This window comes from Manacus vitellinus, unplaced genomic scaffold (genome assembly GCF_001715985.3).
Source record: "Manacus vitellinus isolate BGI_N305 unplaced genomic scaffold, ASM171598v3 scaffold_22_pilon, whole genome shotgun sequence".
In the NCBI taxonomy this organism is placed as follows: Eukaryota; Metazoa; Chordata; class Aves; order Passeriformes; family Pipridae; genus Manacus; species Manacus vitellinus.
In genome coordinates, this window is record NW_021939632.1 from 9,928,993 (window position 1) to 10,073,171 (window position 144,179).

The 144,179-nt window shown below is 37.9% G+C and overlaps 1 protein-coding gene across 1 annotated transcript; it reads right to left on the reverse strand.

Annotated features, from left to right (window-relative positions):
- Positions 1-9,522: 9,522 nt before the first annotated feature.
- Positions 9,523-74,801, reverse strand: RBMS1 (RNA binding motif single stranded interacting protein 1). The gene is made up of 13 exons (XM_029959910.1): positions 74,626-74,801; positions 50,482-50,540; positions 47,525-47,616; positions 35,493-35,650; positions 32,309-32,388; positions 23,652-23,767; positions 22,727-22,776; positions 22,539-22,632; positions 19,247-19,297; positions 16,944-17,054; positions 16,196-16,276; positions 14,859-14,943; positions 9,523-12,046 (listed from the first exon to the last, which is right to left on the reverse strand). The coding sequence occupies exons 1-12, from the start codon at positions 74,775-74,777 to the stop codon at positions 14,866-14,868; spliced, it is 1,122 nt and encodes a 373-aa protein (XP_029815770.1). The 5' UTR covers positions 74,778-74,801; the 3' UTR covers positions 9,523-12,046; positions 14,859-14,865.
- Positions 74,802-144,179: the final 69,378 nt, after the last annotated feature.

Consider the following 144,179-nt stretch of genomic DNA (forward strand, 5'->3'; position numbering starts at 1 on the left):
CATTCATAAAGCAGTAAAATATCTGAATAAGCCAGAATGAGTCTTATTTATTTATTACTGTTATTTATTACACTGCATAAATGAACACTGGCCTTAATTCATGTTTAAAAAGCAAAGACATTAAAGTGATGCATAGTTACAGCAACCCTAACAAAGCATCTAAACTTCAAACATATTATTTTCACACCCAAATCAATTTCTGAAAAACCTTACACAGTAAAGGATATACCATTAAACCTTCCATGTTATTTATACAAATTATAAAAATAAATGAGCATTGACAAACTTATCCATATTTCAGAATGAATTATGTTCTCTTTTGCAGCCAGCATCATATTTGATCAAGAAACTCGTTGGAACCACGGGGAAAATTTTTTTTCCAATTCATCAGTTGAATGTACTTTTTAACATTATTAGCTGCAAATTAAAGTGATAATAGAAACAGACCTAGAATATATGCTCTGAAGCCTTTAACCATGCACTGCACTACTTACCACTCAGGACAAACCTTTCAATTCAGAAAGTGTTGAATGTATTACCAGGCCCAATGTCCAGAACCTCTGCTAGACATATCATTTGTCTCTGTTGTGGTAATAAAGAGACTCCTGGCACTCTGGTATTAAGAAACCAGAAATAATATATTAGTTTTACTTTTCCACTGCTACTTAATATGAATGCATACAATGGAGCACGTAGTTTAGAAGACTATGAAGATAGTATCCTATTGAATGACAGACTGTCTGGTTGATTTACATGAAATACCAAGTGCTTGTATGAGAAAAGGTTAAAATTAGATTGACGAGCAAATGTGCTACCAGACTGCTGGCTGACAAATGGCAAAGTTATGCCAACGTATTACTTATTCTGGAGGCGCCCAAGAAGCAAGCAGGAGGATAGTAATTCATGTGCTAGAATACATTCACATTTAGCATAAACAAAGAGTCCTCAGGGTCTGCAACAGGAACATATTAGCTACATGTAATTTATGCCAACCACTAAGTCAGTGGAACGATTTCATTATTAGATACAGAATTTGAATGACTTGTGATTTCTTAAGTCAAGAGTGGGCTGCTCTACTGTCATTTAAATTATTTCAGAATAATGCCCTGATGAATGACTACACTGTTCTTCCAATAAATTGACTGTTGTGCTACATCTTCCTTCCTGCCACCAGTCACACAATGAAAATACAGATTAGTCATGTAGCTTTTCACAGTAGCTCTTAGATTATAGTCTGTTGCTTCTTGGTCACCATAAAGAGCATTCTAGTTCAGTGGTGGTGACTCCTTTCCCTTTATCCTTTCCTTTCAGGAACTTTTGCTGAGATCCATGCACCCATCTACACTAAAGCGTGTTCACTAAAAGGTGTGAACTAAGTAAAAATTTCAACTTGAAGGCACTTGGGGTTTTAAAATTCAGCAGTGAAGATGCATCACAAATTGACCTTTGCGCTGTGGGCATGCAGCAGGTCTGAAAATTAAGTTTTATAATTCTATGGGTGCAAAAATCAATCCATCAGAGATGCAGGGCACCTCTGTAAGCATTAGCTTTAATGACAGGAAGCTGGATAACGGTGATAAGGAATACCAACCAGTCAGATGTAGCTCAATTTTGCCTATGAACTAAAAACAGCATTCTGAAAGAGATAGAAACAAGTTAAATCACTGAAATCTGCTACTTTTAAACTCATCCTACAGGGCTTAACTAGTTACACTTTGAAAAGCTGTTCCTTTATGAAGTGGACAACAAAAAACTGTATCTTTCTCCCTTCATAGCTAATGGCAGTGCTGCAGTTTACCCCTGTGGTGTTACAGGTTGGCTATAGAGTGAATTTTTCAACATGAGAACATGAATTAAATAGGAAAGCAGGGCAGACAATATGGGCTTGAACCTGCTCTTCATTGGAACAACTTTTCGATATTTTGATAATATGAAAATTCATTAACACTAAAGCTTTAACAGACCCAAACCCCTTTGCCAACCTGTTTCCTTAGGGAAGAATGTTTGTATTTCCTTTTCAATCGCCATGACAGACAGTAAGTTAGGGGAGGGAGATAACTGTCCCCATCAGTCATCACCTTGTCAGGATGACTGGCAGTCAGTAGCCTTCAGGCTTGCTTGAAAAGCTAAAGCTAGTTAAGATCTTCTTAAGTCTGGACTGGAGAGACACCTCTGGACCTGCTGCCCCTCAGTGACACCTGAAAAGCTGGTCCAATATTCTATGCCAGGTCTTTAACATGTCTGTTAGTTTCTTCTTCTTCCAAAACTACTGTCAAGTAACAGGGAAGGGGAAAAAAAATGGAATTCAAGGTTTGAACCACAGCAGGGGCTCTTTTTAGCCTCCCCCACCTGCAACATTATTCTTGCAAGTGATTGATGACCAGGGATATATATGCAGGAACAATTTGTTATTATCTAAAATAATACACTAGAGTGCAAAGTAGCCTCTATAAAAGGAGTAGCCATTTCTGGAAAAATCTCCACTTTAAAGCTACGATAATTGAATGAAGTTTACCACCAGAGTCTTCACAAGTAGCTGTTGGAAGCAGTTATTAAAGTAGGTATTAGGCTAGACTGAGATCTTGTGCAAACAGTTGTAGCTCCCGTGAGTACAATCACACTGACAGGCTGGTTTCAGTCCTTTAGGCAAGAGAGAGGCAAAAAAGTGAGAGACGCTAGCAGAGCATCTGCTAGTTAGATCAAAAAAAGTCTGTCTTGTTGGCAGAGCTATTGTCCTTTGGTCACACCAATCCTAATTTGAGTCCTGCTTGCAGCAGCATACAAAACCTGTGACAAACATAGTCATGCTGACATTGAGCTGGATGCCAAAAGAGGATAATCACAAGTACTTGAGACTGCAAAGAAAAAAACCAACAAAAAACCACAAAAAAACCAACCACACACAGAGGAGGAAAGATTTCAGGTCTGAAACTGGAAAAAAAAAAAAAAAGTGTATTTTTCTCCCCAGCCCTCATTCAACATACAAAGCAATACTCAAAAACTGCAAACACATGCCTGCATCAGATGTTTTTCAAGAAATTCAAGTCTTTGTCTGTGCACTGCTTAGCCTAAGGCTAGGGCATGTGGAAAACAGAGAAATACTTTATTTCCAGACTTACAGTATTTTTATTCATGACTGTCTATGAACTCTCCTACTTGTTCTGGTTGCTCTTTGGGTCTTTTATTGTGCCTGATACAGCAATCTGGCCTGGTCCAGAAGTGAATCATCTAATTACTTTGAAGAGTCACAAAATCCCTGTCAGAGATTAACAAATGCTTTTTGTAGTTCACATCTAAGAGCAAGGCTGTGCAGGTCAGAGCTGCTGGCCGGGCCTGAGGCACTCGTGATGCAGTCCAAGGCTGAGTGTCCAGCAGAACAAGAGGTGAACACAACAGTCTGAAATACATTGGCAAGATGATTCTCTTTGGCCAAAAGGGATGATGCAAAAAGTTTCTGCGACTTGAAGCGCTAATATGCTCTGTGGGTTATGGTTAATTTATTAATTATATTCAAGCTGTACTACAGACAGAGAAAAGCAGAAAAAATAACAATTTCTGTGGGTCTCTCCTCCCACCTGTTGCATCTGTATTAGTAATTTGGATATTGACTTGCGGAGCAAGAAGTTGTCTTTAATGATCACTGTAAGGTTTTCTTGAATGAACTTTGCACAAATGAGCTGCCTTTTCTATATTACTCTAAATACTTTGCATAGTTTTGTGTTGTAGTACAGATTTTTCATCTAGCCCCCAAGATACTAATTTATTTTCAGAGATTTATTTATATCCTGAAAAGGTATTTGTTCCTTTTACACTGTGTTTTGAATGAATATATTTTCAATTGTCTTGACTCTTATGAAGACATAATAATAATAAAAAGGATTCTCCCAAGAAAACATGGAAATAGAGAGGCTTTGAGTTAATGAGGAAAAGGTTTATAACTCTGGCCTCTGTTGACTGTTTGCAGCCTGCTTGACTTTTCCAGAATTGCCTTGCTATTTGGTTCCTCTTGTGTTCATCTGTCCCACACAAGTTACTTGTCAATTCTCCCTGACTCTGCCTGGAGCATTTGTGGTTTTGGTAACATTGTGGTTTTTATTAGATTCTTTTATTTCTCCTTTTTTTCCCCTTGTCTGCTGTGCAGTGAAGACATCCTTACACATTTCATTAATCAAAAGAAAATGACAGTTTTTATTTTCGTCCGATAAAGACAATCCTATTGTTATCTCACTGATGAGTAAAAACATATTATGAAAAATGTGAGCACTTGCACTGTACTATGCAAAGGCAGGATAAGGTTTTGCTTTTAATAACAGGTAACTATAAATGCACCACAATGACATACTATGAATGGGTGTTTACCTTTTCTGATTATTTCCACTTACGCTGAAGAGGCCCTCTGGCGGCTGCATCACGAGAGCTCGTTATTTGACCTCGTGGGTAAGATCAGCAGCAGCAGCAGAGAGAGCCCGAGTCCCAGCCAGCACAGAGTGCCCCTCTGAGCCCAGGGCTCTGCACCCCTCACTCACCTTGTGAGTACAATTATAAAAGGGCAGGTCCAATCGTTGTGTTTCCTGATGCAGCACAACATCGCTTAGAAAATTAATTGCAGCCTTAAAACAGGGTAGCACTGCACATTGCAGGGCCGATCAGATGATCCCCATCTGGAAGAGATGAGCTGTGCATATGCTTACTGTAATACACGCAATGGTATGGTTCGTCCTGAATTGTTTTCCCAGAGACAATTGACTTAGTTTCATCTGCAAAATATTTTTAGGAGAGGAATTCCTGTAACTACTTAATTCATTTTTTTTAATAAGTGAAATCTCAATTTTCAACACTTCAGTACAAAATTCACCCTAGAATAGAGGGTAACGACACTGAGTCAAGACAGAGCTAGACCACTCTCAAAAACAGTTTACCTAGAAACAACTTAAACTCCAAAGTGTTTCCACTCTTGTACACAAGCTTACATACCTACTGCTTGCTTTATTCCATAACTTCTGCAGCTCAGGAGATCAGGGTGCAGTGACTTGCTTGAGTGCACAAGTGACAAAAGGGCTTTTTGCTGTGTGAAGCCTGTGAGTTGTTGATGAGCTGCCTCCTTCCCACTCACATTAGAACCCACTGCCTACCAGCAGCTGGAACTTGTTGAACTGTGGAAAGTGAGCAGGGCAGGGCTGAAGGAGGTCACGAACCTATGGTACACACAGCTGGGAACTTCTGGAGCATTTCATTCTATCTAGCTGCACTGGTCTTTCTTAAAGCTGTCTGAAATCTAGCTTTCATTCTGTTCTGGCAAAGACAGCAACACTTGCAGCTCTTTGAACACTCGCTCCTCCAACTGCACTTGAATGTTTTCTTGACATGAGGAAGACCTGGAATATGTCACCCCTTGCTGCAGACCCTGCTGTATGCCTCCCTCCCCTCTCCCAGGGCCAAGGTTCCCTGTGCATGAGGGCCCAACTTGATCCAGCCCAGCTGAGTATCCTTGCTCAGAGTGCTGGAAAAATGCTGTAAGAAAGCCTGGGGAAACAGGAAAGGTAAAACTATGCACCAAGGTAGAGCTATTAGGACAGGATTGTCAGTACCTCAAGGGCTCAGGAGGGAAAGCAGCAACATGGAAAGGGTATAAAATCTAAAGGAAGAGCAAGGCTAGTCAGGAAGCATCAGGTCAGTTTGTTGGGACAAGTCATCAGTGTCAGGGGCACTGATGGAGCTTGAGAGAGGACAGAAATGTGGCAATGCTGAGGGTCTGCTCCAGGGAGCTGCAGGGACTGACCCTTCCCCTCCTGCCCAATGTCTGCCTGGCCAGCAAAGCCACTGCTAGTACCTTGCTTGGTGAGCAGAATCATGTTCAGCCTAATGGCTTGTGAAATCCTTTCTTTGCTGTGAGCTGGTCAATAAATAACTGCTTCATGCACCTAGTTATGTACATACTGCTTAGAGATTACCTTTCAGACTGGCTAAAGATATCAGTACAAATACATCTTCATTTTTTTTAATATTCACTGGAAGGCAAAAAAAATTAGCAGAGTATTTTCTCATTAGTGTGTAATTCTTTCCCATTGGAGAAAGGCTGAAGCACAAAAAGGAAAAGTAATGTTCTATTTGTACTTGCAAAAAACTAAAATTATTTACCAAAACATTGAATTTACTAGCAAATTTTCTCTTGGCCTACTTTTAAATCATTGTTTTATTCCATTACTTTCAAGTGCTTCACAGATGTTGCTTAAAAACTGTCAGCCCTGTGTGTGAATTTCAGGTGGTGAAAATACTTAGGAAAATTCCTGCTGCAGATGACTTCTTTAAATCAGCAGAGTTCATGTGCAGAAACCATTTTCCAAGCACCTTTCCCCTTGGTAACACTTGTATGCTCAGCTCCAAAACAATAATGCTACTTAGAAAGCTGTATGAGCAGGTTGACCTGAACACCTGTAGTGTGCATGTGGGAAGTCTTCAGGGTGCCACATACCTTCATTCCTTAAGTTCCCCAAAAATCTCTTTCTATCCCAGGGAAGCTGTCAAAAGAGGTTAGTTTATTCAGGTGAAGGGACACCAATATAACACAGCAGAATTCAGAACACCACTGATGTAAGCATGGAGGGAGGGGAAACTGTTGTAAAAGGCAAGATAAGCTAAACAGTTACAGCTTGTCTGTGGAGAATCTAGCCTTTCTTCTTGGACAAGGAAAAAAATCCAGTAGTATTTTTCCTTGATATTTTTCCTTTACTACAGAAATGAGCTGCACAGATTTCTCAGATGGTAGATGTGGTTAGAGTTGTCCTGTAAAGGAAAGACTGACTCACTCCACATGCAGGCTTTTACACTCTCCCTCTGGTCACTGCACTGTAAATCTTTGCTGTTCTGACATCAGCTTGGCTTTTCTCAGTTGCGGGAGGAGAAGTTGCCAAACAGAATAGGTTTTGTATATCCTAACCCCTATTCTGGATAGAATTAATGGACCAAGACCGAAAGCCAAAAGCCTCAGATTTGTTTGGGTTAATCAATGCCAGAATTTGTTGGCTGGAGAATGATACAGATGATCTTTCACAGTAGAAAGACTATGTCAATGTGGCAAGAGTTTGGAAGGTAACAGCACACATATCTTAAATGCCACCAAGTAATACATTGGTTTTCACAATAAGACACTGCTGGACAGGATAGGATTAAGTATCTTATTCCAACACATGTGGAAATTTGCAAATAATTTTGGAGGGGTTGATCACAGCAAAAGAAACAAGTGCAGTGAAGTGTGCACAGGAAGAGTAGGAGCACAAACCTATATAAATATTCTGGCACATAAAATGCAGCTCTGATATGATGGTTCTATGCAAATTAAGGTGACACAGTTGTAGTAAATCTTCGGTTTTTCTGGTATGGTAGAGGTATCATGGCATAAATTAAAGTTAGAAGGGGAGAGCAAAACAGCACTTTCTAATAATTTTTTTTTCCCCATGAAAACTAACACAGAGTACCAGGAAAGTGCTTTAGACTACTCCGACTTACTCTACAACTATTCTAGCCCAATATATGCAAACAGTCATTAGCAGGTCTCAGTTGCTCAACAGTACTTTCTTATACTACTTGTCTTGCACCTGCCCAGAGCACTTAATTTAGAAAATGAAGAAAAATAAAAGATTATGTTCAGTGCCTAAAGAAAGGCTACTTTCTAATCAGTAACAACCAACAAACAACAAGGTCAGTGCACTGATCTTACACATAGCATTTGTTTTGGTACACAATTACCCTACATGAATATAATGCTTATCTGTATTTGTTAACAGGTAAAAGAATTTATTAACAGCAGGTTTGCGAGTAGGGTTCAAAACAGGTTGTATGCAAGAGGATGGAGTCAATGTTTGAATGAGGTAGTTGGTAATAAATATGAGTTTTATTATATGCAATAAAAGCATATTATATAAAGATACTACATTAATGCAGATTGCCTGATAGAAATAATACACACAACCTTATTATATCAGGCAAAAGGTACTAATCTGAAAGCATTCATTCTTATCAATTATAGTGAGAGAGCTAAGTTTATCATAGGGATAATTACAAAAGCAAACAAAGATCAAAAACTGTTTCCATCCTGCACCGAGTCTATTTTCATACAGCTTTTGTGAGGTAGCATTCATACTTAATTCAAAAAGACTGCTTATTGATCTGAGATTAATTCAGTATGGTGATAAACATGAATAATTAACAAAACCCTCTTTAAGTTTTCTGTATTAATCTTCTTATGCATTCCATTTTAGACAGGCAACATACTGGGCCAATATTTAAATGACTCCAAAATGGTTAAATGGTATTTTTTTCAGTTACAGGAGTCGAGTACTTAGTAGCAGAGTGTGATTTTTTTTCTCTCCATTAGTAATAATTGCTGAGGATGTCTTCATTGCATAAGCTACTGTAAACCAAGTTTCCCAACCTCTAGGTGCTAGCTCCACTGGAAACACATTTATCCTCAGTATCTTGTGCTAGTATTGTGTGACTGAAAGCTTGAGCCGCACACTGCCTGCAACATGCCCCCACCTGACATCCCCAGCAGGCTGCCTGGCCCACCACAGGGCTGATGGAGTCCTTGGGATACCTCAAAGCCGGGTATGTATAAAGGACCATCTCCCAAGAGAGAGAGGGTTCTCCAGAGCAGCGCAGCCTGGGATGAGCGAGCCTCCCTTTTGCTGCTCCAGCACCCATAGCAAGGTGCAGGAGCCCACTGGATCACCCAGCCACTGTTGTCTGCCACTGGGTGCACTCTTGGGCACCCAAAGCTAGGTTAGAGTCCCTCTCCTGCCATACACATCAATACAGAGCCACATCGAGACCATGTAATTGGTAAAGCATTTGGCTGAGGAGACACAATAGTTTGAATTTTCCTCTCTTGCTTTCCGAAGCCTTACTTTGGGCAGAGCAGTCCTCTATCGGATACGTGCCATCAGCAGTAGTGATCTTGCCAAAAGGATAATAAAATTAGAGATTATCTTTAAAGAAATAAAGTGCTTAAAGATTGCAGCTGGAAGGCAACACTAGGGATCATTTTGCATTCCAGTGAAGTATCACCTCTGCTCTCCAGAACCGGGTATGCCAGCCAACGCCAGCACATGTAGGGAAAATAAGCACTTGTAGGAAGCAGTCTGATACTATGAGCTACCAAAGTGACCCTCCATTTCCACCTTTACTTCTAGAAAAATGGCTAGCATTTACAACTACAGCATGCAAGCCTGGTTACATACAACTCTCCATGTGGGCTGACACAGAGAACAACAGAATTTTTGCATTCAGATCACACATTTCATCATATACTTTTCATACATCTTTTCCTGTTTTGCCTAAAAGAGTGACTTTGTAGTTGATATGAAAGAGTTAAAATTTGATTTTAATGGAAGACAGAGGAGGGAAAAACCTAGACGGTAAAGCAGAAAGCAACTTCAAAGATTTCAAAATAAACGTGAAGGTTTTACCATAACCTGTTGGGGTTTTCCCCCAGTAAAGGAAGGACCGAAGGAAAAAGACGAAACATTTTCATTTTTTTTGATATTTTTTATTCAAAAGTTTTCAAAGAAATAAAACAGAAAAAAGCTAACAATCTAATCAAATTTACAGTTCAAAAATGTCTTTTGGCGTTTAACAACAAGTCCTAGGAAACAAAACTACAGAGTTATCTTGAACCGGACAAATAATTTACCACTGGCAAGTTTGTGGCACTAGTAAAACAAAAATAAAAAATTAACTCTCTTGATCATATAGATATCTCTATGAAAATCTTTTTTTTTTCAATCTGTACAAAAGGTCTTTCTTCATAAATTAATTTTTTTATAATTTAATGGCTGTCTACTATGTGATGTTTAAGTAACTGATTATTTCTTTATGTACAGAGGTTAAATTTCCCAAATCTTACCCAGACAATGAGTATGGCACTTAGTTCAGACATTTCTGGCAGCAACTCTTCTTCCCTCTAACACAGCTATCATACTGCAGTTTTAATTAACGCAAAAATAGCAACTAGTGAGAGATCCAGGTTTGGAAAGTTACCAAATACAGGCAAGGTGCTGCAGGAAGTCTGGACTTTTACAAAGCAGTAATATTCCAGGGAGCATAGAACCAATAATACCACAACTTTTTAAAAAAAGAAAAAACAAAAACACATCTCTTATGACTATGCATTTCACTAGAATCTACACTTCTCAGAGCAGCAATTTACTTTTGAAACTATGAAATGTCACCGACATCTATACTCCAATACTCACACAAAATTTAAAAACTAAAAAATACTTGAAAGAAACAACTGCTTAGCCCTAGCTCCTGAGCTAGGATGATTTGGTCTGTGGAAACAGGGAGGGCCAGCAACCTGTCCCAATACAAAAGGAAATAAACTTTGAGGTAGATAACTGATCATATACAGCTGACCAGAGAAGTACACAGTTTTGGAAGACAACTTAATTTATCATTCGATTTAAAACATATGCAATTGTAATAAAGAGCTTTAGTAGCAGTGAATTATTTAATATGTGAAGTACAAATAACTGTGTATTTATGAATCAGGAATTTCATAGTTTCAAAATTGGTTTTCTTTACACTTAACACTTGTAGTGATGATGTAAAGTGTGGCACTGCTTGGATCCAAGTCTTCCTTCATGCTTTTGTGTCCATACATCAATTAAAATTATAAAACCTAAATGCAAATGTACAAAAAAGGCACATTCTCCTAACCGCAAACTGGTCCGGCAAAAATAAAGAGTACAGAAGACGCAATGCTGAGACAAATCAGAATTATTGGTTACTGGCTCTTTGTTCTTTGGTAAAGTTACCTTTTAAAAGTGCCAAGTCTTTTTATTTTTATTTACCTACTATAGAGAGCTAGTACCCAATCAATTATGCTTCTACTTAGATCTCAGCGTATGTTTGAAAAACGAGTCCTTTAGCTTTTGCCATTTTGCTGTAATAGCAACTTTTCTGTTTGCTAAGTCTCAGCACAATCCTCATCCTAAAGCACTATCATTAGTATAAAGGAAGGACAAAAACATTCGGTGATATCTCCACCCCAAACTCCCTATTCTACCTATGCTAAAACTAGAACATCAAGTTAGTTTCTGAAAAAAGGCAAAAAAAGATTTTACATTGCATCATACAGCAGAGTTCCTAAATCATTCAAACTACCAGAGGGAACTATTGGCATATGGCCTTACAAACAATTTATACTATTAAAATTTCCCCAGTCAGAAAATGTGTTTCACACAAAACATTTTTTCCCCTCTTGCATTTCACTACCTTACATATTATGTGAAAAAATCATTAAAAACACTTACTACACATTAAAAAAGCCAAATTTTCAGCAATTTTTATTGACTACCTTTAAAAGCCCTATGCTGCTGTTTTACAAGGCATAATAGACCAGCTCATTTGGTCAAAGCGTTCTACACCATTAGTTTGGACTACTTACTGAAACAGCTACAGCATTGAAAGATTTAAGGCAAATTGGAATTTATAGAAAAGGATAAGACACTTCACACTACATTAAAAGAAAAACAGAAAGCTAAAAGACCAGACACTGTAACTGCAACACTGCACTAAAGCAACACTCACACACTGCAAGCACAGAACATCATATTAGATGTTTTACTATTTTAAACTTCAGAAAATCCATTTCATACAAAAAAAAAAGAAAAAGAAAAAAGAAAAAAGAAACAAACAAAATAAAAATAACCCAAAACACAAATTCTGTCATGCACGTGAATAAGTCTTCGTGGTCATCTGTGCATACCCAGAAATTTGAATATTTTTTTTTGCGTCATAACACTTGATAAAAATTTTTTTTTTACTAAAATAAACCTGTTCATGGGAACAGCTACTAGATGAATTTAAGGTTTTTCTTATGCACCTTATAGAACTTATAGCAAAAATAGTTTTAGTTGATTTCATTATAAATAACATTTTCAAGAACCTGTGCAAAACTGTCAATAATTCCTAAAGCACAATTGATCAGTAAAATCCATGATTGTTTCAGCCTTTGCACCCTTCTCCAGGCCAGGTCAACACTGGACATCTGTAACACAGAAAGGTCAGAGCTAGAGTGGAATTACAATCACACGCCTTTTTTCTAATGTAGCTGTCCACCAAACTAAATAATTTCCTATTTTAGACAGCTGAGAGAAGACTAAGTGAATCTGAGTATAGACCTGAGAAGTAACATAGGCGGCACTCCAGGTTCTCGGCCCTTCCCAGGAAAAGGCTCTCTGCCAGGACACAGCCTGTTCTGTATTTCCCCCTCTTTCTCTAATAACTGCTCAGCATGCAGAGTTCCCACTGGGGATCTGTGAGGCTGCACTCAAAGCTCTTCCCTTCTTTTTTGTTTTGTTATTGTTATTTCCTTTTAATTGACCAAAAGTGGTTGAGTATGCTACTCCTGTGGCATCTCCAAGGCTTTTGATCTCTGGAAAAGGAACACAGCTTTCTTTCAGTGCAGCCCCAGGGAGGCTGCGTACAACAGCTAACTCAGAGATAGCTACTGTGCCTCCATGATGGCAATACTGAACAGCAATTCAGGGCTCATCAAATTTGAAGGCAGACTTCTCAGTGTACTGTATTGGCTTATATTGCCATGTACTGTATTGGCTTATATTGCCAGTTAATGACAAAAAAGTTTAGACAATTTTTTAATTTCTCAAGGCAAGGCAAAGTATGGTATTTTAAGGCTTGTACACTAATAGGTGCATATAAAATGGGGGTGTTTTTTCAAGTCCGTTTGACTATTTTTCACATAGGAGCAACTTTTTGAAAAGAAGCTATGAAGTTATTAAATGTAGCTGCCAAAGGAAAGGTGCTGTGTATTTTTGATTGACTGCATCCACTTGTGCAAATGCGCTAGTTGTCATTTACCCCTCATTTATGGGAATATGTATATTGACTTTAAATAGGACATTCCCAAAAGTGCTGCATGTGCATTTAGAAAGAAGTTTCAGTTTGACAAGAGTAACAAAGCTACAACAATCAAGAGACCGCAGTGTTCCCTGTATTTAGGGCACAAAATATCGGTCAAATCCCTCCCCTTCACCTGTCTGAAACAAGACAAGTACCAGCATGTTCCAGGGACAGAAATACCAAATGCCATACTCTGAGGCTGAAATCACCTGAGTAATATTAACCTTCCCTACGTGCCCACTGCTGTAGCCACTGCTGTCACAGATTTCACTGGCTTCTGTTGCATACAAATACAGGTAACAGTGCTTCTCTGAAGAATAAGACGTGAAGAACTGACTTACAGCAAACACACAGAGTTGCTCACAGAGTTTGGAATTCTACACAGAGTCATCAATATAAAATGTGTCTCAGATGGCAACACAGCTCATCCTTTCAGGAGACTTAAGGCTGCTCCTCCTGCCTGGTCTCAGTCTATGGGAAAGATACTGACAGGCTGGGAGAGAGAGGCAGGATGAGGATATGACATGCAGGAATACGCCTCACTGTCTACCACAGATCTCTATTGGTAAGGAGGTTTTACATGCCCAGAGGGAAGACTTAAGGCAAAACAAATAATTCCTTGAAAAGCGGTTAACACCAGGCAACTGCCTTGGCATGGGAAACGTGCAGGAGTCATGATTTTAGCACTAGGAGATGGATAACGAGAAGAGTCTGTGGCTTTGCTTACTGCCTGTCCTGGAAGCAAATCAAGGATGTGGGCTTTCTCTAGATGCCAGCATTTGGCCAGAGTACAGGAATAACACAGGTCATATGCTGTGCTATGCAGGCTGGGCCATCTGTTGAATTTGCCAAGTTTCCCCATTGGTTTGTTTCTATCTTTACATATAAGAAGCTGTTATGCCAACTATGGGGATGAGAGCAATGTTGTCAAATAGCACAGCTGACCTGCAGAATCAAAGGTAATGCCTAATGTTCTCTTGGATCAATATATTTTAGAGAGAATATCACACAACTATAGCACATAACTGATTACGATTTTTCAGTATCTAACAAATGCCATGAGGGCTGTAGGAAAACCCTTCTAAGACAGCCTCTAGCACATAATTGCAGCTGAATGGAATTTTTCAGTGTGAGGTCTTAGAGAATGTGATGTAAAAAATTATTTAGTCGAGTTGCCCAGCTTAAAAAGCACTAAAAAAAAAAAAAAAGATGAGTTAAAAAAGAAGAAAATTCCAGAATTTTAAAACATGGATCATGGAAAAGGAAATGATTAGTGCAAGCAACATTTTCAGGACGGAAATCTACAGAAAGAGAAAAAAGGTCATGCAAGCAAAACTAGAGGAAACCTGGAGTAGGAAAGCAAAACTCTGGAATTAGAACCAAACAAGGACATGGATTAAAAATTAATTGACAAAATTCTGGACAAAACTGCTTTTTCCTAGAAAAAAGAATGAGCAGAGAAGTCTTCAGGAGAAAAGGTCAGCAAGGATTTCTACCAGACAACCTCCCTGCCTGTGGTCTGTAAATCAGTTGCAAAGCTGCTTCTAACCTTATATGTACCACAGAACTAGAGCATGTCTTTCAATACAGTTCCCTTTAGCATTTTGATTCTCATATTTTTGCACTAATTTCTTGTTATTCTGTATACAACATGCTGCTAAAATGAACAAATTAAAATCCAACATAATCCAGTTATGCTATATAGAAATTATTAAAACAATATTACTCATAATTTATTAACTCATTTCTGGATCCCATGTTTCCTTCCCTGGCTTCTGACTCTGGCTAAGTTCAAACTAATTTCACTTCTTGTCCCCAGATATTATCATCAGGACTATTTATATGACAATAAAAAAAGAGTTCAATACAGAGTACTGTAAGTTATGAAATAAAGTATCTTTGAATTACATCTTTCATGAGACAGGATGAGCCCCTACCTCACGGTTATTTATTTTGCTGATACGTATATGGAGAATGGTCACTGGATGTCTCTACTGTAACCTGTTGTTGACCACTGGCTTCCTGCAAATAAAAAGGAAGATGAGCCATGAGACACAAAATCAGGTATCATTACCAGCAATCTGCATTTCAACGTGACTTCTGCAATTAACAGTGTTCACATCTAAAACCTTCCTAGCATTCCTCAACTGAGGTATTACAAATCTGAGGTGTTAACTTTACATTGATTTACATTTCAGCAAACAAGAGAAATAAAATGATCATGCAAACCCTGTATTTCCTCAGCTGCTTTGATGATAATTAAAAAAAAAATCCTGAAACTTTTGACATTATAGAAATAAATACACTGAGAGAGAGCAAATAACTGCTTGAATATTTTCTATCTGGAAATGCAAAAGAACATTCTGTCCCTTTCTTTTTGAGGGGCAGCGAGAAGAATGAGATCTACTTGCCACATATACAAACGCCATCACTATGAGTACTGTGATGTGATTGGCACCAGGCAACACAAAGAATTGTAGATGGGGCTTTGCACCCAGACCGCCCAGAAATCATGGAATAATTCAGCTGAGAGTGCTTTGGCAGCCAGAGTTAATTACTAAAGGTACTTCTCTGATCAATATGGGCAGATGAACCAAACTGATCCACACAACTTCTGGAATTTCTGGACAAATAGGTTTTGAAATGAAATGTATCTTTTTTAGAGGTTCTATAAGAGACTGTCTAGCACTCATTCTGGATACAAGAGCTGCAGTGCATCTTGTCTAGCTCCTGTAAAGGAGTACTGACCTATGAAAGGGTGTAAGGTAAGTCAAAATAGTAGACAAACTATGGTCTACCATTTAGTTATGCTCTCCAACTAGACTAATAAGCTTCTTCAATGGAGGGGTTTATTACACAATTATGCACAGAAACCTGAGTTGCCAGGGTCAATCAGGATTCTCTGCAAAAAATTACAATCATGGTCTGTTGGTAGAGAATTTTTCTCACAGGTAAACTAAATGAAAGATCAAAAATACAATACACTACCTGTCTTGTTCCTACTGGAGTTAGGTTTCACAAAACAAAAGGTTTGCCTGAGCTATGCTCATAGAGAAGACTGCTCCAAGTACTGTACTGCTATAAGTACAGGTCATTCCTTGTTATAATACTAGCTATTAGTTGAGAATAATGATATTTTATAGTTTTAATATAAATTGCATTCACGGTACATTTACAGTAACAGTATTTGCCTTTAAGCGTTAATTTTCCTGGCCAAAAAAAAAAAAATCATAATCATATTTCTTATCTCTGCTCTTTGATAGAATATACTGACCTCAACAGGAACTGCTGCTGTCTGGACATGTGTGTATTGGGGGATGTAGGCTCCTTGCATAGCTGTTGTGGCTGGCATGTACTAGAAAGACAGAGTCCATTACATTGAGTTAAAGCCCAGTGTAAATTTATGAGTATTCAAAATACTTATCATGATATTGTTTAATAGATATTGACTGTTTCCCTAAAGCAACATACATGAGAGAAAGACTTTTGTGTCTGAAATCAACAGGCTTTCCAGAAAACTCACATATCTATTTTGAGAAAATTCAAATTTAGACTTCAAAGACCATGTAAAGGACTTTTCCTTCTTTGTTAGTCCCAATCATTTTCTTTTTTTAATCTGCTCAGAAAAGAAAGGTCTTGCAGTTTAGAAGCTAGCCTGCATCTCTTCTTCTGGTTTACTTTCTGTTCCACACTTCAGGAGATCAGAGTTGAGGAAAGGAATACGAAGAGTAAAACCAACTATTTTAATTTTTTTGATGCAACTCTGAAGTTACCTCCCGGGCTCCTTTCATTAGCTTTGATCTATTTTTATTTACTCATTTCCAATTTCTGATCAGCTAATAGACTCAATAAAAACTGCTAAGTATTATTTAAAAACGGAGACAGTTCTTAGCAGTTTATTGGATAAAAGATGACTTAAAAGGATTAATTTTTTCTATATGCAAGCTGCACAGGCATACTGTGATCTACATACAGTATTTTCTGCTTGTGTAAGTTCTATTTTGTATGAAATTGCTACATACTGTTCCAGTACTGCCTAATGAAAGATGACTCATCTGCTGCGTCAGAGGGCTTATCATTGATGCAGGCTGTAGTGACATGGTGTGGTCCATGGAGGGAGTCAGTACAGCACCCTGTTAAAACAGAGATGGAAAGAAATGGTTGCAACACTCACATTTTAATTTCATTTTTTATTTGATAGTCTTAGTATGGACTGTCCTTCCGAGGGGATATACCACAAGAACTATCCTTAATCCCAGGCACTGACTCAGAAAAGCAAATCTGAGGCATTCTAAATATTCTACTCGAGCATCTGTGCTTTGCAGTTTGGTAATGGGGTAAGACAGTCATTGACTTCCCATTATACATGCAACTGATGTGCAATGCACTTGAGAGACCTGCTGAAAATGCTTTGTAAAATATGAGTTTAACCAGATGCCAACTTGAAAGCAAAAATATGCACACATTACCAGGTACAGTTTCACTTAGCTTAAGCTTTGGAATTTCATGCTTTAGGAAGAGACTTCTATCTCGTATTTAGGAACAAGGGCTTTGGAGTAACATTTGTGATGGGAGAATTCTACCCATCACACGTGATGTTCACACACAAAACAGCTGCCCTACTTAGTGGCTGGGTTCATTAGCACACAGATTTTAACAGTGAGTTAGCAATGCTGATTTTTTGTCTAAATACTAGCTGCTATGATGACATTTCTATCACTTCTGCACCATTTCGCTAGCTTCATAAAAATTATACATTGAATTTTTGAACACTCAAGATTTCTAAATATGGAGGGCACACTCGTAAGGTTTTCACAGTTAACTGAGACAGGATTATCAAGAAATTTCATTTTACCAATCATGTTCCACAAAAACACATTTCCAAATACTTTGCCTGACTTATGCTTGCAGAAGGTGTTGATTAAAATTCACGGAGGCTCAAAATTAACAGAAATAATTGCGGTGTACTGAAAGCCAATATTTTGAATTAATAACTAATCCTTAAAAGAAAATAATAATAAAAAAGAAAATAAAAAGAAGTATAGAATACAGTTGGAAAAACAACCATGTGATCGGTGTAGATGAAATGAGTCATAGGCACATCAAATACTGAAAGAATTTCCTGTCTGTGGACTGCAGACTTCTCTGTAAAGCAAATGAACAAGACAGCACCTGTCTTCACATGGGCCAAAACTCACCTCCAGTCAAGAATCTAGATCTTTATTTTCAACTTGAAATCTCATTGTGTGTACCTGTGCAACTAATATACCTTATAGCATTATAACATATCAACTTGTGTCTTTCCCAGCATGATTTGCAATATGTTTTTTATGCAAATCTGTGTTGATAGAGAGGGAAGTTAAAACCTGTTGTGTGTGTATTTAACATCAAAACCCATAAATACAACAATTAAGTGTGTGAGAGGGTGTTCTGGTTCAGCATCGCCTTTTCTGCATGCCCAAGAAGAAAATGTTCTGCCAAGTAGACTTACATTCTATAATCTGCATGGAGAGGTTAATTAAAGTCAAGACCATGTCCTTTCTATATCTGGAAACAGACGTGTTTGTTAACTACTGGAGTGCATATATTAAAGTGCCTGGTATTACTAGTAACGCTCATCTCAGAAACTTAGTAAGTGTCAGATATAATGGTACTTAATTGGCAAATGACATAGATAAGAAGCAAAATATCACGGGAAAGTATAGATTAGAATGCCTGACAGTCTAGTACAGACAAAAGTGTAGGGAGATTAGCATTACTCCTGAGTGGTGAAGCCAGAACAGGCTATGCAGGTTTTCTCAACTGAGTGCCCATAATGTCATATATATCACTACATCTGTCTGTCTTTCACAAATTATCCAGTCTGAACTATGGTAGACCCATTCTAAAACATTGGGTCTTTAATTTCAGCTCCTGAAGGGTAAACAGGTTGTATAACGTTGATATTTGCAAAGTGTTTTTAAAGTAAAAATACAATAAACAAACAAAACAACCACAAAACAAAACAAACAAAGAAAAACCCAACAAAAAATCCCAAACAAACAAAAAACCCACCAAATTTTCCTCTTTCTGATGTGGTAACTCTAATGGTCCTCATCACCTTGATAGTCTGAAGGTAGCTTTTTTTATTTTACCTGATAAAATGAGGCCCCAATTCAGGTTTACTACCTTTATTTCACCTTTCATTTTGATCCATGATTTGGTCACGATGTAATTGTCAAATCTAAAAGTAACTTGGCAGGAATAGACCTACTTCCTGTTGTTTAAAGTATGTAAAGTATTTATATCATGAGTAACACAACAATGGAGAAGAATAAAAACTTACTGGGTGCTGCATTATATATGGTTGAGGCTGCATCCAAGAAGGACTCTGAACCTAGAACAAAATTGGTATTTCATTTTTCATTTTATTAATCCTTTTCATGAATACTCCAACTGAGTTATAGTAAAAATTTAATAAATCATCTTAGCAAGCCCTCTCCCTTATTTATTGACCTTTTTAATCCAATTAGTCACTCTGTGGAACAACACTGATTTCTATAAAAAATGGATTCATTGTACCTGTAAATCAGACACAAGATTTGGAGACAATATACCACATACACCTTGCAGAAAAATATACTATGTTTTTAGTGCAGGTTTCAGAAACTTTATCAAGTACACCGAAAGGATTCAAATAGATGATTGATAGATTTCTGCTATGTTGAAAAAGGAGGTACCATGTCTTCAAAATTCCTTTGTGGAAAAGTAATTGGGATCTCAGATGGTATAACATCATTTGCCTTCTAGTGTGATCAGAATAAAATAAATTATTGTATTTTCACAAGTGAAAAAGAAATCAGGAATTCTGCCATAATCTTGTTCTGGGAATAAGAGAAGAATTAGGAGAACTGTTCTTCTCCAAGATACTGCAGTATGTTATTCCCAAAGCACAGGAAGAAAAGAAGGATCTGATGAGCATTCCTACTCTCTTGCAACAAGCATTTTCTCTCCAAAACCAGTGATCACCCAAATACTTCAATTGTGGTAGCATGCCTAACTTTGCATAGCAAAGGAAAAAGGTAAACTAATAGGTTATACTGTTATCCTAGTTAAAAAGACCTGGTTGCAACAGCTCTTTGAAAAAATGTGCTGCAAGAAATATTAAAAGTAAGAAAAATGTTTCTTCCACACCTGCTATAGGTGTGTAGGATAAGGCAGGATTCTGACTTGCACTGCACACTGACTCACCACTGCTGCTGGACGCTTAAAGCCCTGTTAACACCTCAACCATTCATTCCCAGAGTCCTGTGAACAGGACAGGTAGACACACAGTTTTGAAAACAATCCAGATGAGGTATTTTCTGGAGGATGGAAATATTTCTTGCCTCCTTTTGGTACTGATTTTCAAATCAGAGTAGTTTTTTTCTCTTTTCTAATCAGGAAAAGAGCAAACAGGAGTTCAAAAATGGAATGGAAAAGACTGGAACACTCCCTTTCCTCAGGCAAAATCTTAATGGCAAAAATACTGGTACACCCTGACTAAAACTTTGGCTAATTTACTCACACTATCGTAGTAACTGGCTTAGTATAGTCATTTGGGTATACAGGAGTTGCAGAAACAAACACTAGCTAAAACTTTATTAAACTTGTTTACCTTTAATAAGAATAAATCTAGGAGCAGGTTATACCATGCCTCAAAGAAAAAAAAAAATAAATCATGCTTGTGTGATACAACCTGTAGAAGACGGAATGCTGCAGGTTTCAGTGAGAGTAATCAGTAATGATGTGACTAATACTCAAATTGTGAAACTCTTCTGGCCAAGAACCTCCTTCCTCCACAGTACAGAATACTTCAATTTAATTTTCAATTCCAATTACTGTGGCACTTCTAACATAATGATATTCATAACTCCATCCACAATAATTTAAGCATGCTATGTATATTGAAATACTGCTAACTACATTTCTGGAAACATAATGGATTGTGGTCTGCCTATCTCAATAAACCCAGAAAACAATACTGTATTCCTAAATAGTATGTTTCCATGCCAACTCACAGCTTTTGCTTGGATTCTGAATATCAGAGTCTTATATGGATAAATAATTTATATTTTAATAAAGGGTAGCAGCTAATTTTACTGGAATCTTTTTCTGGGTAAGAACTTACTGCAATTTCTGAGATCTGCTGTACCAAGCAGAATGATTCAATATACTGAAAAATACAGTACTAGTACTGTCTGCTGAGAGCAAACATTGTGTTGCATAAGTTACCTCAGAAATTAATATAAAAATAATCCAGCTGCCCTTTGCACTGGAGAACACTTTTAATTCCTACACAACAGTTCGCTCACGCAAGAAGGCATTAGATCTCCAAACTAATATTAGATAATTCTTCCTCATTCTTCTCACCTGGAATGGAAGGCTAAATGAAAAATTCTGCAAGAGAAAACTGAGGAAATGGCCCACAGTGCCTCTGTTAGCCTTCTATATACCCTTTACATAGCCTTCCAAATGCATTCTTACACACAATAAGTCAGAAAACTCAGCACAACTCTCACTAAAGAGCAAACAGGCAGTTTTCCTTCCCCTGACATAGAGAGGTAAGAATTTTCTAAATTTAATTAGTTTTGGTCATTTATGATCTGAATCACTGATGTTTACTTCATTTATGTGTAAAGCAGTAAAATGCCAAAATAGCTCATGATTTTGTGTACAGTAGGATAATTGACACATCTCAAGCAGTAATTGCAGAGCCTACATGTAAGACTGCCATACTAGTTGCATTAAAAGCAAGTTGCTTGTAAACTGAAATGTATGATGCCTTAAAATTGAGCATTTCTAAGAGATTTATATCAAAGTATTAAAACTGTTCTATATAATTTCCAGTATATTGAACTGTTCATCAATATCCCTTATGGGGCTCAAGATGGCACCTATCAAAATCCCCCTTCAGAAAGTTTTGGGCTGGGCTCTAAAACCAAAAAATGTCAATGATTTATGTTTTAATATGTTGTTCAAAATAAAGTAGCCTTTGGTTTAGAAACATTGTCCTAGGATATTAAATACTTTACTCCTAACAGAAAACCGCTGAATTTGAATGCTGAAGTAATTATGATTCTGAAATCTTTTCTCAAATTTCCTTCTCTAATGTCAAGCAAGTTTCTGTACCCATCTTTGTACAACTGCGTAACTCATTATTGTCAGGCTTTCTGCACCAAAACAAATAAAAAATCAAAATGCACGGAAACATATCTTTGAAAATTAATTTGATTAAATAAAGAAGGTTTTAAATAAAGAGTAATTACTTTAAAGATATATTGTTGATATTAAAAGAACTTGACTGAGAGAAAATGAAAATTCAGACATAAAATGCAGAAGTGGCTACAAATACCTTAGCCATCAGCAGAAGTTAAGAGACTTTGTTTTGCAAGACATCCTGCATCTCATTAAATTGCTGTGCTTCCTGAAAACACACACACTATTGGTTTCAAGGCTGTCACTTTCATGCTGTACAGCACGAAGAGGCCAATTCATTAAAATGAAACATTATTGGAGAATTCATAAAACCAGATGTAACAAGTGATAAATAAACACAAGCTCCAATGAACCATTTCACCTAAGTTCTAAATACAAACCTGGTATGTGGAAACTGGAGAAGCAATATATGGCGTAATAGATGTCTGAGTGATCATTCTGTTTGCTGTAATACTGTAGGGTGATGGATAAAATCTAGAAAATGCAGAAATATTTATTAAATGCCAGTTCTCTGCACCTTTCATAACGCAAACATTTTTTTGAATTACTGTGTCATTATTCAACATACCCATTTTGTAAAGCAGCTGTGGTTGGATCATACGTGAGTGTCATTCCAGCCTTTAAAAAAAGTAGAAAAAATAGAGTTGACAAAATTAATTTTGATCATAAATTATTTCTCTTACTCTTTTTTTAGTTGTATTATTTTTAAATGAAAAATTGTATTGAAATAGTTTATTACCATAACTTAGGGAAAGGTTAATTGACAGAAGTAATTATATACTGTGAAGAGAAATGAAGAGAATTGGCGATATTGACTATGAATACAAGTTTCCATGTTCCCATCATGAGGAACAAAATGTAACCTGGGAAATACCTGGCTAAAAGAACACGTGTACATTTGAGAGTCAGGGCATGCAGATGATTATGTTAGGGTGTTGCCTACAATATATTAACTATATGAATGGGGAGTGCAGTTTTTCAGAAGACACATTTGAATTTTCCTGTCTAATACAAATGAGGTGTCTAGGCTCTCTAACCACAGCAGCTCTATGAAAATATTATCTTGAACATTAAAAACAACTGTTGACTAAAAAGAAATTAATGCTGCATGGCACTGGTATACTATGTTAATCTTGTGAAAGTGATGTGCATTTGAGCGCTGTATAGATCAAAGGATTATTTACTACATGTAAATAAAGTTATGTTTCTGGTAGTTTTATAATATGAGAAAGCTGAAGTTTATAATATGACCAACTTGAAGGACATTTTATTATTCACTTTCATGAGGTAGGATTCAGTGTTTTGCATTTTGCCTTTTTTCCTCTAAAGAAAGACACACTTAATATTTTTTTATAGAGTTGCAAACTGTCAGGTGAGAGTTAGTTGCACATTGTTAATATGCCAAAGACCCAAGCCAAGAAGTCTCAATGCCTATCATTTTCATAAGTATTCATTATTGCACACCCACACTAAAGCTTGAAGGGAGGACTTACAAGTCTCACCTCGCCTTCTCTGTGCCATGCTCTTCCATTCTGTATATATTTATTTTGATTCTGTCTCTTTTTCTGTCCTCCATCAGCAAACTTGCACAATAAAGGTTCTGCAGGAACTGAGAAGAAAGAAGAAAAATTAGTTGAAGTAGCATTTTTACACAGGTGTTCAGCTCTCCAAATGAGGTATGGTTTTTAAGTTATATTCCCAATACAGCAGTTAAATAACACAGACTCACACTACAGCATCAACATCTGTTCTGCATAGCACAAGGACAGCTGCCACACACAAACATCTGGAATGCCTTATATCTTTGATTTTAAACTACTGCTCTAAAACCTGTTGGAAAGAAACATGGTCTGTTTATCTTGAGTATGTGTCTGTTGGTCTGGGGATGAACAAGAACTGTCATCCGAATTCTGAGCTTTGCCTCCTTGGAGGTATGTCTAAAGAGGGTGGAGAACAAATCTGGCCAAAGGCCTATAACATATTCTCCCCAACCCTTGGAGGTTTCAGTAATGTCCCCAAACTGAAAGTGCTCTGCTCATCCAGAATAGCCAGAAGAGCTGGCACAGTACCTCCACTTACTCCAGCCAGCAAAGTGGAGTGGGCACCTTTATCTCCTGCCACCTTACACTGAAAAAATGTCCCAGCTGTCCACTCACATAATCTCTGCTCTATAAAGAACACACAGTGCAACTAGAAATTCTTCAATATTGTTCTTTTGGGATTTTGCTTACTGTCATGAAACAGCATCACCAAACTTTTTTTTTTCTGTTTGTTTGTTTGCTTTGCTTTGGTTTGGTTGTTGTTATTATTATTTTGCCTAATATAATTCCTGAACATGACTTCAACTTTTAATGTCAGAACTGAAGCAGTGGAAAAGAAAAGTTTGCATAGTATTCTTTCTTTCCCTATTACTAGCTTCCATGTTTCCAAGTACCTATGGCTGAAGCACAGCTCTGCTACATCACACCACACCCTCTCTAATCACAGGGTGGAAGCACTGGTATGACTTGGATGTGAGTGCTTCTCTGCCAATAATTCCTGACACATGAGCTGTCTAAGCTTTACCATGACACTCCTCCAGTCATTCTCTGTTTGGAAACATCTTCATGAGACATGGCTGGACCTGAAAACATACAAGTTTCCAAATGCAGAGTAAACACATGGGGTGGGAAGGCCACCTGCAAAAAAAACAACCCCAAGAAAAACTTTCACCAAAATCTATTACTATAGCCATAGTCAGTGTTGATGTCTCTTCACCCTGTGTGCATTTGCAAAAGATGGTTGTAATTGAAAACCTCAGACACATAATCTCACAAAGACTTTGACTTTCAAAACTCTGACACAAAACTAGCTTTAACAGCCAAGTCATCCCTGGCTTTGAATGGCATAGCTAAAACACTAGCTCTGGTTATACTTCTACCTTCTCTATAAAAAAGGCATGAACTGGGAGACAGAACTGGTGTGTGGTTCCCTGTCTCGTCTCCAACATTGACCATATAGGTCAGAGACCTGCACCTTTCTTACCTGTGTGCTGTTATACAGTAGGCAAATAACTTTAATATAAGAAAGTCAGACTATAATATTAAACATGACAATGGAATTAATTAAAAATACATTATCCTAAAGAGAATGGTAATTAAAAGACTATAATCATAAAATAAACCAGGAAAAGTTTAGGCTAATGACACTGGAAAAAGTATTGGACACCTATGGATGGTGGGGTAAATGAACAAGGAAATAATAGAAACCCCAAAGTATGAGAATATTATCTTCCAAACCCTGCATTTCTGAGGGCATTTTTGGCATTCCCAGAACTGAGTTTTGCTTTGGGGTCTTTCATCATGCAGAATGACTTCTGTCTCGGCATGCTTGGGGCAAAAAGGTATTATATCCATACGCTGATGGACACTTTGATGTTACTTTATAAAAGCCAATGACCCAATAACTTTGTCATAGCACAAAGCATTTTAAACACATACATTTCTGTTGAAATAAAAGGAGTTAATCTCAGAATACAGTAGTCAATATGGATAAAATTGTCAGGTTCATGTATGAAATTATTTTAATTGATTTTACATAGTGAGGAAAAAAAAATCATCAGAAACAGAGAGTGGAGATCCAAATACTGAAGTTAACTGTCTTTAAAAAATGCTCTTCCTCAACTTAAGTATCTTTGACTACTTATATGTTATTTCAAAATCTAGTTTTGTGGGGAGCATATGTGACTTCAAAAATACACACTATAAAATTTTGGGTGAAATCAAAAGAAACTGGCATGAGAACAGCTTAGAAAGACACCAGAAAGTACCTAAACATTTCCAGCCCTGTGATTCTGTATTATAGCACTCACAGGTAGCAAATGTTTTATTTAATGTTGCATTATGCTTTCACTAAAAATCCCCATAAGGAATTGTAAAATACTTCTCTGAAAGTATTATTTGTGCTTATATTTCCCATTATTGTCTCAACATAAAGATCTTTTAAAAAAATCAGACTAAACCTGTCCAACTGTTGAATAAAATGTTCATGAAAACCTATTTTAAGAATAAATTTGATTTGTCAGTAGATAACTGAAAACAGCTAAATTTTAGATGATTAAACATATTCTATAGGGCACTGTAAAAATTCTCCTGACAAATTTAAAGAGGAAGAAAAAATGGAATAAGAATTATCCACATGAATTGGATTTTGCGTATGTAATATCCAAAACCTTCAGCAATGAAAAAACTCACACTTAAAAAGGCATTAATTTGTGATTACCAGAAGTTAGTACTCCATCTTACTGAACATGGATCTGGTCATGGGAACCCTTGTTTCTCTGACCTTCCACCTTCTCTTGCTCCTCACTGCACCCATGAAAGAGGCCAAATGCTGTGAATGTTCCAATTCACATTAAGAAAAACAATGCAGATCATCTATTTAATACCATCAGCTGTTGTGAACAGGCTCTATAGCATTGGCCTTCCCTGATTCTGGTTCAAGATCTGAATGCTGACAGCAGGGACCGCTCCAATTGAAAGCCTAACTGCAATTTTTGGCTGCTCTTCCATACATGTGACCCAAATGCCACTGTGTCCATTCCTTCAACAACACAATGACTGATGATCATCGGATGGAGGGTCATGAGAAGGAGATAAACCTTCGTGGGAGCCAAGTATGATCTACTGATCTCCCTCCCACCAAAGAATGAACATAGTCCTTACTCTTTCCAAAATTAAATCTGAAGTTTATTTCTTCAGCTTACCTTCTGTTATATTTTTCACCAATATGTAACATATTCTCTCTCTTGCACATAAGAACATGTTTATAATAGATATACATATTTGAACAAAAAACTCGAACAAGCTGTACAGACTAGTCAAGCAATCTTCTGTAGTCCAGGAAGGAAGGGAGAGTCATTTTTATTGTTTAATTGTTGGGAACTATGCAGGCCCAGTGATGAAGCAGATCATTAATCATTCGGTGACTTGTCTGCATGTGCAAGACCGAAAGACAGAGTATTGCATTCACAGCTAAGAGAGAGCTGATGTAAAAGACTACAACATAGAATGGACTTAAGGTTTTGCAGCTAAGACACCATGTTTACATGCCCACTCTTCTGACATCTAATGAAAACCAACACTCTCACTAATTTGTGGATGCCTGCAGCTATGGAGGCAATCTGTAACTGTAACTGTGAGCTTTGCTGCTCTTTAACAGCAGGTCGGGGCCTTAAAATTTGGCTGTGGAAAGGGTTGACCTCCTCTTCCTGCCCCAAATCATCCTCCTCTAGGGCTAATATTTTTACAGAAGAGAGATATGAATGCAATATTAGTCCAGAGAGTAAATTCTTCCTTGTTGTACACACTTTCTCACATCTCTACATTAGAATTCTGTCTTTCTTAATTCAGTGTTTACCCAAATACATAGCAGGTGATACTATAAATACAAGAACAAAACTGATGTTCTTTGTTGGAATTTGTATTTACACCCTTGACTTACACGGCTCCCTTTACCAACTTTTCAATAAACCTTGCCTTCAGATACAAAAAAATACAATAAAATAGTTGAAAAATACTATTCTTTTAGTCAGTTTTCAATTAAACTGTATCTTTTATTGACTTTCATTGCTTATTTTCTAGTGCAAAGCATATGGGACTTAATGAATTCTGACATTAAAACATCAGTTAAATGATAAAGCAAGCCTGTAGAGTTAGAAACTTTTGCCAAAGGCTGTGTGAATTAAAAAAGAAGTTATACAACCCAAGATCAGGGTAGCTTTGTAAGTTTAAAGAGAACTTAAATATATACCTTTCACTATCCTAGTCTCCACTTAAACACAATGCTCAGGGTTCTATTGCTTTAATAATTTATACAACATTTAATAATTCGCCACAGAAGTATATTTCAAGTCAGTTTGAGAAGTATCTTTTCTATTCCTATGTTGCTTCTTAAAACAAAGAAGTAATTGCAAACTATGGAAGTTAGAGCAGTATAAGCTTCTAATTCACAGATTTCACAAAATATTCTGAGTTGGAAGAGACCCACAAGGATCATCAAATTCTACTCTGAAGTGAATGGCCCATACAGGGATCAAACCCACAACCTTGGTGAGGTAATATCAGGGTCTTGATCTAATAAATGAAATTTTCATTCCTCTGCGTGACTAACAGGAGTAACACCTGCATGGTGAGGTCTTGATACTCTTTAGCAGTGGTTTTCAGGCTGCGGTTCACAGATTATTTCTAAAGAATCTGTGAGAGATAACTAAGAAATGTGAACTTAGGGTCAAGTGGCTTAAATTCACTATACAGAGATCTTCAGTGCTGGATATTTTGTAAAGGTAAGCAAATAGAAAACACTTGTAAATGACTGACAGAAGATAGCTACTTCCAGGCTCCAATTGCACTCCTCCCTTGCACTAGAAAGATGTCCAAGATCAGAATCATTTCAAACAGTAGGGTCTACTATACCTGGTGGACCTCTTCCTAGTCTAGTCAAGAGTACGAGCAGGAGCAGGGCTCTCACACTCTCAGTTTCCTCCCTAAAACATAATCTGAGTGACCAATACATTTATCGTAAGTGGAAAGAGAGGAGTTGGTCATGGATAATCTATGATTTTTGGATCATCACCAAAACCAGCCATTCATGAAGCAAAAATGGTATGAGATGTTCAGCAAAAATGCTCTCTACCTTACAGTCATTAAAAAAATTAAAAATCACCTCCATTCTTTTTCAGGAGAAGAAATATTAAAAGAAATGTTAAATATAAAGAAATAGGTTCCAAAGCCTTTAGAACATGCATAAAACTTTTGCAACTTTTCAACTCCTACATTTTTAATTTTAAATATGAGACAAATAGACTTACACACATCTTATGGATTCTACAGCACAACTGCTTTACAGAATCATTTATATAATTATTCTCACGTATCATCACCCAGCTACGTGATACTGTGATAGGAAGTTGATGCCTTGCATGACTTTGCCTAGCAGATAATTTCTACAATCATTAGGGATCCAACACAAAAACATAAACACAGTGAACATTTGTATCATCTTTAGGGGAAGGAGGCTAAGTACAGTGCTCTGCTCTCACTACTCATCTACTGCGTCCTGGCTCCTTTTACTGGTCTAGTCTGTTTCCTGCAATTCACATCATGAGGTTTACATTTTACAGGAGAATAGAAAAGCTTTAAATATCATATTATTCACTGAAAAAATAGTTCTTTAAGTTCTTCTTTAAGTTCTTTAATAGTTTCTTTTAAAAAGTAGAACTAAATGCAATAGTTACTTCAAGATTACAGCAATCATGTAATAAATGTTCATTTGAGAAGAGAAGTATAAAAATTAAAGTTCTGAGAGAACTAGAGAGGAAGTCATAGTCCATAAAACATAACAAACTATTACAACAACAAAAAGTACAAACCTCAACAACGAAGAGTGAAACTAATATATCACTTCTAGGAGTTCTAGGATTATACCAACTTGCAGTGCATTTCAAATTGCTCTCTAAGGTAACCCTTCTTGTTATTTACTGAAGACAAACAGGGACACACTAAATATTGAATATATTTCATTAAGCTAAATAAAGCCTGAATAGCCTGTTACATCTGGGTTTAGCTTGCTCAGTATCATCACTCACTCAACTCTAGAGTCAACACTTTTGTGATCATGCTGTATTATGCTTGGCTTTCCCAGATTCTTATAGGTTTTTCTGTTCTGTCTTCTCATACTCCAGAGAAGGTTTCATCTATGCTTCCTATAACCATTTAACCCATTCTTCCATTTAAACCCAAACTTAGTTAAAATAACAAAGCTGCATTATGAAAGCATGTTTTTGTTGAACAGATGTTCTTCCTCCCACACCTATTTCATTACAGGCCCGTCTCTCCTACTGTCTTCATCCTGATAACAGTGTTTTTAGAGCCAGCTCCCTTTGCTGATTTTAGCTAAGTTTCTAGGACACAAGGTTTTAATTTAAACATAGTTCCAGTTCTACAATTTTATTTTGCACGTCTTTGAACTTGCTCCTCCATAAGCCCAAAAGATGCTAATCTATTTCAAAACCTTTTCCTAACCTTTGTCCAAGAGGTTTCCCACTACAGTCACTTTTCTCAGTGCAGGTAGTCCAAGATCTCAGTTGCACCATGACTCTGCCCCACTTTTTGGCAGACTGCAGCATATTATTATGCATAAGTTGAATTCTCTAATATGACTGCATTACTGGACATGTGCTTGCTGTGCGGTAAAGAACTCCTGGAAGAATCTGAACTCCATAAAAACCTTTGCAAGGAGCAATGAAACTTCACGCAACAAAATCGAGGGTCTTTAAAAAACAGTGTTCTCATGACTCCATTATGTAATTAATTATTTGTCTCTTTTTCAGTATTATGAAAGGTGAAACTCATGTCACTTAACTGACTTTCAGACGTTTAGAGTTATCTGAGTGACTGATCTAGACACCCTTCGTAATCACAAGAATAGCTGACAGCAACGATACCACCAGTCTCTGGAGGTGTGTGTTTCTTGTCCTGTTCTAGATAGAGAGCCTAGATTACTTTGCCAAGTAAGCATTAGAAGTTAAAGTCTGTGAAGTGGATTACATCTTGAGACCCCTCTTTAGTTTCCACTTTCAGACAATGGACAGTTCTGTGAAAATTTCTTGATCCTAATTATTAACATTTTTCTGGTAAATGTTTCTTCCACACTGTAAAAATTGCTCTTACAATTCTATGCAGCAACTTTTCATTTCTATCTGGTTGAACCCAATCATAAAAGGGTGCAGTTTCAGCAATGGTCCACTAGAATATGACTAGCAATGACATGCTTCATGGCTCATTCACTGAGAAGAGGAAAATGCAAGTGAAAATAAAAATTAAAAAACTAAAAAGCACTAATAGGAGGTTCTGTTACAGTTTTCTACCGTCTTTACTGTCTGTTTCTACGTAGGAGCTGTAACATTTTAACTAAATATAATAAAGTAACAAAGGAAAAAATGTAACAGAGTGCTTAAATTTAAGAAAACTTTGTAACAAAGTTTTAACTAAATAATCTCAGCAATTAATCCCAAGGCAAAGGGTCTGCAAAAACCCAGCCAGGGAAGTCAAATCCTGTATTAGATTAGTGTTGCTGAAGGGAGTGGTTTCCTGTGCTCTGAAGCACTTTCCATCCTTATTGCAGCACAGACTGCCTCAAACTGGTGCAATCTTTCAGGGACGAGGCATGTATGTAGTTTTACTAAACAAGCTGCATTCTTGTCTGCCTGCTGAGGGCTACCTTCCTCCTCCCCGGTGACAGGGTCTAGCTACAGACAACATTTCACCAGCAGGATAAAAGCAGTTTCAGTGACCACATCAACAGTGTAATTTGTAAAATTCCCACTTGGGATTCTCATTAAAATGGTTACCGAAAGTTGCCTGGAATGTCAGGCATATATTCTTTCCTTCTTTCTTGTCCTCTTTCTATTTTACTCTGCAGCTCTGAATTTCCTTTCCTCATTTTTCAGTGTTTATGGAATATACATTTTGTCTCTAAGAACAGTGCTGACGAAGCAAACTGATGAGGAACTTGGTGTGACAACAAAATCGTACTACACAGCTTTCTCTGAATTTTGCCTTACATGATATTTCTAGAAGCAGCATTCTATGTTGACCTTCTTCCAGCTTCCTGAAGAACCTCAAAACCTGCAATGACTCGAGAGTCGCAGCTCCTCAGTGAATGATACTGCCAGGCACTGCTGCAGATCCTAATTTTTTTATAATTAAATAAATTTTTGAAAATACTTTGAAAAAATCATCAACAGATGACAAAAGTAGACGATTTTTTGTCTCTGAAAAAAACCCTGTTCATGGACAATCAGTCAGATTCTGTTCTGATACACGTTTCCTGACTTCAACTGGGATTATGTGGGATATAAATTTGTGCATAGCTAGCTTAAGCTACTTGTCTCTCTGCTAGGAAAGAACACCATTAGATTCCTAGAAAAGGTTTACAACAGAAAAGTGATTTACTGTGTTCCAAGCAAGTCACTATTATAGTCGACCAACAAGATACAGTTTAATAAGACTGCCTCTAAATGAGAAGCCAGATACAACAATCAGTGTAACAGGCTTCCAGCACATAAGCAATAACCCATTCATACATCTTGTTAGAAATATATGCAACATACCAGAAACTCCTGCTGGTGTCTTTATGAATTTTCCATTAAAATGAGCAATCACTGCTTCACATTTTTCTGTTGACTCCATTCTAAGAAAATAAAGAATAATTTACATAAATTAAACGCTCAACCAGATTCCCATGTTTGTGATTTTTCTTAAAGCGTATTTCTTGCTTTTTCTCAAAGCATATTTCTTGCTTTTTCTCAGTTCACTATTGTGGCTTGCTTTCCCATGTGTGAGCAATAGAGAAGATGTTTTCTAAGAACAAATAACTTCAGAAAGGTAAAACTAAACTCATTAACATTTTATGCACTCTGAGACCAAAGTCAGTGCCAAACTGAAAATACTGTACTCCTATTTACTTAGAAATTAGGCAGCTCGGACAGCTACAGTGTAAAGTACCTTTGCTGTCTTGAAAGAAGCAGAAGGACTGAATCACTGTCACTCATAACTGAACCCTTGGTGTCCATGATGCACACAACAAAGGTTAATGCCACTCTTCATAAAGGATTTTGAAGTGTCTGTACATTTTAAGAGTAATAAACTCAAATATAAACATGGCCGACTGAATGACCCGAACTGACTTTGCAGCTTTCAGCTTATACACATCATTTCAACTAAATGATGTACCTGACTCCTATTTAATTGTCTCCTAGTTACCTTCAAAACAGGAACTAATAGCTGTGATAGCTACTGAGAATATATCCAAATCCTGAACAGGTTTGTGCATTTAGGCTGTTAGATCTAGACTTAATAGATTGAGCAGGCTACTGGTGAGCTACTGCCAGTCTGGGAGTGGTTCTGGAAGCTGCAGCTACATCCTTGCATTGCAGTGTAGATGTGTCTGTCCTAACTCTCAGCTTGGACTAAGTTGCAATGGGTGACTGAGATGTGCAAGTAAAACAAAATTTATTTTAAAAGATGAACATATTTTGCAGCTGTCTGCAAGATGATATATGGTAATGTCAAACAGACAATTTCTTTTTATTTTTTCATTAAGTTCTATAATTCATATCCACAAATTAGGCCAATGGACTCAGCAGCAAAGAAACAGGACTAAAAATTACTAAGTCTTGGCATGTTTTTAATTCTGGTAGCCTTTCTGCACAGGCTGACAATATGTAATTACAGACAACAAGCAAAATGCCAGACTGAACAAGAAGTTTTCCTCATTATTCCAAAAATACCTTTTAGAGAATTTTCAGAAGTTTTGGATTGTTGGATCAAAGAAATCTAATTTTTTTTGTCTCTCATAAAACAAACAATATAATTTAGTTTCAGACTCAAGTCTAGACTTGATAAATACATTACTCCTCATTAATCTAATAAAATTCTCTCAAAGGGAAGAAATTAAAATCTATATTTAATGTCTACAAGTTTCTTGGACAATTTTAACTTTAATTAATATTTATCCAAAAATGTTCCAGTAGAATAAAAATGTTCACCTTGCAAAAGGAAAGAAGTTCTAATTAGATATAACCACAATAGTTTATTCAATAACTTATGTATACTATATATATATATATGTATATAAAAATAACTTCACATATATGCATATATAAAACTTATAATGCATAATACAGAAACTGTTGAGAAAATATTTGAAAATTAATCTCTTTTAAAGTCTTCAGTAGAAGTGAGGTTTTGGATACATAGAAGTCTTTTGGACTTTTGCATGTGATTCTAAAACACTTCCAGCTATATTAGAAAAAATATATTTTCCTACCATACCACTGATTCAAAGCAGAGTTGGTAAGCAAGTTTAGGGAGAAGAGACTGAAAGAATTCAAAATGCCTACTGAATTTTAGCTTGGATGTTACTGGATTCTACCCTTCATAGTACCAAAAAGTGAAAGCTATACATAAAATACAAGTGTATGAATGAAATAGAAATGCCACTTAATTTTACACCAAAAATATTACAAATATTTGTTGATTTATTTAAACAGAAGAAAATTTGATAAACTCTAAACGTAGATAATGAATATTATCCTATTTTGTTCCTTTGTTATACCTTCTTGAAACTGGACAGCTTGATAAGCAATTAAAGCTGAGGAGTAGGGGTTGGGAGGGAAGAGATCAAAAAAAAGAGAAGAATAAAAATCACAGTGCTGTGAAATACCCACAGCCAACTCACAGGAAAACCAAACCCTAAAAATATTGGCTTCATCACAAGATATAATTTGTTCAGTTCTTTTCTGTGCACTAATTTTAGATTCTGCTACTTGTTCAAATACAGAGCTATTGTAATACTGGCTGAACATCTGAATTACTGGAATTTGACTTCACAGAGATTTTACAACATATTTTGAGAATCCCAATTCTTTGCTCAAAGCATGTCCCTATTTTTGACGATAGAAATCTTCAATTTAAAGCCTCTAAATTGTGATTGTCATACAAGGTTTAAAGCAGGACTTAGTAATAAATAGAAAAAAATATTAGAAAGGCAGAGAAAAGGCTTTGATGAAGAGATCCCAGAAAAAAAAAAGAATTAACTAGGGAAAAAGTAGACTCACATGGACAGAATATTTGGGGGGGTATCTACTAATTTATGGAAAATACTTTCTCTTGTTGATTTGGGTGGGATATTTGACAAAGCAGTCAAATATTTTAAGATGAGATTTACTGGAAGTGAATAAAAATATTTTCTTTCCCAGTTGACATCATGTTAATGAGCCTGAAAATTCAAAGGGCTGATGTTCAAAGGGCAATGGTGAGTTCATTTTCTCTAAGGAGCTAATGAAGAAAAAGAAAGAAAATAAAAGGCAGGGGGTGGGGAAGAAGGGGTTCTTCCTTGTGGTCTCCTGCCTCGGATTCAAACTTCAAAAGCCAGAAAAGTCACAGGAGAAGTCTCTGTGAAGCATTGCATAACTCTTGCTCGCTGGTTCAGGGATAGAAGAGAAAGCAGAAGTACAGAGAAGGGGAGGAAGTGGTTTAGAGTGAACTCATTCTAGATAGTTGTCCAGTAAGAGCAATAGATTCAGATTTAGCCATCTAAGCAAGATGAGACACAGCCATATTTGCTTTACCACAGGAAGAATTAACAAAATCCTACTGGGTATCTCCATCTAGATCTCCCTTCTCTTTAAAAACTTTAATATTTTCAGTAATTTCTGCCTTTTCCTCCTATTCCTGCCTTTTCAATTATAAAAAGGAAAAAGGCTGCCAGCATGGCTAACACCACTGACGCACCTTGCAAAGCCAACACCACGGCTGGTCCCACTCGAGTCCCGCAGTATCCTCGTGGAGATAACCTGCCCAAAAGGTTTCAGCATGTTCTCAAGCTCCTGCTCATCCATTGAAAGTGGCAAATTGGAAATGTATAAGTTTGTCGGGTCTTGTTCTTGTTGCTGAAAGAAAATTGGAAACAATTCTTATTGTTGTTACTACTGAGATTTTGAATATAAAATAAACCACCAATTACATAAAACTTCTGGTGCAGATTTTTACTTCTCAGGCCCCTTTCTAAAGGTTACTCTTCCCTAGCATCAGTGATCTCCATCTTGTGCCACTGCATGCAGCATTCCTGAGAAAGTTCCCCTTCTCCTATTACTGCTGACAATGACATTTTTAAGTGGAGATAAAGGTGAATAATTGACCAGTTTATAGTCCATTTTACAACTTCATGTTTCAGATTTTTCTGAGAAGAAAAAAAGGAAAAATTAGATAGAGAAAACAAGTTAGCAAACAAGGAAATGCAAGAGTGGTTGAAAGAGCTAAAAAAACCATATGTAAATTAAAAAGAGAAAAGATTGGAATGCCAATATGAAAATAATATGAGGAAAAAATGAGACAGTGCATTTAAGAGTATGTACATTCCCAAAATGCTACCATAAAAATAGGATGATACTGAAATGAGTGGGACACTACTGTCTTCTCCCACACATGAACATTTTTGAGTTTTCACCAAAGTTTTACATTATGCATTCAGACAATACAAAAGTCTTTCAAAAACTTTCTCTAGGAACACACAAAAAGAGAGAGGAAGGCAGCCAGGAGATGAGCGATTAGGGAGGAGACAAATGTAGTCGCATCTTTGCCATTTCCCTGACCTTAGGCTATCTACTGTGTGTGATCTATGTATGTACCATGAAATGTCATCTCAAAGAAACATTTTTGTTGAAATTGATTATTTCCAGTATTTGTCTACAGATTTCCCAGTTGTGGTTCGGGAGCATCTCTCTCATACTGGTAATCACTGGCCCTGCTCTGTGCTGAAATACATTCTTAATCTACACAGATCTATATGACTTGGCCCTTAAAGTTCTGCAAAACCTTGATGTCATCATTGTGGCTCCCAGTATAGATTTAAGTCTCTGCAGGATGCAAACATTCACTTTTTTTATATGATCTGAAACAAATACAATTTTCATAGAATCACAGAAAGGGTAAGGTTGGAAGGGACCACATGTGGTCCAACCTTCCTGCTCAAGTAGGGTCATACTAGAGCATGTTGCACAGGATTGTGTCCAGATGGTTCTTGGATATCTCCAGTGAGGAAGACTCCACAACCTTTCTGGGCAGTCTGTTCCAGTGCACAGTCACCAGCATAGCAAAGAAGTTCTTCCTTGTATACAGGTGGAACTTCCTGTGCATCAGTTTCTGTCTCTTGTCTCTTGTCCTAACACGTTTGTTGGTCCAAATGCATTTGTTGGCATAGTCATCGATATATTTTTATTTTGTACAAGAGGGCTAAATGACTTACAAAGAAGTTTGAATCACAACAGAAAACAAAAACAGAACCACAACACTTGCCTACTGGAACTGAAGCAACTGTTATAGTGATTGTACTGTATGAATGGTGATATCTTCTCATGAAGATTAGGCATCAATTTGTGCTTAAGCTGCCCTTACATTAATAATATCTCAGTACCTTTGGTAGCATATTGCATAATTTATTATCTTGCTATCTTGGATATCACACCTCAGTTTGGGTTAGTTTTCCATAGGAAAGAAAAAAAAGGAAAAAAAAAAGGCATTGGGGCTGGGGTGGGAGGTCACACCTTTTAGGGAGAGAAATAAATTATCCTGTTCCAAAAACTAATGAAAATTAAAAATGGGGAAGCTAATTCTGTCCTTAAAAACCTTCAGGTTTGCATTTTTACCCCAAGCCTCACATTCAGTTCGAAAGGGCTAACGTTTTGAAGTTTTCTATAAGAGTTTTTGAAGAAATTTGAGCATCAAAGGATCCATAAGAAATGTTCTCCCACTACATCCTCTTGATGTGCATGCCCATGCCACTGATATGACTGTAAGTCTTAGCCACACTGAAATCCCACATACTTACAAAATAAACTTTTCCAACTCTAAAGTGTTACCCTCATAAGCCCCTTTACAGTCCATTACAAATGGCATTTGACTACTGTCTATGATTTTTCTTTTGTTATTTAGTGGAAACATCCCCCTCCCAAAATAGTACTGAATCTATGCAGTGCACAGACAAGCTTGGGATTCAAATTATCTTAGGATACCTGATTTCTTTTTCAAATTAGAAAAATCAGCAGAAAGAGAAGACAAGAAAATGAATTCACTGAGATGCCAGAGCTGACATTAATGTTAATTGCTGGGCAGTGTTCGACCATGAGGGAAAACCTACATTACAGTAGTTAAATCTTGACATTCAGTTCAAATTTCCTCAGGGGGGAATGTGAGATGAAAAACAGCTTTCACATTTTTAGAACTAGTTAGTTACTTTGACTGTATTAGGCAATTTTGCTTTGCACTTGAGATATGTAGGCTTAGCTTCCTTCTTTAATGAGGTCTATTAGCAAAAGCTTCATAGGAGGTTTCAATCATGAACATTACAAAATTGCATTTGTAGCTATAGCATGATTTCCTGAAATTCCAAATAGTATTTGAAAGGAAAAATGTTGAAGTTTTTACTATTTTTATTTTAAGCTGTAAAATATATTTCATGTAAATATCCTAAAACTTCCCTAAATAACCTAAGACAGCATATAAGCTGGAAAGTCAGACTCTTTGCATATTTTCATCTAATTTGCTAATGTTTTTACTGTGCAATAACAGAAAGTATGAATTATATTATAAAAATTTTCTCATTAGATAGTCCAACACTGGGAAAGATAAGGCTCCATTTTGTTCACACTAATAAAAATGTAATTTACATGCAAAAAAATAAATGCTTACATTCAGAAACACCCAACAGAGAAAGAAATTCAGTTAAGTGCAGAATGTCAGAGAAGCCTGTTCAGGTAACTGGGTAGAGCACAATCACCTCCTCTCAGGCTCCTATTGCAGCCTAGAGGTTACCAGACTTCCACATTATACTGGCACTGTATTCGGGATGAGAGACCATGAGCTTTCCTTGCCAAAAGGGACACGAGGACCTACTGTGACTCACTGTACATGCTGGCACATTAGATTCTTGTACTTATGCGCCTACCAGAGAAAACTGCATGCCATAAAATCATGTAACACTGTTGTTAGAGAAGGCAATGCTCCACTTTGAAAGAATATTAGCAACTTCACCACTAACCCACATTGCAAATCCCTTAGGAACAGAGAGAAAAGAGAAGTGCATCTGAGGAAATTGTTCTAAGGAAATTGCTTTCTCTGAACAGAAAGCATTTCGTGATGGAAAAATTTTACTTGTGGCCCATGAAGCAATCCACATTTTTGCATTATTACCTACTGGGTTTTGATCAAGTACATGCTGAATGGCTGACTGGAAAGGACTTACTTCTGCTTTCCTGACCCTTTCTCCATGTCAGAGTCTATTACAGCCTGAATGTTCCCAGGGATTCAGTTATTTCTGCTTTTGATCTTTGGACAGAACATACAGACCACAGCAGACAAAGCAGAGTTTGAAGACACTTCACATATCTATAGCTAGAACTGGTAAAGATGGCAGACAGGGGAGAGAGAGGAAAAGCAAAAAAGCTGCCAGCACATGAGGATGTCTCACTGAAATCCTGAAATACAAGTTGAAATTTCTTCCATCTATATTTCTTCCAGAACAAAATAGTGGAAATGCCAACAAACACATTCCACAGTGCACCCAGGTGGTATCTGCACCACATGTGCAAACCCATGGCCACCCTGGGGAGCAGTAGCAGTTCAGTTATAAGGACAAACCATAGAATCAGAATATCTCAAGTTGGAAGGGACCCATAAGGATCATCAAGTTCAACTAGGTCAGGACAGATTAATTTAATCCACTTCTTCACTTTACAGGAAAAGAAAAGAGACTGCCATTCATTCTCAAAAGGGCTCATTTACAGTACTCATTTACAACCCCAGCCACTGTTGGAAGTTAGATGCAAAACAAGACTGAACTCTTTCTAGAGGGCATTTGGAACTTTATACAGTTTGGCGGCATAAAAATTATACCTATTAATGTGGAAGACACTTCCTCTCCTCCTGTTTACAGTTTACTTCACCATGCAGCTTTTGTCATGTCCACATGACTACTAAACCTTGAAACAGCTATCTGGGTACATTTTGGGAGATTGTAAGCAGCAAGTTACTTCCTTCCCCTTAGAACATGCTGGATTTCCAAGTTGACTTCCAAACAGCAACCACAGCTAGGACTCCCCATCCATCTTTATGTTATCTTACACAAAAGGCACTGTGCAAACAGATGTTTGCTTTTATACAAGATTTTGGCATGGAAAATGGTTAACAGTTAAAAATTCAGGAAGTTATGAGAGAGGCAAACTTTTTAACTCATGCCTCTGCCTGTCTGGAAAGCAGGAGTTTAATACATTAAGTTCCGTGACTTCCTTCCTTAGTGAAACCTGCCTCACCGTAGCTTAATTCACATGGTTATTCCGATTCTGTTTCAAAAGACAAAAGAAATTCCTTAGATATCTGAGTTTTTAATTCCTCTTCTGGAATTAAGCAAAAAAAGTGAAACCAGTGAAAATACCTTCCAATATATCTCAGCTCAAACCTTGCCTATACACTGTAATCATTCTAAGTGCTTTAAAGGCAGGCATTTCTTCCTGTGCTTAAAATCCATGAAATTGTATATGCCTCTTTCACCTTAGAAATCTTAAATCTCTTGAAATTATTTGCATTATTTTATAGAAATGATCAAAAATATTTACTAAAGTCAGTGGAAAGTCTCCTACTTTGGGCCAGCAAGCCACCATTAAAATATAAACCACTGAAAATATATATATATATATATAAAATTTCTACACAGTTTAGAAAAACTGCTTAATTTGAAAGTCTTGCTATCTCACACAGGGTTCTCCTCAGTTAACAGAACTATCAGCATGTCCTGAAAGACACTGAAATTGCTAAATATTTTCAGATTATGGGCAATATCAGGGAATTTGTGGGTTACTGTAAGTATTTACATTACCAAGGGAACTAGAAAGTCTTGTTTTTAGCAATGCAAGTCATCAAGTTTCTATTGGTCTTTTCTCAACAAATGCCTTTAGATGTGTCCCCAGAACATAATAATACAAAGATGCAGAACAATGCCCTTGCAGAGCACCCCTTCTTTTTCCTAAAGAGCACTTTCAGCACTAACTTAACAAGCTGACTATAAGATACAGCATCTCTTATAAAAGTGATTGGAATGATCAACTGTTAAGATTTATTTCTGTAAAAAGAGGTGATCAGGAGTCCAACATAATGCAAAGTGCTCTACCATCATCTGAAAGAAATTAACAAAAACCTCCCTGTGCGTGTGGAATCGTTCCTAAATTGCAAGCAAGAAACTTGGCAAAATGATAAGACATCTGTTTTCTGTTGCTCTGTGTAAGGTCAGAGCGAACAGATAGCCATTCAGAAACATGTGACTAGGCACTGCTCACAGCATGGAAGATCCTCTGACTGATAGGGAAGGGATGAAATGCTTGTCTGCCTTCATATAGAAACTACTTTAAAATTTACAGTTGGCCAGTGTCTCACTGAAATATGTCTGTTTTAGCCACAGTTTTAATACTGTCTGACCACAGACTGTTAACAACACAATTCAAGGGAAAAATCTCTACCCTAATCTTCACTTGTTCTCCAGAATTGCGTATGATTAATAAGCTAAACATTTTAATTCATTTTTACAGGCACATCTGTATTAAGAAGAGGAATTTAACTACAATAAGCATTGTGATCAAGATTGCAATCAGACTATCACTGCAATAATACATTCTCTTTTTATTCCTCAGCAATCTTGCTTTCCTTTTGCTGGAAGGGCACCCTGGGAGCTCTGAATGAACCCACCAAAGCTCATAACAAGGCACCAGACCCTTGTCAGAACAAGCCACAGCAGTACTTAGCTACTGAGATAAGACTTTTGTGGGTTGAAGCTGGGTACTCAAGGGAAGTGGTTGTTAACTGCCTTATTAATACACGTGCAATTACTGAAGTGATAGTCATTTGGCCCCCAGGTAGGCAAAATTCAGCTTACCTTCAATTTATTTTATAATGACTTGTAAGAACTTTTACAAATAAAAGGAGGAAAATTTATTAAAAGCCTATTACAGTAGGATTTAATACTATTACCTACAAAAAGTACTACAAACTAGGTAAAAATAAAACTTTTCTTACAAGACAGTTGCTAAAAACTGTTGTAGAAATCTGCTTGAGTTAGCTCCAGTTTGTCTGTCATCTGTTCTTTGGCATTCAGAAGCCCAGATGCAGAAAAAAAAAATTGCACCATGCCTACCTTCTCTAGTCAGATTAAGTGCGCTGGCTACCATGGTAACCTAAACTTATTTTCTTACTTTACTCTGTAGGAATGAAAACTGATTTAATTCTCCAGAAGGTTTCACAGTGAAGACAAGTACAAAAAAAAACTCAAAGAAGTTAGCTGTTTCTCATTTTTGCTAACTCAAAACCATTTTCTTTATCAGCAACATAAAGGAAGACTGCCCTTAATACATTATGCTTGATAGCTGTGGAAAAGCCTTGATTTCTGTTACAGAGATGAGGACAAGCAGCTAAGCAGCTTTTCCCTCCCCAAATTCACATTTTATATAGTGTGACAGGTCATCTTTTCCAAATACGCTTGGAAAAAATTCACCTAAAGTAAGTTTAAAATATAAAAACTTAGGAAAGAAAGATAAAGCTACCAGCACATGGAGAGTACATCACAGTTCTGCCTTTATAACCATCAGTAAAAAATATAAAGGTTACAAATTCAGGTCACCTCTGGTTTCTGGAGGATTAACATGAACTCAGATGATGGGCTCATATTCATCACAAACTAAAACTCACCTCCATGTAATGAGTTTCAGAGACCTTGATCTGCTGCTTTGAGAGGCAATAGACTGCTCCCCAGAAAACAGAAATTGTATCTTAAGAATGGTGGAAATCAGTATGTGATGGGACAACATACTTTACATTGTTAGCATAGACATCCTTCTGGTGAAATTTGGATAAGAAAAAAATTCTTAAGATGGCCCTAATTTTTTGCACAAGCTTAATATATCTGAAAACATTTAGTAATTTGTAAATGTGAGAGCTAATACAATATAAGGAGGATCACACTTAATTGTCAGCGGAAGGGGAGATCTTAAGGAGGAGGAAATTGTAACATTATGAATCTGAAGTCCTAAGTCCTAAAAATGTATGACTCTGGGGAAATCTTTGAATGGATAAGCAATGAGTCTTCCCCCAGAAATGCATGTAAGTACATGGAACAGCATTCCTTGGCTCAAATTAACAAGTCTCACTGACCACAGAAATCTTACATGTCCGTGGACTACTTTTATGGCTTCTATTATAAGCAGTATATGCTTACTAAGGGTAAGTTTGTGCTTCCATAGGAAAAAAAAAATCAGGAAAACACAAACTGGAAAATAATGAATGCCAATTGTTTAAGTTATAAATTATATTGACCATCTTATAGCAAAGTTGTACACACAGAAGAAAATCTCATAAGGATAGAGAGAATAGAGGAGACAACAAGAAAAAGTCTCCAATAACAAAGTCTGGAGGATCAGGGTCACAGAGTCTATAGCAGTTGTGTTGGACTTGGACAGCTAAATTATCTTAAAGAGAGGACACTACATGAATTTTAAACACATGGTTGAAATTCAATTGTGAGAATGCTGGAATGTATGTTAATCCTTCTTTTGATGCCTATCCACAAAAAGTGGTAATTCCATTTGTAGAATAGTTTTATAGATACAAGTAGATATAGATTTCACTATATTATCTCAGAAATCTGTTAATCTACCATGAGCTGGACAATATGGTTGTACAAATGTCACTGTTACACAAGGAAGGGAGTTTTTTAACACTCGATGAACTCTGAGCTGCCAGAGCCAGACTGCTATTCTGGCTGGCTTGTGCAACTTTACCTTGCTGTCAGTATAATATAGATATTCTCTTGCTGACTTTATCTAGGCTGCAAACACAATGATTCTCTTACTGGCTTAAGTCTGATAGATAGAAAGATAAGAACCGTGGGTTTTATTAACATTCTTATTCAGTAGCTCTTTTTTACCTTTTATATCTACACATTAGTTTAAATCCAGAAGAATCAGAATTAAAGTCAACTTTCCATTTGAAACATAGTTGCTTCACTAACTACAGGTGAACTGAGTTAATAGCATTTGATGGGACAGAACTTGGTCTGGGCAGTGACTCGAATGCTTTATGTTAAAGTCAAGGTCAAAAACCTATCAGAATTTAGGTGTCTCATATCTCCATAGTATTTGGACCTCATCATTTCTAAAACAACCCTTACAGATTCTCAGTTTTTTAAATATCTATTCAAAATGTCAATATACAGTAGATTTTCTGCGTGCATCTATTTTCCTGTACAAAGTCACATTCTGTCTTCTCTGAACAGTGTAGAAACCTAGAGTTATCTCACTTTTACCTGTGGGGTGGTGGGAAGAGAAGAGAATTCTCAGAAAAATCACTCTGTCAGCAACCACAATTTTTCCTGTACAAAAAAATGGTCAGAGCTCTCCAATACTACTACTAATCTTATCTAAGACTGCACAGCTCTGGAAAATCACGACTTTTGAACTTACTATTATTGGTTTACAATGAAAGTACTCCTCTAGGAGTAAGCACAATAAACTAATAAAAGAAATTTCAATAAATTAAAATTAATGAAAATAAAAATTAGACACTCACCGATTACTAACTAGCTTAGAAATAAGAGTACTCTTGCAAGACAGGTATCTGCTCTTTCCATACCTTATCTCTTGAGTAAGAGAGAAGCTACTGGTTTTGTACCCTGAAAAAGATGGAGTTAACACTAGCAATCCTCAAGTGGAAGAGAGCAGAGGGGCAATAGCCTGTTAACTCCATTTTAAATTTCCATCCAAAAGCTACTCCCATCCCCTGGTCATGCAGTATCCTCTTACATAAGCTCTTAGCCTCATTTTCTGACCAAAATGAGTTGTTGGAGGCGTTTCTGTTTCAGCAGTGACCAGAAGATACTGTTAACCAGCACAAAGCAAAACACTTTGCTGCTTTGCCTTAGAAAAGTGTTCCCAATTCAGATCTCAGAAAGAGCAGATACCTAAAGACACAAAGTTTCATAAGTCATGGACTGACACAGGGTTCCATTGCCAACGCCATCATCGTGACATCTCCTGAGAGGTGGCCACTTCTCCACCAACAGTGACTCCCCTGGAACAGAGTTGGCAGGATTTGGCCTGGAGCCATATTTCAGGCTCTAGGCCCTTCTGATCTGCTCAGTAATAGCAAAACCATAGCAGGTGAGATTAGATTTTTTTAGAGTCAGATCATCTTGGAAACAGACTACGAAGTACAGCATGATCCTACCCCACAGATAGGAAAAGCTCACAAATAATAACAACAACAATAATAATTTAATTATTTATTATATTTAAAATAAAAACAATAGAATTACAATTTTAAGTTATCTCTACAAAACAAGCAAAAAAATTTTAATACATACAAATCTGAACCACTTCCACCAAACTAGGATTTGCAGATGAACTTGCTGACATATAGCTACAGCAGGACATCTCAAAAAGGGCTTTACAGCAGCCAGAGTCACAAGGCGGCTTCAGCAATAACATTTTCCTTCCCCTTCAGCTGCTGCGGGTCAGGAACCACCACCATATCTGGGAGGAGGGTGAGAATACTGAGGAGCCATGCTGCTGCCTGACACCCTGGGCACATCTTCCCATGGATAAATCCTGCCAACAGGCATGTATTTCCCCTATGAAACTGAAGCAGCTACAGTGGCCACTAAGGACAGTGAGTGGCTAGATAGCCAAGAAACTGTTCTCCAGATCTTCCTCTGCGACACTCAGGCTTAAGCCTGAGCACTTTCACTGCAAGACCATCACTTCATGGCACAGGTGGTAACATGCAAAAGGATAAAATACTAAACGCACAAACACAAACTTTTACAGTGTCTTGCATGTGAAGGGTCTGATTTGCTGATCTTGTTAAAACAACTGTGACTGGCCATTCCAAGTTTGGAGCATCTAAGCGGAGATACGGTTTTTCAGACAAAAGGAGAGCAACACTGCCCAGGGAAAAAAAAATCCAGTCGCAAAATAGACAAAAATCAAAGTACCTAAACTCGTAGTCCCTAGTGACTGTTTTGTAGTACTGTTCATTGGGATGGTCTCTTAAGTAATTCAAACACTCTCCCTGTGTTAAGAAGCAGAACAAATTTCACTGGAATTCAAACTTTATAGTTATAGACTTCCCACAGGTCAGAAGGCTTGACACAATGTCAGAAAAGTCAGTCAAAACTCTTGGGTACTTTGGTGCACATTTTTTCATTAATGCTAACAGAAAGCAATATTAGCAATATTGCAACTGTCAGAGGAATTGAGTCAAAAATATACACCATGAAAAAAATTAAGAAACTATTCATTAGATTACTATAGTTAATTATTACATCTTCTTCATCTACTCAAGAAGACAATTAAATCAGACATCAAAACTCATTAGGAAAACTAATTTACATGACTTCACATTCTCTTTTTGCCCCTCCTACCTCGATATCATATCCGTCATATGGCAGACAGAGGCTTTGAAAAATCTGGTGTATATTTTAAAGTGATTACCTAAAACCTAAAGATTAATTAAAAGACCTTTATTAAGTACATAAAACCCTATAAACAGAAAAAAAAAATCAAGTGTTTTCCAGTAAGCATGTATGTTTGTGTCATGGCTGTAATGAAACACGCATTAAGTATGAAACATATGGTTTCCATTTTGTTACCCTGGAATCCATCCTAAGACGTTTATGTTGTTAGCTTAACTGTTCTTTTCAGCTGAGAAGCTGTGGAAAATATCTCATCTGAAAAAAATCTGTACCTAATGGATAACTATAAAAGATTTACTAGATCTGCAGCAGACTACTTTAATAAAAAAGCCTCTGAGATTACTAGTTAATTACTAGATTTTAATTTTTTTAAATTTAGAATATAATTTTGAAAATAAAAAAAAAATTGCTTTAAGAGGTACCAACAGATTACATTGGTAGTATTTTCTATAGTTAATAAATTTGTTGAGGTGTTTATGGCACTCCTTTGGAACCAGGCCATAGACCCAACAAGAATACATGACAAAATCATTACTAATGTATCATGTCCCTAATTTTATATATTTGAGAAACTTATGCCAAAAGAGCACTGCTCTGAAGATCACATATGACTAATAACCTGACTCTGAGACAAGAATCATTAAAAATCAGAGGAAAAGAAGATAGATCTCATTTCTTCGTTTTTTAATAATTCTTGGTTTTGCCTTGATGCAGAAATAGATAGTCAAAGAGATGGCTAGAAATTTCAAGACATCTATCATGAATGATCAGATTTAAATTTTACTCACACTAACAGAAAAAAAAAGGCTGAAACAAAGTCCAAAGGTTAAATTTTGCCATGCTGTGCTTAAAAATTCATCCTCAAATTGCAATGCTGCTAACCTCAGTAACAAGCAGGCAATGTATAAAACCTTTCATACCTTGTGCTGTAAACTAACTCATTAAGCCTGCTGTAGTTCTTACAAGTTATTGCTAAACTTTCATTTGATGAAGTCAATGGAAAATACTATAATGAATAAATTGATAAATGCAATCAGATCAGTTTGGAGAATTTAACATACTATGCTTCTTTATTTCATTAGTTAAGATGATTTGGGTTATGGCAGTCAAAAGCCTCCATTTTGTTACCTTAATATATCACATGGCTCTCTGTAAAGGGCCTACAACTTGAAACTCCACATTGCCTATGTTCTGCTAACATACAAGCTTGTTCATCTTTACAACCCACTGCAGGAATTAGCTGGTTATTTTAACCCACCTTTGCCATCTGTGCTTGGACTCCACTGGCCTTTAAAGCAGAAACTGCCTTCTGAGCAGCTGCTGGGCTGTCAAAGTCAACAAAACCGTAACCTGAAGCAGAAAACATTTAATTAACAAGAGAGCAACCAGTTTATAATCAAACACTTCATATCAAACAACCATGCTACTAGCACAGTTATTATTTAATACAATTTTCCTGTTGATCAAGAGGGACAATAATTTGAACTCTTATGTTCTTCATGTAATCCAAAATGAAAAACCAAACAAAAAACCAAACAACCCCCCCCCCAACAAACCTAAACAAAACGACAAAAAAAAAAAAAACAAACCCCCCCCCCCCAAAACCCCAACAAACCTAGCAAAGTTCTTGAACCTTGAACTGGTGAGGATCTACTCTAGTGGAACAAATCCATTTCCATGCCCACTTATTATCAGGATTTTGGCCAAACTGCTAACAAGCAGTATGGTGCTTTGCTTTGTGCTATCTGGTATGTATCTTCTAACAGGAGTTTATTTCATAGAGATCACTAAGTAAAGCATCATCTGTTAATTTTTCTAAAATAAATTCTTATCCAGTTTGAATAAATGATGAATAAGTCTAATTTCATTTATTCAAAACGGGGCGATGGATTTAGTTTAAAATACTCATATCTATCCAATTTTTGGTTAATGAGCAACCTCATTGTATATACAAAAAAGACAGTTAATTTAAAAAGTGAGTGAAAACCCAGCTTCAGTGAAAGCAAATGATTTTTCCCATTGTTGCTGAAACAAGAATGTGAAAAATTGTCCTGAAAGCATTTTCCATGCCATATAATGCAATCTTTAAATATTAAAATAACCCAAAAGTTCATAGTAACAAATTTCATACATCTGCAACAACTTCTTTTCTTATTCTGAACAACAACATCTAGGATGTCCAAATTGCAATATACCTTGGCCTTAACAGACACTGACCATATAGGTTGGGATTTTTAATACAACCAGAGAATTGGATGCTCAAGGTTCACCAAAAGGTCGTCAGAGTTTGGAAGTTACCCTCACTAGATGTTATTGCAAACCTCCTTGCACACTTTTCAATCCCCTTCCTTTCCACCACTGAACTGCCCAAGTATTAACGAAATCCCTTTCCAACGCTCAGGTTGGGTTAAAAGAAAAAAACCCAACAATAAAATAACCTCTAGAGGAGTAGAAAATGGAAATATTTCTTCAAAATATAATAGTATTTTCTTACTTTATATTCATACTGAGAAAAGGTTGTGTAATGATGTAACTGAACCAGTTTAAAGTTCTTAACTTGGGAAAAACAACTCAAGCAGCCTTGTGTATCATTGGAGGCTTACTTATCCTGCCAAGAAGCTGAAGAAAGCAGCATATTGTTTTGTGTAACACGTGGTGTTGTGGATTGTTAAATCCTGACATGGAACAAAGTGAGTTAGTTCATATCAAGTCTTGTGCCGCCAAGGCAAAACTAACTTCCCATACCCCAAACTAGCTTTCCATACCCACGGCAGTCTCAGTTATCACCAACACACTGTACGGTGTAATACAAAGCTACTGACACCAAGCATGCCATCAAAGCTGGCTTTGCCACCTTCTAGATGATATATAAACTCAATTGCTTGTTGTTCCAGTTACTTTAAATGCCATGGTGCATTTTTTGGCAAAAGCCAGAGATGCTGTCAATCTTTTGGTTAAATTCCAGTTAGATATCTGCATTCTGCCTACTTATGTTCCTATCACAGTTTCAGTGACATGCAGCAAGATTCCCTGGAGTCTTACCTTGCAGTATGGTGTCAAAGCAGGCTGTTAGCTACTGCTTTTCATCAATGAGATTTAAATTCTGTATTGGAAAAATCAGCTTAAATCTCTTAAAGCATTAATGTGAGAATTTCTGTATCACTGACAGAACTACCAAAGACTCCAGGAACTGATGGAATGGACAGGCTAAATCAGTTAAGTGCAATCACATGCACTAACTAATTAAAATAATTGAAAAGGGCATCTCGTCTTTCCTAGTCACAATGACATCTGCATACAAGCTAGGAAAAAATTCCAGATATTTCAGTTTCTGAACTGTCAGCGCCCCTTTGAATTCTTAAGATGGGGAGCTGAGGAGTTATGCCCCTGCATTGCTTCCAAGTTCTGCACAAAACCTGTGTCTTAATTAATTATGAACTCTCCTCCCTCTGCCTATCAGCTTTATGCTCATTCACGGGCGTTATGCTTATTAACATCGCTAAATCAGCTGACTTAATACTTCACTTTGCTTAGAAATTATCCTCTTAATTGTAAAAAAAGAAACTCTGAAATCTGGTATTTCAGCACCACTCCTTCTCCCACCATGCACCCACTGGGATATAATCTTGCTGCAATTGCAATGAGCGATGAAAATCAGTGAACTGATGTATCCAGTTTATCTAAAGGAGTTCTAATTTTTTTTTCCAGACACAATTACTTTGCTGAAAACGAACCCTATCTTTGCTTCCAATACACTCAATAGCATATAACAAAACACAATTAGAGTACTGGAACATGTAATTAAGTGCTGCTTTAAGCTACTCTAATCAATGGAGCTTATTTCCACAATGTATAATTTTTTTAGATGCCTAGTATAGTTGAATGGTCTTCTGTAAGCTTCCCTAGTTTCTCCAGGCAAAAGGCGGAAAGCTGCTTTTAACTCCAATTTTGTTTTTAAAATAGAGGCAAACTGCCAACCAGCACCGTGCATGTCAGCTTCACTCCAGCTTGGCTGCACCACTGACACAGGCTGTCTGCCAGCTCCATTGGAGACAAATGGATTGAATACACCAACCATGGGCAAGAATAAGACTAGTTTAGGAATAAGAACAGAGAGGAAGGAAAAAAAGGTAGAAAGCACTTAAAATACAACATTAATGTATTGTATAGAATCAGTTACGACTTTCAGGTGAATATAAAGGCAAGTGTACATACCTTTGCATTTGTTTGTTGTCTTATCCAAAATAGCCTTCGTGGATACAATTTTCCCATACCTAAAATGTATCACACATATGTAAAGAAAATGAGAAAAGAACATCCTATTATAAGAGATACACAAATCACCTTATTTTATACCCTAGTATCCTTTACTCTATGCAAAATTGAACAATATATAGACTATATGTAATGAAAACTCATGTGGAGGTGGAAATGACAAAAAAGATTAACAATTTCAAGCACGATCTTTTCTATTCACCTTATGTTCTCAGTGGTACAACAGAATCACAAAGCAAGCCAGAAAAAAGTGCTTTATAGAAAAGAATACAATGCAGTTAAAATCGTGGTACATATAAGACACCACATTTTAGACAGAAGCTTGGACTCTCTCAGTATATACACCAGTTAAAGCAGACAAGTTGCCTTGTCAGTGCTAGGCTTGCTAGCTAACACTGTATGTGAAGAAAAAAAAAGAGAAGAAAACCCAACAAAACCTCAACTGACAAACAGAAAAATATTAGATTTAATTTAATATTATTCTGCTCTGGAAAGTGACAAGTGGAAGATTTATGAAAGCTGATCAACAAAGTGGCAAAAAATTTTCTGTACATTTCTGTAAATATAAACAATTTCAACTAAAACCAAAACATTCCTCAGGAAAGTTTCAATTTTCTTTTTCTCACTGCCTGTTCCTCAGCTTCTCAGTAACTGATGAGCCCAGGTACCAGTCTGCTATGCAGCCCAAAGGTGAGCACACAGAGATCTGAGCAACCAAGCTTGCAGAAGCAAACCCAGTTATAGGAAAATTGCTGTTTCTGAAGTACTCTACAATGTTTATCAGAATTGGGTATTTCAATCACATTTAGAGTAGAATTTATTGCTGCAGGGAAAAACTTGAAATTTCCCTTGGAAGACAAATCCAGTTTCAATTTAAAAGCAGGAACTCTGTTGGCCTGCATCAGCAGCAGAATTGGAAATGGAACACAGGTTTCCCAAGCTCCTCACTCACAATCTCCTCTGTTTGCTTGTGAACTACACTTGATACAGTGCTGTGAGCACACAAGAAAGAAACGATGCAAGAGGAGTTTGCTTTCACATGAGAATATAATGCAACTTATTACATTAACAAGTATATCTACATACTGTGCGCTAAGAGGCTCTTTAGCATTGTGCAAGAAACCAAAATGAGCTGAAAATTATGAGAAATGTTATCAGTATAAGAAAGGGGAATTTGGAGAAGAATAAAGTTTTGCCATCTTACCTGCTAAATATAATTGCAACAAAGTGAGTATCATTTCAAAAAGATGTTATGTCAAAAGACAACTAACTCAATTTCTGCAGTAGCTGTATTAGTCTTTAAAATTCTTCAAAATATATGAGGTCTAATAAATGATGCTTCATTCACTAAGAGTACTCAAATAACTGTTCACTTGCAAAGTGATAGTTATTCAAAGACAAAATCTATTTACAAAGTACTTTCCCCCTAAAGAACATTTAAATACAAGTTTCAATGTAGTTATCAATCTTGGTAACCAATTTCAATTCAATTCACCAGTTTCTGTTTATTCAATGAGCTACTGTATGGCTTCAAATGGTTGCAAGGGAGTAAACCAGGAACATAAGCCACAAGGTGATGGCTTTCTTATTTTATCTGAAACTGTGAGCCTCTACACTGGTACAAAATAGAACTATCCATCTATAGCCTAAAAATGTACAAGCATCAATGAAAATCAGTGCATACCTAAATATACCATTTTAGAAACTGTAATAAAGCAATAGAAATTGTGCCTAATAGTTGGAGCAGGTACTTCCTTATTAGTGCCACTTATTTTCCAAATATGTTATTCCATTTAGAAAGCTTTATAATCCCTAAGTCAAAACTTCTGCAGAACTTTTCTTAGTCCAGAGTAAAAACACATGCTATAAATGAGAGAAGGGAACTGTTCAGGCCGCTTGTACCCAGCATGACATTTGACAGCCAGCATTCTCCATATCCTATCAGCTTCCCTAAGCTTCTTAAAGAGAAAAGCTACATAACCAAAGGATGATCTTGTCCCTCCTACTGTTTCAGTTCTTGAAAGCATAGAAAGTGGTGGTGAAGAACTACAGCACTGGGTATCTATGTAAGCACAGTAACTCAGTCGGTTGGTTCAAGGTGGGGAGTCAGGGCTGGTTGTGGACTGCACTGGCCCACCTATGCTGACACACACCAGTCCATAAACAGGTGCCTGTATGTCTGTTCTTTACAGCAAATTTGTGGACCACCTTCCAGTGTGTAAGATGGCTTAGTGATTTATTTCACTGTTCTAGATAGCACGGCTTCTGCAAAGAACCAGCCACCATGGAAGGCTGCCAAGAAATTTCAGCAGTGTGAGTCTAGGAATAAACTGGGAACCAGTATAACAATAGCAGCTATCACCAGGATTTCTCCTACGATATTCCCATGTGCTAGCTTTCTACTCCCGCCATGAGGCACAGAAATGCAGTTTACCCGCCCTGACCCTGGCCACAGGGATACATCCTCTCCTTGTTCCCAACATGGGGTCTGATACCAGAGGAAATTACTCCTTGCAGTTCCTCCCAAGTGCTTCCTTCAAATTATGACCATCGCGAAAACCTACTTTCTTCCCCTTGAATTCTACAGTCCTAATACTCTGCTTTTAATAGTCTCCTGTCTTCGATTTGTCAGGTGCCACTGCAATCAAAACCCAGCAGAAATCAATGAGCTATGAAATACATCAGTCATGATGTAAACTGATACGTATCATCTGCTTAAAAAAAAGGATTATAGCAAGCAAGAGAAAATTTATATTTTATGATGTTAGGTCATGCCTGAAGATGATAATTCCTCTCAAAGCTCCTGTACATCTAGTTGTCTTAGGCACTGTGCAGAGGCTTCTCTCCAGCTCCACAGCCTTACTGCATGCTTGGTGAGACTTCCTACCTACAGCAGAGCACTATTTTCATGAGTGGCAGAATCACTTCTACAGTGATTGGCAATTGCTTATTCCCTCGGCCATGGAGCAATTTTTTAAAATATACTTTCTCTTAAATTCAGTATCAGTCTTGAGAAATAACTGCTAATCTAGCTGGTGACAAGCAACTAGGTATCTCTTACTAAGTGGGTTATTTATCTCCCAAAAATAATATCTAATTAATATTCAGCAGCAATAAAGATTTTCCTTTTTTTTTTTTTTGTTTTGTTTTGAGTGCTTTTAACATATTCTCTCTTCAGTCTGAATTATCTTTGGAGATGGAAAATGTTTTCAGCTTTGCATCTCTTTTCTACACAGCACCTGGACCAATGTCAACTTGCATATTGAGAAAGAGAGGGCTTGGGTAAGAGGCAGGTAAATAATTGCCAGGGTGCACTGGGCATGGGATTAAAAGGAATATGCCCAGTAGCAGCCTGTGAACAGTGTACAAGCTATCATTATAGTACAGAACACCAATACAAATGTCTATCTGCATAGGAGATAAAGAAGAAACTTGTTCAAAAACAAGTTAGGAAGAAATGCAGTATTGCTGTTTAATAGGATAATGCTTACCACTGCCCACTACATACTCTCGGTGCAGAAATGAAAGAATTACCTTCATCTGCTCAGCTGCCCCAAAATTTATTGCCAGGCAATGTGAATCTCAAACACAGCACTATACCTTTGTCTTAGATACTTCTGAAGTGGAAGACTTGAAGCAAAGCATCACCATATACTTCTTTAAAATCACATTGTTCAGCAACATGGTCAAAAACAGTGCAAACAATCACCCTGACAGATTTATTACCAATAGCTAGAGACACTTTTAACATTTAAAACATCTCTGAAGCCTAATTTTGGCAACCTCTATGATGTTGAGATAAAAGGGTCCTTATAAAACTAAGTAGATGTATCAACCTGAACCCCTGTTTATTTTTTTCCCTTTGTACATCTGGAAATATAATGAACATACTTGCAAATGTGAGGGTGGTAAGATGCCATCATAAACATGACAAAGAATGAGGAATGAAGTAGCTTGAACTCTCTGCCCCAAGCGCTTTTTTTCAAGTGTTGAAAGAACTTATCTGTGTGTGCATTAGGGAGGTACAGTAAGAACTGGTAGTGAGAGGCTTGATAAGGTTTCTCTGGAATGAATTGTTCAAATCCTTGGCCACAACAGCTTAATGTAATATATCTTATGCTACCAAGCTTTTCTTTGGACTGCTTTCAAACTATCTTCCAGCTTGTGCTGTGAAGGGTTTCTCTACCATCTGACATGGACACAAACATGCCAGAAGGAACTCTGTTACCATGAAAAATCCTTGCCTTTTATTGCTGTTCAGGTCCTCCATCCTGAACTGTCCAGAACTTTGCATTGAAGATGAGCAGTGCTCTTTCTTTGCCTAAGTCCAATCCAGTTATAAAAAGAGCATTCCTAGAGATCCTGGTGTTACAGCTTGCATTACTGCAGTGCTGTCAGAATTCCTCTGTTATGCAGAAACAATGCTGCATATCTTCTGTGTTTATTCTACATTAATTTTTACATCTTAGCATCTTATCAATGCCTTCCATGGAATGCTCTTACTTTTAAGAGTCAGAGTCATGTGGTAAAACCAGACATGGATTTCATAACATGTAAGTGGTTCTGTGAACTCACTTTAAGGTGGAATAATGAAAGGAAAGGGAATCTGGTTGAACACCAAAATTTCAGTAGGGAGCCAATATTCTCACCAGGTGACTCAAAGACTAGAGAGAGCACAACAAATTGGCAGATCCAGCAAGCAGATCAGTTAATCCTAAAATATAATGCAGTTGCTGAATAAATTCCCATCAAAATAAGTCGTACTTTAGACTGGGATAAATAACAAGAACAAAATGCACAAAGCAAATACTTCCAAAGCAATTCCTATATATTAATTGTAACACTAAAAAGAACATGCAGGTGGGGCTGCTTAGTCTGTAAATCAGCTTTAAAAATAAAAGAGGCAACAACAAAAAGACAAACAAAAACCCTTTCTTATTCAAGATGGCCATATTCAGCACACAATATGGTCAGTGGGCACCTTGCACATGCTCTAAATGCAGTAAATTCCTGCTTGAAAGGAAATCATGCTATCTTTCAGTACAACCCTACATAAATGCAGATAACAAACACTGACTTGTGCAAACGAGTGATGTGCAACTTTTAAGATAATCCTCACCTCCCCAAACAGAGAGTGTTGTATTTTGAACACTACAACTCAAAATATGAATATAATATGAAACTGATGGTCTTACTAGCCAAGCCCACACCACCAACTATCTTGCTTGTAGAGTAGGTGGAAGCCAGTCCATTCATCTCAGCTGAGACTTGAAGAGAAGAAACCCTAACAGTCCATGAGAAAGCCTCATCTCTGCTGCAGTTCTCAGCTCCTCTATAATACCTGGTGCAAAAGGAGCAAAGAAAATTCCCTGGAACTGAGGAAAAGAGTCAAGGGAGTTGTCATTAAGAGCTGACTTGGGACAGCCATCTCCTGTTCCTCACTGATCTTCCAGTGTTCAGAGCATTTCTAAGCCAACAGCAAAGCCAAGGAAACATAATCAGCCCCAGCAATCTTTTGCCCTGGATCCAAAAACCAAGCTCAGAGCAGTACAAAAGGTTTTATCTGGCTCCCATACCTCCCTCTCTCTGTTGCATTTTGGGAAAGTGGTGTACTGAACCTTAAGCTCTTGCTCCCTTTTAAGCTTAGACAAATATAGGGAGTTTTTGTTTCTCTATGTATCAAATTTTTGACTTCCCAGTAAGGGGAATTTCAGAAAATAATTGTTAATACAGCACTGCTAGTCCTTGTGATAGCCTGTTCTGATCCTGCTCCGCAGCTATGGGTAAATGTTCTCTTACAAAGACTGGGTAAAGGAATTTATTCAATCCAGCGGAATACTGAATTTGGAGAACAGAATCAAACCATATGGTTTCCATTTTTAAATTTTTCTTCACCACATCTATGCTGTAGCGTAGAAGGAGACACTGCTGAGAACATTTTGTCTGTATTTTGTTTTCTGTTGTTGGAAGACACGCTATTCTTTGAGAAACTCTTAGGAATAACTCAGTCCGTTTATGGCCATCATGGGCCTAAAAGTCTGCTACTGGAACATAATGAGTACCTACCACCAAAAGCATAATTAAACATAACATAAAAAGTTGCAGTTATGCTTTTCGTATTTTTATTTTCACTGTTAATGAGTACCCATAATTTAGCTTAGTATGAGTTGTTTCGAAATTGTTATAGATTTGGCTAATTTATTTGGTTCAGTAAAATCTCCTTTACTAGCTTCAGATATTCAAGCATTGGGTTAATCAATGCCACCAGATGTGCCCTCTTTCAGGCACTAGATCATATTTTTCATGATGTGCAAAATAGAACTTCCTCATTAATCTAAATTAAAGTGTTGCTTTCATGACATGCTGTTAAATGGTCATATGGTTTTGACATAATGCTAGTTCCTTCCTTTCTTACTAATTGTCCCTTTGACTCTCTCCGGTACTTCAGAGAGAAAGATGGTGTTTTCCAAATATCCAAATACCCAAGTAGTTCTCATTGTCAATGTTTATTATTTTACTCAGGAGATAAATAATACGTCCAAATAAATTAGAATTAATTCTTATAAAAGCCAACTACTGTTTTGTCTTTACAAAATTATGAAAATTACATTGTGTGCATTAATGTAAAGACTACTTTTGAAATCTGTGTACTTAAAAAAACCAAACAAAAACCCAAACAAAAAACCAAACCTAAACAAAAAAATCCCCCAAACGACCCCCTGCAAACAAAACCAACCGATGAAACAACAACCAAAAAAACCTCCACAGATCATTGGCTTCAATGACAAATCAATAGTCTTACATGCTGCTGTAAATTCTTCATTAAGACCAGCAATTCTTTCTTCATAAGCTCTCTACCTTTAATTCTTCATTTAAATTTTGTATATTTGTGTTTTCAATAAGAATCAGTGGATAAGAGTATATGTCATCATCATTACCAATGCCATTACCAATATCAGCCCAGTGCAAACTACTATTACTTTGGTACAAATAATTTTTTATTCAGGCTCAGTAGGTTACAATTTCAGATTTCCCTGAGAAGTTATCAAAAGCAGTAAAAACAGATCCAAACCCAGATATTCTCTCATCTCTTACAGCTGCCTGTCTTTAAAGGAGCAGAGGCTTTGCACAACGGACATACACAACTTTGCAAAATGTGAACAAATGCCTTCGTTTCTCGGACAATATTAATTTCAACAAATAAAAAGCAGTATTTTATGAATAGGTATTTGGTTTGTAGTGTACACGCTCTACACAAATGCAAATACTCCTTAAAGCTAAAAATAAACAAGAATTCAAAATCCTGGTGGATAGTGAAGAGACACACAGAAAATGATTTTGGAAATAATTATATTTCAGCTACCCAATTTGTTTTTCTCAAGAGTAGTTACTTCCTTGTTCAGACAAAGATGAGTTGTGGGGACAGGGAAGACATGATTTTAGAATCAGGAAATGTTTGCTTCCTCTTGTTCTTGCTCTGTAAAGATGGGAATAACCTCTATCCATTCCTTTCCCCTGAAATTCAAGGGGAAAGAGTCCTGTTAGTATCCTACGGCTATTTTTATGACATTTTTGCAAAGGTTTTTCAATTAGCATGCTCCTTTTTGCACAACAAATTGATTAGCTTAAAAGCATGACCCACTGTACAACATCCTTTCATTTAGCACAACCAAGGAAGACTCTGAGTACTAGTGTCTCCAGGCATTTTAAACGTTTCAGACATATTTCAGTTGACACTAAAGCAGCATTCTTAATGTGGCTTTTTAGTGTGTAGTAATTGAACATATTTCCAACAACTGCCTGCAGAGGTGTTTTCTCTGTCAGTCTTAAGTCAACAAAAATGTGAGGGCATGTTTCTTTAGTTTTATTTTATAAGGTTAAGAATGTTGCAATACGTGAAAAAGCAGTTATTCTTCAGTCCTATGATGACACAATCATGGGGGAAAAATTTTTTAAAATAATCCATTAAGACAGACACACACAAACCCTGCAAAGAGGAGTTGGAGGAGAAGGCTGTCTTGATATCCTGTTGGGCATCAAGAAGAATTCGGCTGATGCTACTTTGAGAAAAAACACAACAGCAGTAGTATTGATCTAAAAAGAGATTTAAAAGCTTAAGTATAAAATCTTTACATTATGGTTTATTTGGGGGCTTTTTTAGTTAATTGAAAAGAAAAAAAAAGGCAAATTCTGAAGGATGAACCTGTAACTTCTATTCTAGGCTCTGACAAGTTTATCAGCATCTGTAGTCTCAGTCGCTCCACTGAGGATGTGAATTCAGATACTTGGCAGAGCCATGATTAATATCACCCTCTCTTCAAGGACAGTTTTTTTGTCAAAGCCCTGAATCTTGGCGTATCTTTGCTCAGCTGCAACATGATTTTTACTACTAAATACATGGCATATAATTTCCTTTTAATCTTTCATAGGCTAGCAAGAAAATAACGTTCAACTTTATGGTAGGGAGGGACCAACACAATAGCTCCAGACACTGAAAAAGGAGAGAACAATAGCAGCTAAAGTGGAAGAGCTGACACCTTGCCCTGCATAGAAGATCATCTTTCACATTTCTGACTCCTAACGATTCTCATCACCCTAATGATTCTTATGAAAGCCAGGGTCCTAACATACTGGTCCTAAATTTGTTGATTATATAGCTGTTTTAACTGTGAAGACACAAGATGTCACATGCGGCAAAGAAAAACAGAATTTCAAGTAACAAATTGTGAAAAACTATCCTATTCAATGCTTCTTGAAGCCTCTGCCCCTGCAGTAACCCAACCTGACTTCTGACAAGCTGAGGTGATTTAGTATAATCTCTGAACCATCTGCTAGGCTATCTGTCAGTTCAGTAGCCTTCTTACTTTACAGTTTATAGGTTAAGCAGGATAAATAACCTATTAGAAACACAAACAGATTTGCCTCTTTGACACACTTTGAAATGCAAGTATTGTCTAAATAACCATAGCTTGCTTACTTTTAAACTGAAGAAAAAGAAAATTAAAATCAAAGTAATGCATTAAACAAAATGACTATTCTTTCAGAAGAAGAAATTGTTTATCATAATCTTTACAGTTTATGAAATCTACAGATCAGGAGAGCTAAATTATTTTTTCCTAACTAATTTCTGCCTACGCTTTTAGGAGATTTTTCCCTTCACCCATTTAAAAACACACATGTGAAGTATTTTAAAATGTGTAAATTGCGTAGAGTTACGTTTTCAAACATCTGTTTGTAGGGACAAAAATGCTGGTTGACATTAAAAGTGTTGTTTCCTGCCAATGGTCTAGAGAGTTTGATGAGCAATGTGTAATTTATATTAAGTGTTCTTCCACTGAAAGCATTACAGAAAGTTCTACTGTAAGACGTGGAACTGAGGATCATTCATATGAAAATCGTTTGTAGTTATTCGCATAGTCACAAACAATAAATCTCAGTAATCATAAATTATCTGAAATCAAACAACATATTAAGATGATCCACACAAGAAGTCACTAGTAAATGCTGCAACATTAGAAAAATCAAGACGTCTGCCTTTCAGTGCCTCCCCCACAAAGCAGGCTGTGCTTCCTAATCTGTACTGTCCAGCATCCTGTTCAGCAGAGCAAACTCTGGAAAATCCAGATTTTACAAAAAAAAAAAAGAGATAACTAATTTAAAAGATATTCAGAATTCTTGGTTAATTCACTTTTTAGTACTACAATTATTCTTACTAAAGAAAACACAGGACAATCTAGATTTTCTCCAGCAATTTGCATTTGCAACCACTAACAAGGCTATTCAGGTATATGGGAAGAGGTTACAGTTTCCTATTGTTACAAATGGAAGAACAAAACCATGTTATTTTAAGAAAGCAAATGGTCTCACCCTGTTGTTTTCTTACCATAATACTACAGAATGGACACAAATTATGCCTAGGTTAAGAACAAAGCACTGAAAAAAAAATCTGCATTTAACACACAACTGAAAGTAAAACCTGAAACAATATTATTTTCAAATAATTATCATAGTTTCTGTGGCTCCCAGAAAGAATATAAAAAATATGAGAGCACAGAGTTTCATATAGCCATGAAAGATTTTTAAATAATAATTCATTTGCAAGCAAAATAAGAAAGCATCAAAAAGGTTAAAATTACAAGTCTGAAATATTATTTCTAAAGTCTAGTGATTTCTTTTATCCTTTTTTTCATACTGAGAAATGATCACTACTAAAACAATGATTTGGGAAGATGAGAAATTAACCCAGATGAATGCTAATATGTATTTATAAGCCAAGCTCATGGCAGGTCTGCAGACGTGCATGTATTGATTTACCACTGCTAGCTGTTTTAATCTGAAAGTGAGGCACTATTTCTACACCCAGCCATAAATCTTGGAAAATTTCAGCCTCACAGATTTTGTAGAGCCTACACTAACAGCCAGAAAGAATAAAACTATGAAGATATAACAGAGCAGTCCTTGTTATTCATAATTCTTTTTTCTCCCGTGTTAAACATTAGAGATCAGCTTGGGAGAATAATTGAGTCCCTCTACCTGAAGACCTTTTATTTTTCAATTCCTCCTCCTCCATCCAAGGAAGACAAAGTCAGTCATTGTCAGCGTATGATGGATTGTCTATTATTTTGTCTGTTCCTAAGCATATTTCTTTTTCTTGTGGAAGGGAATTAAGGAAAAGGCAAAAATATAATAAATATAAATATATAAAAATATATATAAAAAATATTAAAAAATAAAATAATTTATCTACGCTTCCCAATACTTTTCCCCTTGTTTTAGTTAGAACAGTATAAATCAAAATGTGTTATTTTGACTACAGTCTTAGCTAGTATGAGATTACCCCCTCTCCAGATATATAGGCAGACATCTTTTAATATTACAAGCCTGTATATTTGCAGAAGGTTACTTTTTAATTCGTTCTTGCATGTTAATTTCACTTCTACTGAAAGTTGCTAACCGAATCTTTACCCACAGTTTAAATAGATGATGCCCCACAGAATACGCCATAAAAGTCCTGAAAACCATATCACTGGAGATTGTCATAGTACAAGGGCACTTTCAGCCACATCCCGTTTCCTAAACCCTGATCCATGTGTCAACTCTGAACTACAAAAAAACTGTTTCACATATCGTGCAAATTACATATATACATCTAAAAAAATTACATACATTCATATGTACATGCATACATAATGCTTTTTCTCGCATTTATCTTGTGTTGAAGAGGTCTAGTTGCTGGAATAATGCCTATCAAAGATAACTTTTTCAAAATACATCAATGTATTTTGTATGTTTTCCTTCTGGTCTTGTAACATGAAGACAACTCAAAGTCAACAGGATGACTCCAAGACTTGGCCTGCTGGGTTAAAATATCTTATACACAAAGATACCTGTTTGTTCTTACCTCTATCTTGCACTAATTTAACACCCCATCTTGGAAAGTGTTGACTGCCTCTCTTCTGTCTGGAAGGCAGAAGAGGGAAAAACCCAATACATTCAAATAACTTCTAGTCTCTCTGAACTGCATTTTAGCAGTAGCTCTTTTATGAAATACTCAAGAGCTATTTTATACTGGAATTAACACCTCATAATGAAGAATCTGTACAATAAACAGAGTATGATCTCTTTTAATTTCTGGTAACTTAATGTCAATCATTAGAACAGCACTAAATGGACAAATTATTCAAAACCACTGCTATGCCTTCCAGAGGCCTTGTCTCCCTAATAGCATGGCATGTAGACTTTATCCCTATTTGAATTTGCTTCTGTAGTCTGAAGTCCCAGCTGTGCTGAATAGCAAATATCTCCATTTCAATAGGGAAAATGGTTGTACTAAAGTAGTTCTCTCCAGGGGTCAATATACTTCAGAAGGCCATTTAAGTGGCGGTATGTTATTGAGCAGAAACATCAGTTCACATATTATTGATTGTAACTGCATGGCTCTGTTGAAAAGATGCCTGCAGTAGTATTAAGTGCTGAGATAGGGACAGAGGAGTGTTATGCATTAAAAAAAATACTACCCATCTGTTGCCAAATTTTAGATAGATGAGCAATCACGAGCTGTAACACAAAATCTAAAGTGCAACCTCTGTGGCTGATGCGTCAGGGTCATATTCAGCAACACTTCCTCAGTTTCACACTGCTTAGACGGTCTTTTGAATATTGATTGAACCAAGCAGGAGGCAGAGCTGGATTTCTGCAGTTTTGCAAAGAGTATGTAATAGATACTTACATGGAAATTTGCTTTTGGTAGCTTAAATATACCATTTTCTTTAAAAACATCATTAACCTGTTCTGATCCCATCACTACAACAACTAGCCAAGTACAACTGAAGCCGCCTGGAACCACCACACGGTCAGCCCACTCAGCCCTGAGCTGCAGACAGTCCTGCAGTCACAGCACACAGCACTCCAGACTGCCATGGAAAACACACCAAGCTGGCTGAAATCAATGTGATCTCCAGACCCCCATCTCCAGTGACATTTTCCATAATGATTACGTCAAATACCATCATGGAAGGGTAAGTCCAGTGTCCTAGACTTCACTTTGGCAGTGTGCCCAAGGAAGCACTTGGATCACTGGGCTTCACATTGAAGTACACAGACAATGAAGGTTAATCCTGGCCTAGCAGGAAAAACCCAACCCATAAGCATTTGTGCAAAGGGTTGAGTCAAGACTCAGTCAACTGGGCTCAGAAAAAATTGAGATGCTCTAGTTGGCTATGTCAAGTGCAAGCCTGGATGGAATCTGCATTAAGCAGAGTAAGACATAGATTCAAAGTTTCTTAAAATGAGCAGTGGTAGGAGTTTCACAAACCCAGAGCATCAGCAGATCCCACAGAAGGGACTAGTCAAAAAACACCACAGAGTCAAGAAATATCAAACACTGCATGACAGCAAAGTTGAAAGGCAAGCCCAAAGTCAGTGAAGTCAGTCCTGTATCACCATCTTTCTTGAACAGATTCAACATATGCCAGCAAGGAAGCTTGTATGACATGGGTACAGTGTTTCTGTACCCATTTACAGACCTTTTTATTTCAGAGAGCCTGAGATGACTATTTCTTTGCCTACAATAGGGCAGTAGAACGAACTTTTCTTTTAGAAGTGATAAAGTACTATATGAAAGAACCCATAACTTCTATTTGAGGATGAATCTCAATGCCTACACTTCAGATTTTAAAATAGTTCATTTTCTAATTTTTCCAATCAATTTAACTAAACAAGATGCTTAAAACAACTTTAATAGAAATCTTAAAATACTTTTTATGAAAACCACTCAGAAGCAGGGAAACATAATGGATACAATTATCACATAGAAAAGGACTGAGAATGCAGTGGCTATACCCAGTGTCAGAAAGCCATCCACTAGTAAAGAGTTAAATAGTATCTAGGTCACTCTACCATCTTTCCTGCACACCCTCAGCTCACTGCATATCGGAAATGCTGTGTGGGAAAGCCAGGGAACTAAACTCACAGATCAAGTATGACTCAGACTGGAGTAATTTAATGATACTTTTATTCTCTTAAATTATCTTTGGGATTAAAAGAATCCACACCCTCAACATGAAACCAAGTCACGGTGAAAGGAAGAAACCACAAATTCACAGATCTTTGAGTTCACAAAAGGTATCTAGAAACAAATTAATTATAATGGTAAGGACTGAAACCTTTCCTACAACATACTATACGGTCAGAACAGCAGAAGGTGAAAAATTTGAGCCCCAGTCAGATGTTCTTCTGAAAGCCCTAGTGGAGATGATCTCAGTGACAGGAATGTCAGAGAACTGCCTGCCAAAAAAATAAAGAACTATCACAGTCAAATGCTGACCTCTACCACTAGAGGAAAGCAGCTTGAGAGAAACAGCCTCACATTTCCTCCAGCACTGAAGGAATTGAACTCAAGAGATGTCAAACATCTTTGGTACAAGCATAAGCAGAAGTCAGCTACAGCATCCTGGAGAATGCAGAACACCAGTGACCAAACACAAATCCAGTTAAATTCCTGATGAAAAATTAAAATTTCTGCAAATTCTCTCCCATTGAACAATGCAGAAGTTTGTAAAGGACACTAATGAGCAGATGAAAACATTGGTCTCAGAAATACTCCTTCCTGCCTATAATATAAAATTTTGAAAACTTACTCTTTCCCCTGCACTTCAAGCTGCTTCCCTGTCGCCCACTTAAGGAAAAGACAGAAAAAGGCACGGTAACTACCAGAAAATGAGGAGCAAAGCTAAGATGTCCTAACAGCACTAAGATGTCTTCTATCACAGGAACTTGAAAATTTTCATACAGAGAAACAGAAAGTAATTTCCCTTTTTTCATGGCAAAAATTTAACTAATTTTGTTGTGGTGATATGAATAGCAGTGGAAGCCCTTTTCACAAGGGTTTTAGTAGTATATTATAATAAGATTATAAAAAATTTAGCATCTGGCTCAACAGTTATATATTTAGATGTATTCTGCTCTGTTTCTAATTAAACTATTCTTTTTTTAAATCCCGTGAGATAAAGAAACTAACAATATTCCCACATCACTAGGATGCTTGTTCAGTAACCAGTTACCTTTAATAGTCAAGTCTTGCTGCTGCTCATCTTTCAGCTACATCCAAAACAGTGAGCCTGTGCTCCTCAGACTACCATCTCAACCTCAGTTCAAGTGTTATTTGAGAAACAGTTGATCGGTGACAGTCAGGGCTGTGCCCTCTTCCTGAGAGGGCCACTCTTTTCAAAGTATTTAATGACATCTACAAAAGTGCATAATTCTGAGTGAGTGTCCTAGACTTCAAAGAGAATTAACAAATATTTAACTGAATAAGCAATAAATAAAATGAGCGGAAAAAATCTTCGGAATTTCTCATGGAACAAAGTAATATGCAATTCACTTGGGAAGAACAGAGGACTGGGACAGATTCTTGTGTATTTTTATAATGTCATAGCTCTGAATATCTGGAAGATGTTAAAAAAAAAATTGATCCTAATTTACATTAAAAAAGTACATTCATGCCTTGGTATGATGATGGACTTTTCAGCAGCAGTCCTGGCTAATGGTCTTTCACTCCTAGTACTGTACCTCTGTTCTGAAACATGGAAGCCCTGTAAGCCGTCACCGACAAAAAGGATCACAAAGCAAGACTTTCCCTCAAGTATCTGAGATCTTCAAAATGTAGCAAGCATACTTTTGGCAACAAATAAAAAAGCCTTAGCAATAAAACTAAGACAAAGCCCTCTGCACAATAAAAACATGTAGCTTCAAGTATGGGAAATGTAAGGGTTTGAATCCAGGGGTGGAGCGGGGTGGGGGAAGGCAAATGATTTACAAACACTCCTTTCCAGATCACAGTACTACAAACAGCAATGCGGGAAAGGAAATGCACATTGCTAAGTCAGCTCTGCTGGATACCCCACCATGCTGATACCCTCAGGCCTTGAAGGCAAAAAGTCTCTCTTCTCTCTGCCAAATGGCTTCTCCAGAACTCAGCCAAGGCATTCAGACTTAACACAGGGGAGATTTCTGCCTGGGGTACTGCACAGCTATAGGTTGAAAAGAAGAAGAAAACACAATGCCAAAAGAAAGAACCAGAGACTGTGGAGTTCATTTGGCAGTGTGCAATTATGTAGCTGAAAAGCTCAGCCCTCACTATCAAATAAATCCTAAGTCCACACTACGGAGCAGTAAGTGGTTTTAAACCCCAGCACTGGCAATAGGAGTGGTGGGGTCCCGACCTTGCTCTGTGTTTTCCAGGATCAGGCCTTTGTGAGCACACTGCAAACAGACAGTTTGAGTCAAGACTGCCATCATCTATGGGGCATAGGTAAGCATTTCTGTTTTACACCACTGGTGCTTTTGAACATACTAATTCCTTTGTGCTTTCACATATACACTAAATAAAATTATGTACTGAACTCTAAAACTGTGCTAGTCTCCGGGCTCCAAAAGCTCTTCAGTTACCCTTTCAACAAAGTCCTTGAAACCAGAAATAAGTAGTTTGGCTCTTTTTCAGGTCTTTAGATCATTTATTTCTGGCATTAAGGGTTTGCAAATAAAAGATTTGAGATTTCTCATGTATTTGTATTACCCTGTATGAAGCTTTTTTTCTCCTGATTTTAGATCTTCTATTAACATAATGCTTATTTCACTATTGCATTCGCTCAGACATTAAAGAAATAGTCCTCACTAATGCAAAAGAATAATTGTTGATATTTTGATAGACTTACGAAAGCTTATTTATGACTACAAGTAAACCAAAAAGCAGTGCTAGGATTTGAAATACTGATAATGTGTAAGACCTAAGTCTACAGTGTTCTCTTAGGCAAAAATACTGATCCACACTGTCTTTTAAAGATAGTATGTAAAATTACATAACTGCACAGAACACAGAAAACAAACATTTAAAAAGAGCACACATTTTGGACTAACATATTTCAGTTAAGATGACCACAATGATCAGTTAATTAAAGGCAATTATTTGTAACCAAACGTGAAGTTACACACATCTTGGTGGATAATTTTTCTCTTTTGGTAAAATAAGAGATTAAAGTAAGAGAAGAAATGGAAACATAAGGGGCAAGATAGGAGTACAAATCAGAGCATATCTTCCACTGAAAATTATTCTGTTAACGATTAACTCTACTCTCATGGGTTATTTCAAGTAGAATATTTGTACAAGTAACAGTGTCAAAACAGACCTCAAATCAAAGTCTTTTCTTTTTGAGTTTTCATTTGTGTTTTTTGCTCTATGTCCATGTATCATAACATTATCAACATTCAAATTAAAATTTGAAGAAAAGGGCAAGTTTAGTGTAAGCATGCTGGGGCAGAAACCAACTTGGTCTCTAAGCTGAGTCAATTCTGAACTGGTTTATGACTGAAGCACCTGCCTAAGCCGTCTGTGACAGAAGGGGCATTTTTTGGCACTCTGGAACCCACTAAAAAGCCTGATTAGTACTTGTTAACATTTTTAGTAGTCCACTGGAATTAAACAATCCCCTTCAAAATGTTCTGGAATTACTGGTTATTCCAATGAATTACTGCTGCTATCACTTCACATCTGTGTCAGGTCCCTGCCACTGGGGAAGCTGGGGACTGGGACCCTGATCAAAGGCATTCCAACAGCTGCCACTGGACATTTCTTTGCTGCAGCTCTGTGGTTACATCTCCATACAACAAATACCTGCAGGCTTGCAAATGCTCACATATTTTGCAGGTTCCATGTTACCAAATCAGCTTTTTGTTTTCCAAAGAGAGATCTTCAATGGTGGTAACTTTTACCAATCTGTTTTTCTAGTGCTTCTTTTACAAGCAGCTGCGGCTGAAACATTCCTTCCACTCTCTTCTCCTCCCTCGCCCCCACTTCCTCAAGGAAATTCCATGGGATCACCATTCCTCTGGCCCCACACTGCAACAAAACTCTCAACTCCCAGAGGAGATGGAGCTTGTGCAATCACTGGATCTCTGCATCTGCGAGCACAAGGCAAACACAGAGTTCCTTCATGCATCTGTATCTGGATTGCTTGTTTTTTAAACAATGTGCTGAGGGGAACTGCTGACTACTCTTAGGCTAAATGAAATACTGAGTTTGAAAAACTTCAATCTTTGCCTAATCACAAAATGGAAAGAGAAAATTAAAACTATATTTTTTTTAAATTCAAGAAGTCTCAAGAGCCTATCTGCATCCGAAGGATAGGACTCTAGAAGACAACTTTTTAACTTTTCTTGCAATTACAATTTCCCCAAAAATACCTATGGGTCCCTAATGGCATTCTACAAGAAGGCATTATTATAAAAAAACTGCCCAGAACTTCTCAGAGAGGATTTCAGTGTGGATTTCATTTGATCATGAGGGTAAAGTTGTCTGACTTTTATTTCTGATTAATTAAAGTACCAATACTGAGAGGAAGAGAGAGAGTCTTCCTTTGCAGCCTGCCAGGCTAGACCCTTCATAACATGACTGCCAAAAGGAGCTGCTAAACAATAAAGGAAATGACTATTTAAACCAAACACTATGTCTCCAGGCCAATCGCAATTCCCATGGCATACCATCTAAAAGCCTTGCCACTGACTGTGGAAGTCAAACCCTAAAGAAAAGGAGCATTTCATCCTCCATATCAGGCCTACATCTCTCCAGTTCGTCTGGCAAAAGGAACATACAAAAATGAATAAAATTTCTTTTCAGCTGTGGAAATACCTGTATTTGACAGCTACCTCTTAAAAGATCGTCAGCTAAGACAGAAGCTAGCAGAGCTGGTTTACATACCATAGTGGCATGTAACTCCTACTCTGACAGTTTGTCTATCTGAGAAACTGGGTACATCAGCTGGGCAGAACTAAATTCTGGTCCTGGGGCTCGTGTGGGTGTTTCTCTGCACTGCTGCACTATGTCCCATGTCACTGTGTGCCTGCACAGGCAACAGTACTGACACAATCAGTGAATACATCTAGGGAGCACACCTTCACCATTCTTGGTGGTATGTTTGCTCTGAAGAGCAAAACTGAGTGAAAACTGAAGTTAAGGAAAACCTGCTGCAGATAATACAAACCCCAAACTATGCCACAGTCCTTCAACAGGGAATAAAGAAAAATATCTTGCTGGTAACATACAGAACTGAACACTACAAATCACATGCTATTCGATTACTAAAGAATCTATCTCCTCCTACAACCAAACAACATTCTGTAAACGTGGTGTTATTTATTAAGATGCATGCAATACTACTATTTTAAAAAATGCATACATAACACTCTAAAAGAAGAAATTTGCAGAGGGTTTCTTTCTACCCTAAAAAAGTAAGAACGATAGATAGGCTCTTGCTCCAAAATAATCAGTATTAATACCGTTCTCAAAGAGAACAGTTTCCGAGACACTGATGCATCACATTTAATTATATGACATGAAATCATATTCCACATAATAATGAATGCAATATTTCACTGCAGCTGACAAATCATGAAATAAAAATGCAAGAAAATGGAGAATAAAGGAGAAACGAAAGAAGAGAAAAAACACTTTAAAACAAATTGGAGTACTGAAACCTTCGATTCAACTTTTCTCTACCAACACCATCTATCCATAGGGGTTGTATTCATGTGCTACAGACATTTCCACAGGCAGAACTAAGCAGTAGTGACCTGCCCAGACCAATCTCCCAATGAGTTAAATGCAAGAGATGGTCAGAACACTTCCTGAAGTCCAGACATGTCTTTTTTTCTAATGAGATATACAGAATAAAATTAGCAAGTTTCTTGCTCTTAAGTGACAGCAGCACTGCTAACTCCCTGCTACAGTAAATGTTTGAGCTCCAGTTCACCACTTTTCAGACCTAAGTGCTTTTGAAGGAGATGGGAAATGGCAACATGGGGAGAGGTCACAATTACACAGCAAGCAAAGAACATGGAAACATTAATATGCTAATGGACGTCACTTGACTTAATGAAAATATGTGTTTTATTAAGAGCAGGGAATTGAAACAATTTTTAGGTGACTGTGCCTCAAAACAGGGAAACATTAGAGTATGTAACTTCAAAAAACAGAAGTTCTTCTGCTGTGGAAACAAAGCTGTATAGCACGTCTGGCTCAAGTTTTTCAAGAAAACCATTAGCCTGGCAGTTGTTTTAGCTATGCCTGTGTTCATAATGCTGAATATTTAGAAAAGAACCCTTAAAATACTCTCTAAACAGGACATAATTTCACAATGCAAAGGCAACCACTGCAAGCTTCCAATCATTCTGGCACAGAACAATGGGCTGTCATGGCAATCCTATATTTTTTTACCTTGCAAGCAGCTGCTTTTCTGGTTGTAATCCCACTAAAAATGCACATTATAATCATCATGGCTAGGCTTCGTGAATGAAGATTTGGGAAGGCTCTATCCACATTTGCTACAGGCATGCTGGTGGCTTATGAGGCCAATACGAGATAGTGCTGGTGGCTTATGAGGCCAATAATAATACAGTGATAATTTAAGGGGGAAGACCAACTACGTGAAACTGTCCAGAGCAAAAAGCAATTTCAAAAATATCATATAGATTACAAACAGTTTGATACAAGCAGCACAGTGTGAGCAAACAGCCAGGAAGGGAGAATACGAAAGGGTGGGCTGGCATTGCAATTTATGCTGAACTTAATAAAGGAGACCTGGGTTAAGGCTCAAAGCCTGAAATCTCACCCTGGGACAGGAGACTGTCAGGAGGATGAAGGGTCTGCTGCATCATCCTCATGTAATGATGTAAATGTCACAAAAGGAGGTCTCTGAAGAAATTCAGCATTACAGAGATACCATGCTGCACGCTAGCAAGTAAATCATAAGTAAGATGGTGGAAAGCACAGGGCTTTGGAACCATGTGGCTTCAGCATAAAGGTCATCCTCAGCAAAGCATAGCGCTTAGTGAGGGTCTGGAAAGCACCTAGAAAACATGCCAAAGCAAGTTACAAACTCCTGACTGAATCTGCTAAGACTCAATCGCGTTAAGTCCCTAATCAGATAAGCAGGCTCAACAATTTCAGTGAATAACTGGAATGGATTTATTCTTGTATCTTCAGATGCAGATATTAAATGAGTTAAAAGAAATTACTATTCAAGAATCACAAAATAAGAAAGCACAATTAAAGTCTAAATAATATATTCATAAACCCAACACAACAGCTGAAGGAAGCATATAAGGTATTGATAGCCACACTAGGAGAAGTGAGAACAATTACGCATGGCTGAGACTACCCCTGCTTCAACAATCCTGTCAAACCAGCTCTTCATGACAGAGGCTTGGTCAGTGCAGCAGATCTCATGCAATGGCACTATATAGTTGTGAAAAGAAACCACACAGCAGTCAGGCAGCTTCCTACAGGCTTCCCCAAACCATGCTCATTGGCTACTTTCCTTTGCTCTTGTCCCTCTATTTAGCTGATCGCTCTTGTCTGGCCTCCCACAGAAAAGACATTGTCTGTGGGCCATTACATCAGTTGCTTTGCCTACTCCTACATACCTGATGGAAAGCTCTTATGGCCAGGACTGACTCACCTTGTGTCCCCCCAACACTCCTCTGGTTCTGGGTTGACTGTTACAACATCCTTATGACAAACGTAATACCTACTTTACTATTCCCCACACTTCTGCCTCTGGCACAACTGATATGAAGAAATTTGTTTTCCCAACACAGAACTGGAGTAGCAGGCTTAGGTTTGAGTGGACTGTTAAGAAACATGGCAGCTTCATTTCCCACACAAAACCCAATAATATTGTCTGAAAAATAGTTATGCTCCAAAGTAAACCCTCACAACAAAAACATAATCTCCTCTTTTCATCTTGGAAAAGAGGAAAAAAGCTTCAGCTAATAGAAAAACAGAAAGAACCAATCAGATGAAGGTGGAGACAGATTTGTAGAGATATATACTGGCAAACTGTGCTCTTGCCAGGAAAATACTTTTCCACAAAGCTGATGAACATTTGCTAACTGTGTTCATAAATACTGCACAGCTGTGCTACTACAGGAGAGCATGCCCAACACTTCCATAACTTGATAAGAGGTTTCTCTAGTGATTCACCAAAAATAATTAAACAAAATTAAAACATAGCCAAAATTAGCACTGCTAGTTGTCATGAGCAAGAACTAAAGCAAATATCGACAAAAGCAAATAAAAGTCACAGTATAATATGATCCCCCACAAAAGAATTCTGTAGATTATTTTACCTTGTATTCTAATGGATTCTATCAAAAGCAATATTTCTCTACAATAACCATCCCTGAAAATAACTTTTTGTATATGATACAAGTCCAGGATGATCAGAGGGAAAAATCTCTGCAGATGAGATGTTTCTGGTATTTGCAGTAACAATGATGTTTTTCATCCATTATTTCCTCAACCCACAGGTGTTTCTCTGCCTTGTCTGACATTGGTCAAAAGATACAAAACAAGTCAGTGACCTTTTTCTGTACCTCCACTGAAAGCTGCTTTTTGCCAGCTAGCAAGATCATTTCTACAACATGCAGAGCAGCCTTTCTATCCATTCTTAGCATCAAGCACTCCAGCAGACACCCTCTAAGGACAGCAAGATCCACTCTACATGGGGGAAAGAAGCTAAAATTACTCTGAAGCCTCCCAGTAAAATATTAGGCATTTGGAAACAGCTAATGAAAATATTTCAGAGACCTGGAGTAAACACCAGTTTCTTTACTGATTTTAGCGTGCCCAAGATTTTATTCTCCATTTATTTTGTATTGTCTCAGCTTAAACAATGAACATGGCAGGTTCACTTTTAAGAATATCTTGCCCTCTATGTCCTAAAAGTTTAGGCAGATTTGTAGGAAGGGAACGGTTAGCATCTGAAACTTTCCATGATCTACAAAAGTGGATTACTGAGCTTCTGTGAACAGGGTGCTGTCACTTCTATCTTACTGTTGCACCGAGTTAGGTGCTAAGGGACTGTGTTGGCCAACACTAAAATTTCTGGACATCTCAGTTCCTCATCAGAAACGGAGAATTTTGAGACAGGGCTTCCCTTCCTCTCAAGTAAGATTCTTAGGAGAGAAATATCTCACAGGAACAAATGCCATAACCTTCCAAGACTAAGTTTACATCAGAATTAACAGTTTCATGGCTGCAGTTCTTGTCTGTTCTTTATACAATTCACGCTATTCCAACTACAATTATATATTGAATAGCAACAACAAAATTAGAATCTTTGGCTATCCAAGAAGAAGAGGACCAGTTACAGCAAAGTATTGAACGTACTTTTTTCTAGGCTGTTCATACATTGATGATATCTGAGACTGTGGAAACCAAAATGTCTTCAGAAAGATTAAGGAGCTATAGTAACCACTGCACAAATAGTAGTTACTGGGTGGTTCCAGTGCAAAATAACCTCCCAGCTCTGTCCTAACATAACATGAGTGCACAGGCCAAGGTTACTTCATCAGTACAAATGACAAAAACGGGAAGGAAAAATCCACTTCTGTAAAACATGCATTTGCAACTAAAATTCTTCTATATAAATTAGGTATCAGATATTTTGCAATATTAAAAAACAAAGGTACTCTATATAAGCTGAAATCAAAGATTTACTAGGCGTTCCTAGCAATTTTTCTTAGTTGTGTTGCGCTCTTGGAGATGTATGCTTGTACGTTGCTAGTTATTTATCTGCTAAATGGAACATAATAAATGGAATATAATTATTTTAAGAATCTCAGATAGTAGCATTATATAAAATTTTAATGACTGTCCACTCATTCAAGATAGAATTTGATATTTTCTTACATGTAGTATTGAAAACTTAGCTAATTACTTCTGATTTCAAAATAATCCAGAAAGTGCACTATGAATTTCAGAAGTACTAAGAATTTTAAAAGTTCAGTAAAACATTTATGAAAGGCAATTTTAAACAGTTTATAAACAACGTAACTGCACAGTCTCTTGACGTATGACCCACATTTGAAAGTAACTAAGAGGCATGTGCTGCCGTAAAAATTAAAAAATAAAACCAGTAACTCACATAAGCAAAAAAATCTCATGTTAACAACATTGCCTGAAAACCTTATGCTAGGCCAAGACTACCCAGAATTCCAGCCACTAGAGAGGATTCTTACATGGATCAAAAAGTCATAAAAATAATTGTACAGTAATGTACAGCCAAAAATTAGTCTGAAACTAGGATAAGCCTTCAAATGCACACTTTAATTTACAGTGATGCAGAACAATTACTTGAGGAGTTTATATCAACAGATTTATCTTAGCAGTGAATAGAGAAGAACCTCTCTGCAGGTTCTTAAAAGCAAGTTTCATGTTTAGATATTAATTTTAATTTATCTCTCATTTCAACAGCATCAGGCAGCAATATCAGTAATCACAGTTTTTGTGAAAGTAATGGTTTGATTCAGTTCACCGCTGTATTTCTACTTTCTTTGCTTTTCCAAAGTGCCAAACAATCTTTTCCTCATGATTGCCAAGGAAGTTGAAACTTGCCACCATACCACAGCACAAGGTTGGTTGTTCATGAATCTGTTTTTCTTCCCTCATAATCCAAACACTCGTTTTGTATACCTACTATAGGTTTTTAAGGTATGACATTATAATTTACATTTAAACATAGTACTTACGGTTGGCATAATTTTACCAGGTCCTGGTCAGTGGTGTTTGGAGGCAGTGCTCTGATGTAAAGGTTAGTTTTACTTAATTGATCCCATCCTGAGTTGCTGCTGCTACTACTGTTGTTATTACTGCTGGTGGTGCTGGGACTAGGAGGAGCCATTGGGTGGGCTGGTACAATGGACTGCTGCAAAGGAAAAAGCATGTTAGAGTAAACTATAGATAGCAATCACAGCATGCACATCACATCAGCTCAGTCTACAGTAGCCTGTTTACCATTTGGAGCTCTGTGTTAAATCTGTTTGTAATTACTCATGGATTTTAAAGACAACTGCTTTCACACCACATTTGGGACAGGATTCACAGGCACATTCTAATATACCCAACCACCATTTAATGCATGCTTACTGCATGACACAGGGTCAAATTATACATAACCTCCACTGAATATTACTCATAGGATTTTATCACTCTTTATTGTGTTATCTGATGTGAAAATGAAAGAGGAGATATTGTTCCTCTTGGCTCCAGCAGGTATAAAGTTTATATCACTATGATTGTTTCGCATGCCAAATTGTGGCAGACGCAAAGACCATGCTCTTTCCTTAATCTATCCAAAAATACAAAAATAATTAGAAGCCTCTTTTCTATCTCTTCTGGTTTTTAGTACTTCACACAATACTGCTATTTTTTTTTTTAAGATATAGTCCTTAAGCACAGATAGCTTAAGGACCAGACTTTAAATTAATTGAGTGCCTCGGCAGAACTTTCATACTGCCACCAATTCTCCACATTTGTGGATTACTTCAAGACTGTCAAGAAAAAGATTCTATATAATGTTAAAAAAATTCAAGTTTCAAAAGGAGAAAAGCACATAAGTACTTCTACCTAGTCCTCAAGGTATCTAATGCTATCGCTCTTAAAATCTTATGACCCTAACGGAACATAAAAACATCCTAGAGAAAATCTGCAGTAGAGCAATCATTTGCATTAACAACAGTATAGCAAGATACTGTACAGAAAGTACTATGAACAGGTCTGTGGTGTTGTAAGAGAGGAACACTTTAACAAAACACTAAGAGAACTACCGTTGCCAGTAAATGTCTTGTGACTAGATGGTTTTCACTGCTGAACTGGTTGCATGTGGTCCCTTTCCTGCAAAAGCTTGAGCTTCCATGGCTCAAGAAGCTCATAAAAAGAACTGTCCTGTGAACTGCAGAGGAAAGGCATGGTAGAGGGGAAAAATTTAAAGTGTAATATATAGTGAGATGTCAGCATAGGCTCACTTGTTCCTGCCCTGGTGCCACCCTCTTCTTTGGATTAGTACAAACAATTGTACAGCCACAGACCAAACCAAAAAATCATCTTCCCTGATCTGGTACACCACATGTGGCTTTGTGCTACGCAAAAGCTTTGGCTGTCACAAGGCAAGGAACAGGAATGTAAAGAGAGAGAGGAAAGCATTAGAGTTCACCTCTGCTTAAAGCACCCATGAAACTACACCCTTAAAAAGAAAAGTGACATTATTTTGGACATAACTTCAGGAAATTGGAATGAAATTGTGAGGGGGGAAAAAAGTACAAAGGCATGCCTTATATCAGATATTTTATGATAATTATGTGTTTCTTTTTTGTGTTTCCCTAGGAAGGTTTCAAAAATCTTCCAATTTGGCATATTGCAAAGTTTATTATGCAGCTATAATGGCCTGGAACAGCCAACTGCAAAACTTGCTATAAAATCAACATTAATAAGTAGTAACACTGTTGTTCCCTAATTTAATTGAATTGAAAATTACCAAAAAGAATTAAATACACTCCATAATCATGTAATATTTCAAAACTGAATATCAATATTTCATTTGCATAAGGTTAGAGATTTTTGTATTTTGTTTGGTTTTAATAAAGATTTTTAGAAACATCAAATCTCTTCCAAAATATTTATATTTGGAATTGAAGCACTGATCTAGAATTTCTTCCAGGGGAAAAGATTAAATGCTCTCTTCCAAGATTGCAATGGAAACACTGACATATTTTAACTATAGCAGCACAAGTCAGACTGTTAGACCACTCTGCTTCCACTAACACCAGGCAACTACTTTTGGGGTTACAAGCAGTGCAAAATGACAGAGCAATTAGTTTCAAAACATTTTCACAACAAACAGAACAAACTTAGTCTGGTACAATGATATTCTTTTCAAAAGCCTTCAGTGGAGTTCTCAAAATGCAAACAGCGATCAAACGTACAACTACTCTGTTCACGATTTCGAAATGTACACTTGCCTCGAGCACACATGTACAGCTGGCATATAACTCCACACACATGTACCCATCTTCATCTAAACTGGTAATTACAACTGAAGGCTAAGAGCCTCAGTTAAGTTTTTCAGTAGCTTTGGTTTGGTTTTGCTTTTACTTCTTACGATGTTTTTCTCTTAAAATCTTTGGTTTTCTATGTTATGAAGAACTGGAGTTTTGTTAAATCTTGTCACCAGTTGGCCAAGAGCAGGAGAGGAAAATGTGTGTCTGTGTGTAGAGAGAGCAGGAATCCTAACTCTGTCTGTCTGTAACACATAAACACTCTGTTCTGAGAAATTTAAGCTTTTATTTAAACATGAAGACGTTCTAGTGCTAGTGGTCACATCCAAACATGATGAGAATGTAAATGGGACCACAGTTGTCTTCCTAAGTTTACAGACAGAAGATTTTTCACTGCTTCCACAGAGACTCATACCTTTACAAGCCTTAAAGGCTTTACAAAACACAGATGCTGGGCATACTGCAGCTCTCAAAGCCTGCAACCCAGTGACAGACAGACAGCCATTAAAGGGCCAGTGACAGCTCAAAGCCATACAACTTAAACATGTTTTTTACATTAAAACTTAATTTTAAAACCTGAATCATTCTTTCCGCTCTGTTCTTCATCGATGACTACTTGTAAAAACTAAATTATAGAGGTCCCTCTGTTGTTCAAAGGGGCTTATTTTTCCAGTTGCTATTGCTGCAAAGGGCTGGTTGGCAGCACAGTCACAGTGGAGCCTCCTACGCTGACAGCGCACGCCAAGAGAAGAGTTTTTCTGCTGGCGTAGTTGCATCACCTCTCCAAACAACACCAGCTAAGCTGATAAAAGCTCTCTTCTGCCGGCACAGCTGCATCCACACGTGGGCTTTTGCCAACATATTGATGTCAGTGAGGATGTACAACTTTTTTCCACACCCCTGGCTGATACAGTGCTCGCTGGCAAGACGTTCTGCAGTGGAGACCTGGCCAAAGTTTGGGGCTATTTGTTAAGAAACAGCTTTCACAAACATTAACTGAAAACTTTGCCTAAAAGCTGAAATCAAATTTGAAAAGTTTTGTTTTATAAACTGTAGTCTCTGTTGCAAATCCACATCAAAAAGCTGTTGTTAAGTTTTTGTCATATGGATCTCACAACAATTTGCAATATTGTAACATAAACAAAAACACATTCATTAATTTTTCTTTTAAATCATTGCATCTTAAATTAAAACACTGAACACAAGGATAGGAGAAATAAATATAAGCAAGAGACCATTATTTCTTGTGACAATATTCCTGTTCACAAGAAATACCATTGTCACACTGGTTTGCCATTTCCTCCTTCGTTTTCACTCCCAAAGGTAATTAGAGATCATTCTTTCTACACAGCAGTTTCCTTTCTGTCACCTTCAACAAACATTAAGCAAAAAAGGCCAGTGACAGAATAATCATCCCATCTGCTCTCTGCTGTATGATCACCCTATCCCATTCTGGAGCCAGCTGTGAGGAGCTTCCAACACCCTTGCCTGATCTCTGAAGGACCTTCCCTCCAGTCCTCCCCACAGCACCACTGCAGCAGTGGGAAAACCACAGGTACTTGTTAGAAAAACAAAAAGCTCACTGGTTGAACAGTCCCCACGAAGTGCCTTAAAATAAGAAGAATTGTCTGTCCGAGTTTTCTTTTCAATATAAAACTCAAATGGGACTAATTGCCAGTACTGAAAAACGACTGGAGAATATACTCATACGAACCATTCCTGTCTTTCTTATAAACCACTCTATGCTTAAGGACTGGAAATGAGTCAGAGTAGAATTTTGTCTGCCAAAGAGGAGAAGAGTCTCTTTGCTGTCAACAGGAAAAAAACCACACCAAACCAAAATGCAATAACCCCAAGAAATTCTTTTGACCTGGGGGTTGAGATACTGACCGTTGCTGCCTTCAGACTACAGAAGTCCAAGGAAGTTTCAACAAGCAGAAGATAACTTGGATAACAACTGTCCCAAAACAGAGCATGATCATTATGGTAGCAATCCATTTAAGTCTCTAATTTCATGTTAGAGACTGTGTATGAAGAGCAGGTATATAGAGCATGCTGGCATTTAATTATGAGTGTCTTCACTCAGCTAAAATTCCTGATGGGAAAAGTACCGTGACTTTTAACAACAGAGTTAGTTCTTGCAAATCTGCTCTAAATTCAAACCATAAATTGCGGCATACATTAACTACCAGATTTAGCCATCATCTCATAATATTAAAATCTTGTCGCTAGGGTTTTCCTAGCTTTTTTCAGGTGATTAAGCTACAACTACCTGCTTACCCTGCCTGGCTTAGCCTAACCTCCCTGATTTCCCTAAATAGTATTTTGAAACAGAACCTTCAGTAACTGGCAGTGACATAAAAATTACCATACATTTTTCATGAATGTGTTCAACAGTGATAAAAAAGTATTAAACTACACAAATCTGGACTTTTTTAAAATTAAATTGGGGGTTGTTTTATTTATTTATTAATTACCTAACACAGAGCTTTACCTGTACAATGAAAGCAAAGGCTCAGGAGAACAAAAGATGCCATACCTTGTGAAGCAAGACACTGACACATTTCGTGCACAGCTTAGGAAAACGAAATTGTTTGGAATTATATCACGTCCCTAGCAGAAAGAAGAACTTCAAGTGTTTAACAGAAATGACTGTTCACTGATGAATACAGTTGCTTTATCACCTTTTTTTAGATAAGGAGACACTAAACCTTGATCACCTAGTCTAAGCCAGCAAACCGACGGCTGCAGCAGAGATGCCATTTTGAGTGTCTTGCACTATTTTATTTCATGGTTTTCCTCATCATGCCTGAAATGTAATGGCAAGCAAAACCGAATTTCTGGAGGCCTCTCCAAGTCTAATTCTCAATGGACAAGAGTCAACCAGTAGAAACCGAAATATCTGCTGCTGCTGCATTCACATCTCCTGCCTTAGGGTAGGTTCTACAACTGCTGTTCTTCAGTCTGTCAGCACTTGTCACAGGAAGATTCAGTAAGTCAGATGCTTTCTAAGCATTTTCAGGATGATAGCAGTATAAAGAATATCTCAGGAGCTCCAGACTCCTGTTGAAAAACTCCTCAGGCAAGAAAAACCCTGAGACCTGCCCCCCTTTTCACCTTTAAAACACCAACCTTGACTTCTCTTTGTATGGGTAAAGAATATGATCTCCCAGTGACACTGTAAGAGTCAATAGGACTACTCCAGCAAGGGTTGGTTTCCTGCACAAGACTGAAACCATGGATATTGTGTTCTGTGATCATACAGAGATATTTGCATACCCAGGATCCGAGCTTATTCTATCTTCCTTTAGATGGTGATGATGGGTGTTACTGCTCCAGCCACAGGAAGCAGAAGCAATTAGGTTCTGGGAAGATGGAGGACCCTGTAGGTGGAGGCTGGCATTGTAGAGACTCTTTCTGTTACAAAACATCACAGACAGCCCAGGAACACCTGGAGATATAGCCCTGGATTTCTCAAAAAAAAAAGTTGTCTAAATATTCCATATCTTGGCATGAAAGAACTATACCCAAAATACTACAGCTGTAATTACAATAATGATGGACTGCAATAAATAGGTGGAAAATTAAGTACTGAAGTTAAAAAAATAAATCACACTGAACAGGGAAGCCGCCTCACTTTGAATTTTATTCCTTAACACATAAGTTTTAAGAGGAGCTTTGAAGACAAAAATAGAGGGTTATGCCCTTTTACTTGCCTGTGTGTTACAGCCAAGTCCTATGAAAACTACTTTTCTAAATACGGTCTTCTCCATACTAAAAGGAAACAAAAGAAAATAAAACCTATAGGTGGATATCACCATGATTCTATGAAAATAAAATTTAGAGAAAGTTATTTTCACTCTTTTTTTTTTAGTTAACATTCTCTTTCTTCACAAACCCATTGTGTTTCAACTAATTTGAACCAACTTGCCATTAAAGACGAGAAATGTTTCTGACTAAATACAAGAAAGCTGTCAATGTCTTTTTTTTGAGCCATTTAAGAAGCCCTTCCTTGAAATACAGAAATGCATGAACGAGTAGATGCTTCTCTCAGCTTCCTTTTTAAAAGAACTTCATGAAGAGTGGCTCTATCAGTAATGAAACAAGACAAAATCTAGCATAAGCCCTTAGTCATGGCTCCAATGTTCCCAACAATTTCACCTCTAGATTATTCTGACTATAACCCAAGTTGTCTCCCAACTGAGCTATTTTGCTTCCTTTCCTCAGATTCTACAGTAAACTAGCAGGACTAAACTTGTTCTCACCAGAAAACAACAATTACTAACAACAGAAAGTACAGAAGTAAACCTTCCCAGCTTGTTACAAAATGTCACGTTTTCATTTTTTTAAAGAAAATGGAACCAATGTTATTTAAATGACACATATTAAAGCTTAATGCAACAGCAATCTTCTGTTAGTAATGAAACAAAGTTCAAAATCTATTTCCTTTTCATGAAGACACTTGAAAAAGTGTGAGCATAATCCTGGTCACATTGAAGTATATAACAAAACCCACACTGATGCTTCTGAACAAATTTTTTTCTCCAAGAATAGGGTGTGGGGGTTTTTTCATAATTATTACTAAAATAAAATACCTTTCTAATTTGGAGATGGCCGAAGAGGTGGTAACAACAGAGCAAGCAACAAATGCAAGAAGTTCCTTCTGGTTCAGGTAGCTCTTCTAGAGTCAAAAGTTCCCAGGAACTCACCTACTCTATCGACTTTATCCGCTGTCAGGGATTTTCAAATTGTGCCACTGATCAATTCCCCCAGTCCAAAGACAAATAAAAGGTGCTGGATACACAAAACTAGCCACACCACAGCACAAAAGGTATCACAAAGGAGAGCAAGGGGAGTGCTGAACTGGGCTACATCCTATTACTTTGCATAAGTTATGAATCCTTTTCCCTTCTAGCTGCTCATCGTGAATCCCAGCACCGCTCTTCCCTCTCAGTTTTATACCTGGATTACCTGGACAATCCCCTGAAACAATACATTGGTCCCGTGCCCTAGCCATGACTGAATTATAGACACATCTAAAGTAAAATATTTGAGTTCTAGTTTCTGAAATTTGAACAAGTTGCAGCAATACAACAGCTAGTCCACATTAAAAGAATCTAAAAATAAAGTCAAGATGCTGAAATATCTGAAGAAAGACAACCATGGTACTAAGATCTACCAGACAGACAAAAAAGCATGTACGTGTTTTTGTGGTTAGCCCTTCATGAAGCAATAGACACAAAAGAATTCACTGCCAGCTTCCTTCTCGACTCTAGTAAACACACAGGCCTATTTCCTTCAGTGAAACCAGCCAAGGCTTTTGCTCAGGATCCAGAAAGCAAAGGGTACTGAATATTTAGACTGTCAAAGTTTTTGTTCCAGCCTGAGGATTCAAATTACAAATAAAAGAAAACACATCTATTTTTGGAGAGTCTTAACTTGTATACTAATGGTTTATGCCAGCCCCTGAAAGGTAGCAAGACCAACACGACACTGAATACAAATAATAACAAAATTCCTCCCTTGCATTACACATCTGTTGATATATGTTAATAGCAGAGTATAAAATCTTACAATGTCTTCCACAACAGGAAACATTCAAGATATTGTTGGTAGGGGAAATGCTTCACCTGAAACAGCAGTTAACATAGAAACTCCTGTGTCATGCAATAGTTAGGACTAGACCACAGACGGTCACATTAGAGCTGGCAAATCACACACAGCTCACAAGCACTTCAATGGCAGCTCCAAAGACAGTACTTACGGAATCAAAGTCAAAAATTATTCCATAACCTTTTTATGTCCCAGGTTGTGTGATGGGAGATGGACCACGCTGGGTCATATGCTAGCAGGAAGGTCCTACATAGCGGCATAGGCCATATTTTCAGTAGACTCCATGAAACCAGCGGACAGTTTCTTATAGTCTTGAAGGCAGCAGCCATGAGGCTTAAGGGGAAAAGTGGAGAACTGTAGCATTTGCATTTTCAGACAGATGACTATTTTAGTGCTCACAGCATTAAGAGGTTCATAGTGGTCGCTTCTTACTGTATACAGGATTCTGCTTTAGCATCTATTAAACAGAAAACTCCTACTCACTATCTCCATTTAAAAACTCTCCATATGTCAGCCCAAAACACATGAAAAATCAAAGATTATTCAGGCAATTATATTACTTAATGGAAGTTGTCAAATTCCCAGCATGTTAAAAAACTGTCCAGTCAAACTGCACCTGGCAGACACAGAATTCCCAAGAAGAGTTTTTCTTCTCTGTCAGCCATCAAATGTCTTGCAATTTTTATTTTTTTAAAGGGTAAGAGGAAGACTCAGGGAATTTCACAGCAATCAGCCCAACTTCAATTCCCCGAAATATTCTGCAACAAACTATTGAACAATCATCTCATGAGAATCTAGAAACAGAGAAAAAATGACCAAAAAAAAGCAGACAGAATAGATCTGTCAGAAACAGATCACATAAAAAAGTCTAATTTTTTTTCACTGCCAGTGCAACCAGCTTAGCGAATAAGGTAGAAGTAGTAAATATCTAGAGATTATGACTGAGACTTCTGACATCATCCCACATGATATTTCCATCAGAAAAAAAGGAAATATTCCTAGACCATTTCTAAGGCACTCTGTAGCAGAAGTGTGGACTGGAGTGGAGCACAAGCTAATAAACTCATTAGATTCTCAGTGTGCCCTGACAGGGGAGGGAAGGAATAAGAGTGAAAGGCACACTGAAAGAAATTATTGATCCTTTTGCTTACTCCTTCTCTTCGGTCCTCAAATTCACCATGCTTCTGAACCTTTGTGTTTTTATCCCTTCTTAAGAAGTGAAGTTACCCTAAACCTGACTGAAGACCAGAAGGTGCACTAATATCTCAAAGTAAAAGATACTGCTCTGATTAGGATAACAGAAAGTTCCTATAATTTTTTTCTTTAGAAAAATAAAACTAAAAACAATTAGACATTTCCCATAATAAAAAAAAGTAAAGGAAAAATGGCACAATTTTTTTCTTATTCATGAAGCCTGGAAAAAAGAGTACTGAGATCTGAGAAAAATAATACATATTATCCTCTTACTGCATTTATAGTGTAATGGGAAGAAATGGGACTTAAATGTATGGAAAATGAGAGACATGGCTTCATCCTGCATACTTTTTGGCTCCTTTCTAGGAAAATACGAGACACCAGGTAACCATTTCTCTAAGTAAATCCCACAAGACTAAGCTTTGGCAGCAAGATGTTCCTGCATCACACAGGGCAGTTACTTCTGTTCAGAGGACAGACTCTTTCATGAGAAGAATGCTGATCTCCAGCTCTACTGTCATTTGTTCAACTTTTTTTTGTCATTACCTGTTGTGAACCTTTACCTCCAGTGCCGACATATGGTGCCACAGACAATATTCAGTGTGATTGAAAATTTCTGCTTTCAAGAACTTCTATTTGTGATGTTAAAATGCCTATTTTTTATGGGTGTAGGTAGTTACATTTTTAATTTCATAAAGTAGTAAATATGCCATCTTTTAACTATTAAGGATATCATCCATTGGTGGTTAGTCCAGCTAAATCTCTATACCTCATAAAGCTGCTGTTGATGAGTTTAAGTTAAAAACTAGCACACTACAGATACTTACCTTGGCTTATTCAGAGAAATGCTTGAATATCTGTATTAAGAAGACTGGTAGTACAGCACAAAAAAAAAAAAAAAGGTATGCTTGGCTAATCTTTAGTTCTTTAAAATAATAGAGTAGGAAATGTTTCCTTTGAAAAGTTAAAAACTCTACACAGAAGTTTCTAAAGTATTATTTACTCTTATTTCATATTGCATTAGATCTTAGATTTCTGATATAGTCTTGCAAGTATTGTCTCTTACTTAAAAAGTGTCACAGGCTTCATGATGCACACAGGAGAATTCTGCAGGTTTTTATTTCAGCTTTATTATTTTTTTTATTTCCTTTTTATTATATTCCAAACTCTTGGCTTTTTCCCCAAAAACTACAATGTCATTATTCTGCTCATCTGGCTATTCCTATCCACCCTCACTCCATAGACAGCAATTATAGGACAGAAACAGCACCACATTGAAGATGCATGTCAAAAGAAGCATCTGTTTTTCTGGCAAACTCCACGCTGTTGGTGGTATTGGAATTATTGCTATACTGTTTGTCACAGGGTTAGACCACAGATGGCTCTTTTGGCTGACATGGGATCTGCTATGTCATTTTATGTTTATATTCAAGTTAAATAAATTGAAGAACTTGTGCCCGACCATGCATGAAGGAGTCAATTCCTATCAAAATCCCTTTGTCTATGACTGCTGATTCCTTACGGGCAGCATACTGCACCCAGTGTAGCAGCAGCATTGTTACTGGGAACCCCTCTTTCTATTTTAAAGAAGAGAATGTACACTCTTTTTGGCAAGGCCATTTTTCTGTTACACCAGTATTTAATAGGTAGCCCAGCCTATTCCTGCTTTCCTGCCACATTCTGTGACAACACTAAGAGAACAGTTCAGGCAGCTGGCTCTGGCCCTTTCTTCTACATTCCTCAATCTTATTCTCTCTCTGACAGACCACACCCTCTTCACTACCGCCAGCATCTCCAGTTTGGGAAAGGCGGCATGTCAGAAAAATAAAAGTGTAGAAAAAGCCAGTTTTGTAAGACTTCATCATCAAGACTGAAGCTAGAAGACCCCATGAACAAGCTTCTTTGATCTGCACAGTTTATGCTTCACAGTAGAGATCACTTTAGATATTTTATCCCTCCTACTCAGTTTGCAAATGTTTTACCTTTTCTAAGTGTCTAATGCAATTCTGTGTCTCCAGGCCTAACTAATGTAGAGGTATCAGCAAACAAGAAGACACTGTAGATATACTGCCCAAGTGCACCACAAAGGTAATTGCAATTCTGATATCAAGAAGGTCCAATTCTGTTGCTCAACAGTTTGTTATGTGCCTGTGTCAAGTTGCAGTTGAATCAATTTCAGTGAGAACAGTTCCATCTTACATCACTTTCCATGGGAATGAATGACTCCTCCACGAGCTGAACAACAGAAAAGCATACTCCGAACATCACTGTCCTTCCTAGTCAATCCACTGTAATTATTTCCATAGTCCTTCATATTATTTGCCATAGAAGTGAGGTCAATGTGATCTGTGCTGGGCCGAAAATTCCACTCATCTTTTTGCTACTCACTTCAGAAATTTCAAGAAGTGCCCTTGAAAAAAAAGTTTTTAATATTCTGCAGTATGATAAAATGCCGAAGATACAACTCATTACAATCAACACATTGAAAGAGGACATATACAACATTACTGGTAAAGGGTTAAAGCAAGTCTCAGGTTAGAACTAGGAAAGCACATACCTAATTCAAGAAACACTAACAGTGTTAAATACAACTTCAGAATTTCATACCCCACTGCCTTCTACACACTACAGTCACAAAATAGGGAGCACAAGATACTTGTATGATTATTTCAGCAAAGGTTGAAATGTCTATCAAATAAATTTCAACTAAGAGTTCGTGCTAAATTTGCCATGGTATTTTGACATTCGAGGAATCCACAGTTCAGACAATGTTGCTGCAAGTTGTGTGTGTATTCATTATATACATATAAACACAGATTTTTATATATGCATATATACGTACATACACACACACACATATATGGTCTGACACTGATCTTGTATTTCTCTATGGCAGGGTGACCATACCTCCATAAATGTGATTCTCCTCCATAGCAAAAACACCAAACTGAACAGAAGCAGCCAGTTTTAGAACAAGAGCAAGATCAGTAGAAAGTTTTAAAACCATCAGACTCCTTATGTAAGGAGGTGTCAGTTTTCTGCACTTGCACATATCAGCCTAGTTCCACTCTCACCCAGTGGTGCTGTATTCATTTAGACAAGCTGAAACATCTGTCCACAAGTTTTATACATTTCAACATTGTATAGAATTGACAGACCAGGAGACAAAAGTGTATAATGTTGGCAAAACTTTTCAACATAGGGCTTTTCTACAGAGTATCAGGGAGCAAACTCTGCTTGGTTTGCATGCTGCAACATGTATACCAACTTTCTTTGGATTTTAACGAGACTGTGGGTAGCATGTATAACACTGCAAATGACATTCCCAAAGTCTTCTAAATTACTCTCAAGACTCTACATGGCTTCCTGGAATAAAACTTAGAAGCTGAAATCTCATTAGGAAAGAACTGGAGTTGAACTGCATTGCTTTTAAGACGTTTGCCTCCCACATCTTTTCCCATTCAGGAGCGGAGTGTAGCAAACCCCATGCCAACCTTGGTACAGGCGCCTGGCTGCACCGCTCGCAGTGAGGGTGTGACGCAGCAGGACTTACCAATGATTTTCATTAATTCAACTTCAAATTTCAGTGCAGTTACATGCATTGAGGACAGACAGGAAGGCGATGAATACTGCAATGCTTTAAGTTTGCCTTATACCCAGTAAAAGTGATTTAAGGCAAGAACTGAGAAAAAGCTGTGTAAAGGCAGACCTGACTCTAGCACCAATGACAACTGTTACTTTCACCATTTCTCACAGATGATCTTGCACCATTAGACAGCCATACTTAAAGCCCACCATATCCAACATTTTTGGCCAAACGTTTACTACAGCATATTCAGCATAGCTGACATTAAAGGTCCACTTTCTACAGATGTATGATGTTCACACACAGGATACCCTATGCTCTTCAGGAAAAAAGGAGTAGTCCGTCATGCCCAGAACAATTTGCACAACTTTCTCCTATATAGCACACAGACATTTACCCATGCACAGGCACCACAGCACAAATTACAATTAGTTTAGCATGACAAAAGCAGCTGTGTTTAACTCCTGGGAAAAAAGGAAACAAGCTCATCCACAGCCAATGAACGGTTCAGACAGATATCAAACACCACTTATCTCGTGGCTGCCATTACTACAGAAAATGCTGCTAAGATGGTACAGACAACTCCAGATGCCCCCAGTTGATCAGGAAATACTAGCAGCAGAGAGTGTAGCTTGATGAGCAGCAAGAAATATTCATAGTTTCTCTCATTTGTTATCATCTTGCCCCTTTGCTCTTGAAAGTGTCTTTGTGCAAGTATACGCACATAAAGCAGTTTTATCTATATTACTTTAGATCTGTGTAACCCATCTATTCAAATCTTGAATTAACCTACAGGCTGTTTGAACACTGAGAACTAAGACAGTGTCACACACTTTTTATTTTTTTCTTCCACAAGCCTTTATGACCTGCTATGTTGAAACCATGTGATACCAAGAGTAGTAGGAAAATGTTGATATTTGGACAGTTTTCTCTGGAAAAGACAAGAAAATAATAATTTTTGTTTCTAGATATCTCCAAAATCCTAACCTGCAATTGTAGCTTGGTTTAGCTGCCTAGAAGTTAGAGAGAAGCATTTTCCTCTCACATTTCCTGTCAGTACATCTTTGGCATCTCACAGTACTGAGTGATTATGTCATCCGACACCTTTTTCTCTCCTCAAGTAGACAATTTTTATGCACAAGAATAAAAAAGGAACATTACTTTATTTCTTTAAGGAGAGTTTCAGATGTTACAGTAATACACCAGTCCTTTGTTTCATTACCAGAAGGCTTAATGGAGCAATCATTTTTTCAGCATCATTTCGGAAAACTGGGACTAGGATACTCCAGAACACAATTCTTAGTGTAGTACAAATACTATTTAATCCCATTCAGCTTGGATCAAGCAGGCTTGTTAGCATTTGCTCAGCATCAGTCTCAACAGATCCAGGCTATTTCTAGCAAAACCATTCTATTGTTTAATGAAAGCCACTTTGGGCAGCACGTCTACATCCATGGCTTAGAGAGCTTGACTTTAGGTCTGTTTAAAGCACAAAGTTCCTGAACACCAATTGAAGACAATCTGTGGGTGAACTCTTGAATTTTAAGCCATAACAAATGGGAACATAATACATTTAAATTAACAGTAGTAGTAGTAAGAGAATCTAACCAATTAGTAAATCTAATTATCTTTATGCAAAATTATCAAAAATGTAAATTTTCCTAAGTACAAAGGATTAAGGGTGTACAGAAGAGAAGGAGTTGTGTCATACATTAAGGCAATTCACTACAATACTGCGAACACAACAAATCTGGGGACTTGATAAAACACAGCAAGGAGTTTGCTAAAATCAGCATAGCAAAATGCAGCACATGAGCCTACTTTTATAAATAGCAGTCCGCTTCTCCTTACAAATAAGGAAACTGGTATTCCTTCAGTAGGATGAAATTCTTGAAGTGTCAAAGGTAGGCAAGATTAAAACCAAAGATTCATCCATAAAAATGAGAGCAAGATTTCCAAAGGCAGATAACTTTAGATGGAGCTCCCCAGTAGACATCTAGCTGCACGTTTGGAATGATTTGCTTGCACTGACCTTTGATGGCCTCAACATAGCATCAGGTCAACTAAGAACAGCACAAAAAACTGAAATCTTTCCAACATTACTGATAGCGTGTTTTTACATGGCAAGTCAACTCCTGATAGAAGTTGTGACATAGAAACAGCATTTTCTGAGAGATCAAGGAGGTACAGATAGTGAAAAGGGTGGTATAAGGAAGTCAAAAAGCTTTAGTACTGGTGGTTAGATCTGCTGGTCTGATAAACTAGCTTTGGTGCAATACCAAATAAAGAACAAAGATGATTTTGCTGGTCTTGCTGGCAGCTCTGCTTTCAAGCCAACCTTTACCACAATTTGTCTGAGAAGAACAAAGTGTGACAGAGGCAACTGCAGACCCACAAACCAAGATGGCAATTCAAGGAATAACTTGAGCAGACATTACTGCCAAAACGCAGCAGCCTTGACCCCACAGTTGGTCTTTCTCCCTCCTGGTGTCTCCCCCTTGCTAATGAAAAGAACAAAGAGAAAAAAAAAAAAAGAAAAAGGAAGTTCAGACTGCTTCTTTTACCAATGGTGCTGACTCACGAAAGTGGTAACAAAACACTATTAGGCTGTCAAACAACCAGGAATTAAACCAACATTGGTTTTTCATACACAAAATAAAGCAACTGTAGCAAACACACGTGGTACCTCTGTCTGTAAATGAGCCTTACAAGTAAGGCAATGAACAGCATGCACAAACCTGTCTCCTCTAAGTCAGTAAAATCCTGACATCATATGCAGCAATGCTGCTCTGGCCTTAGGGTCAGATTTTCCTTATAACCTTATCTGAAACAAACCCAAGTCAGTCTTTTCTCATTCTTTAAAGGATGATGTTTTGGTAGACACTTATCACTTATTAGATCCAATACTTTCTGACTGCTGAAAACATCCTATTTTCTCTTTACAATTTATGATCTTGTCCAAAATCCTTGTGCATGCAATTAGAAAAATCCCCCATGTTAAGACTTTTATTTATCATTTCCTGTTCTTTTTGATAGCTGTAATTTATATTTGAATCGTTCAAGCAGAAGAGCTGTTCTAACTCACTTCCTTAGCCCTCATCAATTTTCCTCACATATTGCCTTCTAATTTGAAACTTCACTCTTGGTTTGACCCAAGAGATAAACTTTTTTTTGTGAACTGCTGTTTTAACTCATGCAGCTACTTTTAAACTCTAACAGATCCTGAATTCTGAGAAAAGTGGTTTTAAGTGGTTAAGAATATCATTCAGATGTCTGAATCTCAAGCCACACAACTTATTCTAAAACTAAAATGTTGGAGACTTCAGAGTGCATGATAATGAACGACTCCTTTTACATCCAAAAACTTAGTTCTGAAGTTCAGCTACAAAGACTTAGCAGTTGCATGCTGAGCAAATGCAGGATGCCATTCCTTGATGCATCCAAATAGCTGCTGGGGTAAATGTCTGACTCCACAATGAATCACTGTCAATTCTGAAATGAAAAAATACAAGAATTAAGTAACACCTAGGAAAGTTTCCAGATGTACTGCTAATACAACATTTTAAATATATTCAAAATTAACTGCCAAGAAGAACTGGCCCTGGCAGCACAGATAATAGTTCAGCTCAGGCGTATAAGTGGTTATAGCTAAAATCAGAGGTGACACAAGTAGTGCTTACAGCTACAGTCACCAATGTATTTAGCAGCCCTTGTGGTCAGCAGGCCACGCATCAGCACAGCTGGCACATACAACTGCAGCACCTGTGTGAGACAGCCTCCACCTCTGGACAGTCAAGTCACTTTAACCATGTCTGGTGCTATGTATGGCCAGAGATGACAAACACTGTGTCAAACACTAGCCAGGAATAAACCAGTTCATTTGGGCACAGAGCTCAGCTCATCCACAACTTTATTAGTCATGTTCTTGTTCTTAGTACGAGAATTCAGCTGAGGAATCATACCTCTGAACACATCAGAAAGTTATAGATAAAGGAAAATACTTTTAATAAGTACACTTGGAATTGATAATTAACTTTAAAGCACTGAAGTGAAAGAGAATCTGCCCAGATAATTGCTAACATTTTAAGATGAATTAATCACTTTGCCTCTTCTTACTGCACAAACACAGCGCTAAGCAACTGCTTTCAGGTTTGTCCTATACAGTGGACAATTTCAAGAAAACACATTTTTAATAAGAATATTCATCTGTGCTTTTCTTAGAAGAAATTCTACCTTTGAAGCTTATCAATCTGTCCAAGTTGGATGTTTAACACTAATAATCTTGTCAACCATCGTTAGTTTGCTACAACAGCCACAATAAAATGAAGTTGAAAGACCATGTATTGCATTTCCTTAAAACAAAAAATAAACCAAATATTTTAATTTTGAAGTTATGGAATTTCAAAGTTAAAATGGGACAACAGAACACTAGAATAAGACTTCCCAGTGGAACAAAAAAAAAAAAAAAAAAAAAAAAAAAAAAAAAAAAAGGAAAAAAACCCAAACCCTAAGGAAGTTAATTTCATAGGAAAGATAAGGCCATAAAACCACTAAGGCTATCTTGATTAAAATTCTGCAAATTCTAAGCCATTGAACTTCAGGGAGTTATTCCTGTTTTCAGTAATATTTTCATGGTTGACTCTGCCTTTTTGCACAACAAACATCTGCTTAGAAATGCTAACAGGAAAACAACATCTACTCCTTTCTAAAACTAGAGTTCTAGATAGTTTTACCAGTCCAGTTTCTTGCCAAAATGAACTCTGCCATTGTTGACAATCTGGAAATATCAATAATAGTATTCACATGAACATTCCTATAGATTGCAAAGAAACTACTTACACAGTAAGTGACAGGCAGAATTAGAACACGGAGTTTATCATTCTGAATAATTTGCTCTACCCTGAGCTTCAGAGGACAGACTTAAACACATACATCTATATATGTATGTGTACATGTGTGTATATTTTTTTTCAAGATATTTAGTTCTAATTGATGTAGTATCTGAACCATTTGCAGATGTTAGTACATTTCTGTACAAAATCTATGAGAGGTAGGAAACTACTATTAACAAGTACTTTTGACAAGAGTCAAATGTTAACAGTTTACCTCAGATTATCCAAAATATTGGTGATAGGACAATTTGAACTTCAGGTCACCATCTTAATCCCTATGAATAAACTTTATAGGTGTGGCTGACCTGGGACTTTTATTATCACCCGGGACAATGACTCAACATAGAACTTATTTCAGGGAATGAAGAAGGTGGAGATGGATTCAGTCATTTTGAAAGACAGTAGACTGAGAAATGTCACACCAAAATAAGGTCTTTTGATAGAAACATAAAACACCCAGATGGGCTAGATGTTTCTTTCCATCATCTTATATATTGGAATACAAAACCATATATAAATAATAGTAAACCAACAATAATTAAGTCGCAACAGAAACGTTAAACCAGCAAGTACGAAATGGTCAGGACCTTCAGAGCAGGGAATTCCCAACAACTTATCAGAATACATAAAGAATGGTTACATGAAGTCAGAGTGTCTTTTCTAATGACTAAGCCAGTCTTTAGCCCTTAGTGACTTCCGAGACCACAACACTCCACACCTGACAGTTCTATGTTTGCTGGCAATCTGACAAAGTCTGGTTCCAAAGTTAACACGATTTTGTCACTACAGCAATTAAAATATTGACATAATGCTGAAACAATGACTTCCTTAACTATTGCCATCTTGCATTAGCCTCAAAAGGATTGCAGAATATTGTAACGGGGAATGGAGGCAGCTCTTAGGGCACTTCAAACAACCAAAAAGCCCCTGCATTCTTCTACTGGTGTTGCAGTGTGCAACACCAAGTTTAACTAGCACCTGTAACCACCTGAAATCCTATACAGTGAATTACATCTTGGTATTCTTCATCACTACAGTTACTGAAGCCTTCAAACATACTCTATAGTTCCTCAGTACTATAGGATTCTTCTGGTTTTCTCATTTCAAAAATTGTCCCTAATTCTGGAATATTTACCCATATACATGTGTATTGGAAGCGTTATTATTCATATTTTTGTTTAAGCTAAACACTGTAGAAATACTTTCTCTAAACCCCAGTTTTGATAAGTATTTCTCAGAAGTAGCATTCAGAGATATGGAATGCTGAACAAAAGCCAAAAAATATCCCTGTTTCAAAGGTTAGTAGCCTAACTCAAATGTTTTTTCCGAATTATACAGAGTACTTTCAAATAAGCACAAGTACTATCATAATTAGGATCAGGCAAGCCAAATAGATTGGGTGGAATAATATTAAAGTAATTTAAATACTATTTGATTCTGTTGAATATAAGTTTAAGCCCAACCCCTATTCAACTTGGGGAAATTCAGAAGTCATGGGGGAAATTCAGAAGTCTTCTGGTTCTCTGTCTCAATAAGCACTTATTTATGTCAGCAGTCTCACCCCATGCAGTGGCACCACTGGGTATGTAAATATGCACTGGCATAAGCAAGAGTCTTAAAATTCAGACCCATATTTTCAGAACTCTTCTTGAACTCTGGTAGACAGACCACTAAACACTTCAAAGGATCTTGTCCTGCTGGTGGTTGCTTTCATACTGGACAGAAATCCTTGGAACTGTGTGCCTGGCTCTGCAAAAGCCCAGGTTTATCCAGCGTGGGTGTTGCTTTCCCGGGTTGGCAGGAGGCACGTTCCTGGTCATGCCATGTGTTCATAGATGTGTGGCACACCCACTCTGTCTGTCCACTCCCACAGCACAGCTGCAGTGGGCCAAGTTAACACAAAGTTGTACTGTATGTTATTTCTACATTACATACTTCAAAGAGTTTCATGTTGTAATAGGTTATTTAAAACCTTAGCTAAATGATTAGCTAAGCTAAGCCAGAACAACACACACATGCCTGTAGCAATGCAAACAGTTCCAAATGGGTCACCATGGCCGTGCTCAAAGGTGGGCACACAGGCGACACACAGCTGCCAGTCATCTGCAGAGGCTGGAGTGACAGGGTCTCCTCCAATCCCATAGTAGCCCACCGAAAAATCTATTGCACCTCTGTTTAAAGCATTATTAGCAAATTATACATATAGGTAGAAAAGAAAGAAAAACACCACAAGACTTGAAATTCATTCATCATTTCATAGCATGAAATCTCCTCTGCAACACACCAACCAGCTCTTTAATGCTTAGCTGAAGAGAACTCCAAAGCCTGGGCAGGCAGCATTGTACGTGGCAAGGCCCAAGAGACATCATTACTTCCAAAGCAGGTAAAAACAACCTGTGGTCTGGTGAAAGAACACTGAGTGAAAGAGGCATCACCTACTTAAAAAAATAAAACGAAACCTCTACCCCTTATCTTTGAGTGGGTTGAGTATGAAAGGAAATATAGAGCCTTAAATCAGAGTCTCTTCTCTGAACATGACTCGAGGCAACAGCATTGGACAATAACCAGAGTCCCCCTGGGAAGACTGGAGGTCATGCACCACAGGGCTGCACACAAGGTAAAGGAAACCTTCAGGTCTTGTACCACTATTTTGTTTGGGTTTTTTCCATTCCTTTGTTCTAAGAATAACATAGTCTTGTTTGTAGATTTGTAAACAAGGATCTGCATTTGATTTCACCCCTACCTGCCTGGTGTTTTGAGTGATTTCAGATTGTTGCAGTGGCACAACCTGATAAAGTTTCTGTGGGTCAGGTAAATCTTAAAACAGGATTGTGAATCACCTCAAAGGAGTCAAACATCTATGAACACTGCTTTGGATTGTCAAAGATAACTGGATACTCCTCCATTAAGTTGCAGCAGCCTTCCTGGGAGCTGGTAACACCATAGGCATGAAAAGTGGCCTGCAGTGACTAACAATGCTGAGAAAACCTCCCTGTAGCTCATCCAAACTCACCCCTGAACCCTGAGATTTCACTCGAGCACACTAAAAATGGAAGTGCCACACACATACCTCGAATATCCCAAAGGACTGAATTCTAACATTGTTATGCTGTAGTACCCAAATGACAGAATATATGAGTTGCAGTTAACCTAAGGAGTCATGTTTCCACTTTCTTGAAGCAAAGCACCATATGGTAGAGGAGACTCAGATATAAATGAACAGAAAACAATAGATGGTAAGGAAAGAAATAAATTCCTTTCTCATCTAAGCAGAGGAACAGAAAAAAATGAACCAGAATAGAGTGTGAAAGTGCCACTGTCAAAAAAATCAATGATGAAATTAAAAGTTACGTATATTTAGCTGCTGTAAAGAAGTACGTAACTTCACAAGCAGGCAAGGCTTAAGATAGACTAAGATTGATATTCACCTTGCCCTGGTGTTTCTGCTGTTCTTCATCCAAGGAAAATGAAGCCCAAATGAGGCTCCCCAGAACAACATGCTATTTGTTTCCACTGAACCTCACAAAGTTCTATCAACTGAATAAGTAAATTCTAAACACCCCTCTCTGTCACATTATTTTTCTAAAGTAGAATACTTTAAAAAAATAAGACACACAGCAGTGATTTCCTAAACAATTATAGGTAAGCGAACAACACAGTTTTTATGAGGACACATGAACAAAAAGGTATTATTATATATTATACTATTATATATTTGTACATATCTGTAATAATCAGCTTTTATTTTGCAATCGACCATGAAGCTGATATATCTTTATACTATACCACAAATTCCAAAAAAGACATTTTTGAAGCATTGCAACTGTATTTCTGTTTTGAAGAGCTTATAAAACTTCAAAATATTTGCCAGGTATTTTTTAAGCCAGTGCATCTAAGCGCACAGGTTAGGTCTTCAAATTGGTATAAAGTTGTATTGTTAAATATCAATTTATACAAACAGTAATAAAAGTTACTAAATTTAAACTGCTAGAAATAAACTAACTCAAAAGACATGAACCTAGTTCACCTTGAATCTGTTTAAAGCAATCCCTCACCAGCATTCAATTACTTCAACTGCAGTTTAAAACTACTTTGTGTGTCAATACACAGCTGCAGCTACACTGCCTTAACTGCAGTCTCTTGAGGAAAACAGAGCTAAAGCTGTGCTAATCACAGTAACCAGCCCTTATAGCACATTTTTTTTATTGTGTGTACGTTTCCAAGTTGCTAGGTTAGCAGGCTTGTGCTTATCTAATTCCCCTCTACGTTTCTCCTCTATTTCTAACTCATCCCTTCCCTTTCCTGTTGCATCAGGAAGCTGCAAATACAGTGACTTCTGCAGGGTTGTTATAATTACCACAGTACACCACAATTCTGAAACATACGCAAAATAACTCATGATTACTTCAACAAGGTTTGAGAACTTTTAAATGTGCTTCTGTTGGCTTTAGAAAATTTCTGACCAACATACTTCATCCAGGATCAAAACATCTCTACGCGCTCTTCCTTAGTACTACAGATTTATAAGCCTTCACACTCTCCAGCAAGGAAGATGTTTTTAAAACAGTTGGATGTTGAATAAGAGAAAAGCATTCATAAGAAGCTGGAAACAGATCCATGAGGGAAAGCCAGTAAAAAAGGTTCCTATTCTCCACTGACTTCTTTTGTTAGTCACCATCTCGTGCAACAAGCAAAGGTCAATTTTAACCACGACTTTAAAAAAAGGGGGGGAACAGACCGAAACAGTTATAATGTCAAATGATCATTATTTTTATTTACTTGGTTGCAGCACTGTGCGGATGTTTTAGGAGCCATCTCAAGCTCTCAGGAAAGGATTTCCCCCTCCCTTCCTTCCTTCCCCTCTCCTCCCTGCCAGCAGTCCTAGTTTAAAGGATCTAACCCTTCAGAAATGTGTTAACTCAAGCAATTTTTTTTAACAGTTGGAAGTTTCAGGGGAAAAAAATGAACCCAAAACAAAACAGCAGATGTTCAAGACACAGACTTCTATCTTCCCTTCCATATGAATTTTAATGGCAAAGACACATACTTTGAACAATAACACTTACAAAGCGATAAAAATATATTGTTCACCCTGTTAGAAATACTAAGCAAAACCTTCAAATTGCTAAAGATAAGACAATCATATCACTTTTCATAATCTATAACATCATGCCTGACAAGATAAGGTGCTTCCTTTTATTTCTTTCATTCACATTTTGTTACAAGTATAGAAACTCACTGACTGAGTAGTTTTGCTCCCTTGAGAATAAAGCAGAATTTCACAAACAATCTTATAGATGCACTTAAAAAATTAAAATAGCTGGTACTTTTAGTACCAGTTGTGAAACCCAGGTAGACCCTTTAACATTGTATACAATGTAAAGGAAAATAAAGTCTGTCACAGCAAGCCAGTGATACAAAATTACAATAGTTCTGAAACAAAGAAACAAAAATACACTAATCCTATTTATTTGTGTAACCAAAGATACCATTCAATCTTAGGCTTCTCAGCTCTCCCTCCTACCCCCAACACCACCTATACACACAGGAGGTGTCACGTCAAATCGTTCTGGGCAAACACTGCTCCATGGAGCTGCATGTTTTGAGTTATGACCATGCCCGGCTCTTGTAAGTTTAATGAGGCTCTTCCCACACACACAGACACCACACACAGTGTCAACGGAGAAATAATAAAGTAGAATTACAGGTGTAGCTTCTTGATAGGTTAAACCTATAGATAGAGTGAAAGGCTAATCTACATTTTTAGCCTGAGAGTGGTAAAAGTTTTCTTCATTTAACCATCATTAGAAGCCACCTTAACCTTCAACTTTTAATAAAACCCAACCTGCGACATGACACTTGATGTTAACAGAGCTGCACGAAAAGACTGATCAAAACCTTTGTCTGTCTCTCCTTACACAGGCCAAACATCAAATCAGTGTTAAATTCCTCACGTGCAGCTACGCCCAGTTAATCTTCTGGAAAGCAGCAAACTATGTAAATCTCCTTATCCTGGTGAGATAAACATTACGGTCATCAAAATGTAACAAGAACCACTGTTACTGGGCAAAGCTGTTAAAAGGCACAGACACTGGGCTGAGCACCCGGGCTGTGGTGGCAGGACCCCATACTTGCCTCCATCCCAGGCCTCCAGAGCTGCTTCTGGCTTCCTCTCCAAGAAACCTGAGAGCAGAGAAACCTTTCTGCACTAAGCGATTTAAAAGCCCTAATCAAATAGCTGCAGTAGCTCTGTAGATTCAAGGAGCAGATGGCAGGAGAAAGCCTAATTTTCCATTTATGATAATTTTACAGAGTAGAGAAATATTTACTCCAGAGGAGCGCCTCCTGATTTACATGAGAATAATAAAAGAGGGAGGAGGGACAGAGAATCATCTTGTCCTCAACAAACCAAGGGCTAAAAAAAGCCTGTATTAAGTAGGATATTGTATGTCATTTTGTTTCCTTCACATTACGGATGCAGACGTGCATTCTTTGCATAGCTCAAGTAACCTTGTTAGTAAAAATATTACCTTACACCCACCTTTTTCAGACAGGATGTATAGCCATGAGTGTTGTGATAGGTTATTACTGCAGATACTGTGTGGCTTTTATTTTTTAACTAGGCCTGCATCTGCATTTCAAGTCAATTCTCAGATGAGCTGCCACTCATTTAAGCAGTGTCTAACTTTTAAGCCTGTTAGGAATATTTTTAACATGCCTGTCTGCCTGTAGCACAGGAAATCCTTCTGAAAACACAACTTCAGAGACCATATTTTAGTACTCTTACGAGTACTCTAAAAGAGGGAAGATGACTAGGCACCATCCAATCAAATCTGACCTGAAACTGAGAATGTCAACTGGCTCCTACATGCCTGAGTTACAACAGTGTAGACATAGCAGGTAACAAGTGTAATACTATAAGCACAGATTTGTTTATAAAACAAAACATACTTATTTGGAAAAATAAAAAGAGTATGGGTAAAACTCTGGACCTACTGTAGCTATATGGTATTTTGTCAATATTTTAAATTAAGGTAGAAATCCACATTACATTACATTGTCTTTAAAATAAATCAAGATAGTGTCACCTTGCATTTTATCAATTAATCACTCATCTTTTCACCAAAATCTTCTATAGGCTCTTAAAAATTAAACAGAACAGTGCTAAATATGAAATGTTCTTATATTATTCTGATATCATATATATATATTACAATACCAATAGAGACATACAAGCAACTCAAAAGACTTTAAATTCACTTTTAAGTTAAAATTGTTTCGGCTTCATATACTGCATGCTGTTAGCATAAGAAATCCAGTTGACAACTTTTCCTACACTAACAGTACCTAGTGTCTCAGGCTAAAGCACAACTACAACGCAATTGTCTCAATATGGGTTACACAGAGAACGCAGACACTTAATTTGAACTTTTCTAACTATCAAGAGTTGAAAAATTTGGCTTGCAACACTCTTCAGCACTGTTTGACATCAGCTCACCCCTGCAGGTGAAGTCTGAGTGAAAGGGAGATCAAAAAGCCAATCTTTAAATGACATTAGTCTACATGAATGAAGTTAATAGGAGTTTTCCATGTACTTAGCTGGAAAAAGGCACAGACCCTGGCTCCTTATGTAGGAAGTGTTTGAGCAGAGAATAGCTACACACTAACAAAAGAAACCTTTGGTACCCAGGGTCTTAAGCCCACATAATACCCCTGCATTCATTTCTTTCTCTGCCTATTGGGAAAAAAGGGTCTGTTTGTTTTCCTGATTCAGTCGGCCCTTTTAGCTCTTTGAATCTAAGGAGTGCACTGTGAAAAGAAGAGCATCTTATCAGCCTGCTCCAGACCAGCATGCAAACTCACATCCGCACACAAAACACAGCCCTGCCAGCACGAGGCCTGGCCCCACTGCCCTCCACTCCTGCCAACACCCTGCCCAGTGCCCAACACACTGCACAGCCACTTAAGGGGCCTTCATCAATTAATGGTCCTTGCAGGGAGAGCACAAAATAGCATCTGAAAAATTAGCTTCATTTATAAAGTTTGCAGGAGCACCAGACAAGATCATCAGCATGGGCGTATCTAGGACATTTATTAACAACAAACCAAAACCAGCACACACAATAATCATGTTTTGTTATGTATGGACTTGAACACTTCGAGTACAAGATACAAAGATAACTCCATGCACTGCTGGTCAGCATCTGCAGAGCACTGCTGAGATAACACACCAGTGATTCTTATTGAAAAGCTATTTCTGTAAAATAACGGGGAGTAGAAAGGAAACGACAATTTTTGTTTAAGCTTCAAGAAAATATGAGAGTCTAACTTTCACTGCCACACAGATCATGTGCCGTCCCAACAACACACCAAGAATTCAAAATTTCCAAGCCCATTTCCTCATTATTTATATGAAACCCTTCACCGTGCGCAGCAGTGATATCTGATTTGCTATTTCTGCCCTTAATGTATCCCAACCCCAAACAAAATTGGGCAAACTTCCCCAGTATTGCTGACTGAATCTGTCAAATTACTTGTTTTAACTACTAAGAGCAGCAGACACGGAAGGATTTTTCCTCACCTGGAAAGAAGCCTGCCATAGTATTTTTGGTATGCTTTGTCAAGCTGAGAGCTTGTCAGTGACCTCTACTCCATTTACCCTCTGGCACACACATACAGCACCGCTTTCCCACTAACTTAAAAAGTAAGATTTTTTTGATTTTTTTTAATCAAAGAGTCAATGAAAAAATAACACGCTAAGCAGGAAATAATGTAACATTAATACCAACACTGCGTGTGTGTGTGTCTGTGTAAAAAGCGCAGCCAAAGACAAACGGCCCAGCAAGGTTGTAACCCAACTATTTCAAATATTTTATTTCCAGCGACTAAACAAACAAACAAAGAAATACCTCTTTCAGTACTGCTCCATAGATGCGAGTGCTCCGAGCTTTATCAGAGCGATCCCTCTGCCCATAAAATGTCACAGGGTCCCCGGGTGCCCTACCCGGGGGGAGCAGAGGTGCGCCCGAGGAGCGGCGGCGGTGGTTTTCTGGAGGGTTGTTTGAAAGAAAGAACGCGCCCAGACCCCTTCACTCATTTCACGCCGAGCGAAAAACAACCAGCCTAAAGTTTCGCTGTTGCGACACCGGGTCCTTTCTAACCTGTTGCCGAGCCCAGCGGGGCCGCGGCCGCCCCGCACGCCCCGCGTCGCCCGCTAAGGTGACCCGGCGGCGGCCGCCCGGGCACTCGGCAAGGTCACGGCGCGGCTTGTGAGAGGGGGTGAAAAAAAATATATAAGAAGGAGAAAAGAGTTGCTTTTTGTAAATCGAGAAGCGAAAAGGTTGAGAGCTGCAACTCGCGCCAGTCGCCACCCCTCTCCCCACTCCTCCCCCAGCACCTCGGGGCTGCGGGGGGAACGCGGAGGTGGGGGAGCTACAAACCCAGGCCAGGCACACGCCTCCCTTACCTGCTTCCGATACGGGTCCGGCTGCCGCGCCGCGCTGCTGTTGCTGCTGGGGAAGATCATCGCCCCGCCTGATCCCCCGCTCCCCCTCGGGATGGGGAGCAACTTTGGCGGCCGCCGGCTTGCGGCGCGGCGGGGCTGCAGGGCGCTCTCCGCCTCCGTGCCTTCTCCGCCGGCTGCGGCTCCTCGCTCCCCGCGCTCGGCCCGCGCCCCGCCCGGCCCCGCTCCGCGCCGACCCTACCCCCGGCAGCCGCCCCGCCTGCCATCCACGGGCCCCGCTGACCGCCCGCCGGCTGCCCCAGCCCAGCCAGCCCAGCCCAGCCCGGCCCGGCCCGGCTCGGCCCCGTCGGCCCCACCTCCCGCCGGCCTCAACCACCGCCCGAACGCGGGAGGGAGCGCGCGGGTGCCCGCCGGGGCCGCCGTGGGTGCGCGCAGCGGGGCGCGGTGCCCGCGCCCCGCCCCGTCCTCCGCGGGGCGGGGTACGCGGAGCGGGCGCGGCGCCAGGGGAGCGCGGAGCGAGGCGGAGGGGCGCGCCCCCCTCCCAAAACCCCCCGTGCCGCGCAATGGTCGCGCCTGAGCGGGAGCGCGGGGGGGCGCGGGCCCGCGTGCCGCGCATTCCGCGCGGGCGCGCCCGGCGGGGTCCCGACCCCCGAGGTGCCGCGGGACGCCCCGCAGAGCCCCGGCTGGTGCGGGGAGAGCCGGGTGTTGTGTACCCCCCGAACCGCGGGCCTGACGGCTCCGAGGGCGATAAATACTGCAGGCTTTAACTCTCAAGTTTTTCTTGACTAGGGATGGGGAGGGGGAAGGAACATCCGGTCACAGCCCTCTCCAGTGCCTCAAGGCAGCATTTGGGAAGCGGGAGGAAATTCTTCGTTTCTTCTCAAAATTTGGGCCTAGGAAACGTTACAGTTCTTAGGCAGCGAGACTGGGACACAGAGAGAAGGAGTTTCCAACTTCACTCACTAGTACTCTGCACTGTTTAGATTACTACATTTACACTGCCTAGTGATGTTGGTGATCTAATTTCCAAGAAAGTCCAGAGCTACAGCTCTGTCAGGCCACTGACTCTCTGATCATTGACACTGCAGAAGACCTTCTATCACAAACATGCATCATTAGGCACCTTTTGGTTTCTCTTCCTCTTTCTGATACTACTGTGGCCCCGACTGCGCACACTGCAACATGACCAGGGGAAACAGCTGCGAAGAAACAGAAAATTGCCAGGTAGTTCATTACTGAAAGGCTGAACAACATCTGACAACACTAGTACTTACAAAAGCCACAATCTTCAGTTATTCACTTCCCTAGAAATAATCTCTAAGTATTTTGGTATCCTAATATATTGCCACCACAAATCAGAGCCCATCTGAGTACAGCTGACAGTAAGAAAGCATCGCCACTTGGCAGAACTACATTCTGCATAACTTTCCTTTTTTTCCCGCTTTCAAGTCCTAAAATGGATCTCATTCAGTTTGGCCTTGATTTGATAATACAAGTTGAAGGGTTGCTAGTACTGGATGAAAAGCACTGAAGGGACGTGGGGATCACTGGCACTTGAAAATGTTTGATGGAATAAGTTTGTACCAGCAGACTTTATGTCAGATCAGGTACCGTCTGTCTGTACTACCCTAACTTCATGCTGGGTCATGGAACATTTGTATTCCCACTGCTGGCATAAAGCTACCACATGGACTTAATGCTAAGATAAATTCACACTCCCTGGTCTGGTTAAGGCTTCATGCCTGCTTTACAACAACATCAGTTGGCATCACTGCTCAAAAAGCAACAGTTCAGCAACCGATTCTGGGTGAAACCTTTTTTTTTCTCTGATCAGGTTAATTTTCTTCCACATCATTTCCTTTTCTGGTTCAGTATGTGGCTGTGCTGCTGCTTGTGCCAGTGTAATGGAGGAGGTAGCATGTAAGCAAAAATAGGCAGGGGCGAGAGGACGGATATGAGTGCTTGTTTGGGGAGCAATATCAGATTATATTTGCTTAATATGTTCATGTACCTGTAGCTTAATTTGACAGAAATGAAGCTGTATGCTCATGCCTTCCCAAGATGTACCACACACAGTAGGCAATCTGTGCTCTGGTCTTATTACAGCCCCTTGGTCACAGATGTCATAGTCAGACTCAGTGCTGAAGCGCCGTCTTAAAGCAGTACAAACTGTAACGGTGACAGGCTACTTCCCCTGCTAAAATCTCTATTCCTAAACAAAAAATAAGAACAATATTGTTCTGGGCAGTGTTGTAGTCACCCCAAAGGGGAGACAAAGCTTACATCTGCTCCAGCTACGGGAGGGCTTTGTTAGCTGGAGATGCGTACAGTGACCACACCTTCCCCTCACGGGAAAAGCTTTTCAAAACCCATCCATCATCCCTTGCTTCCTTCCCTCTCCTCTTCCTGCCCCATCCCCCAGGGAAGAGGCTGGAGGGATGTAAACACTATATACTCAATTGGGCCTATTCTCAGTCACTGTCATACCAGGGAAGGCTCTCAAGAATATTCCAAAGCAGTATCTGAAATGCTGCTGTCTTGCCCTCTCTGCTGTCACATGTCCCACGGCTTTCCATGAATTGGTCGTGGATTTCCTTCTCTTAGATTCAGTATGTGGCACATTTCTCTTGGTTACCAGTACTTTCTTTCCTAACATATTAGGAAAACACACATCAACAAATATAATCATGTAAACATCTACTAGATCACAATCAAACGGTATCTGAATATTTATTTTTGTTAAAGAAAGAATCATTACAGAATTTTCTGTGAAGAAAACTTGATGTCCTTTCCTAAGTGTTAATATGCCTATCAACATTTTCTGTTCTTCCTAAGAGGCTTGAGTAATCTGTCTCCATTTTTGTCTCAAACAGGGAAATAGCTGCCTTCCAATAGCTATGATGAAGTTATCAAGAATATAGAGCCAGACTCCTTACAGCAATGTGTCTGGAGAGAAGGGGACAGCAGACCTAAATTGAAACAAGAGCATTTCTGACTGGACATCAGGACAGCCAGACATTGCTCTGAGAGGCTGTACACTCTCTATCCTTGAACATTTTCCAGACCAGGCCGCACACAGATAGCCCTAAGCAACCCTACTTGATCTTTTTGCTGATGCTGCTTTGGGCTGGAGGTTAGACTAGAGAGTCCCTTCCGATCTGAACCTATGCTCATACGAGAAAGTTGCTTTATTCTTATTCCAGAATATAGGGAAAATGATTTCTGTGTACAACCCTGTATTTGAGATTAAGGTGATAAAGCTCGAGATAATTCCCGGGACTTTTCAGTACTTGTGCAGTGATGTATCAGTTCAAGTACTGATAACAATTCCCCTACATATTTTCTGGGATGCAAAAAGCATGTCTTGTTTGCAAAGAACAGTCTCAGTCTTACTCACTTAGCAATCCCAAAACTGAGACACCTATTTAAATCAATTTTCAAGGACTTTGTTATTACCTGTGTACAACAGGTGTGAATAGACTTGCAGGTAGCCAGGCATCTTGCTGTTTGCAATTATAAATGAGCAATTCATTTTGATCCTAAGGGAAAAAGGTGACCACGGGGTCTAAGAGTGCCTCTATAAATCATTCAGAGCTTCTTTAAATTACCCAGAGTTGCTTGTTCAGGAAAAAAAAGGAAAACTTGTGAGCAGCTCTGTGCATTTTTGAACTACAATGTTGCAATTACATATTCTGTTTAGTTAGTTTCTTTTGGTTTTTTTAATGTACAGTTCAGAAATTTAGGTTTGCAGAGAGATTAGCTAAATACAAAAAGAAAGAATTTGTCTGAAAACCTGGGGACAACTGAAAGTACTCAAGAATCTTTCCAGTAATGTTTATCAATCTTAACAAATAGTAGACTGGCAAAATGAAGCATTATTTTAAAAACAGTTCTACACATTTAAGCTGCAACTTTACCATTTCTGTTCTAAATCAAATTCATGGCTTCTCTTACTTATCTCAAAATTCAAACAAAGTAGCTATTTCCCCTTAGGGCATTCAGTGCCTCTGTAGGACAGATGGTCCCTCAGCACTGGATCTGCTTTAAAAGGGAAACTTACAGTTTATTGCAAATCCCTGTGAGTCCAGACTGAATCTTCTGAATTTCCTTACAACTCTGCTCTCCTGTCCACTTCAGGGCCTTCTGAAGACCCACTAGTAGAAAAGTGGCTGTGGGCACCTCATTTACCCACCTTGAGGAGACCTAGAAAACCCGCGGGCTTCCACCACAGTGCTCACTTCCTTGAGCATCCATCCTCTCATCACACCCAGTCACATGGAGGAAGATAGAAACCAGAGTAGGCAGGAAGCTGAGCCACAACTATTCAAAAATACTTTTAAATACCCTATGCAAGCCAAAGAAACTGCGTGCAGGGCTGAACTTTGGGAGATACTAAACGTTTCCTGTAAAATGTTAACAAAGGAGTATGGGAGGCTGAGCATCATACAGAAGCAGACTTTTAATTTTAAGCTTAAATTCATTGATTCTGAAAGCATGAAAGCATTTCTAACAGCCAAAGGAAAAGAGTAAACTGTATTACATGGGAAGCTCCTTTAGAGATAAGTAATCTCATAATTAATGGTTTTTATTATTATTTAAGTATTCCCAGTACACAGGCAATGAAAAAAAAATCTGTATCTTTCTAAGTCAGGATGAGGAGGAAAGGTGGGTAGAAATGGGACATAGTAATGCTGTGAACATGCCAAACACTTTCTACATAAAATCCTCTGTAAATTTTCTTTTTTATTAGAAAAACAAAAGTACTAAGAAAGAATGATTTCTGCAGAAGTATATGATCTGCTAAGAGTGAGGTATTGCATACACAATGAGAAGCTCTTGTTTAAGAATGCAGTCTTCAAAATAATTGCATGAATATATTCAACAATAAGAAATGACTCTCCATGATGATCACAACCAAAAGGGGAAGACAAATAATCTTTTCCAGCTGTACCATTTTAAACACTGGTACTGAAGTATCAAATTACTTAAACTCTACATTAGAATATTAAAAAAACCCAAAAAACAAAAACACCATGTTATCACTCATTATAAAATACCTGTGCACAATCACTGTAACATTTTATTTGAACTCATCAGCTCATTCTCTCTGGGAATCCTCCAACCTGTCTCTGATTTTCCCATCACCTCTACTGCAGTATTTTTCCTTTAAATACAACGGCTCTCTTTGAAAAAAAGAGCAGCTCTCTGCTCCCTGCAGTGCTCACAGAATGCCTCTGCTGCGGCCACTGGGGCTGCGCCTCCAATGACACGCTTTGACTCCTCCCATTCATTTTAGCTTTGCAGTTCATTCCTTCCATGCTTCCTTAAATGTTCTTGGAAAGACACTTAATATAAATTGCACAATTATAAGTAATTATTGCCATTCCTTCACTGATGAGTAGTGTTAAGAATATGAACATAGAGAGCAACACAATCTCTTGTTAATGCCATGACAGCATTTTATATTATGGAATGCATTATTTATTATTTGAAAGCCACAACAAGATACTTTCTTATAGAAGCATTTTCACTGCGTAACAAATGCCCTTCCTAAACATACCTTGTATATTCTGGGAAGCACAAGTATGAAACATATTTACTGTAAAGGATTACTATGTAACAGAAATTTAAGGAGGTTGCTCATAATCAGTAATAAAAACACAGGACAAAATCCAATCCTCATTTGTGGAATGGACTGAAATGACTCCTCAAGATCTCAATTCTGCCATTAGCTTGATAATGTTGCCAGACACTTTTTTGAAACTATAAAGCAGTCAAAGTGTGTAAACAGTTGCCAAATTTACTGCAGAATAAAATAATAAAGTCTGTCCAAAATGACAAAGCATATTGCTTTTTCTGCTTTGTTATTAACTATGTAGGAAGTAGTTCAACATTATATTAAACCATATTTATTTTTTAAGTGAGACTACGAAGAGGAGCTCACTCTTTTGACATGCTTTCTTGACTGTGTATTTTTACATTTTGTGCAGAATAAGTTTATGGAACAATAGAAGAAGAAAGCAAAAATATTTGCAAGGTATTTTCTAGGAAACAATTATTCTATGCAGATATTTTATTTTTATATTTTTTACATATTTACATTTTAATACAAATAATAACAGGTAAAGTAAAATCTGGAAATACAAAAACATTTTTTCTAAAACTTCAGTTACTGGATTTCTAAAGTAGGGTTATATCTGCTGATTTTTAAACAGAAAAGAGGTTCTTTCTAGCCACAATATTGAAATATTGAAAAAATGTTCAATTTTAATGTGCTGGGTTTTCTTGGATGAAATTATTCATCACGTGAATCAGGCTTGAATGGTTACTATTTTATAAGAATTTTAGAAATAAGAAAAAAAGAAATTAAAAGACTCCTACAATTAAAATACATTTAAAGATTGAGAACAGTTAACGATAATGAAAAAATAAATCACCGCACAATAGTTAGAGTGGAAGGTCTGACCAAAAATCAGCCAGACATAAATCTTGTTCTTTTGCATGTTGTTTTCTTGGTATCCAAGCCCGTGAAAGCTTCAGATTTTTCAGTGCTCTGCTGTTATAGAAAAAAACCCCACACTCTTATCTGGTCTTTACACGTCTATAAAATGGAACATATACTTTGAAGCCTTGACTGAAATATGCACCATTTGCATTATTAGCAAATTTTGTACTAATGCCATGAGGAGCAGGCTGGAATCACAACATATACTAAATCAAAAATGTCTCTTGATGGAAAAAGAGGAAGACAGAAAATCACTTATGATATGCTACATCAAAAAAGATGGAGTTATTGTCACTAGTGTTAAATCAGGCTTGCACACTCAAACCATAGGCTTGAAGAATACTTGAGGAAAAGCCAAAGCAGGTACTGCTCTGCAAACCTCTGCTGCAGACAGCAGTCACACTGGCAGAAGCGACAAGCCAAGACTAGCAATTGTGTACAGTAGGTGTATACATGTGGGTATCTTGGAACAAATCCACAAAACACCACTCTTTCCAAACAATGTTGTTGTCCTAAGATGACTCTTCTTGGTTTTTTTCCCTTTCCCTGGAATGAAGTCTTGTCATGTTTGTTTGGCAAATACTAGTAGTCAAGTGAAGAACTGACAGCTCTACCCACTGACATGCACTGTGCAAATTTTTCTTGTCCTCACACACTTCCCTGTCAATTAACCTCATTTCTGACCTCCAAATGTCTTTACACTGTTCCAGCTCCCCCGAGTACACGGACAACACTGTACCAGCTCTCTGGGGTCCATTTACATCATCTCAGTTGGAGTGTGAGAAACTAATTTCCATATAGATTTCAAAAGGGCATATAAATTTTATCTGTTTCAAAATTACAGTCTTTACCCTCCAAGTTTGTTTTATAATCACATATAAACAGAAAGACGCTTGTTTATAACACACAATCTGATTTTAATGACCTAATTTAGAGTACAAAGTGAAGAAACAAGATCATGTGTCAGAAGTTAAGCAAACATTCAATAATGAATCTGAATCTTATCTCATTTTCAATATCTTTAAAATAAAAGTATCCACATAAACCTTGATGTAATTGTTCCTGAAGTACCTGGTACAGCTTACATCTCTGACAGGCATCATGGATGCCTGTAAACTGTATTTTCATCATGGATGTCTGCCAAAGAAGCTGTAAACTGTATTTTCCCCCTAGAAATACACAATCTGCCCCTCTGAGTTTTGAAATTGCGTACTTGCTACATTTGCAGCATCTCCTCAACATCAATATAACACAGAACAAAATGATCAACAGATATATCTTCAGAATAAGAAAATTCTTGCTCCCACATAAAGTTGGCACTCATAAAGGTCATCTGGCCCATGGTCATGGCAAAGACCTCCACCAGCAAGGCACTCAGCATCAGCAGTGGAAGGTCATGCCTCAGTAACTGGCAGAGCCCACTCTCTGAGGTACAAGAAGGGTGTAGCTCCTGCTGATGCAGCCCTCCCCTGAAGGGCTATAGGATCCTACACCTGAAGGTACAGTATGTGGCTGATGCACCACAGATAGGTAAAAAGCAGGAGCTGAACACCAAAGCCACTTCTGACATACATCAGCTGCAAACAGGGCTTTTTTGCCACTTCCACTCTGAGCTCAACTAGCAACCAACTGCATTGTTACCCCAAGTCTGTGTTTTCACTGTCAATATTTCAGTTCTTGCAATTTCAAATTCAGATATGATTTGAATATTTATGTTCAGTAATCAGCAAATTAATCAAGATGGCTAGGACAATTTATTTCAGGGAGTAACTCACAGAGTGATTTACTAATGTTCCATACTAAGTGTCATGGGCTGGCAGCAGCACAAATCATGGTGGGAAAATATTTCATTGCATCATAATTAAGTTTTACATTTATTTAAGTAAATAGATTCTTAGAGTTGTTTTCAACACATTCTCTTGAGTCAGATTCAAAGTATCTATCAGATACTGCACAACCAGTTTGTTCACCAATATCAACACACATAAATCAAAGATAAAACCTGGAATTAAACCCTGGTCTGATCAATAGCTTTACCAGCAGACCCAAGATTTTACCCAGAATGAAAGCACTTACACTGTGCTTTTGTGATTACTGAGTTTATTCCTCAAAACATTTAATGCTGAGGGATGCTGAAAAAGAGGAAAGCTTCTGCTCCCTTCCCCCTTCCTGCTCTGAGCTTCATGATTTCAAGCTTAGTCCTATGTTTCTTTTGCTTGCTGATTCAAATCAATAACCCAGCAGCTTTTCTTTCTGCCACTGTAAGGAATTGAGCTTGGTCACCAAGATGTCTAACAAGATCATCACAAGTTAAGTGGCAGGAGCACACAGCTGGGAGAAGGCAAGGTGGGGAAGGTGTGTGTCTCCCATGGGAGGAGGCTGGGTGGCTTCTCTCAGTCTAGGGGCTCCCTTGACGAATTTTACTCAAAACATTTTCACTGGCAATCAATTTTTTAACAATGCATTTCCAGTCATATTCCAGAAAAATGAGGTTATTGTTAAAGCCAGACCCCAGCCATTTTATGCAGATGTACTGCAACAGAGTTGGGTGAGTGAGTTCAGATAACACAAGAATTAGGCTGAACTTTCGCCCCTCGTTCCAGTGTTCTTTGAAGTTCTTCAGTGCCTTGGCAACTCCTTCCCCTATCTTCCACTATTGCAGCTTCTGTCAGAAGCTCTGCATAGAGAGGATTTTCTCCATTCTGGGATCTTCAAAAAGAATTTTGCACTAAGCTCCCCAGGGACCAGATCTTCACAATGTTTCCGTGCTTGTAAGTACAACTGGCTACACATTTCTGAGAAGAGCAAAACTCCCAGCTGTGTTTGCTGAATGAGACAAAAATTATTTCAGGAAATGACTACGGGAACTTTCTATGACTACCTACTAAGAGGAAATAGATGATCTTCTTCTAGTAGGAAGCAAATTTGGATGATTTTCGCAATAGTATTTTAACATGAATTTATGTGAACATGTGCCCATGCAGGCATCTCAGGTTTTTGCTACTCATCCATCAAAACTACCAAGTAAACAACTGTCCACTTCAGGACCTGGCCCAGTTGTCCCCTAATGTAATCCAGAAGTACATAATGGAGACAACTGGGCATTTTCATATTTTGACCCTAAGACACAATATACCCTCCATTATTTGAAAGATCATGGAAAAGTTTTCACGTGAATATTTGTATGTATGTTGTATTTTTCAAATTTACCTGTCAGATCCAGGATTTAACCAAATTAGCTGAACTCCAGTCCAAAATACCATCCAACTATATTTGGTGAAGTACACAAAATTGTGTTTGGACAAAGAGAATGCTTTTGGACACCAATGGATACCATTGCTGCAGAACACAGGGTTAGCTACTCCAGAAGCAAGGAAAGGGTAATGGCTTGGAAAGGCAAACATGCTTACTTCTTATACCATCATTGTAATCAGTTACTTTACAGCAGACAGTCTCATTACTATAAATTGCAACTAGAGGCACTTTTGCCTTGCAAAGGAATTCATAAAAACATGTCAGATCACGTCAGCTGAGATGTTATATAAATCACATTCTACACTAAGCAAAAAAATACATTTTGCATCCAAGAAATTTCAGATTGTTTTCTGAGTAGAGCCCACTGTTTCACAACTCAAGAAGAATTTTTATCAGAATTACAGACATCATTTAAAAGACATGAAAAGAAAGTTAAAAATCTATGCCTAAATGCTTCCACTTTAATCCCCTTGTTCATTATATTTCCACTAAAGTTGCTACTTCATTCCACAGAGGGGTTGTTCCCAACAGTGCCTCAGACTGTGTAAGCATATCATTAACTTCTGCACTTACATGTATGCAGTCAAGTGACATTACCCAGAGAAAAAGGAGTGTTCTTAAATGAACTACAAGTGTACTGACAAGAGGTATGAGTAAAGAAAAACCCTTATGTTTTAATACTAATTTCAACTGCTCCTGACACCAGCAAGGAGCTAACTACTAACTTTTTTTGACACTACCAGGTCTTTGGCTTTCTTAAATCTAATTCAGTATTCAGTAACTTGAGAAAGAATAAACTTCTGCTTCCTAGTGACAACATACAATATGATGGTTCACAGGAGTAAATCATGTAGGCACATGATTTTGCAGGAACTAGGCCAGAGTGAAAAAAAAGAGAGAGAGTTGCATTAATCCCTTGGTGACTATATTCAGTGGGCTATACATTGGCTTCACTAGCACATTTCACCAAATTGTTCTTTCTTCATTCTCACAGAAGGGAAGAGAAAAATAGGAGAAGTCAAGTCTTTGAGATATAAATGACTTAAACTGCAAAATAAAGTCCAATTTGCATCTTCATTAAAAAATTAAACAATAAAATATGTATTTCGTATAAAAATATGTAATATCTGGTCACAAGTCAACTTAAGCAGAATCACACAAAACAAGTAACTCATGTCGAGGTTCCTTGCTGTAGTTTTTACTAATGTCATTTTAGAATACAGAAAAAATCTGTTTATTTCCCCTAAAAAAATCAGTCTTTGAAATGTCACCAATGTAGACAACATTTAATTTTTTAACAAAACAAAGGCAGTTTTAAATTAACTAAAAGGTTAATTCTAGAATGTATTACCATAGCATTTCCATTTAAAATAGTACATTCCCTTATACTCTATATTTTAGATTCCTCAGCTACAGTTGGTTTAAATGCTTAAAATTGTCTAATTACTTATTTTCTGTTGTGTTTGGCTGATAAAATCTAAGAGTTGAATCAAAACTGTCCTAGAACTCCTCTGTTAAAATGCTAAAACAGCCAAGCAATGTGCCTCTCATCATCCACCAGCTAATTCTTGACTGACTGTCGATTGCCTGCAGGCAGTTCACCCTACTATGGAAATTATTTTATGATACCTACCTACGGATCTTAGTTTGTGCTGGACTACTAGACTGCTCCTTGCTCCTTTCATGAATTGTAAACTATAAAGTAAACATACTGGGAGGGGTGGGGGGAAGCCTTGCCTTTGCAAGCTGAGAAACTCCAGGCTTCAGATGACAGATAGTACTTAATGCTATTTACTGTACCACTCTAATTATTCGGTAGCTGATCAAACTAGTAAACACACCATTTGGCAGAGTGGGGACCTGGGACTACTTGAGTAGATGTCAGCTCCTTTTCTGCGCAGAGACTTTGCTACTTCTTTGGTATCAGATCTGATTTAAGAGATGTCTCTCCCCGCCATAGCATTCCCTCTCCACATCCATGCCAGACACTTATTCCACCCTTCAAAGCAGACATTACCACACTCCTTAGCTGGCCTGAATCTACTGTTTATGCGGGTGTGCTATGAAGTGGAAAAGAAAACTGATACAGTTTAAGTCTATAGATATACGTATATATTTTTTTCCTAGTGTTCTGATGTAGAGAGCAGCTGTAATACATAACAGGCTTGGCTAGACCTGGGAACGGAGGCAGAACTTCTAAATCCCACCCAATTGCCGAGGGAACAGGAATATCAAGATGCAGTCTGACTGCAAAGCCCAGACCAGCCCCAAAACTGAAAGCAAGCAGCTACTCAGGGTTTTACATAGCAGCACATAAAATGTTTTAATTTCAAGAGACATTTACAAACACAGACTGTCCTTAATTTTGTCTTCAGATCTCAATTAAACTTGCAAAAGAAATAATCTGTTTAAAACCATAATTTAGGGAAAGACACTGCAATATACTATGTGCTTGGAAACAAACTAATACAGCTCCACAAAGAGATGGAAAATGATGTGATTTATTCATCTGGATATCAGTGGTTTAAAAAACAAAGCAGATATGTTGCACATTTAACAAAAACCTTAGGTTCACAAATTTCCTCACGTGTAGGGCAAATCTTTCTTCAATAGCTGAAATCATGGTTACAGTAACTTCCTATTCTGTCATTTCCTTAATTAAACCATTGAACTTTAATGTGAAATGCAGCCATTACAAAACCAGAAAGGAATCTGAACAATAACAATCCAGTCAAGTGGGTAGTGCAATAAGAACACTGGTTGACACTTTTTTCTTGGAATCAATGATGCTGTGATTCCCTGAGATATAAATCAAGGTCAAGGAAACTCTGTGCTTATTCAAGGCTGCACGATGCAATGCAGTGAAAACTTGGCACTAGTGGACTCTCCTTGGTAAAAATTATTTACAAACAAAACTGTATGTCATCTTTTTTCCAAGTTTTTGAAAGTGACAATTTTAGTCCAGCAACAGGTATGCCTCGTCATAGCCTCAAACATCTGTACTGCTCTGAACTTGAAGATTACCCAGATGGAGGCATTTTTTAGTCCCTTTTCAGCTACTTTCTATTCCAACCTCACAGTCCCTAGTGGTACCCAAAAGGTCGGTGTTCTCATTTTAAGCAGGCTCTTTCTTTTGGACAGTCACTGCATTCACGCCTATCTTTGCCTCCCAAAAATGGTCCAAACACCCAAAAAGCCAACACCTGGGAGGATGCCAGTCCACCACTGCTCTACCTAGGGCAGTGTTTGCTGCATCAGTGACAGTAAGTCTGTTCCTTTAGTTATGCCAGAAATCCTGCCAGCTCCAGAGCTGTGATGCACTGCCTGCATCACAAGCAGAAAGAAAAGGGCACTGACACAGGAAGCTGCAAGGAGTTCCAGGTGGGCTCCAGGTACTGCTCTGCTTCTACAGTCATAAGTCCTGCACTGTGCACTCTGCCTCAGCAGCAGCAATGCAGCTCCTGAGTGCTTGTACCTGACCCCTGGACCATGTATGTACAGCCAAACAGTCCCACAGGGCACAGATCTGGCCACGGTATTAGGTTTTGATAGTATTCGATACTATTAGCTCTCTTCTGTTGCCCAGACAGTAGTAACTTTGTGGGTCTCTAGTTACAGAGACAGTTCACACTCTGGGTAGGTGTGAAGGATCACAGAGTCACTGCAGGGAAGGATATAATCTGTTTTCCAGAACAGTTTAGTGTGATGGGGCATAGTGCCTTCCTGAAGATGCAAGGCCACTAGCCAATATAAACAGACAGCACCTTAGTTTTTGAGGGATCAGTAGGTCATTAAAAAATAAGAATGAAAAAAATCCAAACAGTACAAATGCTATCAAAATTCTGGTGCCTGCTATCTAGAATATAAATAATCTTACATAAATCCTTACATTTGATCAAGATAATTTTGACTGGTATAGTCAAAGATTTTACAAAATAATTGAAAGTACACATATGCTGACTTTTTTTTTGTCTTATATGTTTTACATCCCTTCACCTGAAAGCAAAAGGAACTGACTGATCCAATGGATCCATGTTTACCATACTGGAGTTACACTTCCAACTTTAAATTGGGCTGAAGAGACAATGTTTAATTGTTAAAGTGTAAATCTTGTTGCAGAGATGGATATTCAGTGAAATGGGCACACTAAAACTTACAATTTTTCCAGTATCACCATGCCTCCAAGAATTTTTAGTTAAAAAAACCGAACAGACAAAACCTTAGTTAAGAGATTACCTTTAAGACACTGACTCATTCAAGCTGTGGAATAAGACACAATGGTGTTCTCTTCTCTACCTCAAATAGTACTCCTCTAAATGTTTCTCCTAGCTAATTTTATTCTTTACTGCTAAAAAAAAATCTATAAAGATAAAAATCAAAAAATCCCTTAATTATGCATTTTAAAGTGCACGTTGTCTACAGTCTGATCCAGCTCCCAGACAGTGGGATTTCATCCCCCCCCCCCATATTCAAAAGGAATGATAGGTATCATGTTGCTAGCTTCAATGCTGCAATCTGATTTATGCAGGACAGCCCAAGTGGAGAGCTACTGAAATCGGCTGGATTCTTCTATGGTACAAGATAAAACTGTATAGATAATGCTGAAGATTGAGTGCTAGGGCTAGAGCCTGTTGTTTTATCTAATTGGCTACACTAACATACCAACAGAGTCTCCCTGGCTTTGCCAGCAGAATGCTGCACAGGAGCAGGCGGTACCCCAGTGCACACTGCAGGACCCAGCCTTCACCTTATGCTGGAAATGCCCTGCAGTGGAGAGTTCTGGACAAACAGAAATGTTATTTTCACCGGTGTAAACCCAAAGTGACTTTTTGGTCCAGTTTACAAAATCTAATTTGGAATGAATCCTGGATTTCTCTGTTGCTAGGTGCTTGTAAAGCACCACAAATCTCAATGAGCTAGTAATTAAGTAATAATAGCTATCATAAAATTTGAAAATTCCTATATGCTAGATAAGACCATAATCCTTCTGGATTATATAATGATAACCAACTACTTTTTCCTTGAAATTAAAGATAAATGCGATAATGTTTGCTAACATGCTATTATGAATATTGCTTTCACTTTACAAACTGTTAAGAGAAATATTTTTCAGTAATCATTTAAGAAAACCCAGTACTTGTATAATAACCCTGTTAAACAGACTGACACACAGAGATGAAGAGGCTTTGTTTGTAATGAAGATACTTTAATAAAGGGAAAATGAATTTGCTTCTGGGCTGGATCTCCAAATTGAAAGGGTTTTTCAGGTGATGGAAGTAAGTATTGTGCTGGGTCTCCAGTCTGATTACTTCCTGCAGGGATGGTTTTGTCATTGTGCCACCACCACTCCCCTGTGACTTCTAAACAACCCAGGGTCACTGTGTCCTCTCTTTAATTAGTATCTCACTGCTGGAGGGAGGGGAGAATGTCAAGGAAAAAAAGAATGAGAAGACACTGTAAACAAAGGTCCTCGGGGGATCTTAACAATTTGGACTAGGAATGGAAAAAATGCTCAGTTCTTTTGTCAGCGGCAAAACGAAAAAAAAACTGGTCGGGGTGGTCCGAATTTTAATTTTAGTTACATGAATTTGGATAAAACAAAGAGGAATCATGCTAAGAAAAAAAAGACTTTTGTTCCCAAGAGGGTTCTATCATCCAGCAGATGAGCATACAAGCCACATTTCATAAGTAAGCCAACACAAATATGGTGTTCCAACCATAAAGCAGCCAAAGCCCTAAGATATACTCTGCTTCCCTAAGTGCCATAACCAAGCTCAGCTGGGATGAAAGCAGTTGTTTTTATTTGCATTGAAAGAAAAATTTCAATGGGTATTTTTGTACAAAAGTACTTGTACTGCAATTTACACCTATATTATTCACAAAAAAAGTCAGATAATCCAACAATAAAGAAAAATGCATATACCACTTCACACTAGATAATTAACTTGCTGTGAAAGTTCTCTAGACTGATGAATCATAAAAATAGCAAATATTACTAAAAACTGGATTTATCATTAGGGAAATGTTGTGCACATAAGCATGTTGCTTAAGAGTTAAAACATTTACCTTTTTTACTTTCCAGAATCAACAATAAGACACATAGGAGAAATTTTGCATGTTCTGTTAGCTAAATAGAGTAAAAAGGTCAGAGCTCATACAAAATTTTATTTTTCTTAGAATTTTGAGTATTCTACAATATTTCAGATCACGTTTTTTCCTGTTGTCTCCTGGTAAATCAGAAAACGAGATTTGATTTTAAAGCAAAACTCTGCTGAAGGGAGAATTTTTCTTTAAAGCTGACCGCATGAGAAGTTAAATGGCAGCTTGTCAGTCACTTGGCTATTGTAGCACATAGTAGGTGGCCTTCCCCCTTCTGGAATTTCCTGCTCCAAGGTAGGCCCTTAGGTTACTCATGCCATGAGTAAAGGGAAAGGGAAGAGAAACCACATATGCTTCAGAAGAAAGCCATACATGCGAGGAGCTGCAAAAGAAACACACATTTGGAACATCTGGGTGGAAAAACAGGAGCTCCAAATTCAACTTGGAGCCAGCACTCGCACCCCACCCTAGTGCCTGTTGTTTAGAGCACTCAGGCATGGATGTGTTTCAGTTCCTGGTATCAACATGGTCACAGTTTTATGTAATATAATGACATGCTAATAAGGAAGAAGACTCTAACCTGTGGCTATGGCACTCATCCCAAATATAAGAAAACCACATTTGAATCTTTACTCTTAAATTCTGCTTTCAAGCTACTGAATGCAGAAATACACGCAGAGTATATTTAGATCTTTAGGTACCCACAGAACTAGATACCAGTTAAGGCAGGGCTTTATTGGAGTGCCCCAATGACTGACTCAGCCACTCAGCCTCTATAGGGATTCAAATATTCTGTTCCTCTAAATAAAATTAAATACAACTGAGAATGTCGGGTTTGGTGTCTTGTTTTTTTAGGTCTTGTTTTAAGGCCTTGTATCACGAAGTCAGATGAACAATAGATTACATCAACAATTCTAACATATCACTTCAGTTCATGGATGCTTTTGGTTCTGTTTTGCCTTTTGAAGCTCCTGAACCCTGGTCAGTGTAGTCTCCGCAAGGTGGGTTTCAGCTTCAATGGCGTAAGTCTGGCTGTGAGCTGAGCATTATTCCATGGTTTCAGTCTATAACCACAGGAGTGACGCTTACCAGTACACAGGTGAGCTCAGATTCTAGCTTCGGATTGCAGCATAAATACATACAGAATCTCATATTTTGTCTTAAATTCTTGAAAAATACAGAACACCTCCCACCCCTTCTGCGTAAGACTGCGGTGTTAAACTGAAGAACGGTCTGATTTTCTAATCAATTTTTCTTTCTACAAAATCAAACATAGCTTTTAAATACTTGTCTTTTTTTTAATCAGTCACATGATTTTCATGACCTGACTTATGATGCCAAACACTTGGGGCAGGTAAGAGTGCCATTCTATGTGTTCTAACTCCTCTCCCACCTCACACAACCATGCAGAAAATTCTTTTTTTTTTTTTAAATACCAAACCCACCAAACTCTCTGTGTGAGGGGAAATAAAAAGCACATTTGAATCATATGAATTCTAGCTTTAAAAACATTGACATTGATTAAAGATTTCCATAGTGTACAATTTACAAGAAATTACCTCAGCAGGGTGAATGGATTTGGTTTCATAATCACAAAGTTCCCTAACTCCATGGTATTATATTCCAAGCAAGCTTGTATATTAAGTTTAATTTCACTTTTTTCAGGAAGTGATTTTACTCAAGATTGAATACAGCTGTTAGCAGAGCTCACTGTTCCAAAAATGCTTCTATGCAAACTAAAAAAAAAAGATGTTTCTGTAGGTGAGGATTCGCAGCCAAGCTCCATTTCCAGAAAATATTACTGAAGAAATACAGTCTTCAAATATTTAAATATTAAAGAACGGAGAGAGGTCTGTTTAACACATTTGATGACTTAAACAAATTGCTCAATCTTCTTTGACAACACAAAGCTAGCAGACTCATTGCTTTTACAAAAGGAAACATAGTGGTAGATATACCTCTTCTTATTTTGTGCCAAGCATTAGTATCAAAACTCCACTTTTTTTTTTTTTTTTTTTTTTTTGAGGGGGGTGGGCGATGCAGTTTCATTTACTATTTCATCTTGATTCTGTTCTTTTAATATACACAGACATGTATGCTGGCATACAGAACAGGGCCTCTGCGAAGGAAACGCTGCCAGCTAAAAACACAGGATGTAATCGAGACCACAAGAGACACATACTCAGTTATAAATGTAACTGTGCTGGAGGTATGGGAAAGAAAAAACCCTCTTATTTTTCACTGCCAGTTTTAATTGTTTCAGTGATATTTTCCCACTCTTATTTTGTGCCGGTATAATGAGAAGAAAAATAATCAAATTTAATTACTTTTGCAGCTAAGATAACTGCAGGATTCAGCATTCAGCAGCCCAGACGTCCATTTCTCCTTGCAGGAACTCCTTGGGTGTTTTACACACATCTCGGATGACAAGCACACACTCTCCGTGCAATGCGAGCTTTAGCAGGGCACTGTCTGGTCAAATAAGCCCCAAACGCATAATTAAAAACAGTATTAAAATAGTCTCAGAAAAAAAAAATCCGAACCTTAAAAATATAACTAAGGAAACTAAAATTTAACACTAGTAGGAATACCCGGTAACAATCCACTTTTATCCCTACTCTCCTGCTTTGAGACGAGAACCAGGAAGTGAAACAGACTAAAAAACGGGGGGTGGCGGAAAGTGAAACCAATTACTGTCTTTTCTACAACTAAACGTACTCTCTGAAGCAGTCAGGAGTAGGCGAGGTCCCTAAAACGCTCTCCATTTTAATAACAAATGGGTTTCATCATAATACGACTTAAGACTTTTACAATCTGTCGTTAATAGGCGGCCTCAGCCGCTCTCCGCGGGCGGACGAGCGCGGGGCGCGGCACCGCCGGACCAGGACGGGCTCGGGCCCGGGCCGCCTCCTTATCGTCCGTGTCCGGCGCTTCCGACCACAGTGGGGAAACACCCCTGGGTTCCACGGGGCCTGGGGCGTGAGGGAGCGGGGAGTGGAAAGCGGGAAGTGGGGCGGCTGGTCCGCCCGCGGGACGCAGCGGCAAACCCGCCCGGCTCGGACGCGGGCGCAGCCCGGCAGTGCCCTTTTAAGTCCTGGCTTGAAGCAAAGGCAGCTCCTGAGGAACGAGCCCTGCCAGAGCCTCGGCGTTCGGGCAGAGCGGGTGTTAACTTTCTCCTTAACTTTCCCCTTGACTTCATTGCAACCGCCCAGCGCCAAACGCGGGAGGAGCTTTAACTCTGGAGGCTCTCGCAGCCATCTTGTTTCTCCGCTGTAACACTCCCCGCGCACAAGCCCGTGAGAAACGCTCCTCACGCTAAAATTACCCGCTAGAGGGAGCCCGAAACTCCCCGAGATAGGAAGAATAAAAGTATATACAATTAGGGAAATTACATTTTTACTTATTCGGAAAGTTTGTATGTGATGTATTTAGAACACTGCACCGCCCGCCCACAGCCTCCAGTGCTGCAGAGCGGCCGCTCCGTTGCCAACAGCCTCACTGACTCATCGCAGTATATAAAGGAACCTTGAAGTTTTGAGGCTATCACTGTTACGCAGTATTTATATAAACTCACCAGTTCATAATGCACTAAAAAATAGCGTGGAAGTCAAAACTGCCCCTAAAATATTGTCTATATTCATATGCTCAGTCTGAAAGGAAGATCGACTTGCACGCATGCAAGTGGAATGCGGATCATAAACCCTACCCTAGCGAGGCTTCCCTGGCAGATGTGCTGGAATATGGAATAAATTCTGGTTTTGCTAAAACCATCAGATGTTTTGCCTATGAATCCAGTGGGGGCAGAGTTAGCTCTAGATGCACCAAACTGGAGGGGTCTCTTCATGCTTCTCCACACCACGCCTCTAGGGTTCCACCCAATTTGCAGGAATGAGGCAGCTCTTGGGCCAGGACATCAGCTAAAAAAGCTACAGAACTGGGTACAGTCCTGGGATGTATTTGTCAGTTTATTTCCATCCATCCAAAATGTTCTACAGCCCCTTCACAAAGTGCAGTTTGTGCAGAAGAGATGTGTTTTGCTTTTATCAAATGAACTAACAGCATAGCTAGAAGTTTCTGCTTTGCCCATTCAACATTTCTCCTTAGGAAATACAGTTGCTACAAGAAAGGAAAGGAAGAGAAAACCACTTTGCATAAAAGCTTGAGACATAGATTTGAGTAGTAAAAGGCCCTATTTGTGACAACAGACTGGAGTCTATTCATATCAAGTTTGACAATACATGCTTTTATTGTATCCACTGAAATCCATATTATTACCAATTTGCTTAAAACTTCAGTAACAGAATGCTAATTTTGGAATACCCTTTATCATTTAATTATGTATCAGTTACCACATCATCACAGCTTACTACTCCTCAGATTCTAAACAGTTCACTAATCTTGAACTCATTTTCTTCCAACAAAAGGACTACAGTACAAATATCCAGGTTTCCAAAGCCAATGTAAAAGGGAGATGGAAACAGAAATAGTTTAAAGTTTGTGCTTTTGGGCCCCCTAGCAAAAGAGGGCACTCAAGGTAAAGGGGTCTAGTGTTTAACATATCACAACAGGATGCAAGAGAGCTATATATGTTCTGTTCTGCTTCTACCACTGCATGATTCCTCCACTGCGAATTCATTCCTCTCTGCAGTGAAATACACTGATAATCCTGGGATCATACTTTAAAGCTATTTTGAACCTATCAATGAAAAAGGAGGCATTAATACTATGATATTAGAGCTACAGTTGCTCTTTATCTACTGTTAGTTTTCCATTCATATTTGAACATTTATAAAAAACCTATTATTGCATAAACTTCTAGAAACATTTTTTTACCCTTGGAATTTAAATAAGATTTGCTGTACTTTGACCTTTTATTTGATCCAATATTGGTTATTAATATTGACTTTAAAGCAGAGCTGCTTCTACACTTGTAGCATGACCCAAATAGTATACTATTTGATAGTTTTATCTGTGTTTCATGTTACCTGTTTGGAATCTTGATGTTTATGCCAATCTTTTTTAAAGTAGTTGACTCATACAGTACTTGGGAGATCCAATTCAGTCTTCTTCTCAATCTAGTAATGCTTTTGATCTCCTCATAACATAGAAGAGAGAATAGAATATTTACAGTACTTCAGAAGAACATTTACTATGAAGAAATAACATCTAAATAAAATATTACTGAAACATGCAATCAATATTTGTCTGACAAGCACTGGTTTATGCAGGGTCAAAAAAGCCACTGGGTGGAATAATGTTTCAATTATTTTTCTGACCTCAGGTCTGAATATCAAAGAAGAACATCAAAACAGTGGATAAACCAGGTATAAACACTACAAAGCAGGTCCATACTATTCTTCTGGTGATTATGGCAGAATGCACAGCACTCCAACTCATTACTGTCACCTAATCCTTACTGTAGTGTCTTAAAACCTCTGTAGTCAACATGAGAGACAAACAATACATTCAAGTGGGACAGTGAAAAGTTCCTTACATTGCAGTGCTGAGTTGAGAACCAGAGCCAGTACTGTTCCCTTCACACTGATTACTGTTCTACTTTGATATGCTGATAAATGTGGATAATTAAATATAACCTAAGAGTAAACAGAAGAATCTAAAAAAATATAGGGCTAATACACAAGCAAATATAAATACTAGTAATCTGTTATCCATGTTTAACTGCTGCTGGTTATGACTGGGAAAAATAACAAGAGAGAACAGAAACTGTGAGAGGTACATAGGGGAAAGTGACATTTTTCCATCTACTTTGCTGAAGTGATCTGGCAGACTACTGCAAATATGAAATAGATAATGGCTATATGAAATATGGAAAATGGAAATATGGAGGCAGTCACCAGAGAGAAAGCTCTGCTTTTGTAGCCTAAAAAAATTCATAATGGGGACTAGATTTGATCTAAGCATCTGATTAACAAAAAAGAATTATATATACTGCTGGACCAATCTGAATTTTTAGTTTAGACAAGAGAAACAGACATTGTGTTGACAGGCCAACCTTGCATCAGGAAAGCAAATTAGAACTTTCTTAACCTGTAATAGGGAATTACACAGTTGCAGTATCACTCATCAGATGCAGAGTCAGGATTTATTTCTTTGAAGGTACGAAAGCGTTTTAACTAAAGGGACAATTTAGGAATTGCAGTGTTCTAGGAGGTGGCCCTGCTGCTAGACTTCCTACTGTCTTGCTTATTATTGGAACAACCTTTTGTCCCGATTATTTTCAGACTACCAAAGCTATCTATTACTGGAAAGTGGATGACAAGCAGGTAGTCTGCAATGGGGGAGATGTGGGACCTGACTCATGAATTCACCATGCTCTTGGAAGTCATTTAGTCTAGAGTTAGAAGACTACTGAAGATTTAATTTAGATTTATTTGAAGATTCTGGGTAACAGACACATTATGCCCACTTTGTTTAGTTATAAATACTTTCTTGAGGGCAAGGCAATAAAGAGTCACAGCGTCTGGCTCTCCTGGTTAGGAACACACAGAAAAATCACAATCATCAGCTAGCAATAATAAGGACATTCTTTGTTTTCTTGTATATTTGGTTCAGCCCTCACAAGGAGGGGGAAGAGGTGTCCACCAACACAAATCATTGGGGTTTCTTTAACACATGTTCATGTATTCTTTTCTTTTTTTCTGTCAGAGGTATATCAATAGATATAACCAATCCTAGAGATAAAACAAACAACTCCACAGTATCTTCTGAATTCATAGATAAGTTCACAACATAAAATAATGCTGACTCTCTTGATCTAAGTATAGATTCCTTGCTCAATAATAAAGCACAGAACTCAGGTCAGAGGGGAGGAGAATTACGGAAATAATGCATAATAATGATATGAAAATGGTGGGTGAACAGCAGAGACAGACTGGATTTAAAATGTTATCCTGTCATGGCTGCTATCCTACGCAGCTTTAGGATGTATTAGCCTATTCTTCGAGAAGAAAATGGTGCCTTCATTTGCAGAATGCAGAGCTTTCCTGACAGAAGAACTTTGCCTTGTGTAGGCAAAAATGGTCATATGGATCCATACAAAAAGGAGACATTCGCATTAGCTATAGATTCTTTTTCCATGCCCCCCCTGCCCTAAGTTTAAGTGTTTGCCATTACTGTGGAGCACAGAGCACAGATCACTCTTAGGGAGGAAGAAATTGTTGCTGGGGTCAGGCACAAGGTATTTCCTGAATTCATTATTTTCAAGTACAAAGTTCTGCAAGCCTGTTGTAAGCTCTGTCAGACAGCACTTTGTTTTCTGAGTATTTGAAATGTCAGATCTCACCATGCAATTAGAAGTTGTGCTTTACAGAAGTTGTGCTTGTGTGCAGCATTCAAATATACAATGTTTTAAAAAATTAAAATATATTACAGTCACATATGGGATCATAGTTCCATAACTACATACTAACAAACATGATATGTTGTCATTGCATTATAAAATATCCATTAATTCTTACTCAGTTTTCACAGTGTACATAATAACAATCATGGGTTTCATCTTTCCACAAAAGATGGACTAAAGACGCTAAATTTTGGATAATTGTTTTCCAGACTAAGTTGTTTGGCATATTTTTTTATTACATGCACAAACTTTTATTGCTAATTAGATTTATTTAACATTTTTCATTCTTGAAGAACTCCACAAATAATGAAGCTTCTCAACACTATTATTACTATTCATATATATTATTATTGTTTACTACTATTACTAAATTCTTCATATACAGATGGTGGAACATCTGTAACCATTTTAGGGAGCTATCCTCATGAGTGAACAGAAGACAGCAAGTTTTAAAGACTTTTCTCCATTTGTGCATTGGTTTTTAAAAGCCTGTTCACTAACACAGCAACAAATTGAGTACTCAGTGTCTTAATACCTTAACAATAAAATCCTTTGCTCATCTGTGCCATGTTCGACCTCACTGACAAGGGTCAGAATATAAATGTAATTTAGTCTTAAACTTCCTTGACTAAATAAGGAATAAATAACAGCTCCCAAGTTAGCTGTAGTGGATCATTCTAGGGCACAAGTAGTATTGAAAAAGTCTGCTACTGTTATTCCCAACCTCTTTGTGACCTTAGAACCTGCCTGATGACACAATTTTTCATTTTTTTTTTCACTGAACATGATCTGACTTATTGCCTTTGAAATCTTAGGGACTGGTGGCAAGACAATTACAGAAAAGGTGTTCTGCATCTGGCCTGGGCCCTCAGTTATTGTGCCTCAGCCAGCATTGCATTATTTTCACATTAAATCTCAAAAGGTTTGAGATTAATGCCTTAATCCAAATTTAAGCAAGTCCTTAACTGCTAAAAAACAAAGTTAAAACTTAAATTCATCTTGAAGTTAAACTTCAAATCCCTTCCTTCTCTACCTCAAAGCTGGTTTAGTAGCTCTGGAAATGACAAGATCACATTTTCCACAAAAGAGGTACAATGTGGGCAGTGGGAGAGGAAGCTTCCCCAACTTCCCTGTGGATTTACTTCAAAACTGCTTTTGGAGGTCTGGCTTCAAAAAGAACAAATATGCAGTTCTTTTTTTTAACTCTCTGCTGAGCGTTAAAGGAAGGGTGACAACTGAGACAGTGGCCTCTGCAAGTACAACAAACACAGGCCGAGACCAGCATCTCATTTCACATCACCAACAAACAGCCATTGAACACTGACAACTTTGTTCCCTTTCTACTAGCTACTATGACTTTAGACAGTAATATCAGCTTGGAAATTAGGTATGTTTGGGAGAAATAAGTAATTTTTAAATCAGCTGGAATAAAGTCACTTCAACATCATTCATGCCTTTATAAATTAACTACATTCTAAAATCTCAAACATTATAAATGACAATTTGCCAGATGTAAAATAAGTGAAAACTGAACTCTCAGAAACCATATCACTTTTGCTGAAGTTACTTGAAAATCTGTGAAAAGCAAAAGTAATGAGAGCAGGCCACAGAGGCAGCACTTGATTAAAAATTATTTGTCTTAGAGCGATGTAGTCCAATCAACCCTTTTATTAGCCAGAAAGATAAAAGATACACCCCTATCTTCCATAAATCAAGGCATGCAAATAAGGACGGAGTTTTGAATATACAAGGAGGCATTTGATCTGGAACGTGGATACACAAGGAGTGTCCAGAGACAAAATACAACAAATCTGAACTAATCTCTCCATCAGAATCAGGGATAAGCACCATGCAGCAACAACAAACCTCACAACAGTTATTGACAATATGCCAGTACACCCCTTTATTTCATTCTGACCTTTTTCTTATTAAATGATTAAATATAACATTTCAAAATGATCTTTACTTCCTTTTAAGTGAGCTTCAAAAATCTTGAAAATTAACTGGGGCAAAGAAACACTTAACTCAGGCTGAAGCAGAGTGCTCTCAAACTCTTGTTTCACTGAAATCTAAAAATGATCCATTTCAGGTGGATTAAAAATTTTCCTTTGCAGGTGGACTGCAAAATGCATTGCTTTCCACTCCCAGTTTTCAAATTTAAGGAACTCAAAAAATAATTTCCTCAGATAGCTCTTGTCTTACCAGATAAATGATAGTCCCCCAAACTTTATAAAGTATAAACCCCAGACAGATAAGATATGGCTGTGTTTGAAACTAATTAACAGATCCATGCTTTAAGGCAAAATAGATTTCTTCAAGGTGTTGGGATGTTAGAAGAGGTTGGCAAAGCTCTCTGGGTGTGAAAAGACCTCTGCCTGTGGGACCTTGATTCACTGTGTACCTGGGGAATGCTGGTATCTCAGCATCTGTACACCCGGTCATTCGCTGCTGTGATTTGCTTGTTTGTTTTTAACTAACTGCATATATGAACTACAGTGTGCTGTGCCCTATTTACATGAATCAAAAGACCCATTTACAAAAACATCAGATAGACTGTGTTAGCCTTTGCAAATCTGATTTCTTCCCAAATATAACATGCTTTTCTCATTCCATTTTTACTTTATAAACTTATTTCATGTCCTGTGGTATGATGATTTCATCAGTAAGAACAGACTGACTGATTGGATTATTTTTTTATTCTTAATGACCACAACAATGGTCATTAATGTTTACACAGAAAATGTAGCTCATTGTCCCCCTATTGCCATACTTTGACATTAATTTCCTCATTCAATTTGTAATGATTAAAATAAATATCCATTTTTTTATACATTTCATTAGACTTTTATCATGGCCTGTTTTATACTGAAGACTACAAATTCTAGTATTGAAATACCATAATACTGTAGCACAGGATTTTCTCAGAAACTCTCTAATTTTAGTTTGAGTCCCATAATTGCTTTTTCCTCCACTGTAGCACAAAAGCAATTTTTATTGCTTTTTATTATTTATTATTTTAATAAATTAACAGTATCTCACATTAATATAATCCCTTTCGTAAGATATAAAGGTAAATAACAATTGTGATTGCTTTTCCCAGACTGCCAGGACATATATCTCATGTTTTACTTTGCACATCATCGGTTGTTTTCTCCCAGCAGTGAATGAGAATTCACTAGTGCAAAAGTTCTTATATTTCTTTCAGCAACAGTGCTAGCATAAACATTTCCCCCCTTATCCTGCTTGTTCCTGGTATTCATTTTTGCTGTTTATTTTTAACCTGGACCCGTTCCCAGATCTATTTCATTGTATGGCCCTACTAACAGCTATGCTGGCATTGTTGATGGGGTAATGTGGGGAGAAAGAATGGCTGGAGACAAAGAGGGATGCTTAAAGTTGGTACTGCTACAAAAGAATACATCTGAAAACACAGCTTTAGTTTTACAATGCATCTTCTGTATTATAGGATACTGATCTGAACTGAGCTGCAGACCTTGGAGCACAAATTACGAGCACTTAATGTTTGTCTCCCGTTCCTCTCCTTTAGACCCACTACTTCCACCAGCTGCTTCTATTGATACCATACAGCAATGACTTTGTTTGTTGACTACTGGAGAGCAGTGAATGTTCTTACTACAAGTTAGGCTTTGGCAGATGAATATTTGCAAGCCTGCTTCTAGTAATTTGAGGTATTGCTGCCTCCAGGTGTCCTTTTTGCTCTTCTGCCAAAAATGGCAGAGGGAGCAGAAGGGAATGCTTGGGCCTCAGCTGCTCCAAGTACAGCATGTGGTATCTCAGCTCAGCACCCCTTTCCCCCCACATCTCCCCACACTCCTGCACCACTACAGTTACTTTCCAGGCACTCCACCTCGTGACTATGAGAAGAATTTTATTCATGTAGGATAGACTGAGGAGGAGGCTGGAAGGTGAGCTTTCATGTGCTTGCGAAGTACTCTTTCTGTAGCTGCTCTTCTGTATTCCCTTGGCTGCCATGTCCTCACCCCTTTTCCCAACTAGATTCTCTTCAATGAAGCTTCATGTCTGTCCCAGATATATTCCTTTCTCACCTTCTGCCTACAGCAAACTTTCTTCTCTGCTCCCAGGTAGCCTCCTGTAGTTACCAAGGTGGGACATCTTCCTCCAAGAAGCAGTGCTGATGATGCTGTATGATCAAGTAAAGCAAACTTGAGTGGTAGCGCAACTCTGCAAAGGAACAGCAGAGGCATGGGCAGGTGTCCCCTTGCTGCCTTTGCTGAGAAGGTGTGTGAGTAGGGACAGGCTAGGCAAGGAGGGAGTGTGGTTAGCTGGGGAAAGTAATGTTTGACATCTGCGCAAGATTCACCAGAGGTAACTTCTAAACCCTTTTAAATTATTGTTTGCATAGGAAAAGTTTAAGAATGCATTTTTCTCGTGTTTCTACATTCTGTTACTGATCCAGAGTCAAGAGGTTTGTGGTCAGGATTAAAAATACAGAGGCTCAGCCCATGTCTGTTTCAACGTTAATGGCATTTGTGACACATCCCGACTTATGACTCTAACAGAAGAAAATGTCTTATGACCAGAGTTACTTGGGTGGAACCTTTAGCTAAGCTAAAGCTGAAAAACAGCCCATCAGTGCTTTCTCTTGATGATTTGAAACTGTAATCTTATTACGAAAATTAACGTTAGGAAGGCAACAAGGAGTTTCCAGATGAGGACTGTTGCTAGGGACTTACATAGTTTGGCAGTAAAATGCTGCTGTTTGTAATAAGCCATTTGCTACTGTTGATTTAATCATATTTAAGAGATGGTATTTAAGAGATGATATTTAAGAGACTCTCTAAACTTCTATGTTATTCGTAATAAGGTTGCCACCTCTCAGCTTTACTTCATACTGTCACTCTGTATACCTTTAGACAACATATGGTATATCTACAGATAGGGTATATCTTCCTCCTATAGACCTGGAATTACACTGCAGTGTAATGCAGTGTAATGCAGCCCTTGGACCAGCAGTCACCTCGCTGACACCTCAGCAGAATTTGCCCCAGCATGGTTTCCCTTTGACTCTGGGCTGAGAGAAAGTGATATCAGCATGATAAAAAATCCTGTGAAAATGCGTGCGCGTATCCCTTAGGGGTATTTGCAGCAGTTGCTCTGCTAATCGAGGAATGCTGGAGACATGAGGAAATTCTAATTGCCCACCCAGAAGAAGAGCTGCATCACATCACACTGATTCCCCCTCCTCCCTTTGCCACACCAGGTAGGTGTCAGTCTGGTGCTTTTACCATGAAACTAAATGTGTTGGCTAAGCTGTGGGAGAACACCCCCCTAATTTAGAGGGTTGTTAAAGAAGGATTAATTGTATTTTCTCTAGGAGGACCATACCCCAAGGATATAAGAAAGAAAAATATGAGAACCATTTTTCTTTGCAGCATTAACTTTTCTGGACCATACTTCTCACTGACTGGGCTACCATAACACTTAGTTCATAGTAAGAAAGTTTAAGCCTTCACTGCCTCACTTCATTTGCCATTAAAACTCCCCTAAAAGTCGACAAGCATTTCATTTTCTTCTCGATCCATTTGTGACTTGTATGAGCACCATGCTGAGGGCAGCAGGAGCTGAGGGTGCTGGGAAAGCTCAGCAATACCCAGGACCTGGAGCTTGTGTTTAAGCCACAGCTCCCTGCCAGCTGGAGACACATTTAACATTCCCTGCATGACTTCAGCAGTTCAGCCGCTTTCCCACATTCCACAGCTGGCCTCCCACCACCGCTCAGCCTGCAAGCACACAGCACACTGGGGTCATATTCTTGCCATCAATTCTCAAGTACAACTTGCTTGTGAAAGCACTGGAGAGTTCTGCTTAAAATGTGATGACACCATAAGGCCTGCACATCCTGGTGTCTCTGAAGGGGCAATGCTACATATAAAGAAGTACTTTCCCTTTGCTCTTTGGCTCCTCTGTGTTTTATAAAAGGTCTGCATATCTTGGGAGCCACAAAATGGTTGGGTGGCAACCCTGTAAAAGTCCCAGAACAAATCCTTACTACTATGAGTAATCCCAGTGCTTTACAACGAGACACATTTGGAAAGAAAGTCCTTCAGGACTGCATCCATGGAGGTTTATTGTCAATAGCTCTTTTTTCTGACTGCAAATTCATGTTGCTTCATATGCACGCCACAACCATTTTCATTCTTGTGCAGAAGTTAAAAACAGAAGCATGGAGTCTGTAGATATCAATTTTTAATACCAAAATTAGCTCAATGGGTTATAGTGGATTGGTTGGGGTTTTTTATGTCTACGAGTTGAACTGGCTCATGCCTTTTTTGTCATGCTTTTTTGTGTCATGAAAAAATAAACAACAACAACTTTCTGAAAGAATTGATGAAGAAATGGAAATTCAGTAAATTTCAGTAAGACTTTATGACAGCGACATTCTGGCGATTTGTACTTAAAATTTATCTGAAAAGAAAACCCAAAACTATTCAAACAATTTATAGGTTAAGCATCAAGATTTTATGAGGATGACTAGAAGGGAAGCCTATTGTATGATTTGCATCTGGATTCCTCATTTATCTAACACCAAGCACATCAGTGGTTAGGAACTATGCAAATAAAGAATACTTGCACAAAATTAAACCTGCATGTCTGGGTGTGTTGGACAGAAAGTTCTACAAATGCATTTTAGTTTTCCCTGGAAACAATGAGTAAGATTGAGTGAACATATATCATTGAATTTCTGGGGTACAACACAGGACTATTAATTCCACTGAAATAATGATTTGCATAGCTGAAGTGAGCTTGAAGAGAGTTTGATGTGATTGTATAGCAATTGCATGTTTCAGGTCTACTGAGATAATCACAACAGTTGGGAAACTGGTTCATGGATCTGGGCAGGAAACTAATGCAATGCTTGGGCATTTCTCATGTATCATTTTAGGCCTATTTTGGTACATAAACAGGACCTCATCATTCTGTAGCACCTTAAAACAACATGAGTTAGATCCACACATATACCAGAAAATATCTACCAGAAGATGTATTTTATTTATATTTTATATTTTGATTATTGTTTCAGCACTTACTTCACTAATGTTTGAGTGAATGCCTTAGAAAATTAATCTAGCCATATTATCATTATAGCATAAAGACATTTGGCCCACATTTTGAAATATCAGGTAACATCCTCTCACTTACTTTGAAAAGCTAATTTAAGGCTCTGTTGAAAGATAAGTAACACTCAAATAAGATGGTAGCTTCTTTTTACAATAAAAAAAATCAGAGAAACATATTTTGTACAAATTGTTTTCTATAAATTCATTTTGAGCAAAGTCCCAGCTTACGAGTTAACATAACAAATGAAATATGCTCTAGCTCTAAACCTAGTTAATACGAATTTATCATGGAAGCAGTGACAACCCTGTATCTGCACCAGGATGGCTGGCACCAGTACACAGAGGGAGTTGCTACAAATTCAGGTCATTAGGTATTACTAGAAGAAAACTGTGCTGCCAGTGAGGAGGTAGATTTATATTAGCAAACATCAAAATTTTATTAAGATAGAATTCTTTACAGCCACAGGACATGCAGCGTAGCACAATATTCTTAGTGTTAAAGAAAACATGGCAGTTGCAATTGAAAGTGAACTAAATGTAATGGCTTTTAGAGTTTCTCTTTCCCTTCACTGGGTATAAACCCATTCAAATTGGTGGAAATACCTGTGAAGTTACCCATAGATAGCAACAAAGTAATTTCCCCACTGAAGGTAACAGGGAAACCTCTCCAGTCCAGAATGGACACAGATTTGACTTTACTGATGTGCAGCAGCCATGTGCCTTTAGGTTTAGCATTTCCTTTTACTCTGCTCAGACTACAGTTCTTGCACACCTAAATACCAGTCACCATCTAAACCCAGGGTGTCCCCACAGGTGCTTGTTTCCAGCCTACAGGCACAAAGCTGTGTACCAGGTGCATTTAGCAAATGGTGAATTCCGCTCTTGGTCTACCAGTGACTATCCATCCTAGAGCACCGAAATATTCATTGGACTTTGCAATCCAGGACCTTTCTTTGGATTCCTAGGATATAGAAACCCCGTCTAATTTAAAAAGCAAGAACTCATTAGATATTGAAAGAATTTTCTTGTATTAAAAATATGAGGGAAAGGTTAGCAATATAATTTCAATTGGTAGTAGCTGGCAATATAATATCAATTGCATCTGGCAGAAAGGCCTAATTCAAAGGACAGTATTTTCAGAAAATATATTTCAAAGGTAATAAATTTCCTGTACATTCATAGACAAAAAAAACTTCTTGATGGGGCTCCTTCAAGAAGCACTTTCTAATGCTGTTAGCAAACATGCCATAGGATTGCTAATGAAATTGTTTATCTACTACTCGCACAAGAGTCCACGCACTACTCCTAAATTCTGAAATTTTAAAGCAATAATAATGGCATATCACTGATCTCCAGCTGAGTATCTGTCCAGACAAATGAGATGCTTCTTTTTAAAAATGAAAAAATTATTCACCACTGAGGGACTGAGGGTCTTGACAACATAAAATTATTATTTTTCCTCTTATTATCAGCTCTAGTATAGAGTAGAATATAATTATTCTATCATAACTGTAATAAACTGCAATTTCAGACAAAAGTGTGAATAATTTTTGGTCTATAAGCAGTAGAAATGGCTCAGTGAAAGTGAAAAGACTGTATAGGTAAACATTTTAATTTCAAGTCTACAAATACTACAAAAATCTGTTTTCATGTTTGATGAGTGAGTGTTGTGATTATCTGAATGTCACAGGATTAGTACTATTCCTACAGAAAGCAAAGGTCAAGAGGTCCTGATTAAGAAAAAGAAAATTTGAAAGAAAACATTGTCTATTTGAAGCAAATGCAGGTTCCTTCACCTGGGGAGGAATAACCCCATGCTCAGGCTGGGGGCTGACCTGCTGGAAAGCAGTTGTGTGGAGAAGGACCTGGGGGTCCTGGTGGACAACAAGCTGTCTATGGGCCAGCAGTGTGTCCGTGTGGCCAAGAAGGCCAATGGTATCCTGGGGTGTATTAGGAAAAGCATTGCCAGCAGGTCAAGGGAGGTGATCCTGTCCCTCTATTCAGCCCTAGTAAGGCCTCACCTGGAAGGCTCTGTCCAGTTCTGGGCTCCTCAGTGCAAGAGATATGTGGAGCTCCTGAAGCAGGTCCACTAGAGGGCTATAAAGATTATTAAAGGACTGGAGCATCTCTCTTACAAGAAAAGGTTGAGAGAGCTGGGCTTGTTGAAACCCAAGAAGAGACAACTGAGAGGTGACCTCGTCAATGTGTATAAGTATCTGAAAGGAAGTTGTGAGTCTCCCTCACTGAAGATACTCAAGAACTGTCTGGACACAATCTTATGCCACACGCTCTTGGATGACCCTGCTTGAGCAGGGAGGTCGGGCCAGATGTGTGGTCCCTTCCAACCTGACCCATTCTGTGATTTGTGTTTGTAATTTGTTCATAAGCTTTGAACTGTTCTTCTCTTCTGGATACTGATGAAAGTTCAGAACATTTTTCATATATCATTTAATTAGTGTCCATCTTTCTGCTGTCATCAACTGCACACAATCTCATTAATTGTTGTAATATTAAACAAGTCATATACTACACATTTAAATTCATATCCTATATTAACTTCCATTTTTACAAACAGCCATTAATTTTAACAGCTTTTCATTAAAATGTTCATTCATATAGAGGCTCTACATAAATATTAACAGCTTAATAGGAACTGAGGGTGGCCAGTTAATGAAATAACATTAGTTACAAACACTACAAGAACTATTATGATGTATACCCATGCAAAAGTTGTATCCAAAATAATTTCTTTTAAAAATAACTAGAAAAAATATAAAATCATATTAGCAATTCTGGAAACTCCTAGTGTTATAATGTGAAACACAAGTATTACTGGGACTAATGACATGCCAAACGGTAGTTACAATTCAGATTATCCACTTTCAAAGTCTATCAACTGGCTTGTTGCTTTAACTTTCCTTTATTCCTTCAGTAATTTGTGTTTGCCTTTTGTGGGCTACTATACCAAAGCAAGGATAAGTATATAGATGCTGATTAGTCACAGAAATAAGGCTGCAAAAAACCAATCAAAATTAATTTTGCAATATGTTAAATAACTATTAGTCCTTACTTGCAACTCCCAAATTCAAGTACACATTCACATGTCAGAGCTGAGTTCAGGTTTTGCTATGCCCTTACCATTATTTTGTATATCTAATTTACTTCTTAAACTGTACAGGTGAAAATGCAGTCATGCCCCTCAATGCACTCAGCTACCATGGGATAGAATTACAAGTCAATGTTCTCTCCTCCTGTTTATGTTGTAAGTTCCAAGAATGATTATCATATGAGTACAATGAAGGTCTTTTTAGCAGTATGCTGACATGAAAGAAAAGTTCAGCTATGTTGTTTAATTGTGTATACTCCAGTGCTAGGCAACTCTCCAAACCTTACAGTAAACATTGTTTAAGGTTCATCCAGATCAGCACGATAATGAAGCTTGTGCTTTTTACACTTAGCTTTAAATGACAGTTGCTTTTCTTTATAGTTTTATATTTACCTGTTCTGAAGTACATCAGAGATATCATACCGGGCTGACCTTTTTCTTTTACAGACTGACGGTTGTCCTCTAGAGCCCTTGTCTAATATTCTGTTTACATCGTTTTGTTTTCCTGGATGCAGAACTGATCTATTGTCTTTTGTTAGTTTGTCTGGAGAACATATTCATCACAGCCTAACAAATGGCAATACTAGATTAGTAAGAAAAAAAGTGCATATGCAACAAATATGTTGTTGAATATTTTAATGGAGCCAAAAACATTTAAAAGTTCTACAAAATGTATGGTTACTCTGAAAATATTATTCATGTTCTAACAAGTATGTATGCATATAATAATGTGAAACTGGCACCACTAACTCTAATATATAATCATTATGAAGTTATTTTTGTTAATGTAAAGACATCTTCCACTACAAAAATACACATCTGAGAACAAAAATATAGGACGTGTGCTTCTTCAGTGGTGAGTTGTTCTAAGTGCAGACTGGGTGTGTGTAGGCAGACAATTATAAGACAAAGAACACTGCATTCCTAAACTTCAGTTCAATTTAGGAAGAAAGTTCATTTATTGCTCAAAGGACATAATTTACAGTGTTCTAGGTTTCTCTTATATAAGTGCTGCTGTATTTTATTTTCAGCTGGACAGTGAAATTTCACTGAAGAAATGTATTTCATACAAATACATGGTCTTCATGTGAAATCCCTTTCTGGGGATGAGTACTGCAAGATGTGCTTTTTTGTAAATGGCTTTTAGTTTGCATCATAACACAAAACCCAGTATAGTATTTCTTCAATCCCCCACTATATACATATAAAAACTTATGTGAAGTACAGCACATTTTAATTTTTACTGATGTGCTTGTCAGAATCTAGACAATTCAGAGCTATAGTAAAGATAGGCAAAACTTCAGACTTGATCTGCTGGGGTCAGATAGAACTTCAAAGTTTTAACCATGTGAATACTCTTAACTACATTAATAGGTCCAAATGATATTCCCATGATTAAGCATTTTAAGAATTGTGACGTAGAGCTGAAGGTTGTTAAAACTGACAGAAATAAAGTATTAGTGAAAAATAACATCTCTGTTGCAGCTGAGGTGTATATAGGTCTTTCAACACTGAGATTAATGTGTTGCTTTGTTCTTTATCAGGTCTCCGATGAGCCTGACGTTATCTCCCTGACATTTGAGATTTCCCTAATAGTACCCATTAGTCACAGGATATTGAACTCACAGAATGCAACAAAGTTTTAAAAAAGTAGTAATCTATCTTAAACCCAAGGATTATCTCAATGGATGCCTGATCTGTGTAGAGGACATCCAGGGCACCTCAAGGGTATAAAGAGTAATAATCAATAAGCCATATCAATTGCCAAGTACCTTCCAGTCTGCCACAAACCCAGCTTCCAGAGACAATCCTCCTAACCACCAGGGCTCATATGAACAGAACATCAAGTAAAAGAACAAAAATCTGCTTTTTCTTTACTATTTATTTTATTTCAAATAAATATCCTTTTCTGTTTCCCACAAAATTTGCTCTCTGCAGGTTTAGCTGGATCCTCAGCAATTCCTTACAACAGTCAAAGTCAACAGAGAAGGGTCTCCCGAAATATGACAGCTGTTTACCTGAAATCGTGATCATCACCTTCCCTGGCACAACAACGTTCTAGGTGGGCAGTAGTATCACAGGAAGAAAACAAGATAGATGGAGTCCAATACCCCTCACTAAACCTGATCAGTATGGGGCTTTGGCTTGCACTGGGAATGGATTCAGGAGAAGCGAGTGGAGTTGATACTACAGAAGGTATGTCCACTCGAGGACAAAACAGCTCGTTTGCACCTGCAAGGGTCTGGGTCACTGTGAGAATGAATAGTCAGGAAATTATTGTCCATCTCCAGTGCACCAACAACAAAGATCATCAATTTATTTTTTGTTCGTGGTAGCTTTTTTTTTAATAAAAGACCACTGAGAGCACTATACTGAATGCTTCTGTGCAGATGCCAATATTTAGTGATATTTGCTCCTTTCCTTGATGAAACAAGTCTGTATGTTTGGAAATTAATTGGAAATTAATTAATTTGGAAATTAATTAAAAAATCAGAAATTTCAAACTTAATTGGAGTGAAAAAAAGAATAATGTAAAAAGAAATTAAAAGTAGATGCAAACATAAAACACTAATAAATGAAGTCAAGAAAAAAAAACTTTTTTTCCCTAAAGAAATTTTACTAAAATCCAATAAAGACCAGGAAATACATACACAGATATTTAAATGCTTCATATATTTATGCTCCAATGCACCTCTAGAGAAAGAAAACATATATTGCTTACCCAGCATAGTGCTCTCTTTAACTAGAAAAACATTTAATTTCAAGTATTTCTAAAGTGTAATTTGATTCTCAGTTCCTAGCTACATATCAGTCCTGGGATACATTCCATAGTTATGAAGTATTACCTTGAGAGATTTCATGCTTCCAAGCACATGGCCAATTTCTGCCCTGGGATGCAAACATACAATTCTCTTTGAAGTCTATAAGAGTCACAAAAGTAGAACATGTTGCACACTACAACTGAGTTTTTTCTGTATTTAGCATCAAATTCTACTCAGCGTTACTTATTTAACTCTATTCCCCTCCAATTTTAATTGGAGGGCTACAACTGAGCTGAATTGGTCTCTCATGCCAACACTTAAAGTAATTAAATTAAGTCTATGCATACATCATTGTAAATGTGGTTTTTATAAAGCTAAGCAACTTCATTCTTCTGTGTAACATAATTTTTTACCTATAAAACTCTTACTATTTAATGTGTTAATATAACTATGATACATTCGTGTAGTTGTGTTTTGCATTACTGCACATTCTAGAAACCTTTCAATTTAAAATTAAATCCAAGATACCTGTGTAATTTCAGTACTTATAATTCTCAAGAAAGGAGACTTTGAAAAAAGTATGCAGAGAAATCTCATCTGTGTTCTAACACGTGCTCTGCAGCCCAGTTCTGAATGCTGCAGGCAGGCAAAATGCTCACTTAGTGAAGTGAATAAATATTTATTGCGCATTTATTTACTTCTGCTATTACTGGATTTAGTAATATAATTAAAACTATTAAAATTATTAATTAGAGGACAATACAGTTAAAAGAGTTTTAGATTACATGAGTTTAGCACATTGAGTCAGCTTAATTAAGTCTTGTCTATGTTTGGAAAATTACCGGAACCACTAAGAAATAGCCTCGGATAGGGACATGTAGATATGTGAACATCTATATGGGAATTTAACACACTCAGTAATTCCAGAAAAGTATTTCCTTATAAATTCCATTATATTTTTAAGTGCATACAAGCTCTAAATCTTGTTAGCGTCAATATTGTGCACCGTTGACAGCTTTTACTCTCTAACACTCCAATGTGTTTACTTCAGTATCATCAAACCCTTAAAGCTTCATCCTGGAAAGAAGCAGGAACAGAAGCCTCGTGCATCCATTAACAGATTTAAATGTAAAAACATCTCCAAGTAACTGCCATGACAAGGCAATCACCTTGCAGAATAAGAATGCCTTTTCTTGCTTAGCTGGCTTTGAAAGTGGATTAAGCTGCTTTGGACGAGGGTGCTCTTTTTCAAGAGGAAAGCTCTGCTCACTTGAAACTATTTGGGGATAATTATTCCAGAATACCTAATAAATCCTTATACCTGGCCTTCCACCAGTGCTTGCTGTGCTAGTATTGTGCCCAGTGCTTGCACTGCAGTTACCTCTCAAGGATCCCTGCTGTCAGAATAAAAGGAACTAGATGCCAAACACCATTCTCAGAGGATCACTGCAAACAAGAGAAATGCAAGATGAAACTATATGCGCAAAAGTCTGGGATTATATAATGTTTCAGAGCTAACATCACCAGTATAACCCATGATTAAAGAAGTCCCACCAACAACAAAAAGAAACAAAACCAAAAGCTACAAAACTGAGACATTAAATATGAACAAAATAAAAAGGATCTACTCTTGTTTGGATGTAGTTATGGCTTCAGGACAACATACTGGAAGTGCAAAATCACTGTGACTTATTTGTGACTCCCTCTCCATAAAACTGAAGACCTTTCTTGGGCTGTGTTGCTCCACAGAGGTAGACTGTGACAAAAAAAAAATATAAACTCCGTGCTACTCCTTTGGAGTATCATGATCTCCACCATCTCCAAAGGCCATAGCACAGCTGAGAATGATTCTGGCCATTTCACAAAAAATATGAATTAAAATATACAGATCATCCTATCTCAGTTACAGGAACTGCAAATGCTATTCTGTGGCGATGACTTGAGCACTTCTAACCTGCTCTTGGTCCTGCTTTTCCCTAAAAGTGACCTTAAAGCCCACTTCTCTGCTCACCAAATTGGACTGGAATCTTATTTCTAGTCCAAACACAGAATCCACTCAAGGCTGGTAGGATGGACCTTAGCCTCTGAGCTGACATATGACCAGACACATAAGGGTTCTGGCATAATACAAACAGCACAAATGAATGATGAAAACTTTAATGTAAGAAAGCATATTTTTCTATGTATGAAGTTTAAAGACATGAAAATATGTCACTATAAATTCTAAGTTTCATTCTAGCTAATGTACTGTAAAATTTCAACTGAGCTCTATTTCTCAAGCATACTCTTTTGATTTTTCATATTGAGATGGGTGCCTTCTGGGTTTCTTTTCTGTTTAGCCACTTTTGCTAGGAGTAGTGTGTGATATAGTATAGTGATATTCTGGCTCCTAAGTGGATACTAACTACATTTACTCTTTGTTATATTGTATACTTTCTTTGATTCAGATTCATGCCACACCTATCAGGATAAGAAAATTCCATAAAAATAAAATACCAGAAAGAATTGCAACATCACCACGTCACTTGAGAGCCTGTTCAGGAAGTTCTTGCATTTACTCTAGTTTCAGTGTAATAAGAAAACAGATGTACAATCTACAGGAAGTAAAAAGAAATGGCAAACTCTTCAGTTCTGAGTTTACCTCCGTAACTTTATCTACATTATCACAACAGGGCTGCAGAAGTTGAGGCAAAGATGACTGCCACAATTGCCCCAAGAGCATCTTTTGTCCTCTCACAATCTGTATAAAACAAGGCCTTTCCCAGAGGTCCTGTTTGTTCCCCAAATCTGTCCATTGTTTTTGTAAAAATAACCTTTCATTCTTGCTGAACTTTAGCAGTCCCCAAACTGAGTTCTTGCAGAATACTGCCTTCAATCTCCTTTTGTTGGAGATGCAACTCCCCATGGATGGCCTGGCAGCTGGAGGTGTCTTCTTGTGCCATGTTCTGGCACACATGCCACAGCCTCTCCACTGAATTGGGCTTTTGCTCTTCTCTGCTCTTTTCACTTATTCTTTTTCCTTATCTGTTCTCTACAGCAATTTACCTCTTTCAAAATTAGTTTTCCCTCCATCTGGCTTTTTACTTTTCAGTTACCTTTTCCTCTTTTCCTATCTCAAATGACAGCACAAGGCTCAAGAGACAGGTCTATAACCAGCTTTTAAGAGTCTATTTAACCTACTTTCAGAGATAAGCTCAATGCTCAGGGGTAGAGAAAGCAAACTGGATCAGTCCCATGGAACCATTTCTATTGTGTTCAAACCCACCATTCTCAAGACCAGGTGCTCTGGGTCTCAATGTGGGAGTAAGGACTAACAGCAGGTAGTTCTTCTAAAGCTGCCTGCTGTTTTGGCGAATCCAATATTATATAAAATTGCAGAACCCAGATTACTTCTCTGTTGCTATCTCAATGGCATCCTGACATGACTTTCCTCTTTTCCAGATGCTACTCCTATAAGTATCAATTATCAAAAGATTCTCACTAGAACTGTGAAATGTTTTTTCATTTCTAGACGTGGCTCTCAGCTTTCTACTCACAGAAATCCCAGCTCAGCCTCCTGACATCCTCCAGTAATTAGGCAAGTCAGAGTTACTCTAACTTATATACAACCCTGGATACCAGCAAGGCTTCTTTCCACTGTCTCCAAGGCATCTAGAGGCTCCAGAATTCTGCTTTAAAGCTATATGCTGTCTGGTATGGTCTGGAGATTTTGCAGATCATTTAAACTGAAAAATGGGAGGCTATAATGAAACAAATACTAAAATTAATATTATAATGTTTATTATTGCTTGACATAAAAGTAAGATTCTGGTGCGTGATTTTTTCTGCAAAGACTAAATTCTGTGGACATGTAAACTAGAGAACACATGGAGCTCAGTATCAGTGTCAAGAGAAGGACTAAGGTCTTAGTTTATGAAAAAATCACAACTAGGCCCCATTTTACACATGAATGCCTTCATTATATAGACAGCAAGCCAGAATATTTTATAAATAATACGCACACATCCATACTTCACTAGATTGCCCAATATCCAAATTACTCGAAGCACAGGCTGTCTTGCAGAGTAGACACCACACTTTCAAAGACCAAAGAATAACACTAACTAGTCAATCAAGAAAATTGAATCAACTGTGGATATTTTCTAACAACTGGTAGGTAAATCTAAACTAGACTATATATCCAACACTTTTTAAAAATGTGTGTATACAATTGCCACCAGAGCATTGGGATGTGCAGCATCCTCCCTGGATGACAAAAACAGCACGATTTCCATCAATGAAAAAGATGGAATACATTTTGAAAGACAACACTCAGATAAATTTCTACTCTTAAAAGGTGTGTCACAGAAATGCCAGGAGTTCTGTTGTTCAGCATATAAACGTTTCTAAACTTCATATAAATATGAGTAAAGAGGATCCATTTATACTAACCTTGACAGAGCTGAATAGAGTGTAAGTAAGCATGGAAAATGACCCATTATATTTCATATGAGTATTAAAAGCTATCTATAACTCATGTGTTCATTATTCAATTATTCATCTGACATAGAATTCCACTTTCAATTTTAAAAGAAGAAAACAGGTATCGAATATAAAATATGCATAGTTGCTTTTCTGACTCTTTTGGGGGCAACATGGCAAAGCAAACTTCTGTTATTCTTCTTTCATTTTTACCATGGTATTTTGCTATTTCTCCCAGAAAGCAGCATGGCTATTTAGTATGTAACTGTTAGATGCTTGGTAACACTACCCCCTACTCCCAAGCCCTCAACTAAACGAAAGTCCAAGAATAGCATTTAAAATCCCTAAGAACAAAAACATTCTCAGTGCACAAATGTATCTTGTTTTTTTCCCCCAATTCTATATTTTTGTAAAAATCTGTACTTTTTTTTTATATTCAGATAGCCCAGTCACCACCAAGGTAAACATTCCAGGATAAAGGAGAAAATAAAGATGTGTTCAGTTGGGCAATTTATTTTCTGTGATAATAACTTGGATTGACAATACTGCTGTCTCTTCAACTCCCTGGTCATGAAAGTCATCTTAAGGCCAACTTAATCCAGTGCTGGGTCCCTAAATATATATTCTGGTACCTAACAAGAAACCTGATTTTCAGAATTAAGGGACAACCACGATCAGATTATTTAGTTAGCAGTGTAAAAATTAACTGACATTTGGTGGGTTTTACATGTTTTTCTTATCATCAATCTGGCTGACAACCATGGCTGTGATTTTATTTTTTTTTAAGATCTAGTAGAAGCAGCATCTTTAAGATTAACTTCAGGATTTGGTAACATGTGAGTTCCTATTATTATACCTGCCATTGAAAATCCTTAGAAAATCTGGGGGAGTAAGTATATAAAAGACACTGGAAAGAAGTGCTAATAAAAGCAGAGTGGGCTAAAGAAGCTGGGTGGGTGGGTTTGGAAGCCTTTCATGTATCCATTGCTTCTGCAGCTGATGAACTTACTGTAATTTGGAAGAAAAGTCATGTGAGATATAGCAAAACTGTCAGTGAAAAGCAAGAGGAACATGCTAATTCTTCCCATTTGTTCTCCTAGAAAGTCAGAACACTGCCTTCCTCAGTACTCTGCTGTTCCTCCAAATACTGTCTGCTTAGAAAGAAACAAGATTTATTTGGGGGTTAATTATTATTTTATTTAATTTTTAATCCATGTTCAAGACAAAAACTTATCAACACATTCAGATTTGATGCAGGAACAAGAAATGTCAGGCTAAAGAGGTGATTTGGTATGAGAACATTTACAAGTCTGTCACAATTTACAGCATAATTTTGTAGCACTATAATGTTCTGCCAGGAGAAAAACAAACAAATAGACAAACCTAAAACCTTAAATTTTAAGCAGCTTAAATAAGATATTTGCTAAAATGGGATAGGGAATTTGCAAGATTTATGATTATTGAAATATCATTTGCATATATAACATGCATTATACAATCATGTTCTGTTAAACAGAAAAAGGGATTTCCTTTCCAAATTCCATAGCACAGCTTACAATGACGGAACATGAAAGGAGCAGTAACAGTTTCTTCAGAGCCTCCTATACTGATGGACAGTTACCAGAGCCTACCTTACAGAATTACACACTAGTCTGGAAATAATTACTGGAGGTCATCCAGTCCAACTGCCCTCCAAGAGCAGGTTCAAGTACAGCAGGTTGCTTGGGACCTTGTCCAGTTGAGTTTTTTTACCCTCTCCAAGAGATTCCAGAACATCTCTCAGCATTTGTTCAGGTTCTTGGCCACCCTTATGGTGAAAAAAAAGAATTTCTTAATTTCTAATTACAAATT

Coding starts and splice junctions, on each gene's coding strand:
- RBMS1 (XM_029959910.1), bottom strand. CDS start 74,777: ATGGCTCCTCCTAGTCCCAGCACCACCAGCAGTAATAACAACAGTAGT. Junction 19,298..22,538: donor CTCCAGTTTCCACATACCAG/GTTTGTATTTAG, acceptor ATTTTGTTCTAG/GTTCAGAGTCCTTCTTGGAT. Junction 16,277..16,943: donor CATTAGGCAGTACTGGAACA/GTATGTAGCAAT, acceptor CTGTCTTTCTAG/TACATGCCAGCCACAACAGC.